The sequence below is a fragment of the Nuphar pumila genome, chromosome 5 (genome assembly GCF_984573655.1).
Source record: "Nuphar pumila chromosome 5, dmNupPumi1.hap1.1, whole genome shotgun sequence".
Lineage (NCBI taxonomy): Eukaryota > Viridiplantae > Streptophyta > Magnoliopsida > Nymphaeales > Nymphaeaceae > Nuphar > Nuphar pumila.
In genome coordinates, this window is record NC_143253.1 from 17,135,242 (window position 1) to 17,264,278 (window position 129,037).

A 129,037-nucleotide genomic window follows, 5' to 3' on the forward strand; every position below is an offset into this window, starting at 1 on the left:
AACAACAACAACTACGCCTTCATCCCAAAACAATTGGGGTCAGCGATATGAACCAAAAAAGAAATTCATTTTGGGTCTTCCACATGAATCCTTTTCCTCCAATCATTTCTATCCAACGCCATGTCCTCGGTGAGGTTCAAAGCATTCATATCCTTTCCTATCATCTCCATCCAAGTCTTCCTAGGCCTACCCCGACCTCTTTTAACTAATATATTTTCCCATTTCTCCAACCTTCTAACTGGAGCATCATTAGGCCTTCGCCGAATATGTCCAAACCACCGTAAACGATTCTCTCGCATCTTATTTTCAATGGGTGCAACACCTACCTTCTTACGTATCTCTTCGTTCCGAATCTTATCTTTTATTGTATTTCCACACATCCATCTAAGCATCCGCATCTCAGCTACACTCATTTTTTGAATATGATGTCTCTTGGCAGCCCAACATTCCGTACCATATAGTAAAGCGGGTCTAATAGTCGTCCTATAAAACTTTCCCTTCAACCGCAATGGCATTCTACGATCGCACAGCACTCCAGTAGCACTTTTCCATTTCATCCACCCAACCTTTATCCTATGATTTACATCTCCATCAATTTCTCCAAACTTTTGAATGATGGATCCCAAATATTTGAAATAATCATTCACCGGTATATCTTGCTCACCAAGCTTCACTACACTCCCATCACTACTTCGTTGCTTACTAAACCGACATTCCATATATTCAGTCTTACTCTTACTCAACTTAAAACCTCTAGCTTCCAATGTCTGTCTCCATAATTCTAACTTAGCATTAACCCCAGCTCTAGACTCATCAATCAAAACAATATCATCAGCAAACAACATACACCACGGTACATTTTCTTGAATTGATCTCGTAAGCTCATCCATCACTATCGCAAATAGGAAAGGGCTTAAAGCAGATCCTTGATGTAACCCAACCGTTATCGGAAAATTGGTTGTCACCCCTCCACAAGTGCGGACATTGGTTACTACTCCTTCATACATATCTTTAATTATACTAATGTACTTGAGAGAAACACCTTTCTTCATCATTGTCCACCAGAGAACGTCCCTAGGTACTCTATCGTATGCCTTCTCTAAATCAATAAAAACCATATGCAAATCTTTGTTCCTCTCTCTATATCTTTCAATAAGTTGTCTAAGAAGATGTATAGCTTCCATAGTTGATCTTCCAGGCATAAAACCAAATTGATTCTCCGATATCATGACAACCTTCCTCAACCTAGACTCAATCACCCTCTCCCAAAGTTTCATAGTATGACTCATGAGTTTTATACCACGATAGTTTGTGCAATCTTGTATATCACCCTTATTCTTATATAAAGGCACCAAAGTACTCTTCCTCCACTCATTAGGCATCTTATTTGTTCGCCAAATCAAGTTAAAAAGATTTGTCAACCATTCTAAACCTTTCTCTCCCAAGCATTTCCAAGCCTCGATAGGTATACCATCTGGGCCAACTGCCCTTCTTGATTTCATTTTCTTCAAAGCCTCTGCAATTTCTTTCTTTTGAATCTTGCGCATGAAGTCACGATTTATCTCATGAAAAGGAATGGAGAAGTCTCCAAGATCTTGAGCATGACTATCATTAAATAGCTTATCAAAATAATCTTTCCATCTCTCCTTAATCTCCTCATCTTTGACTAAAACCCTTTGCGTTTCATCTTTGATACATCTAACCATACCCAAATCCTTCGATTTCCTATCTCTCATCTTTGCAAGCCTATAAATATCCTTCTCGCCTTCTTTGGTATCCAACTTGTCATAAACCTCCTTATATACCTTAGCCCTCGCGTTTCGAACAACTTTTTTAGCTTCCTTCTTTGCTATCATATACTTCTCCAAATTCTCATTATCACGACTCTTACTTAGATTTCTATAACACTCTCTTTTAACCTTAATAGCTAATTTGACATCCTCGTTCCACCATGATGTATCCTTACCTAGTGGTGCACCGCCTTTAGACTCACCCAATACCTCCTTAGCTACTTTTCTCATACCACCCGCTATCTTATTCCACATTGATTCTGAATCCTCCTCGAGACACCAATCAACTTCCTTAACTACCTGCGCTACAAACATTCCTTGTTTAGCTCCTTTCAGTGCCCACCACTTAATTCTAGGATCTATCCTATGTCTATCCCTTTTGCGGCATTGTCTAATTCTAAGATCTAAAATTAAGACTCTATGTTGTGTAGCTACACTTTCTCCTGGTATAACCTTACAATCGATGCAACAACCCCTATCTCTCTTTCTAAGTAGGAAAAAATCTATCTGACTCGTATTAACCCCACTTTTAAATGTTACTAGGTGAGACTCCCTCTTCCTAAACCAAGTGTTTGCTAAGATCATATCATAGGACAAACAAAAATCTAAAATCCTTTCTCCACTTTCATTTCTTTCTCCTATACCATAGCCTCCATGGATATTCTCAAATCCATCCCTACTAATGCCTACATGTCCATTAAGGTCACCGCCGATGAAAAGCTTTTCTCCATAAGATGTCTCTTGTACTACTCCATCTAAATCTTCCCAAAATTGATGCTTAATGGAATCATCTAAACCTACTTGAGGTGCATAAACACTAATAATATTAATAATATCCGTACCTAATACTAATTTAATAAGTAAAATTCTATCACCCTTCCTACGGACCTCAACTACATTATCTATAAACTGACGACTCATAGCAATCCCTACTCCATTCCTATTCCTATTTATTCCTGTATACCAAATCTTATATCCCCAAGGTTCTATCACTTTAGCTTTCTCACCTACCCATTTGGTCTCTTGAAGACATAAAATATCAATCTTTCTCCTACACATAACATCTACTAACTCTACCAACTTACCAGTTAAAGACCCTATGTTCCAAGTGGCTAACCTAATTTTATGGTCTTGGACTAACTTCTTTACCCCCACCCGTCCAACAAAGTGAGGGAACCCTTGCCTATTTGACACCACACCCGGGCGCCGGTGTGACGCGTCGCTTCTGGGCGACGACCTAGCAACCCTTGCACATTTATCACTGCCTCCGGGCCTAGAGAGTACAGCGCGTCGCTCAGTAGGGAACGCCCCAACGAAATTCTCATATTGGTTCATTTTCATAGGATATGACAAAGTTTTTATGCTGGCTGTCACAGGCCTACCGCAACCCTCCTCCTTTATCCGGGCTTGGGACCGGCAGTGTATAACTACACAGGCAGGGTGGGCAATGCACATTAAAAAATTTAAAACCCTAAATTCTAACATGATCATAGATATGTTAATTGAAAATATATATATATATATATATATATACAACCTTTAAAATTCTAACCAAAATCAATAATGAATTCATAGAATTATGCTTAATGTTGATAAAAAAAGACAAAAGTGCTTAATTAAATATTCATGACATTTAAAACCCAAGTAAAAAACTTAAATTCTAACAAAAATCAAAGATTTAGGGCTTCATAAGTAATAGCCAAAATCAAGCATTCATTAATGGTGTCTTTGCTTAATGATATATAAAAAGAAAAAATAATACAAAAACCCAAAAAAAAATTATTAAACATTTGCATCATTTGGAAAAATGCAAACCAATATTCTAATCTCTAAAAAATCATGGATTTACCTTCATTGAAAAAAAACACTAATATTCTTACTAAAATCAAGCACACATTAGATGCATATTACTAATTAAAAAACATACCAAAAACCTTAAAACTCTAATTAAACATTTATGTTATTTAAAAATAAAAACTGTATCATACATTATAATAAAAAAACAAATAAAACCCTTAAAATCAAAACATTCATGCTATTATCAGATAAATCCTAAGAAAAAGAACACAAAAAAAAAAACTTAAACCCTTAATTAAACATTTATGTCATTTAAAAAAGTTCAAATCAATACCTTAATTTCTAAAAAGAATTATAAATTATGCTAACTGAAAGAAAAAAAACTACTTGTCTAACAAAAATCAAAAGAATATATATATATATATATATAGAGAGAGAGAGAGAGAGGGTGGGTGGGTATGTACTCGCCACTCGGCTTGGGGGTTGGACACGAGTGGTTCCCACCTACCGTCTAGGTCAGGGTGGGCATGACCCACACTGCCCCATTACCCCTTGGGGTTTTTTTCTGGATCAGGGTGGGCGCGTGCCCACCCTACCCAGAACGTGGCTCCGCCCCTACTCTGCTGTGCTTGGTGCTTCCATTTTTTTGCTAAATTTACACCTTAACGTGTTGCATTTGCATATATTAGTTCAAAATTTAGATCACCAGACCCTAGTTGTGTTAGGCAGAATAAGATCAGGTTTGGAGTACCTGGCAAGATTTGAACTAGAACTCGAGATCACAGGACCAAATCTGTAACCTTCTTAGCCAACCCCAGGAGCCGTTTGACTTGTGCCCCCACGACAGTAAGGCCTCTACAGCTGCTGCACCAAAACTGTCACTGTTACCAATGGGGCTCTGGGTGATTGGTAGGAGCTGTTAAGTGCAAGTCGCCTTGTGGTGGGACGTTGCAGGTTGAAAACCCGGTGGTACGTTGAACAATAACTGGTGGGGGTCGGCCTAACCCCATCTTGCCTTTAAAAAACTGTCACTGTTAACTGAAAAAGAAATATGTCAATTTCTAGTTTTCTCACCCTTTACAAAATCTTTTCTATGAAAGCTCCAGGCATGGAATCATGCAAGGTCGGACCAGGCATAAGGTCTGCTAATTCATGAGCATTCTAGCAATTACATTAGCCTAAGTTGGATGGTGAATGGTAAAGAGCTCGATGAAAGAGAATGGCATTGCTGGCCTAGCATTTTACATTTACATGAATGCAACAGTACCCACAATCTCATTATCAAATTTTTCAGGCGAGACTTGGTTCAGCTAGGTTACTAGCAAATAGGAGTGGGCAACCGGCTGGGCGGCCCACAATGGGCTGGGTTTGGGTCAAGGTTTTAAGCTCGGACCCGTTAGCTACCAGGCTGAAAGCTGACCTGTTATATAAGCAGGCCGGGTCCGGGTCCGCTCATGGGCTTCAGAGCCAACCCGACAGACCCAAGCTATTTATTAATTTTTAATAATATAAAAAATTAAAAAATAATTCATTGCATAGTAACTTGATAACTATTATTATTTACCTAATAGTTGCATTAATTTTATGAAAACTAGAAAGATAATTAGTTGAGTACATCCATACATGAAAACTTATTAATTATTTATTATTTACCTAATTTGTTGAGTTTGGGCAGGGCCCATTCACATTGGCCCATTGGGTCAATGGGCCAGGTCATGGGTTACTCTTCAACCCCAAACCCGTTAAAAACCTGGCCAAAGCCCAAGCCGTTAGTAAATGGGCTGGGCCGCACTGAAGGCTCGGCGGGCGGGACTCCCCGGGTCCGCCCAATGCCCACCCCTACTAGCAAACCATCCCAAAGGATCAGCGATGGGCTAGGCTAGTCTGACTAGAAATTCCATCTTGGGCCTCTTGCATAAATTTCAGAATGTCGTTTCTAGATCTTGCAATTATGTATCTTGCAATTATGTGGCTCAGCAATTAGCTAAGCTAGATATAGTGGAATATGATAAATCCTAGATCCTATGGTCAATGATTTGTTAATGCCCTGGTAGGGTAATTATATCATGAACTGGTAGGGGTCTACCTAACACCAGCTTGCCTATCGAAAAAGAAAAAGGAAAAAAAGCCTGTTTCCATATCCATGACCAGTGACCATTGACAAAATGGTACCAATCTCTGGATGGGAGATGAGGGGCCCTATTTGACACGGTTGATTTTTCATCTCCTTTGAAAATGTCCATCTCTTGATAGCTGGAACTGCTATATTGGGCACATGGGGATGCATGAAAATGCAGAGTAATAAAATTTCTCTACCTTTCTTATTTTTCCAAAGATATGGAAAATGATTCCTACGAACCAATTATTTTCCTATCTAGCAGCATTTTTCCACCTGCAAACCTGCCATAAGCTTCCACAAGTCGGGCTATAATGTCGTCGCAAAAAGAACCTGTCCATTCTAGCTCTGAGGGCCCACAAATGGTCTAACAAAGCAAAAAAAGACACCATCCAACTCACCATTCCTATTTGTGCCAAATGGAATTTCTTTTGCTATAAAGGCTAGTCAACTGCATCAGGGCAACCACAACCCAAATTTCACATGGTCATGCTCAGCCATTAAATGCCTAAAAATAGGGATGGCAGTGGGGCGGGGGACAAGGTCTCCACCCCCGCCCCGCCTCAAGATTTTATCCTCCACCCCCGCCTCCATCCCCGGCGGGGAATGGATTTTATCCTCCATCCCCGCCTTCATCCCCGTTTCATGTCCTCCATCCCTGGTTCAAACGGGGATGAGGCAGGGCAGGGCAGGGCAGGGATATTGCGGGGAAAAGTGCACGTCCATCCCCACCTCCACCCCCGGACGGGGATGGATTTTAACCTTCGTCCCCGCCTCCATCCCCGTTTCATACCCTTCATCCCCAGTCCAAACGGGGCGAGGTGGGGTGGGGCCCCGCTTTCCCCCGGTCCACTGCCATCCCTACCTAAAAAGATACGACCACATTTAGAGTTAACCAACTGCATCAGGGATTCCTAAAATCTATCATAAACAGACAAACTCCTTAACAAAGTACCACATGTCTGCATGAGGCGTTTCTGTATCAAATAGAATTGCAGAAGTACAGCCGTTTTAACAGTTGAATAACATGGTGGTATCCATTGTCACAAGACGTGAAAGGACATAAGCCTTAAATCCTTTTGATCCATAGTGAGCATAAACATCAACAGATTGATTGACCATGATCAAGAGATGAAGCGGCAAAATTACATGCATTTCCAATGATGAAAATGGACACAGCATCAATAAAGTTTTAATCATCTCCATACATCAAGATCCAGCCATGCAATCATTCAGCAAGAAACGGGAAGAATACCATGTCCTTGCTTGCATTCTCAGCAACAGCAAATGAACATAACCAACATCCATGAGTGTTAATTCTTCACAAATGAAAGGACAATCCTCAACCAGACACGCATCCAAGCGTGAAATAAAAATGCAAGCACAAAGTCCACTTCCATTTATGCATGCAAGACATGTTACATTGATGTACAACTGTAGATAATGGGATACAGCCGTTTTTATGAGGTTTCCTGCTCTTGGTAGCATATAAAGGGATTCGGAAAGGCAGCAACAATTGAGCATCCATGTGACATTGCACACAAGCAGTCATTCGAGTTGAACAGCCACATCCAAGCATCACAGACATGCATTCATCCAAAATTAACAGAAATCACACTACTGCTCGATATTAAAAGACACTCAAAATATAAAGTGTGCATATTATTTTAGTAACCTGTCTCAGACGGCTGAAATGAATTCGTGAGAACAAGTCACAAACTTTAGTGAGCCAACTGGACCTTTAAAGGCACTTTTAGAGCATATAAAGAAGACAGAAACTCGAGATAAGGCTGCAGTCTGTAACTCTTAAGAGCCTCTCACCTCCTTACTGTTGCAAAGACAAATACCAACAAAACAGAGGGGGGCCAGTTCTAGCTTCCAAATAGTATATATGCATACATGTATGTGCATGCATATACATATATACAAATATATGTACATACATACATGCACGTATACATATGTATATTATATACTTGATACTTGGATTCTCCTCTCTTGCTCATAGGAAAAAGAAAATCACATTCCCTTTTCTGCAATAAGTTCATCAAGGCGGCGATCCATAATCTGGGAAACATCTTCCAAGAATACAGTCTCGCTCATGCCTGGGAGCATGCCATATTGTGCTTCATTCACGATTTCCTCGATGACCGACTCCCTGTTCAGTGTTTCCCGACACATGATGCTTCCAATTGTAAATGGTGTCATCCCTCGCTGGGCACCCTTCTTCAGAAGCATGGTGGAGATTCGAAGAGTACGGGCGCTCTCCAGTGATAATTCCCAGCCATGAAATTTCAGAAGTGCTATATCTAGCTCAGCATCCATTGACATGATGTACTCTGTGGTTTCAGCACTGTATGGTTCACGAGCTTGTGGCCAGTAAAGCCAGTCAAAGGTGCAATCTTCAAACTGCAGCCGCAAAAAAGAATTCAATGAATAACCATATGAAGAATGGCAGTAAAAGATTTCACACGTTCAGTAATTCAATTTTCATTTACTACAGCGTAACTGAATCGGTGCATATGAAAAAAAAAATACAGAAATCCAAAAGTAGAATGAAAGAAAATTAAGTGATAAAAGTGAGAAGCCTACAGTTCTAAATATCAAATTCTGGAGTTCTTAACTCAATAGGTATTATATATAGAATAATGAATACAATTCTGGAGCTGTTAATTCAACAGATTTCTACTTAGAATAATAAGAAAGGAAAGGCATAAAAATCATCACATATAACTTACAAAAAAATAGTAAAGATAAGCATTACGTACATTTTCAGGCAAGCAGTATCCATGGTCTATAGGAACCAGAACGGTTCTTCCCTCATTGCCTTCCTTGCGAACCAGAATGTTTCCAGCATGCCGATCTGCATTTGCCAACCTTATATCCAAAACGGAGATCTTATGAACCTCTTGAACAGGAAAAGCTCCAGGCCCCATGTCTTCACAGCTCCCGTAATTCTTCACAAACATCTGCAGAGAGCCCACCTTCACGTTCTTCGCAGATAGATCATATCCTTCCGGATGATGGAAATCCTCATGCAAGGACCTGACCATCATTGTTGGAGGCACACCAGAGAAACCCACTTGGTCGTCAAAAAACAGTCGCCTCCCATTTCTCGGATGATCCAAAATGTAAGCTGCAACTTCCCTGTGGGCACCTTCGCCAACTCTGGTCCCTCTCTTCAACCCCTCACCATCCAAAGATATTGGCAGACCTCTTGGATTGTTCACAGCCTTAGGCTCTTCATCTATCGGCTTGAACACCGCGGCGTATTTGTTCCCCGAGAAATCAGGCATGAAATAAGCACCACCGGTGCCCTCGGAAGTCCTGATTGGCGAGTAGCCGTTTGCCATCCCGGCAACCGCGGAATCGATGAGATCCTTCAGTACACCACCTAATCCGACAGCAGGGTTCACGATAACAGGTTCCAACCAATGATCTTTATCAGCTGGTTTCTTGGATTTAACTGGCAACTCCGACTCGTTGCTCAATTCCAGTTTATCACTCTCTTCGACAACCGGCTTCTCAGACAAATTCAATGAACCAATCGACAATTCGTAGTCTTTGTCTACTGGTTTGACTCGAATTTTCACATTCTTCCGAACAATCAAGTGAATCACAGCCTCCCCATCTCTACAGATATCATCAACAAGGATAAGATCGTCTAGCTCCTCCCCATTACAGATGAGCCCCTGTTCTCTAAGATCTACAAAACCCTTTCCCTTTCGGGCAATCTGCTGCTTGACATACGCTATGTTCCTGCACCGTTCAACCTGGAATTCCAACTCCTTTCCGGAGACGGTCTTAACCGTGATTGCTTGGAGATCGGATAATCGGATGATCAGATGAAGCACATTGCCATCCGACACCCCGTAATCCTTGATCAAGCAATCGTTTCTCGCTAGCTCTCTTCCACGATGAACCAACACCTGCTTGTTCTTCAGGAACCCCTTGAACATCTGGATCTTGAGCTTCATTGAGGCGATCGAGTCGGACTCCATCACCCGCATTGGAATTACAGAATCCGAGAGGGAGAGGAAAACAAGGATTGATTCGTCCTGCCATGACTGATTCCTCCCGCGTAAGAACCCCTTGTAAAGGATCAGATCATCGCCAATCGGGCTCAGGACACCGGCAGCTGTCGACATCTTCGGAAATCGTAACCCAGAAGCCAAACCAAACGATCCCGAAATGATATTTACAGAACCCCAATGACCAAGCTGCCCCAAAATCGAACTCTAGAACTCCATCGGATTCAAGAATCAAGAAACTCTTCCTCCTCCTCCCAAAAGAAGCATAAAAAGATCAAATCTTTCTCACCACAAATGCAAACAGACGCCCCTAAAATGGAAACACCACACCCATCAAGGATTGCAGAGATCCCTTCTCCCTTCAAATGAAAGGAAAAGAAGAAATCCTCAACCCAATTGACCAAACGCCCACTACAAACCCATCAAAGATCAATCCTCAAACCCTTCAAGGCGAACCCCGCCAAAGAATGATCGAGAGGACAACACCCTAATCACCAAGACTAAAAGTTTAAAACACCCCAAAATCCAAAAGCGACAAAACGAACTACAACCCACAAAAAAAAAACTCACAATTGGGTGTCCAATACCGATTGGATCGACCAACCCCACAATCGCAAACCCTAGAAAACAAAACTTTGGGATCTTAATGATGGAGAAGTAAGAGGGGGAAGAAAATTTTGCAGAGAAAGGAAGAAGATGGTTTGGATTCTTACCAGGCAAGAATCGGAGAGGGAGAGGGGAGGGGGAGGAACTCTTAGAGAGAAGGTCTGCCGATGAATTGCCGAGTTTAGCCACCGCCAAGCCGTACTTTTCTCCGAGTTTAGCTATGGAACGGACACGCCATCACCTCCGACGGGGGATCTTCCTTATGTAGCCCCCCTGACGCCGTGACTAACGGTCGTTAGTTGTAACGGCAGAAATTCCCCCATTTCGGTTTGTCATGGCGAGCTTAAATTACATCATTGTCCTTCGAAGGGTGTCAACGGGTCGGATCTGGTTTGGACCCAAGTAAGTCCAAACTCGGATCTGTCTTTGAGGTGCGGGTACCGGGTCTGATCAGGTCTACCATAAAGAGAACCATACTTGAGTCCTATAAGGCTGACACGAACCAGACCCAATTCATGCCCTATATTTTTATCTTTTTTACATTGAAAATCATATATTTTAATCAAAACTCAAGAAGGACCCAGGTCTGATATGAAATTTCACAAACCATACCCCCAAATTTCAATGCTTGAGGGTTATCCCCTATTGCCCATCAAAGAACAAAAAAAAAAAGGTGCAGCAATTGAAGAAAAAACAAAAATTTAGCTAGGCTTGCTCATGGGGTGAACTTCATCAAGTTGATAAATCACTCTTCAATCCAAAAAGATTGGATCTGGACCAATTTAATAAGCGTCCTAGTTTGGAAGTGAATACTTAGTGGGAACCAATTTAGTTTTGACTTAGACGGTCCCAAATATTTGGAAATATTTGAAAAATATTTACCAGTTTTGGACAAATGCCAAAATCTAATATTTTTTTAATATTACTTGCATGTAAAATTATATGATTTTATTGCAATATTAACATTTTTATGTTATGCATATATATTTTTTATACATCTTTGTATTTCTACAAATCTCTACATTTAAAATATTTAATTTGTTTTGAGATTTTTCCTCCATTAAAAAAATAATTTCGAGATTTACGGCTTTACTGACTGATTACTCATAAAACGTCCAACTTGAACAAATGGAACTTGTATCCTGATCTTCAACACACAATCCAAATCCAGTAGTGGTTCTTCAAGTAGGGATGCAAATGAGTGAGATCCAAGATGGGGGTTTTGCAATTTTTAGCTCTTCCGGATTCGATTCCAATTCAAATCTTCATGTATTTAGCTGTTTCGGATTCCTTTTGCATCCCTACCTTCAAGAATCAGTCATATCTCAATTAAGCCCTACATTGGACCCACAACATCCTCATTTCTACCCGAATCAGAATATTTCAGTAATTTAATAAGAAAAGCAAGGGTACTTTTGCCAGTTTGGAATAAAAAGAATTCACCGTCACTAACAAGTCCGTCAAACTTAACGGCGGGTCTACGGGTCGCCATTTTCCCAAAGAAAACCACTTTCTGGGGAGTGTGAATTTTTCGGAATCCTGGTATCCAAACTTAGCGCCCAAGCTTTTACCTTTTTGTCTCCCCTTTTTTGGTCTGTTTTATGATTTTCTTCTATTTAGTGGAACTGACTCCTGAAGGGGTCCATCCACCGTCCACACCTCGAACTTCAGTTGCCCATTTTACCCCTACAATCAAGGGTGGATGTGAAGAAAATTTTACCTTGTCCCACTTTTTTTTTTCTTTTAACCGCAAGGGCTTGTGGAAATTTCCAAACGAAATTCAGACAGCCCTCGATTTGTTTCACTCGCTACTACGTAGGAAAACGATACACTTTCAAATGAAAATGGGTTGTTACGAAAATAAGATTATTGTATGGGAAATCAGTTGCATTTACAAGCTCCCTGGCGCAAAAACTCAAGCTCCTACCAAGGAGTACACCAGTGTCATCATCATCGCCGGAGATGCGACTCTTGAGGAAGAGCAAAGTGGGAGAGAGGAGAGAGATCGAGAATGGGTGATGGGTCGTTGGATCTGAGTGCTTGCCGGAGATAAGACTGACGGTGGTGGTGAGAAGGGTGGTAGAGAATGTAAAAATATTTTTTTTCTTGGTAGGAAACATTCCTGATTCCTCCATCCTCTGTAGAGCAATGTTTACTATCAAAAAGTGTTTTATAAAAAAACTTTGTCAGCAAAAAAGTGTTTTTCGTTTGGAAGTACAAAAATTAGTAAGATTTTTTTTTCATTTTGCATCACTTTGCCTACATCTTTTTCGCTTCCAAACGTACCCTAATGCGGACCAAGAGGGCAGAGGCCTTTCCTCTTCCTCCTTACAGAATAAACAACTTATGGACAGACTTATGCCGCCGTACTGGAATTGTAACTTTAGTTTTCTTTGTTCCTTTTGGCTGTTTGTACTGCTGGGGCTCTGCCTAAACCCAGTTTAATTATCCCAAAAAAAAAAATGCATCCGATTATCTATTCTATACTGATTGGATCTAAACTACTTTTTCGAACTTAATTCGAGATTCTAACTCTGAATCCGATTAGTCAAGACCCAATTAGATTGGGTTCAGTAAACTCTACATCTGAACTGGATCCGTTTACAAATAGATCCTTGACCATGAATTTCTTTGACCAAGACACACCGGACTTCAGACCCACCAAATCGGCCCGCTTACAAATATGCCAGCTTTGCAGCCTTGACTTTGACCGCTCACAAACACCACTCAATTGGATAAGATGGAGAGATCCATCAGGACCACCCGTTGGCCGAGAGGGACAATTGAGCCATTCTTGAAAGTTAAAAGGGTATTATCGGATCACCCAGCAAATAGCCCAAATGAGATGCGGCGATTATTGTCTTGCCACGCCATCGCAAAGGCATAAGTCTGCCACGTGGATCCACGTGTCATAGAATGTACCACGTGGCATATTGCCAGTAAAGATAAAACTTTGGATCGGTTGCCGTACATTGCTCTCATCCCTTTTGCCATTTACCACCGGAAGTCTCTTAAATTGCTTGATTGCCATTCTGGTATTAGTTCAAGAGAGCCCTAGGGGTTTACCCCAGAAAAGTTTCTTAAAAATACTCGAGAGCTCGAAACTAACGCAATTTCCCAACTTTATGTAAAGCTTGCTCCCAAGAAAATGGAAAGCTTGCTTCTTTCTCATATGCAGATGAACGGCATTTTAAAGTTCAGAGGATTGTACTTTTTTCAAATCTATGAATGATTATAACAGAAGATTTGCTACAGATTTAAGTAAAATCATTTTCATATCGCGGTAGATTCACATCATATGATCCTAGGGGGCAAAGAGCCTGAATAAGGGGAAGCTAACAGTGAACCACACCGGTAAATCGGCTGGTTTTGTAACTGGAAGATGTGGAATCACTAGATGTGTAAAATATGATGTATTTAGATTTAGAATTGGATTTTGATATGAATTATCTGTTGAATTCCGGTACAGATCCAGTGTAGTTATTGGATCTCATACATTGGATCTAAGTATTGTATCCAAAGTTAAATCTAGGTATTGAATCCAAAATATGGATCTAAGTATTAGATCTAGAGTGTATTATTAGATCTCATAAGAGAATTCAATGACCCAGAGTAGTCCGCCAAGAATCTTATGACCCACTTACGGAGTGAGCCCTTGAGTTATCAGCCACTGAGATATTGGTGAGCCAAAAACTCATTGGATTCCCAACATGTTTAAATTCAAAAGGGACAATTATATTTGGGATTGAAAACCGTTATTCCAAGAGAGTTTACATATTCTTAGCACATGCACGTACACAAAAAACAAGCATCCTAAGTTGGGGTTTCTCGAATAATCGAGAACCCTTTGTTTTTTTCTCTTTACATATTCATTCTTTATTTTATTTTAATATTACATTTTGGGGTCTTTATTTTCTTATAACATAGGCTGTGTTTATGGGTAATTCCATAAGCATACATGTTCTTTGAAAACTATCTGACATGATCGTAGTTTGAGGGTTTTCTTAAAACTGTTGTTAATGCTCTTAAACTTTTATAGAATTGCATATCAGCACCTGTAATTTTCTATTTAAATTAGAAAGTTCTGAATTTTTTTTTTTTGCCCAGAACTACATTCTGACTTTTTATTTTGCAGAAAAGTATTTAAGACTTATTGAAAACCTATCAGTGTTTTATCCAAACAGGTTTGGATCTATTATTTTGATCACGAATCATTTTCATGAGTTCGATATTCGAATAAGGTAATATTCATGAAATTTAGATAAATTATATTTTTGTAATTCAAACACAGGGTTGGTTGGTTTTTTCTTGGATTCAATTATAATCTGGATTGAATATCTACCTTGATATGGTTGATGTATCTAGATTTAGAATTGGATTTGGATACGAATGATCTGTTGGATACTAATACAGATCCAATGTAGTTATTGGATCTCATACATGAAACTCAAGTTGGCGGGTCAGGTTGGCGGGTCAGCATACCCCAACACGAACCCAACCCGTTTATTAAACGGGTAACCTGACACGACCCGGTTAACCCATTTAATAAACGGGTTGGGTCGGGTAAACGGGTTGGTGGGTCGGGTCGGGTAAACGGGTTCGCGGGTCGGGTTCGAGTAAATAGGTTGACCCGCCCGCCTAACCCGTTTATTAAACAGGTCAGCCGGGTTGGCGGGTTGGCATACCCCTAACACGAACCTGACCCGTTTAATAAACGGGTTAGGCGGGTCGACCCGTTTATGACACAAACCCGTTTAAGCCAAACCCGAACCCGCCTAAGAAGCGGGTTGGCGGGTCGTGTCAGGTTTTGCCACCCCTACATGAAACACATATCTTATATGTTAGATCTAAATATTGGATCCAAAGTTGAATCCAAGTATTGGATCTAAAATATGGATCTAAATATTAAAACTAGAGTGTATTATTAGATCTCATAAGAGAATTCAATAACCCAGAGTAGTCAGCCAAGAATCTTATGACCGACTTACGAAGTGAGCCCTTGAGTTATCAGCCATCCAGATATTGGTGAGCCCAAAACTCATTGGATTCCCAACATGTTTGGGAATCCTAAAGGACAATTATGTCTACGATTGAAAACGGCTATCCCAAGAGAATTTACATACAAGTACAGAAAAAACAAGCATCCTAAGTTAGGGTTTCTTGAATAATCGAGAACCCTTTGTTTTCTTTTTTTTACATATTCAATCCTTATTTTATTTTAATATTATATTTTGGGGTCTTTATTTTCTCATAACATAGGCTTTATTTCTGGGTAATTCCATAAACATACATGTTCTATGAAAAATATTAGAGACATGGTTGTAGTTTGAGGGTTTTCTTAGAATTGCTCTTAAACTTTTATAAAATTGCAAAATAGTACCTACAATTTTATATTTAACTTAGAAAGTTCTGAATAAATTTTTTTTGCCCAGAACTACCTTCTGACTTTTTTGATTTTGCAGAAAAATGTTTCAGACTTGTTGAAAACCTACCAGTGTTTTATCCAGACATGTTTGGATCTATTATTTTGATCACGGATCATTTTCATGAGTTGATAAAGTAATATTCATAAAATTTAAATACATTACATTTTTGTAATCCAAACTCATGGTTAGTTCGTTTTTTCTTGGATCCAATTACAATCTGGATTGGATATCTACCTTGGTATGTGAGATGAATTTTTAGTATGCATCTATATTAGATCCTAAAATATTGTATTGTAGTTTATTTTTTGATATGTTTTATGAGATAATTCATGTTTTGAATTATACTAATATATGGCTCAGGTATGGCTTTGTATTGATCTAGTTTTTATGATGGATCAAGCTTAACTGAACTATAATTTATTAGACCTGATGTTCAGATCAATATTAGATCTGATCATTATTGGATTAGATGTTTGGATCTTGTAAGGTAACATAGACCTTATTGAATCAGATAAAATATTTTGGATCTAGTTGAACATGTATGAATCTAGATAGATCTAGTTGAATGTTGTTTTATGCAAGAAACATCATTCAACATAATTGCACTATTATTATACTTAAATGGGTCATTTTATGAGTTTTTAAGATTTTTTTTAGTGTTGAGCTTTTTACTCAAAGCTCATAGTATGATATGAACTCAGTTATAGTTTCATGCATGTATAATTTGGATAGATCCTTATTGGGTCCTCTTATTTGACGGATGTAATGATGGATACGAATAAGTATATTGTTGGATATGTGGTGTAGATCCATTTAAATTTAAAACATATGGATATGGATTTAAGATTCGGTCAAATCCTTTTTATAATTCATGGTTTTGCTTATGCTTGCATGGAGATTCATTTTTTCTTATGAATCATGTTGGACTTTATGATAATATCTCAGATCGATTTTAGATATGGACCCATACAAATTCAATGATAATGGATTTGAACTTATACGTTGACATACCTATTGTTTAAGTTGTTTATTATTATAAGATTAATGCTTTGGAATGGGCTTATCATGTTTGGTATATCTAAATGGTAATGGGATAACTCTCATTGGATATGAATCTGACGCATATCCAAACTAGATCGGGATATAAGGACTTAAGTTTTATTAAGTATGCATATTGCTTCTAGTTTCTGATGGCTTCGTACACATATTGCTTAAATGCAATGCATTGAAAAAGTGAGAACTGAATTATAATTTTACACATGTACGGATGTGGATATATTTTAATTGCATATACTGATAAATAATCATCATAAATCATGTTCTTTATGGTTTGTTGTAAGAAAGCATGAAGAAATTTTGTCATGCATTGAAAGTTTATACATGTTATTAAATATGGTATTTATATTTTTATATTTATTTAGATCTGGATATATATCGATTCAAAATGATCAGGTGATGAGATTTTACACATGTATCTAATAACAATGAGTATTAATTATAATAAAAGTTTTGAAAAATGAAAGTGTTTGTTATATTTGGTAAATCATATTTTAATATAAATTCATGAGTTAAAAAATGTATAGTACTCTACTAGTATACATGTGGACATGATGAGGTCTGATAGTATGGTCATGGAAGAGCCATAAAAACCACATGATTAACTAAGAAAGTGAAACCCCTTATATAATATATTTATTTAAATATAGTATTACACATTAAGAGTTATGATTTAAACTATAACATGATAAAAAACTTATTTTAATTATTTTTTTATTTAAGTTATTTATTTATTTTCTACATTATGCAAATACAATTACTTTTTTTCGATATTAATTATTGTTTCCACAAGGGTATCAATATATTGGACCATTATAGGCTCACTGATCTATATGAGAGTATATTTTCAAACACTGATATTTTTCATCTTTTAATAGCTACAAGAAAATTTGATTACACCAGTATCAAGATCTAAAACCATTTGTTAAGGCATTTTTTTTTTCGGACAAAATTGTAGTGTACTACGTGTATGTAACAAGACCTCCAATACAAAAGAGTCTTTGTCTCCTAAGTCATTGGGGACTGGTCTACCCTAGTGGTTAAGACGGGACCCCCAACAATAATTTGCCACCATCAACTGCAAATGAGTCTCTCGACAACTCAACACATCACACGGGGTTGGTGTAAACTCCCTCACAATATAAGTACAAAGTCACTCAAAGTGACAAGTTACACCAAATATCTATGTGTAACTTGTTACATATAATTATTTAATGTTAATTTCAGATTGTACCCACTCGATACTCAAGGCCTTGCCCAACAAGCTACACCAAGTTCTTTAACTTAAAGATGAATTATCTAAATTATGCGATCACTTTATTGCACGTATGGGGTCACCTACGTGTCCCAATAGCATCATGCTCAAATAAGGCCATATTGTCACCCTATTACACTTGAAAAAATAATTTTCTGAATCTATTATCAAGAAAAAATTGAGAAACATCATAAATTATAAATTCTATGAACTCCAACATCATATGTGACCAAATAAGGCCCACATATCACAAGATCAACAAATAATTCATTCAAGAGCCTAAAAGAATCTAACACATTCACAAAAACTTTTAACTAAGTTCAATCCTCATTCAAATATAAGAAAAATATACTATTCATTTAATGTCACAACCTCCGGGCCTTCAACATAAAAAGACTACTCAATAAGAGTTCATTATTCATTTAATGCCACAACATCTGGGCCTTCAGTTCAATTAAAGTCCAACAACATAAAAAGACAGTTTAATAAGAGTTCATTATTCATTTAATGCCGCAACCTCTGAACCTTCACTTCAATTAACATCCGTCAAAAATAAGAGATCATTTCAATACCAAGATATAAATTTTTCATAACATGCTTTATAAGAATAAGGTAAATTCTCAACTTAGAACAACATGCAAATATGCTACAGAAAAAAAAAAGCTAACTTAAAATCACATGGACAGCATGCACACATGTAAAAAAAAAAATAACAGAATTTTTTTTTAAAACATATCACATAGGCAGCATAGGTATCATAAAACGGAATTTTTTTTGCATCTCAGATCACGTAGGCAATGTAGTTATTCAAATTATAAAAAAAAAAATAATCCAATAACATAGGCAGCATAGGTATTCATAAAACAAAAAAAAAAATCAAACAAACACATAGGTTGTATAGGTATTCATACTACAAAAAAAAAATTCAAACAAACGCATAGAAAGCATAGGAAATCAAAGTACATAAGCTTTTTTTCAAAACAAACACATAGGAAGCATAGGTGTTTACACTACAGAAAATCTTTTTCAAAACTGATCACATAGACAACATAGGTAATCAAGGTAAAAAAAAAATCAAACAAACATATAGGCAGCATAGGTGTTTACATTACAAAAAAATCTTTTCAAAACTGTTCACGTAGACAACATAAGTAATCAAAGTAAACAATATTTTTTTTTCAAACAAATACATAGACAGCATAAGTAATCATAGTATAGTTTTTTTTATCAAACAACCACATAGGCAGCATAGGTGTGTACACTACAAAAAATCTTTTTCCAAAACTAATTACATAGGCGGAATAGACATTTCTAATGTAAATTTTTTTTTTCAAACTACACACATAGGTAGCATAGACATTTATAATACAAATTTTTTTTAAACTACACACATAAGCAGCATAGGCATTTCTAATGAAGAATTTTTTTTTCAAACTACACGCATAAGCAACATACACTGCAAGGATGCGAGTCAATAGCGACGAGATATCTCGCAGCTATTACCCTGTTTTTTGCCTCTATAGGCCTATAACGACAAGAATTCATGCCGATAAGTCACCAAAAAAAGTGGCCTTTGTTGAGTAATAACGGCGACATTTATAGCTTGTCGTTAAAAGGTGAACCAACATCAGTAATGAATCTCGCCATAACTGAGAACACCAATAGCAGCATGGCAATCTTCAACAGTGAGGTTGTTTTAATGGTGAGATAGGATAATAATGGTGAGATCTATGGCTCAACACTATATAGGCTATAATAGGGAGAATTGACTCGCTGTTATAGGCTATAACGATGAGACAAGGATCTCGCCAATATAGGTTATAAACCTGCAAAAACATTAAAAAAATAACGGATATCGCCCTGTTTGTTCTAAGCCCATCTGTGTATTTCTTGTCCCGAGGGCAATAAAAATACCACTTGAGATCTCTGCTCTGAAGACAAGATTTTTCTGCACCATTTGTAAAAATACATCAATTAGCAAGAAGAGCATGATTATAGCTACAACCTATCAACAACAAAATCGGAATCATGAATGACAAACATAAGATGTAGGAAAAAGAAACATGATGGATGAAGAAAAACCAAAACTGAAAATAAACAAAATAGGCATTAAAAATGCCGACATAATGAACACAGCAAAATGATATATTATGTCCACTTAAGGATTGAATATTGGTCCATCATTTCCACTTAAGGGTCATTTATTGGTCTCTTGTGTTGTATCCCCGTTAATGACCATATTTTACACCTGCCTATTTGTAGGATAAGCCTAAGCAAGAAAATCAAGGACATACAACATAGATTTGAAAGTTTCTTCACAATGTCCAACTTATCTAAATAAAGGGAAGATATATTAGGTGTCTAAGCATTGAACTGCAACCATTTCTGATCTTGAAACTTTTGTTTTTGCAACTTCATATAGACAACACCAATAGATTCATCCTTGATCTCAGTTCGATGTAGAGAACATATAGAGAATGCAGAGAAATTCACACCAAAAGAATTACATCAAGTAACACAAAAGTAGAGATTCTTCTCACCAAAAAAAAGAGTTTAAAAGGCAGGACACAAGATAAAAGGTAAGTAAATCAATAGATGTGTAATTCTAGTAAGGGAACCACCTTAGAACCTCTCAAATCTTATCTAGTTAATTCATTGGCCTGGAAAAATAAGAATAAGATCAATAATGGGATAAGCTTCAGAAGCCACTAAGACATTTTTCAGAAAATTATATTGCTAGATATAATGAATATTATATCATTAATGTCTAAATTTTGTTACAGAACATTTTCAAAATTCAGCTTCTTTGGAAAATAAGTAGTTGCTTCTGCAACTTAGCAGCTGGTACAATCTAAAAATTGGTTGCGTTGAGATACTAAAAAAAGTACACACCAGCAATCTATTATTATCACAAGGTTGTTCTGCTTATATTGGAGAAGCCTCGAGTAGTAACTGGGCACATGTGACCAAGCTAACCATTTTCTTCCATCTCTCCTGCAAGATAAAGGTAAGAACTATTACAAGGAAGTACTATCAAAAAGAAAAACTAAAAGCAGTGAATGAAATAAAGTAGTCTGCTATGTAAATTGAGAATATTTCCATATATCCTCTAACATAATGTTAAATGTTATGGATACGATAGCTTTGGTAAGCTTTGCAATGACATCTTCAACATGAAATTTTCGATCCTTTAGAAACCACATAATCGTTTCATCATCATCCCTCCCATATCTGCCTAGTGGAAGCATGGGGTACTCTATAGTTATGCTGGTAACCATAACAAATAAAAAGTAAAAACAAATATTAGAAAGCATACATGTGAGTGAAAATTGTGTAAAAATACATACTCCAAAGCAAACTTGTAAGTGAAAAATGTGTCGAGAAAGATATGCTTGAAAAGCCTCCAAGAATAAGACTGACATAATCTCCTGAAGTTGAGATTACCATAATATGATTCGAATTTATCCTCATGCCTAGAGATGCAAAATTAAACCTGCATCCCAATCGGATCCTTTTGTAACCTACAAATGGTTCATCCATAAAAACCAAATAATATTCTCGACAATGGCTTAACTTCCCAAAACAAATTCAATTATCCGACTCCACTAATAATCAACTCAACCAGTCATAGCTAAATGATTGGTCTAGCAAAACTTACCTGATAATAACACCTGTTTTCTCGATTCTCCTTGCCATTTATACATAATCCTTGGATGATTTCAGAAGTTGGATCTTACATGTCACAAGGATGTTCAACTTCCTTTTTAGTGTTGTTAATATCTGTAGAAAAAATAAAAATGAAACACAACATCAAGTTCCCAAATGCAAAAGCAAATAATATAATTATCAATACACATTCAAATGCTAAAACCCAAGCAGCACACAATAAGTACATCGTGAATAAGTTTTGGTTTAGTCAGGATCGCATCACCCATGCCCCTACTAATAGAGAAGGATTTAGGGCAACCCATATTGACATCAATTGCTGCAACATCTTAGCGCCTGAAAGATGAAAAATCATCTAAACAAGATAGGAGAAAAATTTTAATTCACTAACTAGCAGCGTAGTACACAACGATTTGGGGGTGTTTTGATGCACACACTATCCAAAAAAAAGTAGGATAAGCTCTGAATTTGGATTATTCTCAAAAAAGCAATTTGATGTTTGATGAGCCCGTGTGTGCTTAGGGACTCGAGAGAAACGGTGCCCAAATGAGAAGTATTTGAGGATCGTGAGTCCTTCTCAGATAGGGCTCATGAGTCCTCAAGAATCCGCAACCCTATCGGCAAAGCACAGAGAGAGAGATTTAGTCTCCTCCCTTTCATGGCACAGAAACACCAGTTTCAACACTCACATTAGCAGCGTAGGGATGCACAACGAACTAAGGAGCGGGGCTCGGGGTGATGCGAGAGCCGTCGGGGTCTCGAGACAATGCAAGGGGTGTCAGCCATCGATGGTGGATGGCGCAACCGTCTGGTTTGGGTGTTCCTCCTCACGCTAGTCTGCCAGCGGTAGATGCGAGGGTCGTCGACCGTCAATGGGGGAGCTCAGCCGGGAGCGGGGCTGCAGGAGGGGAGGGGAGGGGAGGGGAGGGGAAGACCGAAAGACGAAAGGGAGGGGGGAAACGAAAATGAAACCTATTTTCCCTCATCCTATTCGAAATACTGATGAGGGGTGGGGGTGGAGCAAGTCCACCGAGCCCTGTCGAGCCTAGTTTTAGACTCATGTTTTTAGTAAGAAGAACAAACTTAGCCCTGTTTTTTTTAGATCTTTCGTGTTATTCAGCATGAGAACTTAGAGGTACACAAAGACTTGACAATGAACGAGGACGAACAATCAGTATAAATAATAGATCTCAATGAAAAAATATTAAAAAACAAGATAGTCTCGTTAGTCAAGGTCTAATGACAGCCACACGACATCAAAGATTTTACTAAAAACCATAAACAAAGATATGCAAAAAAAAATATCCCCATCTTTTCAATTGAGTGTATAGCTAATTTCGAATCTTTTTTAAAAAGGTAAGAATGTAATAACTATAATTTTTAAATGTAAAATAAATTTATGATATAAAATCTATGAATCTTTAACCTGGACATGATCCAAAGTCCAAAAGTTCAATCCAAATAATATTCAAATCTAAATCTTTTCTTAGATCTAGATACTGATCTAAACCCATATCCAAAAAATAATATGGATTCTTTAATGGATCTAAATATTATCTAAATAAATATGAATATTATCCAAATATATCTGAATATTATTCAAATAAATATTTTTAGCGAATTTAGATATTTATGCAAATCCATATTTCAGAGGCTTACTTATAAATATTTAAATTTCCCATAGAAAAATTAGTAAATTTACCAAGAGCATTAAATATTAATAAAATTAGTTAATAATGAAATTGCCCATGAATATAATGGTAAAAAATTTAGGTGCTTAAAATGAAATACTAAAAAATATAATATAAACTTTTAAAATTTGTCTAAAGAAATAATAAATATTAAAAATATCAAAAATCAACCAATAAAGAACAACCAAATATAAACCTCCTTTTATGGAGGTGACACCTAGGGAGAAGACACCTCGTGGTCTATAAAATACCCTCCCCCCAGGTATGTTTATCTCACTTCAACTCCCTCCTCCCTCTAGAGCTGTTCTTACTCCTCTCTCTTCTCTATCCTATTTTAAATACCCTAACCTCATTCCCTTACCTATCTCTCCTTTTTGACCTCTAACTCTTGTCTGCCTAGCTAGGATACCTGTTATTCGTAAAAAAACAGGTTGTTTTTAGTTCGATAGTGGAAGTCCTGCCTTTTTAGAGGCATATTTGAAACCCCACCGCAAAAGTGCTGCCAAGAGTGCCATACTCAAAGACGGATTTGTGAAAGCACTACGGAAGCGCAACCCAAATTTTTAAAATAAGGTATGTACCCGTAGAAATTATTTGGGTTTTCGTATGGACTTATGGAGCCTCCTATCTCTCTCTTGAACCCCTAGGAATTCTTTTACGAACTGAAATGCATTAATTATGTCAAAAAAATTGTCTAATTATACTCATATATAGGGGAGGTTTTAAAATAACTTTAGATTTTTTATACTAAAATATGGTAGGTTCTGTCAAAAATTTTAAAATAACTTTTATATTTTTTATAATAAAATAGAAAAGGTTCTGTCAAAAAATTTTAAATAATTTATGAATTTTTCAAATTAAAATAGGCCAGATATTGTTTAAATTTCAGTAAATTCGTAGGCATTATAGAGCAAGTATTGTCCAAAATTTTAAAATATTTTTTTAAACAAAAGTTTAAAATATGGCAGATACTTCATGATATTTTAGAAAATCTAAAAATAAAGAAAATAAATTTTAGAATAATTCTTTTGAATTTATTTGAATTATTTTAAATTTTTAGAATTTAATCTCATATACTTTAGAGAATGTGAAATAAAATCGTAGGCCCTAAGGTTCTGGCATTATTTTTCCTAATATAATTAAAAATAATCTGCACTCTTGTTTTGAGGGATTACAAGTTCAGAACCCTAAGTTCATTAAATAGTTTTATAAAATTTGTATATAATATGTATGCTAAGATTAACATACGTATGATTATGGTTGAGCCATGAATGCTAATATAGAACTCTAAAATACTTATGAGTTCCATTCATGATTAAAAAGCATATTATGATGCATTGAATTTTATTGATACAAATGTTGCAGTGTTTTTTATAATTGTTTATATTTAAATAATTTAAAATATATTATGATGCATAAATGTATGATGAAGTAAATATATACCCCAATTGTAATTTCATGCTATTCGTATTACAAACCTGGTTATTTTTTAAATTACATATTGATGCATATTGTATATCATAAAAAACTTCATGGGTATTGACACAAGAAGTGTAACTTATTGTAAATTTTAGTATGTTGTATTTGTTGTGAAAATGGCATGCATTGAGAAAATATTTTGATAATAATGATTTGGCGCTTGTCATATTGAGAAATGGTAGACGAGTGAATCAGTCAAATGTGAATCGACGTCTACACCAATTCCGTGAAATTCTCAGTAGTCTCTGTGAGGGGTAATTCCCAACACCAGGTAGTATGGACAGTTTTTTCTATGAAGATGAAAATTAAATATTCATGATCGTTTTGAGGATAAAAATCTAAGATCCGTAAATCTTTCCTTTGAGAATGAAAATCCAAGATTTAGGATTGTTGTGATGATGAAAATATCCAAGCAGTAAATCTAAACGACAATGGATCATTTCCCTCAACCACGGTGAATTAGGAGAATTTTTTGACTCGACTAAAAGAAGCTGGTAGTCAAACCACATACATGTGTTTAGCAGTTACATTATGATCATAGTCAGTCGCGAGAATCCTTGATAAAGTTTTCTTGACTCTGGTATCGACGTCTCTGCTAGTCAAGGGTAAAATGTAAAATGAAATATGTGAATGAAGACCCCCTAGAGGTATGAACACTCGCAATATACTAAGACAGTGGTGCCTCGGGTGTGGAATCGGGATATTCATTTAATTTTGTGAAATGTTTGCTAAGATGACATTTAATGCAAAAGCAATTTAATTTGAAAGATAATAATATGATTCATGCATATATGATAGGCATGTAGATATGTAATTATCTACTTAATTAATTATTTAATTTGATTATGTAAACAACTTATTATTGATTATTTGGATTAAATAATTTTGTTTATATACATAACTCATAAAGGATTGTGAGATGCAAGTAATTCCTTATGATCATTTAATAAATTGTAAGTAATAAGATTTAGTTCAGTTTAAAAGATTGCCATGTGAAATTAAATAAGAATATTTATTGATTGCAAATAAACACATAAACGAGATATGTTTTATGTATGAATATTATGAAATGTCACATATGAAAGGCATGACATATTTTTATAATTTTGTATAGATCCCATAGAGGTCTACTAGTACATATTTTGACATTAAGTTGCCTTATTTCTTTTTATTAAGAAATTTCAAGTTCATATAAATGAGCGGACAAAAGATACAGTACACGATGACTCAACTAAAATTTTGGTATAGATTAGGTTGATTTGAGCTCCTTGAATCTTTGTGTTTTTGGCTTGTATATACTTTGATATTCATTCAATGGAAATAAAAAAAATTGAAATAATTATTGTGGTTTGGTTTTCAACATGTGAAGGGTCCAAATATTAAAGCAGATTTTCTATTTTAAAAATAACTTTCACTTTGTTTAAAAAAATCTTGGTAAAAAATTTAAGTTTCTGAATTTTTTAGGCATGACACCATCGTCGTCAATAGAGAAGAGAGAGAGGGCGTGGGGAGGAAGAGGAAGAAGAAAGGTGAAAAAACAAGAGAGTTTTAACAAAAATCATGAATGGGGATTTTAAAAGGGGAACCAGGTATGGGTCCAAGCGGTCTAGGTCTAGATTCAGGATCTAACTGAGATCCAATTGGATCCTAACCAGGGAGGGGCGTGGAACCCTAGTTGGTCCAACTAAGTTGGAATCAACTCTCATGGGGTCTTGCCACCTAGCTGGGTCCAGCTGACCATGGCAGGGTTTAACCTACTCGGGTTGGCTAGATTGGGTGGCAGCCCAAGCCCAACAAGGACCAAAATGCCCTTATATGCCAAAGAAATCCCAAATGGGTCTTTTAGATCCATTTTTGTCATCTCCCAAATTAAAAAAACCACAGAATTGCGACTTGAACAATTAAAAAATGTCAACCATGTCCCTCATGCAGCTGAATAAATTGGGTCAATTCTAGGTTGGACAATTATAACCCTTAAGACAAAATGCCCCTAGAACACTTCCGAAATAAAGACTATGCCTTTGAAACTTGTCAGACATGTTTTGTACTCGTTACAACTCCAATTTTGACAAAATAGAGACCATTTTTTCAACAAAAACAGTAAAAATACAACCAAATGCACGAAAATCATGAAAAATACCTCTATATTGCTATTATCTAGATAATACAAAAAATATATTGGATATTACATTCTACCCCACTAAAAAAAATAATCTTCAAAATTCAAGCAAACAACAAATGGTATTGGCTATGCATATCAGCTTTGGGCTCCCAGGTGCATTCTTCAATCTCATGATGCTGCCATCTCACTTTGACGAGCAAAATCGTCTGGTTCCTTAAGATCTTATCTCGACGGTCCACAATCTCGACAGGGATCTCTTTTACTGTCAAATATTCTAGCACCTCAATATTCTCATATTGAATTACATAAGATGGATCACTAACATAGTTCCTAAATATCGATATGTGAAACATATCGCGATTTGGTGAAAAATATAAAGGTAAAGCCACTCGATAAGCTGGCGCACTGATCATCTCCAACACCTCAAAAGGTTCAACGTATCTAAGGCTCAACTTGCCCTTCCTCTCAAAGCAAAAAACACTCTGACTCGGGGAGATCCTCACAAAGATGTGATCCCAACCATGAAAATTTGTGCTTCTTGTCAACATAGCGCTTCTGCTTGCTCTAAGCTACCAACAATTTTTAATGAATCATCTGCACCTAATCCAAGTAATGTTGACTAATCTTTGGTGATAATAGAGCTCGTTCACCATCTTTGCTTTATCTAGTTATGATTCATCAGGAAAATTAGTCACCGAGTTAATTAATTCTATCAAATAAATTAATAGCTTAGTTCAGTTGCCATTAATCAACTTTCTTAGTTTATTTATCCGTTAGTCTCGATTTGTCAACAGTAAAGCTGAAAACATAGTAGTTTAACCCAATTAATCACACAGGTCAATAACACAGAGAATGGAAATTTTTTGCATGGCTCGTAATGTATCCTATTTAAATTTCAAAAATTTTGCGGATCTTACATTTGCACTAAAGAAAATTCTTTTCAAAACTGATCACATAGACAACATAGGTAATCAAAGTCAATGTTTTTTTTCAAACAAAACATAGGCAACATGGGTAATCAAAGTACAATTTTTTTTTTCAAACAATCACATAGGCATCATAGGTGTGTACATTAAAAAAAATCTTTTTTCAAAACTGATCACGCAGGCAACATAGGCATTTTTAATTCAATTTTTCTTTCAAACTACACACATACGTATCATAGGCATTTACAATACATAGTTTTTTTTAAACTACACACATAGGCAACATAAGCATTTCTAATGCAAATTTTTTTTTCAAACTACAAATGTAGGCAACGTAGTTTCTTAAAATACATATTTTTTTCAAACACAGACACATATGCAGTTCATAACCTCTATAGTTTTTTTTTCAACAACCAATCCATATATGAAACTCATATTCTAAGTACAAATTTTTTTTTTTTAACTTATACATTGGCAGCATAGTTTCTTAAAATACAATTTATTTTCAAACATAACAGTCACATAAAAAGTTCATAACCTCTGCAAAAAAAAAATCAACAACCAATTCATATATACAGCTCATATTCAAAGTAATTTATTTTCTAAAAACTAACACATAGGCAACATAGTTTCTTAAAATCAAGATTTTTTTTCAAACATGACGGTCACATACGTAGTTCATAACCTCTACATTTTTTTTTGATAACCAATTCATTTATGCAGCTCATAACCTTTACATAATTTTTTTTTCAATAAGACACATGATATCAAAACAAATACAAGTGCAACACAAACATATACTAGAAAAAAGATTCATCAAATGCATGGCATGGACGAACCAAACACGCAAAAATCAAAGTTGTAGGAGCTAATACAAGCTGCAAAACACAACACAAACTCCTACCATGCCACTAATCACGACAGATGGTCGAGTACCTGCCTTGAAATGCAAAATCCAACAGATATAAGGCTATAAATGCAAAAAAAATGCTCAAATACACTCTACACTCAACCACAACTTTTCAATCGACCTCAAGGTTGCAACAACTCATTCTTCTCCTTGAGGACACCCAAAAACCAAAAAAAATAAAAGAAATAAGAAGAAAAGAAAAAAGAAGATACAAGAAGGAGAAGGGTCGACCTACCCTGGTCGGTCATTTCTTTAGGGCTCCACGACAAGAAAGGAGGCTCCACACAACTGCAAACTGGAAGAGGAGAGGAGTGGCACCATGACAGGTGGAGGGTCGGCATGTCGACAACAAGAAGAAGAGGGTAGCGAATGGATGTGGTGCACCACCGATGTCAATGAATAAGAGGGAAAGATAGAGGGCGTGGCGAAGAAGAGGGGAGAAGAGGAAGAGAGAGTGAAAAAATAAGAAGTTTAAAAAAAAAGTGAATAAGGATTTTAAGGGAAGAATTGGGTACGGGTCTAGGTCCAAATCTAAGATTCAACTAGATTCTAACCAAGGAAGGGCATGGAATCCTAGTTGGACCACTTAGTTGGCTAACTAGGTTCAAACATAGTTGGTCCAACCAAGTTGAAACCAATTCCTAAGGGGTCATGCCACCTGACGGGGTTCAGGTGACCCTGACGGGGTTTGATCTGCTGGGGTTGGTTAGATTGGGCGGTAAACCTGACCCCCAAAGGACCAAAATATCCTTACATGCCAAAAAAACCTCAAATGAGTCTTTTAGACCTATTTCTATCTTCCAAATAAAAAAATCATATAATTGCTACTCAAACAATTGAAAACTGGCAACCATGTCCCTCACATAGTTGACTAAGTTGGGTCAACTTTAGGTTAGATGACTATGATTCTTGAACTGTAAATGCCCCACGAAAACTCCCAAAATGACCACTATGCCCTCAAAATTTGTCAAGCATGCTTTGAACTTGTTACAACTTCGTTTTTGACGAAATAAAGACTATTCTAAATTTTTTTGTAAGAATGCAACCAAATACATAGAAGTCATGAAAAGTACTTCTATATGGCCATTACCTAGATAATAAAAAAATCAAGAAAAATGTCAAATATTACACATATATTAATGAAAAGTGTGCATAGCTATGCGATAAATAACCCATAGCATATACGAAAACTTCATACTCATACCTGAATATGAATGATGGAAAGATCCATATGATAATGTGAAAAATAACCCATAGCAAGTGTGAGAGCTTCATATTTGAAAAATGAATGATGAAAAACCAATATGACTATGTAAAAAAATAATCAATAGTATGTGAGAAAAACATCATACCTAGATATTGATATAACTCAAGAAATTATTCTGGTTTATTTGGTGCATGTTTTGTTATAAAATGTTATATGCAATATATGGTGCACCATTTATGATACAATGTGAGTGCTTGCCCCATATGACCAAGTGAGAGATGTTAAATCTTGTTACGGATCTAGTGTGATCATTGAGTCTCCTATATGAAACCCATATCTCATATATTGGATCCAAGTACTGGATCTAAATATTGGATTCAGAGTGTATTATTAGATTTCATAAGAGAATCCAATGACCGGGAGTAATGAGTCAAGAATCATATGACCTACTTACGTAATGAGTCCTTGAGTTATGAGCCACTGAGATAATGGTGAGCCCACAACTCATTGGATTCTCAACATGTTTGAGAATTAAAATGGAACAATTATGGTTGAGATCCAAAATGACTACTACAAGGGAGGTTACATATTCTCAGCCCCTGCACCTATTGAAAAACAAGCATCCTACATTGTGCTGTGCACATCCCCCTTGACTCTGGCCATTTTCTGGTATTCCTGGGTCGCCTCTTCTTCCATCGTATTCTTTCTATTCTCTCCTCACTGCACACGATCACCAAATTCCAACATTACCAAAGCTATTACCAAATCCAAATAGAAACCCATTTTAAACTGGTTAGGCACACTTTTGCGTGTAAACTTGGATTAGGATGACAGTCGGGTAAGGATGTATAACTTTCAATACTAAATCCAAGCCAGTTAGTGAATTGGATCTGTAATGCTATACCGAAACATGATCTTGTTGACAACCCCACAAAGCATCCTAAGCTTCACAAAAATCAAGGGGAATTGGGATCATCTATCTATAGAAGTTAAGATTGGTGAACGACCTAAAACAAGTAAAAAATCCATTTCATTAGCACCTATTTGATTTCACTCAATTGGCCAAATCCAATGCAAAGCTAATCTCTCTCTCTTTAAATTCTAAAAACGAATTTATTAAATAAAACGTGACTATTTAATTCAATTACTATAAAAAACATTATATAAGAAACCAAATCGACGAGGACTTTCATGTCAAACCATGAGAAAAGGCATGATTATGCGATTTTTGGTGCAAAAGTGCTTTCTCAGAAAAGGGGGTGTCAACTATAACCCCACAAGTGCGTGTCCTATTCTGTAGAGAATACAGAGAGAGAGAGAGAGAGAGAGAGAGGAGATCTACAACTCCGCCTCCCTCTGCATTCCCTCTCATGATCCCGAAGGGATCGAGAAGAAGGGAAGGAGAAGATGTCGATGGCGTACGGATGGCCCCAAGTGATCCAGTTGGAACCCGGCCTCTGCCCCGCCTCCCCCCGCATCGTCTACCTCAAGGTCTCCAACGCCCTACTCCTCGTCGTCTCTCCTTCCCACCTCGAGCTCTGGAGCTCTTCCCAGGTACTTAATTAGCAACCCTTTTCGTTTCTCCCCCAATCTCGGCGTCTTAGCCGGCGTTCCCTTCAAAAAATCGTCTTGATGGTCTGAAATTTGGGAACTGGGTTGTTGCCCCTTATCCAGCATAGGGTGAGATTGGGGAAGTTCCTCCGAGATCCGGATTCCGTCCAGCTGGAGGGCGAGAACGTCGAGGCCATATGGAGTCCCGACAACTCGAAAGTCGCGGTCATGGTACGGTTTCGTTTCCTTTCCTGGTCTTGCTTCTTTCTTGAATTGTGATTTCGGCCAAGATTTCAGTATCGATGGTTTTGCATTGTGGGTGTTGTTGTGTATGATGGTACCTGAGAATGTCGATGTGGAGTAGGGGGAAGACCTTGGAACCAGTGTAGTTTTTGCGTGGGAATTGGGTTTTTGTGTTAGTTAGTTTTGCGCAAATTTATGAAATCAAAGAATTGAGAGGCAATTTGGTGTAGTTAGATTGAATTTGATGTTTGTGGTTATGATAGATAAATCCTATAAAACGATGGATATTGATTTTTATTACAAGAGAATCACTTTCCGATGCACTTCTGGTGCTGTCTTGTAGAGGGTTTGAACGAGCTTTGTGATGCACTGATGAAAAAAAAAATCCTACTACCTTTTTTATCCATTATGCACTTTCTGTAGGTTGATGTAGACTGACCTTCTTGAAGGAAGGCATTGGTGTGTATAGCGACTAATTTTTTAGTTATTTCCTGCTTTTGTGAGTTATCCTCTAATTTGATTTATCTTCCTTGCAGACATCTTTGTTCTTTCTCTATATATTCAGGATCCAAGTTACTGGAAAACAATTGGTATTTAGAGGAAAGCCATCGTCTGGTCTTTTCCTTGCAACCATATCGATAATGGCTGTAGAAAAGGCTCCTTATTCTGGGAAGAAACTGACAATGTAAAATAAAAAAAAAATCTGATTGGTGAGGATTTTGTTTTGCTCATTTAGTACTATTCTGATGTTTTTCGTATGTATTTGTTTTTCCAGTAGTAATTTTGTGTGCGATAATGATAACATTCTTCTTGGTCTATCAACTGGTGTAATGTCTCTCATATCCTGGAAAGGAGAGGTATGCAAACGTTAGATCTCTCAAATGACTTTCATTTATTACTTTTTTAGTTAATGTATTAATCGGTCTTCTTTTTTTCAATGTTGCACAATTGTTTTTTTCCCTCTAATTGCTTCCCTTTATGTCATTTGTTTATCCAGTTTCTCCGCATGTTTGAACTTCATTGCCATCCTTTGGTTAATACAGAACCACACTTTTCTCTGGATAATGGATTTTCCATGTCTGAAGGCAATATTCACCATAGTTCAACATCCAACTATGCCATCCATCAACTTGAACTGTCATTGCCGTTGAGATTACTAGTTGTTCTGTATTATGATGGCCCAGTTGCGTTATGTTCTATCAGTAAGAAAGGGTCGAGGCTGACAGATTCAATAAAAACTGAAAGATGCTTGGAATCAGCTGATGCTGTATGTGCTTCAATTGCTTCAGATCAACAAATTCTCGCTGTTGGCTGTAGGAGAGGGGTTGTTGAATTGTATGACCTGTCAGAAAGTGCATCACTTTTACGCACTGTATCTTTGTATGATTGGGGGTAAGTTTTAGTAGCACGTAGATGTGCTTATGTTGCTTTGTGTGCAAATATTCATGCTTACAGTCATGTTGTTTAGTAAATATCCATGCTAAATAATGCTTATGCGTATCTTGATTGGGAAGAGCATTTTTCCTTGGCTGTTCCGGGTTTTCATTTATATAAAATTCAATGTCTCTGTGCGTTACCATCTTGAGACCATCATCCCTATTGCTAATCCTTTCATGTTCTTTGATGTTCTAACTTTTTGGGATAGCATTGCTACTAAATTAAGCATCATGACCTAGGAGATGTTTATCTGTCATGGTTCCCCATTTTCGGAGGAATATTATTAGAAGTGTATTTACATTTGAAATGATTTTGTAGAAATAGAAACTGTGCCATCTGGGATTAAACAAGAATCTTATCTACTGAATGGCAAGAACATTCTTCATAAATGATTGAGTGCAACACCCCTCTTTCCACCTCTTTTGCATTATTTTTTCAATGCTCAGACACTCCATATTGATTTTGAAGTGAATATGTCCGTCATGGTTAGTTTTTTTTTTTCTTTTGATTATTCTAAGAGTCATATATATTTCCTTATCAAGTTGTCCATGCTGAGTGGAATTTCTGAATATTTGCTCAAAGTTCAAACTCTATTTCTTGATTCTTTGCTGACTTTGATTACAGATATTCTGTTGAGGACACTGGTTCGGTGAGTTGCATATCCTGGGCACCTGATAACTCTTCTTTTGCAGTTGGATGGAAGTTTAGAGGACTAACAGTGTGGTCCACATCAGGGTGTCGTCTGATGTGTACTATTCGTCAGATTGGAATTAGTTCTGCCTCTTCGCCCATGGTTAAATCAAGTCAGGATTTCAAGTATGAACCCATGATGGGTGGGGCATCTTTTGTGCAATGGGATGATTATGGTTACAGGCTTTATGCCATAGAGCAGAGGACATCTGATAGAATTATTGCATTTTCATTTGGTAAATGCTGTCTCAACCGAGGTGTTTCAGGCACCATATATGCTCGTCAAGTGATTTATGGTGAAGACAGGGTGCTTCTGGTGCAATCAGAAGATACAGATGAGCTAAAAATATTGCATCTCAATATTCCAGTGAGGCATCTAAACTGAACATGTGCTGCTTAATGCATGTTGAATTACTTTTACATTTTGAATGGAGAAATCCTGACGATGATTGTCTTGTTTTACAAGGTATCATATATTTCTCAAAATTGGCCAGTTTTACACGTGGCAGCTAGCAAAGATGGTATGTACTTGGCTGTTGCAGGTCTGCGTGGCTTAATTTTATATGACATGAGATACAAAAAATGGCGCCTCTTTGGGGATATTACCCAGGAGCAGAAAATACAGTGCAAGGGCTTGCTTTGGCTTGGAAAGATTGTTGTTATTTGCAATTACAATGATTCTTCAAACCTGTGAGATGCTTCATCCTCATTTCTTTTTATTGACTATGTGTCTTAGATACATGTTCTCATAGTTTTGACACCTGCCAATTGATTTCTCATAACCTGAGCCAGTTATTATCTTTTGAACAAAAATGATCTGTGCTCATGCTTTGCCATGTTCTTTTAGCTGCACATCTTAGCAAATTATTTTCATTGATTTTCTCTATCTTGTCATTCTCTTTTTTTATCAACTGCAGAAAGCCTTCCTGGCTTAGCTCTGTCAAATTTTCACTAGTCAGTACTGTTGACAAAATTTTAAATTTTAGAACAAGAGAGAGATTTTTTTTCGTTGAATTATGACTTGTCATTCATTGACCATATTATAAGATTTATGATAGATATCATAACACACATGATATAACTTGCTAATAAGTTGGCCAGAAATTTTTAGCAGAAGAAACGTGATTGCCTCTTGGCGTGCATTGATGCGGGAAATAAATATGAATAAGAAAAAGAGAAATAATCCTGCATGTTGTGATGAGGGTGGATAATGAATTACTTAAACAAAATACTTGAGCATTATGGGAATGTATGCAAGGTATAGACTGCAGGTTGAGATTTGGGGAGTAGGATTGTCGCCCTAATCAGAAGAACAAGTCTGGAACTCTTGTTAATATATCCTTTCATCTGATAATGTTTAAGAGTTTTTTCCTATGTTTTCATCATTTGTAAATATAGTTTGTAATGCATTGCATGGACAATGTTGATGATGTGTTAAATATGCTCTATTATAACTTCTCATATTTTTATGATCATACTTTTATTCTATAAGCTGTGGAATGATTCTGTGTTTGCATTTTATCATCTTGATTTTCATGTGAATGATGCATAACAAAATCAGATCATTTTTTTGCAGTTATGAGTTGCTTTTCTATCCGAGATATCATCTTGATCAGAGCTCCTTACTGTGTCGCAAAACATTGCTTGGGAAGCCAATGGTCATGGATGTATGCCAAGATTACATACTTGTCACTTATCATCCTTTTGATGTTCACATTTTCCACGCAAAAATAACCGGGGAGTTATCACCTTCTAGCAACCCTGTTTTAGAGGTAGAAACCTTTATACATGCAAGCACACCTGAAAAAATTATCTCCACATTTACATCATTTCAAGGTTATCCATGAGGCAGCAAGAAGGTTGGAGCAAAATTTGGAAAATTGAATGTAGAGCACCAAAAATAGCATAAGCCTGCATTTGGGTCTTGATATTTAAAACTGCCTTTGGTCTTGAGTGTCCTCATATTCAAATGGATGACCCCGGCTATTTTCTTAAATCTGAACTTCATATTGTACACCAGTATTGGTATGCCAATAATATCAGAAAGGCAGTTTCTTGAGAGATAAAGTGAAACTGGTTTTGGTCAAGAAAGTTGTGGCAATTTTTCAAAGGGAAGCCTAAAAATGAAAAGCAATTTGTTTTTTTTCTTTTCATGTGTCTGTGACTCTGTATGTAAGATAGCTTGCATGCTTTTAACGTTGGGAATTAATAAAATGACAAACAGCTTCATAAAGTGCGAGAGCTATCAATCATGACCGCAAAAAAGCATCCGGCAGCAATGCGCTTCATCCCCGACCCTTTACCAAGAGAGGGTATTACAACGAAGAACAATTGCTTGTCTGCTTCTTTTCTATATAGACAACCAACTAGGTATGCATGCTCTTTTATTTCTATTTGGTTATGATATCTTATTTTCACCATGAAAATGGGCCATCAGTTCTGCATGATGCAGGTGCTTAATATTGCGCGCAAGTGGAGAGCTTTCATTACTTGATATGGATGATGGAAGTGAGCGTGATCTAACAGACTCCGTTGAATTATTTTGGGTGACGTGTGGGCAATCAGAAGATAAATCCAATTTGATTGAGGAGGTTTCTTGGTTAGATTATGGTCACCGTGGAATGCAGGTAATGTGCTATAGTAATTTTAAGCTTCCATATCTTGGATGTTGCCTGTGATTTTTCTAGTACTTTTTTTTTTGTGGCCAATGCTGCAGTTGGGTCTCGATCTCTACTGATCGAGAAATGTGTGTAATAAATCTCACAAAAAGAAAATATATAGGAGGCACGCTGTAAGCTTCAGATAAGTTACCATCAGCTGGATTATTTTTAACATCCACTTTATTACTCAAGTCCATTAGTCTGATTGGCAACCTAGTCCTAATGCAATAGACAACTGTCACCTCTCTGGATGAGATTTGAGGTACAGTGGTGATGTTGTAGCTGCTTCTTATAACCAAATTCCATTGAGATGAAAAAAAGAATTGCTCATTGTTTTTAAATTTTTTTCCTTCATTTTCATTCTAGTTATATAATAAGGTTCTTAATCTAAAATATTCTCTTATAGGTATGGTATCCATCCCCAGGAGTAGACCCCTTTGAACAGGAGGACTTTTTGCAGGTATTATACCTTTTTTTCTTTGTTTAAGATGGTGGCAGGTTAAGGTAGGGAATGGGAAACCAAGAGGTGTTGATTCATTGTTTGTGGGCATGGTTCATTATTGCGTTCTTATAGTTCCTAATCAGCTGCTTACAAAGATTCACCATGTAGATGGATTCTATTGCAGTAAAGGTGCACTAAGTTTTTTTTTCTTTTTCTTTTTTCCACTCCTTGGTTACCTCAAGTAACTGAGACTATGAAAGATGGAAGGCCTAGACTGAAATCTGGTTGGTCTTTTCAACTTCGAAAGTTTTTTATTTCCAACCCTGAGATGTGTATTTATGCACATTGACTATGAGATTTGGCAATGAAACATTTGTTATTAACCACATTTGGTAGCTTATCTCTCTCTCTCTCTCTCTTACACACAAAATATACTATTTCTTTTCTGAGAAAGAAAACAATGATTGTGACAAGGAGCCAGCAGCCTAACTACTCAAGACTGCAGTCAATATCAATGTAGGCTGTAGCAGGTTATCCTAACTTGCTGAGTGCTTGAATCTGAACCTCTTGACAGTTATCCTTGTGGATGTCCTAATTTGGTGGGTTCTGTGCTTAAGAATTACATTAATTCCTAAAATCAGTTATGCCTCAACTGTCAGCATGCCTTCCCATGTAGCGTCTCACCTAATCAATATGGTGGCAAGGATTGATGATAACAATTTGGTGTTTGTTTCACTAAGGCCAAAAGGGACGAACTTATGTCTAGAAGATCATTATCAACAAAAGACGTAAGGAACCGATTCAATGTCATTTTTAAACATGTTTAGGTTTCCATTATAGTCCCCTTCTTTGCCTTCTATCCTTATTGACCATTTGCTCTTAAACTTCCAAGCAAAATATCCCTTGGCTTGGACTAGCTCCTTGTTTTGCCCTTTTTCAAAAATTGAGCAAATGGCTGTATGCAAACCCCACTAACTTGACCTTGCAGAAAGATATCCAATTGGGTGATGTTCCAGCTAAATTTGTAATCATGGTCTGCAATTGCACAAAGGAATGACACTATGTCCATCTAGTTTTTACTTTTGAAACAAATAGATCAATTTACTTTTTGTAGGCCAAAAAGGAAATTGATCTTTAAAGATAAAAAGGAATAAAAGAAATCTGACAAGGTTTGACCCTCAATTATATGTAGAACAGTAGATGTCTAATTGTTAAGATCATTAAGCTGAATTCATCTTTTCTGCTCTGCGGTTTTGGTAACTTCATTTCACAAATTTGCCAATGTGGGTAAGGGGGCTATAAACCAATCTTTTTTTTCCCTATAAGCCCAAGGAACTAGCAATTACTTTAGTGTCTTGTGAGTTACTTGTACCATTGGATTTTATCAGGAGATTTGGAGACCTTCAGAAATTGCAGTGAATGTCAACAAATTCAATGCGTGATATTTCCTTGGCTATACACACACACTTGCAGTATACTTATAAAATCTTCAAGAGGAATTGAGAACTGGTAACAGTCTTTCTCATCATCACTGTGTACATTGTTTGGCCTTTGCTATTCTAGGTAGATAGGTGACTCGTGTAGTTTTCGTGTTGTGATTTGAAGTACTTCCTTGGATGTATACCTGTTACCTTCCAAAATACAAAAATCAGGATGGGCTTGATTTAAGTGGTTATTGTAATGAAATGGTTCTTAATAGAAAAAAACACATGTCACTTATGGGCAAGAACACAAGTGCAACAAAGCACTCACAAGGGCACACACGCACACACTCACAATGTGAAAACTAGGGGTGGCAATCGTGTCGGGTTGGCGGGTCGACCCGACAGGTTGGCGGGTCAGCATACCTCAACCCGAACCCGACCCGTTTATTAAACGGGTCGGCTGTGGCAAACACGAACCCGACCCGTTTAATAAACGGGTAACCCGACACGACCCGCCAACCCATTTAATTAATGGGTTGGGTCGGGTAAACGGGTTCTCAGGTTCGCGGGTTGACGGGTCGGGTTGGTGGGTTGACGGGTTGGCGGGTCGGGTTGGTGGGTTGGCGGGTTGACCCGCCCGCCTAACCCGTTTATTAAACGGGTCAGCCGGGTTGGCGGGTTGGCATAACCCCAACCCGAACCCGACCTGTTTAATAAACGGGTTAGGCGGGTTGACCCGTTTATTAAACGGGTTGGCTTAAGCCCAACCCGAACCCGCCTAAGAGGCGGGTTGGCGGGTCGTGTCAGGTTTTGCCACCCCTAGTGAAAACTAATATTTTATTAACTTGAAAAAGCATCAAGAAGAATGCTTTAAAAGTAGAATGGGGAGATCCCATTATATATACAAAGGCGAACAAAGACTAGCTGATCCTAGCTATTTTGAAATAAAAAAGATAATAAAAATAAAAATAAAATGAGAACAAAAAGAAAATGAAAAATACATCCAGCCCACAGTCTACTATAGTTATACATATATACAAATGATATATATATATATGTATATGAAAAAATACAATATTTAACACTCCCTCAAATTTATGTAATGAAATATGCGGAAATAAGAACAATGTCTTACAATGGACATTCACACATAGAAAGCAAAGAACAAGTCTAAAATGGACATACACAAAAGCCAACAATGGCTTGCAAACATAAAAACTTTATAAATGCAAGAAAGGGCTTCAAGAAGCCATACTTTACAAAGGGGGAGACCCCACTTATTTATAGGCAAAGGAGAGTGAGAGAGAGGGAGAAAAGAAGGAGAGAGAGACCACATTGGGAGGCCCAACAAGGTGTCGTTGGGCTCCCAACGGTCACAATTGTGACCGTTGGGGGCCCAACAACTCTTAGTTGGGACCCCCAATGTGAATGCATTAAATACATTTCATAAAAAGAAAAACTAAAAAATAAAAGGAAGAAAAAGGAAAAATAAGAAAAGAAGAAAAAAATATAAAAATGACTACAATGCCCCTATTGGGCAGAATTACAGGAATACCCTTATCGGGTATGATGGATATACATATATATATATATATATATATATATTGATTACATGTATTTTAACACCCTCCCTCAAGCTTTACGGGGATATAATCGAAAGCTTGTTGAGAAGGAACATAAAACGCGGAGCAACAAGAGCTTTAGTGAAGAAGTCCGCCATCTGGTACTCGGATGTAACGTAAGGCAGTGCTATGGTTCCTCTTAGGTATTCATCACGAACATAGTGACAGTCCATCTCAATGTGTTTAGTACGCTCATGGAAGGTGTGATTGCTTGCGATATAAATTGCACTTTTGTTGTCACAACACATCTTTGAAGGAGTAGAGATGACTATGCCCATATCACTGAGGAGACTTCTAAGCCACACAAGTTCCATGGTTGCAGTGGCCATTGCACGATACTCCGCTTCAGTTGAGGACAATGATACTTTGTGCTGCTTCTTGCATCTTCAGGAAATCATAGTCACCTAAGAAAACACAAAAATCAGTAGTTGAAACTCTATCATTGGGATTTCCTCCCCAATCAGCATCAGTATAAGCAATTAAATTAAGTGATGACGAAGAGGAAATAAAAACTTCCTTAGTTATGGTGTTTTTAATGTATCTGACTATTCTTAAGACTGCACTCATGTGCACAGTAGTAGGTGCATGTTGAAACTGATTGGCTGAGTGAACATCATGAGCTATGTCTGGCCGAGTGATGGATAAGTATGTTAGAGACCCAACAAGTTGGCGGTAGGGAGTAGGATCCTCGAGAAGTGTTCCATCTTCCAACCTCAACTTTGCATTGATAACCTCAGGGGTTTCTGTCTTCTTATCATTTGAGATGCCAGACTTGGAACAAATGTCAGCAACAAGTTTCATCTAAGAGAGAATGTACCATCGAGAAGAGTACGCTACTTCAATACCTAAAAAATATATTAAGAAACCAAGGTCAGACATGTCAATTTTTTTTTAAACTTTCTTAATATCATTGATTCCTTGCTCATCACTGATCATGTCATCAACGTAAAGTAGTAGAATAACTACTGAAGACCCTACAATTTTCACAAATAAAGCGGTGTCAGTATAACATGAACGAAAATTTAAACTTGTCATTACATTGCTAAATCTATCATGCCAAGCCTTTGAAGCTTGCTTTAAACCATATAATGCCTTTTTAAGTTAGAGAATTTTATTTTCACTAATACATACTCCAGGTGAAGGATCCATGTAGACCTCTTCATTTAATTCCCCATTTAGGAATGCATTCTTAACATCTAATTGATAAATAGGCCATTTTTTAACTGACACAACTACAATAAGAGTCCTAACATTAGTCATCCTAGCTACGGGAGCGAAGGTTTCTTCATAGTCTATACCATATTCTTGAGCGTATCCCTTGGCTACCAACTGGGCTTTATAGCGTTCTAATGACCCATCACTTTTAGTTTTAATTTTGAAGACCCATCTACATCCAATAGCTTTCTTGCCAGTGGGTAATGAGGTTATTTCCCAGGTTTTTGCCTTCTCAATGTCACTAAGTTCTAAATTCATGGCTTCAACCCACTAGAGAATATTTTTGGCTTTATTATAATGTGACGGTTCATGAAAAGAGTGTAATGCAATTAGACACACACTATAATTTGGTGTTAGAGACTCATAGGAAACAAACCTATTAGGAGGATTGGAGATTCGACCGAATCTTCTTAAAGAGGTTTCTTCTATATTGGAACCTTGAGAGTATTTTTCTAAGGCACTCATGGGAACTTGTTGACCACGCCTAACATAGGTTTGAATTGGTCTATCACTTTCATTTTCAACATTGTTAAGAGGAATATCCTCTAGGTTATCCAACAAATCATTAGAAATTTCCTCTTCTTGAGGAGCCGCATCTTCTTGAGAAAAAAGATCAAATAAGAAAGCATACTCGCTTTCGTCAGTATCTTTAGTTTTCTCAAAACCATTTTCATTTTCTAAAAAGTTTACATCTTTAGAGACATATAGTTTGTTATTTTTAAGGTCAAATCATCTAAAACCCTTTTGATTTTCTCCATATCCTAAGAAAACACATTCAATAGCTTTAGGAGATAATTTATCTCTTTTATATGTAAGGACAAAATATTTCCACCCAAAAATTCTTAATCTATTGAAATCGGGTCTTCTTTCAAATAATTTTTCATATGGCGATGTATTTTGTAAGGATGAAGATATCATTCTATTTATCAAGTAAGTTGATATTAAAGCGGCTTCGGCCCAATAACTTTTTGGAATTTCCTTGGAAATAAGAAGTGTCTTAGTGGTTTCCAAAATGTGTCTTTGCTTTCTTTCAGCTAGACCGTTTTGTTGAGGAGTCTTAAGACATGATCTTTGATAACAAATTCTATTTGTTTTCAAATAATTTTGAAATTCATTTGATAGATACTCTCCACCCGAATCAGATCTAAGAGTAGAGATATTACTTGAAAATTGATTTTTGACTATTATATGAAATTTCTTGAAACAGGCAAAAACTTCGGATTTTAAATTGAGAAAATAGATCCACATATATCTAGTGTAGTCATCAATGAAAGTAACATAATAGGAATATCCTCCTTTCGATATTACCGGGGAAGGGCCCCGTACGTCCGAGTGAACTAACTCAAAAGGTCTTTTGGACACAAAAGTTCTATTTGGAAAATGAGTGGATTTCATTTTCCCAAAAATACAATTCTTGCAAACAAAATGTTTCTCGTTATAATTTTTTTTTTCCAAAAGAAAGAGTACATTTTTGAGAAACCTAGATGTCCAAGTCTTTGGTGCCAAGTTTCAATATTTTTATCTTGGACATGATTACAAAAATAATTAGTGGGAAGTTTTAAGTTGCTCATGTAATAGAGATCTCCCCTCCTATGGCCTTGCTCAATTTGCTTCCCGGACCGGAGATCCTGTATAGAGCAATCTTTAGTTGAGAAGGAGATCTCACATCCATGATCACATATTTTAGAAACATAAAAGAGATTTAAATTAAGTTGAGGTACCACTCGTACGTTTGACACAAAGAAATCTTTTGAAAAATTTAAAGTTTCAAAACTTTTTACTTGTAAAGATGTACCATCGACGGTTGAAACATAAGAGTTTTCAGAGTTATTACACAAATTGGATAGCCTATTTTCAAGTGGGGTCATATGAATGGAAGCTCCAGAATCAAGAATCCAAGAGGACATACCTGGAGGAGAAGAAGAAGCTATGGTGGCACTCGAAGTTGATGGCGATTTGAGTAGAATTTGAAGTGCCTCCGATAGTTGAGCAAGAGAGAATGACTCCTTCCCTTTGATGGGCTCCTCCTTTCTTTGTGTAATTTCTTCAACAGAGGCAACCTTACCTTTTGAGGCTTCATTTAGCTTAGGGCAATTAGGTCTTATATGACCCAGTTCTTGGCAATGATGGCAAATGACTTTTCTATAGTTGCCATTATAGTTATTTTGCCTCCCAAAGTGTGGAGGCTTATAAGGTTTCACATGATTGTCGAGTTTAGACACGGCCAAAACTTCATCTCCTCCCTTAATCATGTCAAGATGAGTTTCTTCTTGGCATATTTCGGCTATAGCATCTTCCAAAGGAAGAGGTTTAGATCTATGAAGTAGGGAGGATCTAACTTGTTCATATTCGGGCTTAAGCCCATGTAGAAATTGGAAAAAATATTCTTTTTCCATTTGTTCTCTCCTTAGTTCCACACTATGTCACATGGGTGCGGCAGGGGCAAAAATGTAATATATATATATATAAATATATATAAAGGGGGGTCCGGGGGTTCCCCCCGACCGCGGGCGGTGGTCCAGGGGGGCCTGCCCCTGGCGGGGGTTTATAGGGGGGCAGCGCCCCCCCCCCCCCAAGATTTTTTTTTTAAATCCGCAACACATTTCATAGGGCAATTTTTTTTTTTAAAATCCAAAAAAAATCCACCGAAATGACTCTGGGTGCGGTCAACGCACCCAAGGTCGGGTTGATCGCACCCGGTGCCGCACCCGCATCGAGTCGCGTCGACGCGGGTGTGGCACCCTGCTAGCCGAATCCCTGTGACATAGGTTCCACATCTTCACTAGAGACCCACTTAGGTTCTAGTAGGGATAGCTCATCCCATAAGGGTCCGACGGTGCTAAAGTAATCTCTTACACCCATTTTCCCTTGCTTAATAGTACAGATTTTTTCTTGGAGAAAAAATTGACAAGCAAGGTCCTTTTGAGTATACATATCTTTCATAAAGAACCATGCTTCATTTGCCATTCGAAATTTAGCAATGTTGGCTCAAATTTTGAGCTCTACATTGTTCATGAACCAAGCAAGAATTTTTGCATGCATGCTTTCCCAATCTTCAACTTTAGATTGGTGATCATCAATAGCCTTTATGCGGGCATTTCCTTCAAGTGCTTTTCCTTGATTACCATCCATTTTGGTGAGTTGGAGTTGCGGTTCTGGAATAGTGCCCATGACATATCCCCAAAGCTTTTTACCTTTGAGGTTGTTCTCTGTGGCGGCGGCCCCCATCATGTAGTTGGTACCATTAAGTTTGAAGGAGAGATCAATCTTTTGTTCTCCCTCCATTTTAATCTCAAGAAGACAAACAAAGAGAGAAATACAATATGAAAAATATAACTAGTCAACTAGCTATATCTAGAATCAAGAGTATACACCTTGCTCTGATACCATGTAATGAAATATGCGGAAATAAGAACAATGTCCTACAATGGACATTCACACATAGAAAGCAAAGAACAAGTCCAAAATGGACATACACAAAAGCCAAAAATGACTTGCAAACATAAAATCTTTATAAATGCAAGGGCTTCAAGAAGCCATACTTTACAAAGGGGGAGACCCCACTTATTTATAGGCAAAGGAGAGTGAGAGAGAGGGAGAAAAGAAAGAGAGAGAAACCACATTTGGAGGCCCAACAAGGTGTCGTTGGGCTCCCAACGATCACAATTGTGACCGTTGGGGGCCCGACGACTCTTAGTTGGGACCCCAATGTGAATGCATTAAATGCATTTCATAAAAAGAAAAACAAAAAAATAAAAGGAAGAAAAAGGAAAAATAAGAAAAGAAGAAAAAAATATAAAAATGACTACAATGTCCCTATTGAGCAGAATTACAGGAATACCCTTATCGGGTATGATATATATATACATATATATATATATATTTCAATATATATATATATATATTGATTACATGTATTTTAACAACTTATGGTGTCACAACTGAAAGTTTGTTAAGGAAAAAATGGAATCTAGGAGAAGGAAGAGCCTTGGTGAAGAAATCCACCGATTTATGCTTCAAATTTATGTAAGGTAGAGAAATAGTCTTATAAAAAAACTATATGTTTGGTTCTTCCATGAAATGTATGGTTGTCCGCTATGTAAATAGCACTCTTGTTATCACAACCCAACTTGGATGGCTTCATCAAGCAAACTCCCACGTCCTTCAATAGTTTTCTCAACCACATAAGCTTCAAAGTGGTAGATGCCATGGCGCAATACTCCGCTTTAGTTGATAACAGGTGTTGCTTTTTGCATTTCCACAAAATTAAGGATTCACCTACAAACACACAAAAACCAGTAGTTCAATAATGATTATTTGGTCCCATCTCCAATATGCTATTAAATTCAAAGAAGTGGTAGTGGATAAGAAGAGTTCTTTGTTGATGGAATTCTTGATATATCTCACTATACACAACACTGGACCCATATGAACAAAAGTAGGTACATGTTGAAACTGTCTTGCTATATGGACTGCGTGTGCAATGTCAGGTCAGGTCCAATGATTGACAAGTATGTGAGGACCTCAACAAACTATTGAAAGGTGTGAGGTTTTCTAACTGTTCCGCATCATCACTCATCTTCGCATTTATCATTTCTGGAGTCTCCACCACCTTATCATTGGTTATCCTTGACCTTGCAATAATATATGCAACAAACTTAGTTTGAGACTATAAATATCCTTATGCGGAAAAAGCAACCTCAATGCTTAAGAAATAATACAAATAGCCCAAGTTAGTCATTTTAAATTTTTTCTTAAGAATTAATTGAACATCATTTACTCCCTTCTTGTCTTCTCATGTGATGATCATATCATCCACGTACAACAACAAAATAACATTACCTGCATTAGAGTTTTTAACAAATAAAGCTGTGTCAATAAAACATGACTTAAATCTAAGTTTAATCATTAAACCACTAAATCTTTCATACCAGGCATTTGGAGCCTGTTTTAAACTATATGTTTTAAACCATATACTGCTTTATGTAAGCAAAGAATCTTACCCTTGGGAACATTCAAACCTAGTGGAACCTCCATATAAACCTCTTCATTTAGATCTCCATTTAGAAATGCATTTTTAACATCCATTTGGTAAATAGACCAATTTTTAATTGACACTATGACTATTAAGGTTCTAATTTTTGTCATACGAGTTACAAGGGCAAGCGTTTTCTCAGAATCTATCCCATATTCTTGAGAATATCCCTAACCACTAACTTAGCTTTATATCTCTCTAGGGTTTCATTATACTTAGTTTTTACTTTGTACACCCGACTACATCCTATAGGTTTCTTGCCTAGGGATAAGTATTGAATCTCCCATGTTTTGGCCTTTTCTAATGCATTTAATTCAGTTTTCATGGCCTCTACCTATTGCAGGTATTTTTTTAGCTTAAGAGTATGTGTTGGTTTTAATGTAAGAGTGTATGAAGGCAAAACAAGCTTTGTATTTTGGTGAAAAGAACTCATAAAAAACAAAATTCTCAGGTGGTTTGGTGATCCTAGCAGTGTCTAACATTAGTAGATTCCTTTGTTCATATATTTTTCCAAGGCACATGGAGCTTTTTGAGGGCCCAAGTCTAGTATATTGCAAACAAGTATCTTGAGATTCCTCAAAATCAACTTATCATTATTGATATTTTCAACAATAGAATCATTAACATTATCAATGGTAAAGAAAGTGGAACCTCCAAATGAGAACAAATATCCACCAAAGAATCTAAATGGACAAGCACAAAGAGCCACTATGGGAACACTCACAAAAGCCACTAAGGGCACACACCAAAGAGAGCTCATAATATAAAAGTTATTATTTTTATTGATTCACAAAATGCATGCAAGATGCATTTCCAAACAATGAGGGGGAGATCCCCTATATATACACAATATGAGATAACCATCTAACCGTTAGACCAGCTCTAATGGCTAGTCAACTTGAGTTGACCCAAAAAAACTAAAACAAAAGATATTGTTTACAATAAAGAAAAAAAAATATATATACGTATATATATACATATACATAAACATATATAATATATACACATTATATATATGTATATTATGTACATTTTAACACTCCCCCTCAAACTTATGGTATAATGATCGAAAGTTTGGTAAGAAGGAAGTGAAATCTAGGATGTAAGAGAGGCTTAGTGAAGAAGTCTGCCAATTGATACTCTGACGTGACATAGGCATATCAATAATGCCTTGAAGATACTCCTCTTGTACATAGTGACAATCCATCTCAATGTGCTTTGTTCTTTCGTGAAGTGCATGGTTGCTGGCAATGTAGATAACACTTTTGTTGTCACGGTACATCTTCGAAGCTTCTTTTATCTGAATTCTAATGTTAACCAACGATCTAGGAGCTCAGAGAGGCTTAGTGAAGAAGTCCGCAAATTGATACTCTGATGTGATATAAAACAAATCAAATGATGCCTTAAAGTTACTCCTCTCATACATAGTGACAATCTATCTCAATGTGCTTTGTTTTTTCGTGAAATGCTTGGTTGCTGACAATGTAGTTAACACTCTTGTTGTCACAACACATCTTCAAAGCTCCTTTTATTTGAATTCCCATGTCAATCAACAATCTTTTTAGCCAGACCTCCTTTATCGTAGTTGTGGCCATGGCTCGGTATTCAGCTTCTGTTGATGAAGGTGAGACTTGCTAAGCACTTTCACAAGATCAGAGATTCACCTAGGAAAGCACACAAACCCGTGGTTGAGAGCCTATTGTTGAGATCACCTCCCCATTCAACATCAATATAAGCAATTAAATCTAATGTAGATGAAGAAGACATAAAATTACATAAAAAAAATAGAATTTCTGATGTATCTAATAATTTGTAAGACTGATTCCATGTGAACGGATGTAGGAGCATGCTGAAATTGACTAGCTGTACGAAAGTGTGCTATATTTGGTCTAGTAATTGATAGGTAAGAGGGCTCCAATCAGTTGTTGATAAGGCGTTAGGCCTTAGAGAGGTTCTCCTTTCTAAATTTTCATATTAACATTTGTAACCTCAGGAGTGTCAACTCTCTCATCATTCATAATTTCAGACATAAAAACAATATCAAAAGCAAATTTAGACTGAGACAACAAATACCCTCTAGTGGAATAAGCAACTTCAATTCCTAGAAAATATCTTAGAAAACCCAAATCAATTATTTTAAAATTGCTTTTAAGAAGCTCTTTGATATTTTCAACTCTCTATTTGTCTCTCCCAATGATGATCATATCGTCCACATATAGGAGTAGAATGATAATACCTGCATTAGATTATTTAATAAGCAAAGTTGCGTCAGACAAGCAAGATCTAAAACCAATATCAAACATAATCTTACTAAATCTTTCATACCATGCTTTTGGCACTTGCTTCAAGCCATAAATTGCCTTACTCAAGCGAAGTGCCTTCCCTATAGTGATGCTCATATCAGGTGATACCTCCATGCACACTTCTTCAACTAGATCCCCATTAAGAAAAGCGTTCTTAACATTCATTTGATATATGAGCTTTCATTCCTAATGAAAGCAATCACTATAAGGGTCCTAACAATGGTCATTCGGGCAACATAGGCAAAGGTTTCTTCATAATCTATCCCATATTCTTGAGAATATCTTTGACTACTAATCTAACTTTATACCTATCAAGGGTCCCATCACTCTTGGTTTTTACTTTATACGCCCAACCATTTTTTTCCTTGTGGAAGGTCTTGAATTGCCAAAGTTTTGACATTTTCTAAAGCCTCTAATTCTACTTTCATGGCTTATATCCATTTATAATGTTTGGCTTGGGCATAGGACGATGACTCTACACAGGAGTGAATTAACTCAATACAAGCCTTTTATTTGGATGAAAAGGACTTGTAAGACAAACTTTTTTGGGGGCTTTGATATTCTAGATGATCTCCAAGATTGCACATCATCATGACTTCCAATCTTTGAATAATTTTCAAGCGCACATAGAGGTTTTTGAACACTGCATCTAGTGTATTGCAAGTAGGTATTATCACTATGGGGTTGCTCTTCACAAGTCTCTTTATCTCTTGATTCATTGACATTTTCAAGACCAAACTCACAATGACAATCATCAATATCATGCTTTGAAATAAAATAAAATAGAAAAGAATACTTAGTTACTTCCTTAGATCTACAATTAAATTTTTTTTTATTTTTCAAGAAAGACATTTCTAGACACATACAATTTTTCATTTTTAGGATCATAACACCTATAACCTTTTTTAGTTGTCTGCATATCCAAATAAAACACAAGGAATAACCCTAGGAGAAAACTTGCCATTTTTGTTGGTTAAGACAACACTTGTATCCAAAAACTCTTAATCTGGAATAATCGGGAGTGAGTTTGAAAAGTTTTTCAACAGGGAAGATATTTTGTAATGATGAAGATGGCATTCTGTTTATAAGATACACAATGACCAAAGCGGCTTTGGCCCAAAATACCTTAGGTATATGACTTACAATAAGTAAAGTTCTTGTGGTTTCAAAAATATGCTTATGTTTTCTTTTAGTTAAACCATTTTGTTGTGGCATGTGCGGGCAAGATCTTTGATGTTGTAATGTTATGTCAATTAAGATAATCTTTAAATTCTTTAGACAAAATCTCTCTCCCTGAATCAATGCGAAAGATAGAAATGTTATTATTAAACCTATTTTTAACTAAGTTATGAAAAAATTGCAATTGCAATAAGGAAGTAAATCCAAGTATATCTAGAAAAATCATCCACAAATATCACATAATATGAATATCCACCTTTTGATATGATCGATGCCAGACTCCAAAGATTCGAACATAGTTGGCAAACCCGTGACTCAAGCTCAGATTATTCAAAAGGTTTTTTTGTATAACAAAAAACAAAAACAAAGAATAAATAATAATGCGATAAGAAACCCTTCGGATGATCTAAATCAACATGAATCAATGATTGGATAAATTAGTAATTAATAATTCTGTATCGTATACTGGGTGCTAAAAATGGCACTATTTGTGTTTTGTTTGAAACAAAGGGCGTTTGCCTGACCGTTGACTTGAGGGTCTACTTGGTAACTCGGCCGAGTTATGACCTATTTTTTAAATAATACTTTAAATATTTGAGACAGAGAGCATCGACTTGCCTCGTAGAGAGAGAGTGAGCATCAACTCGCGTCTCAGAGAGAGAGAGAGAGAGAGAGAGAGAGAGAGAGAGAGAGAGAGAGAGAGAGAGAGAGAGAGAGAGGCCGTCAGTGATTGCTGGTCGGCGGTGGTGATGGCCACCAAAAATGGATGGGGCCTAGGGTTTCAGAAATGGGGGAAGGAGGGGAAGCGTTGAGTGACTCGAGCCCACTTGTTTTAAATCCGGTTCGTCTCATAAAGAACTGGTACACATATAGGTTCATCTCGGTGAATCGGGTCAGAACTTGCTGGCTTGAAATGGACTTGAATCGTTTGATTTAGCACTGACTCGGCTAGTTGCCGAGTTAGGCAATTCCTGAATAATTCCAGTCTGAACCTGGTTAAAACATGTTTGGGTTTGATCGGTGGCCCAACAGTTGGGCGATCTAATCCGACTCGACTCCGGATTCGGATCGCCAGGTTTGCCAACTATGGATCCAAATGGACTAACTCAAGTGGTTTAGTAGAAACAATGGTTATTTAATGGAATGGTAATTTCTTCATTTTGCCAAAAATACAATCATTACAATTGAAATTGTCAATGTTATACAATTTTTTCAAACTTGGAAAATATGAAATTTTAGATACATTTGGATGTCCTAATCTTTTATGCCATAAATCCAAATCTTATTTATTGACATTACAACAAAACATATTCTTAGGTATTTCCAAAAAATCCATGCAGTAAAAGCCTCATTCTCTGTGGCCTACCCCAATCAATTTCTCTGACTGACAATCCTACAATCAACAACCATTTTATGAGAAGGCAACGTTGCATCCATGGTATGATATTTGTCAGACTTATAAAAGATTTAAATTTAGTTTAAGAATATATCTAATTTTTGGAATTGATTTTTTTTTTTGGAGTCTTGAAGATTTCTTTTAAAATTCCTTATTCCTTAGATTTCAAGAGATGTACCATCGGTAGTGAAAACATTAAACATGCTTGAATTAGTTCGACATTTAGATAGAATATCTAGGTTGGTGTCATATGAAATGATGCACCGGAATCAAGAAGCCAAGGAGACTTACTGGGATAGAAATAAGATGAGACCACAACTCCGGTTGAGGAAGATGATCCTCTAGGAAGAGGTTGAAGCACCTCCACCAATTGGGATAGGGACATGCTTCCAACAGATGTATCTTGAGGGTTGTTCATGTCCTTAGTCTGTTGAGGTGGACTGACCGAAGCCACCTTCTTTTCCTCCATTTTTCTTAACTTAAGACACAAGGGTTTGATGTGTCCCGGTTCATGGTAATAGTGACAAGTGACTTTCCTCTTGTTATACTCATTGCCTTGTTTTCCAAAGCGAGGTGGTTTGTATGTGCGAGCATAGGTTTTCAACCTAGATGTAGCCAAAATGGATTCATCGTCATTCTTTCCTCCATACTCAGCTCTTCGATTGTATCAAGTATCAACAATAGAGGGAATCTCCCCTCTATGTAGAAGAACCGACTTGGTAGCTTCAAACTCGGGTCACAACCCATTTATGAATTGGCAAAGTGCTCTGCATTTATTTGCTTTTGCTAGAGCTCAATATCCAAGGGGAAATGCCACTTTGGTTCAAGAAAAGCTAATTCTTCCCAAAATTCAAATATAGCATTATAATATTCTCTAATGCTGATATGCCCCTTGAGTCATGGTTCTAATCTTATCTTATAAATTGCATACATGTGCAATATCTTTGAGTGAATACATATTTTTAAGGTAGTCCCAAGCATCATTGGCATGTTCAAGCTTCGCTAGGCTAAAACATTTTTTAATGTCTACGCTATTGATAAGCCAATACATTATTTTTGCGTGTTCCATTCTCCACTCTTTCTACTTTTTCTCATTATCATTTATGACCTTAGTCTTCTCATCCCCTTGGAGTGCAACATCCTTCCCGTTCTCAACTTTGGTTAAAAGAAGTTTAGGTTCTGGATAGGATCCATCCACTAAACCCCACAAGCCCTTGCCCCAAATATGGTGCTTCAAGATAGAAGACCACATTACAAAGTTAGTGTCGTTGAGCTTGATGGGAACAACGGTGACACTCTCCTTGTCCTCCATGAATGATTAGCCACTTGAGCCACCACAAACACCGCACTACGAACACTTGAGGAGCTATCCACGAGCACATGAACAATGAGATTTCCAGCTTCAAAGATCAAGATCACTATGGCTCTGATACCATGTAAAGAGAGTAAAACCTCCAAATGAGAACAAATATCCACCAAAGAATCTAAATGGACAAGCACAAAGAGCCACTATGGACACACTCACAAAGGTCACTCAGGGCACACACCAAAGAGAGCTCACAATATAAAAAATATTATTTTATTGATTCACAAAATGCATGCAAGATGCATTACCAAAAATGAGTGGGAGATCTATATATGCACAATATGAGAGGGCCATCTAGCCGTTAGACCAAGTCTAACGGCTAGTCAACTTGGGTTGACCCATAAAAATAAAACAAAAAATATTCTTTACAATAAAGAATAATATATATATATATAATATACATGTATTATGTATATATACAAATACATACATATGCAAGTATACATATACATAAACATATATAAAATATACACATTATATATATATATATATAATACGTACATTTTAACATCAACATCCATACATTCATCACAATAATTGGAACCAGTATTCTTAGACAAGAGATAAAAAAGGAAAGAGTACTTAGTTTCTTTCTTAGGCTTTTCCGAATCATACTAAGGTTCCTTTTCAATGAAGGTCACATTTTTAGAGACATAATTTATCAGTTTTGGGATCAAAACATTTGTACCCCTTTTGATTTTCTGCATAACCAAATCATAATAAGGTTGTTTGAAACAAGTAATGTCCTTATGGTTTCAATAATATCTATGTTTTTGATATGCAAGTCCATTTTGTTGAGGCATTTGTGGGCAAGATCTTTGGTGAGCAATCCCATTTAAATACAAATAACTTTTAAACTCATTTGATAAAAATTTTCCCCTGAATCCGAGCTTAAGATGCATTATGTTGTTTTTGAATATATTCTTTACAAGACTATGAAAGGTTTTGAAAGTGTTAAAAACTTCGGATTTATGCCTAAGAAAGTAAATCCAAGTATATCTCATAAAATTATGCAAAAAAATAACATAATAAACATATCTACCTTTAAATACTATTGGTGCGGGACTCCAAACATCCGAATATATCAATTCAAGTGGTTTTATAGACATAAATGTTCTTTGTCTAAAAGGTAAAACTTTCATTTGACCAAGAATGCAATCAATACAATGAAAATCCTGAATATTACAAAATTTTCCTAAACCTGAAAAGTGAGGAAGGTTTGATACACCTGGATGTCCTAAATGTTTGTGCCACAAATTTACATCAAAATTTTGGACATTACAACAAAATAATTCTTTGGTAAATGAAGAAAATCCATGACGTAGAGGCCTCATTATCTATGGCCTTCCCCAATCAGCTTCTCTGATTGTCAATCTTGCACGTAAAAACTATTTGATGAGAATGTGACCTTACATTCTTGGTCGGTGATTTGTGAAACAGAATGTAGGTTTAGGTTTAATTTTAGAATAAATCTAACATTAGGCACATTGGTATTTTCAAACTTTCCTATCTCTTTAATATTAAGACAAGTCCCATCAGTGGTTGGAACAAAAGAAATTCTTGAATCACTGACATTCAGAAAGGAAATCAATGTTTGGAGTAATATGAAAAGTTGAGCTGAAATTTAAAAACCAAGGAATTATATCCAGAGGCGACGAGGATGAAATAACTGCCCCAGTAAGAGATGAAGATCCTTTGAGTAATGGTTCGAGGGCTTCTAATTCAATAGACATATTTACTCTGCTTTCACCTCCCTACTGAGGCTCTTGAGAGGTTCCAACCATAGCTACTTTCTCCACTTTCTTGTCTTCTTTCTTCTTCAATTTGGGGCAATATGGCTTATTGTGCTCCGGTTCAATATGAGAAAGTTCCATAGTACTCTCTAATAGTCATCTTCCCTTGTTGTATGGTCCGAACTTTATTTTTAAGATGACATATGTGTGCAATGTCCTTCAAAGAATACATCCTCTTGAGAAAGTCCCACGCATGGTTGGAGAATTAATTGAGGCTCCTTTTCGGAGCCATCAACTAATCCCTACAAACTTCTTTCATATATATGGTGTTTCATAAAATTAGACCACACCATATAATTGGAGGAGTTGAGTTTGTAAGAAAGTTGACAACTTCCTTGTCCTCCTTGGTTGTGAGTTAGAAGAGGAAGAGTGAAGGAAGAAGGAAGAAGGAAGAAGGAAGAGATGAATGTGATGCTCCAAGCAACGGTTCTTGAGCACCTCAAGCTGCCACTTGAACATCAACACCACGTGTACTCTTCCATGAACAATCTTCAAAAAGTAGGAGTCAGTTCTCGCGCACACGAACCACCAACTCAAGATCCCACGATCACAAGGACCCAAGGCTTTGATACCATGTAATGAAATGGTTTTCAATAGAAAAGAGCACAAATACCACTTGTGGGCAAGAACACAAGTGCAACAAAGCACTCACAAGGGCAGAAGAGCACACTCACAATGTAAACAATAATATTTTGCTAACTTGAAAAAGCATCAAGAAGAATGCTTAAAAGGTAGAATGGGGAGATCCCATTATATATACAAAGGAGAACAAAGACTAGCCGGCTAGTCAATCCTAGCTATTTTGAAATACAAACATTAATAAAAAAACAAATAAAATGAGAACAAAAGGAAAATGAAAAATAAATCCAGCACTAAGTACAGTCTACTATATATGTATATATATGAAAAAATACAATATTTAACAGTTGGTGCTTTCATCTGCATTATTCTCTGATTCCATCATTTTTTGGTATCAAGTAAATCATGAGATAATTAGATTTGTTGCTTGCTGTTGCAGTTGGATCCAGAGCTTGAATTTGACAGGGAGGTTTACCCTCTAGGGCTTCTTCCGAGTGCAGGAGTTGTAGTGGGTGTCACCCAGAGAATGTCATTTTCTGCATGCACAGAATTTCCTTGCTTTGAGCCTGCTCCTCAATCACAAACAATATTGCATTGTTTGCTGCGTCACCTTCTCCAGGTATCATTATGTTTTTCCCATTCATATTTACTTTCATGAGTACTAATTTCTCCTTTTTTTTTTCTTTTCCCTTTTTCCTGATACGATAAGGTTCTCTAGTTTTAGTCCACTTACTGTAAAGAGTTGGAGCTATTCTCTGTGTCCCATAAAACAGTGATAAGTAGAAAATTTAATATGTACTCATAATCAGTTATAGAAGACTGCTACTAACATGTTGCAGGCATGCAGTGCCATAAAAACTAGGACCTCTACTCCACTTGTACGTATATGTTTTAGTCTGTGGATGTGGTATTGACACTGTTATTATATTTTTGAAATATGCCTAGCTCGAATCTTGGAAGCGATCACAGATTGGATTTCCCTCCCAGTAGTGGACCATTCTTCCCTCTATATCAGTGCCAACAATTGGGGGAAATCTCTTAGGTACTAATTTTATTGATACCATGTCTGAAAATTCAACATCTCCAGTGATGTTGAATCTATGAACCATCTGATTATGTTCTATTAGCCTTTTAAGGTTATAAAAGTTTATGTGGCTATGTTATAGGGATATGCCCTTTTGAGTACTGCCCGTGCCGAATGGATACGGTTTGGATATGGGTATGGATACGGGTTGAATACGGTTTCAATACAGGCAGGATACAGTCAAACCATATCTAGCACGGTTTGACTGTATCCAACCCATTTTTGTCTCTACTGTAATGAAATACAAAAATGTCACTTATGGACGTTCACAATCATAATGACCACTTATAGGTCAATTACATAAGCACAAATCCACACAAATAAGCCACTTAAGGGCACACAACAAACATAAAAATATAGGATTTGTATTCAATCAATGCTTTAAGCAAAAGCATGTTTTGAGGAGGGGTTTCAACTTTCAACCCCTATTGGGGTCTCCCTAATGGCTAGAAATGTAGTAGTTGGGGAGATCCCAACGGTTCTATGGCTTTTTACGGAACCTCCACTGTGCCGGGGGACCATGCAGGGCATAGCTAGTGGCATAGGAGCCAACTTGGCGTTAGCGGCTTCGTGCCGCACTGGAGTGATCCAATATGCGGTTCTGCACGTTCCACCACTTCTCTGTTCATTTCCAATATTGAATTTCAAAATCTTTTTATGAACTGTTGGCCAAAACACGGATGGAGAAAGGTCCTCCGATCTTTACGGAACTGCATCTCGTCTGTGTTTTCTAGCTGTTAGGGAGACCCCAACGGTTCTATGGCTTTTTACCAAAAGGCCCATGGCCTATTTGATATTTACAATTAAAGTAAAAATAGAAGAACAAAAATAAAAGAAAACTACTCCTATAATCTTATTACATAGACATGTACAATGACCAAAATACCCCTATATAAGTAAAAGACCAAAATACCCCTATTACATTGACATCTACCAGAGCATATTATTTGGCTAAGCTCTCATAAACCCCTACATTTTTTTGTCTATAACCATATTTGACTCATTTGATCATCAATTTCGGGCCAAACAGTTGGTCAAACACTATAGAATTTAAACTAAAATAATAAACTCCAATGTTGATAAAATTTGCACCTCTGGCCGGACCACTTAAATCCTGTCTGCCACTATCATCAACAACATAAACATCATCCCTCCCACATATATATATATATATATATATATATATCCTAATCCTGTTTTACAAAAATTGTTGTTCGTCCGATCCGAACTTGTGTTGTATCCTGTTTCTGTATCCGTATCCATGTGACTTAGTTATGTGGTCTTGTAAATAAGTTCATACAGTTTCTTCCAGTGCAGTATTAACATCTGAAAATTTATGCAATGTTGTATCAATATATTTATGCTTAGCATGCCTACCTATAGGATTTGGGTAAAAAATGTTGTTTATCTTAGTCTATTAATGACATGAAATAGTGACAAATTCCATTCAACAGCATACCTCTAACCTCTCTCTCTGTGCATGTGTTTATGCATGTTCATGTGAACATGTGCATGAATGTGGTGTGTGTGTGACCAATAATGTTGTTGACAAATTACTCGATTACCAGAGGGACAAGAGTGAGGAGGCTTTGTCTCTAGCACGTCTATCAGCTGAAAAGCCTCATTTCTCTCATTGTTTGGAGTGGCTGCTCTTCACAGTGTTCGATGCAGAAATATCAAGGTAAACTTATATTATGCATTATATAGGATGTTATGATAAGAAAGAGCTGAAGATTAAAAACATAGTTTTTCACTTTGAAATTTCTTTGTCATGATTGTAGTAGTTGGCATCATATTTTGCAGATCCATTCAATTTCAGTCTATGACTCATCAAGGTGTAGCATTGTTACTGAACAACTATGCATATTGAACTAAATTTGCCAACATTTCCAGTTACTTCCAAGGGATTATATTATATTAGTTTTTTTCCTTATATGTATATTTATATTTATTTGGAATTTTGGGTTCTCTTCTCTGGTTTGAAGAATCATGACTGACCTTCAAGAAATCCTATTTGTTTCATCTCATGCATGATTCAAGTTTTCTAATGCTATCAAAAGATTGTCTTCTAATTGTTTATGGATTTCCTGGAATAGTCACTAGAAAACACCCTTATGAAACTGGTCAGCTAATTTTTCTAACTGGTTCTTTTCCAGTTACTAGTTGAATTATGTTATGATTGCTGAAGATATCAATAATCACATGTTTTACAGAACTTTCCATGATCCTCTGTATTAAGATCTCATTTTTTTGCCATTATGAATTTTTGGTCCGCAGCCTCTTGTTCTGATTGGCTTACTATATTCTTCTATGTAACTTTAACCTAGTATAAATTTGATTGAGTTGAGGAGAGGAGCAGTGGTGGAACAAGTTGCAGGGACCACCTGTCTGAGATTTTTGTTTTATATTATTTTCTCTTTTCTTGCTACCATGTTTTTTTCTTTCTTTATATTAACATGTCAATGCAGCTTTCCTTCTTTTGCTTGTTCCTTAAGCTTTCCCTTCTTTTTTCCTTTTTCTTTTCCTGATTCATGGTGTATGTATCCCATTAGCCAACTTCATGTTAAATATCTGATTTGTTATATGTTCATGGGTATGCATTGCTAATATTTGTCTTGCTATTTCAGTTGTTCATTCCTTTCCCGTTGCTTGCATAGTACATATATAGATACGTAGATACATACATATTACATAGAAACACATATATGTCACAGTTACTAAATCTTGCAATATTTTCTATGTCTTGCATTTTAAAGGACTTTGAAAAAATGATAAATATTAAGAACTCTAAAATTTTCTGTTAAATTGATGGAAACTACAAAAATGAAAATATTTTAATGATATCACAATATTTTCATATGAAAATATTTTCGTTTTTCTTTCCAAGATTTATTTGAAATTTTCCCAAGAAACTCTGGCAAATATTATTGTGAGATGGATATTGGTGACTATATATGCTTGCATGAATTGCTTCTGTGCTTAGCTGGTGATCAGTCATGCTGAGAGGAATATAAAGAATTAGAAGAAGCAATTGAGATTGGCCATTGTGAAACGTTTCTTGGATCTGTTTTGTGTTGAAATTAGCATCACAATTTGTCTAGATTGTTGAATCCTTTTGTTGTTCAAACTGCAAGGACTAAGGACATGTTTATCTTTTTATACTCATATTCCCCAATACAGTATATATTTTCAGCTGTAGGAAAAGAAAGGAAAAATGGTGATATTGGATGTACTATGTCATTTGACTTTTACCTCATATGGCATCTATTTCCGTTCCTATCAACATATTTTTGTCATGCATCTAGGTGCTCAAGAAGAAATATGGCCTCCTTACTGCTTGACAAAGCAGCTAAAACCTCAAGGCATTATTGTTTTCTTCATAATATGTTGCTAATGATAGACAAGACAAGTAAGAGTACGAGTTCTTTTGATGGTGTCAGTATAAGCAATCAGATATAAGGATCCCATATGTGTGTTATCACTCTAAATTTTGACTCCTTTGACAGAAGCGTTTCATGTGCTTAATGGAAATTAAAGAAATTTTGAATAGAATATATATGAAACAGACATTACACTCCAATTTTTTTGGAAAGTATGTTTGTCCATTAGAAAATGGGAAACTCAGGCTATCTCTGTATCATATCTAAGATACAAATTGTTTTAAAGTGTCTTTTAGGCCAAGATATGCTTTATGTTATCCATGGCCATTCAGATTTTTGTATACCACCCCCCCCCCCCCCCCCCGTAAAACCTAAAAAAAAGGGAAATTGAAATGTTCTAAGTGAATATGGGTGTGTGTTGTCATTTTGTCCTTAATTTTTTTTTTATGAATCAGAAAATGAAGGGAAAATAACGTGTTTTGGGAAAATAATGTGCATGACAATTTTATGAAAAGCATAGGCATATCTTCTCAAATTTCGTGATTCAGGACAAACATAAGATCTTGCAAATGACGGCACTTTTTATAATTATAGTCATCTTCTTTTGGAAACAATACTGGTGTTCTTGAAAAATTGAGACCATTGAGTGCAATTTGTGTCCCTTTTGGAATTTGAGAATGTGGTTTTAATAATCAAAAGCCCTGAAATTATGATAACCACCACGCACAGGACTCTGGTGAGAAGAGAGAGAGTAAGGTGAGAGCAAAAGAAAACTGCAGTGGAAGGGAAGTGTGACAGGAGAAATGGATTTTCTCTTATTTCTTATTCATTATTCTCTTGTGATTATCTTCCTCTTCTAATTTCTTTAATAGGGCAGTGGGGGTGTGCACAGTCCATCTTCGTTTTCTTCTATTTGTCTTCATTCCTTTAATCTTTATTTTTTAGGGGAGATTGGATGACTAATCATAGCCATCCAGCTTTTCACAAAGGTTCTACCCAAGTCAATTGAATTTCAATCTATATCAAGTCCTATGGCGAACCTCTAAATTCAGAAATACTGATGTCTTATTTTTTTTATCAGTTATATCCATTACGCTGCTGTATGTTTGTAAGAAAATTGCATCTTGTTTTGCAAACATGCATGAGCTCATCTATATAGACTTGCAAGATGAAAGTTAATGCATGGTTATGGAAGAGATCACACAGTCTGGTTGATTATGGTGCTTATGCCACACAATCTTTTTGTCAAATTCATGGTATGCAATTGCCTATCGTGCAGGCCAAATGTTAGCAAGAACCAGGCTGCAGTTTCTAAAAAGTCCAACCCTTCATTATTGGAAGAAACATGTGGCTTAATCAGGAATTTTCCTGAATATTTAGATGTTGTTGTGAGTGTTGCAAGAAAGACAGATGGGCGGCATTGGGCAGATTTGTTTTCAGCAGCTGGAAGATCAACAGAGTATGTTGTTTGCTCATTTATTGTTGGGTAATACCTTTGTTCAGATAAATGTGAAATGCTGTATGAATTCCTCAAGCATCAATCTCTTGATAGGCGTTTTGGATAAGTGGTCGTCATTGTGGCATAACTGAAAGAGTTGCATCTTCTTAAATTCAGCTTACACATTGGATTTAATTGTTAATAGATATTGCTGAACGTCTCTTTCATTATGGAATCTTGTTGAGCATCAAGATTGCTCTTGTAATCTGAGAAAACTTCTAGAATGTGATTTGATTTACTTCTGCTTCTCATTTTTGGTTGTTTTCCTTGCATTATCAACTTATGCAATCTACTAGAAGGAATCTGCATTCTATGTTTTAGTCCCTCGTATTCTTATTGTTTGGATTAATTTTTTTGCCATCATCATAATGAATTTAGTGCTTCAGATTACGTAAAACTTGTTGTGCAATGGATGGATGTCTGAACTGGCATATTCTGCTAGTTTGGGATCTATCCCCAGACGTCCATCATTAATCTGTACCATTCTCTGTTTGCTTCTCAATTAACTGTTCCTTCTTTCTGATGCTTTCTACTATGCTAGTTGTGCATGTGATTTGTAGAAACTCTTTGTAATTCTTGAAGAAAGAGGAGTTTAGGAAAGTGAAAACACACCTTATGTTCTTGTTAGCATACTAAGCACAATTTGACTGAGGGACAGACTCTAGATACTCCCCATGTAATAACCAGAGTTGCCAGTCGGGGGAAGCGATTGTGTAATCACATTGGGTGGTTTAATCAGTTATGGATCTATATTGTCCTCTTTTGTGCTATTAGCTTAATTCTCTTTGCTACAAATACTATTACTTAAAAGCAGTGGGGCTAATTGTAATGAAATACAACCTCACAAGAGATATAGCACAAGAGGCTATAAAGATATCTCAAGCACACTAATGAAGCTGCTAATGGGCAAGATACATAGAATCACAAAGTGCTTTAAGCACATGATCACAACATAAAAATAAATATCTTTATTAATAGAGTGCTAAAAAGCAAAAGGAGAGGAGACTAACTCCTCTATTTATACACAAAGGAAGACCATGGGGGGCTCCCATAGAGCCGTTGGGAGCTCACCAACGGTCATATTTGTGACCATCGGGGAGGGCCCCAGTTGCTCTATGGAAGGACCAAATTGTCCTTGGTCTAAATGATAAAAGAAATTAAAAAATAAAAAGGAAGGAAAATATGAACAGTGGACTATTCTAATTGCATGTGATAAAAAGACTAAAATACCCTTATGGGCTATGACAATATATATACATAAATGTATATATATAAATATGTTTTAACATACATTTTAACACCCTCCCTCAAACTTACGGTGAGATCATCGAAAGTTTGTTAAGGAGAAACATAAATCGAGGTGTAGAAAGAGCTTTGGTGAAAAAATCCGCAAACTGGTATTATGAGGTGATGTATGACAAAATAATTTTTTTTCAAATACTCAACACGTACATAGTGGTAGTCCATCTCAATATGCTTTGTTCTTTCATGGAAGGCGTGGTTAATTGTAATGTAAATTGCACTTTTGTTGTCATAACACATCTTCGAAGGTTTGGAGATGGAAACTCCCATGTCTTGGAGAAGAGTCTTTAGCCATAGCTCGATATTCTGCTTCAATTGAAGATAACGAGACCTTCTGCAGTTTCTTGTACCTCCAAAAATTAAAGAATTTCCTTATAAAAAATAAAAACCAATAGTTGAGATTCTATCATTTGGATTTCCACCCAAATCAGCATCAGTGTAAGCAGTTAAATCTAAAGATGATGAAGAGAATAAGAAAAACCCTTTGGAGATTGTGTTTTTAATATATCGAACAATCCACAGAACTGCCCCCATGTGCGTTGTAGTAGGAGCATGCTGAAAATGACTTGCTGCATGGACTGCATGAGCGATATCAGGTTGGGTGATAGAGAGATAGGTGAGCGATCCAATCAATTGACGATATGGAGTAGGATCTTTGAGCAATACGCCATCTTGAAGTCTTAATTTAGCATTTATGACTTTTGGAGTCTCCACCCTCTTGTCAACATAATTTCCTGACCTAGCACATATTTCTGTAGCCAATTTCATCTGAGAGAGAATATATCTTCGTGGTGAGTAGGAAACCTCAATTCCTAAAAAATATATCAAAAATCCCAAGTGAGACGTATCAAAAATTTTCTTTAAAATAGATTTAATTTCAATAACTCCTTTGTCATTTCCTGTGATGATCATGTCATCAACATATAGAAGAAGAATAACAATTTTAGTACCTATTTTTTTTGACAACGAGATATATGTCAGTATAACAAGCGATAAATCCCAAATTAATCAAAACATTACTAAATTTATCATACCAAGCCTTAGGGTCTTGTTTAAGACCATACATGGCCTTTTTAAGCTTTAAAATCTTTTCATTAATATTAAAAACTGGGCCGTTGGATTAAATCAAAACATTACAAAATTTTCCATGTAAACTTCCATGCTAAGTTATCCATTTAAAAAGGCATTTTTAACATCTAGTTGATAGATGAACCATTGTTAAATAGAGGCAATGACAATTAAGGATCAAACACTAGTCATTTTTGCAATAGGAGCAAAGGTTTTCTCATAATTTATTCTATATTCTTGAGCATATCCTTTGAAAACCAATCTTGCTTTATACCTTTCTAATGATCCATCACTTTTTGTTTTGACTTTAAACACCCATCTACATCCTATAGGTTTTTTGCCTACAGGAAGATCAACTACTTCCTATGTTTTGGCTTTTCTAAAAACCTTAAGTTCTATTTTCATTGCTTCGTTCCAATGAGGATATTGTTGGGCATCATTATAATGAGATGACTCATAATAAGAGTGAAGTGTTATTAAACACACTCTAAAACTGAGAAAATAAGTCGTATGATACAAATCTACTAGGAACATTAGAGATTTGATTAGATCTCCTAACTTGGGATTCCTCTAAGGGTATGATTTGAGAAAATTTGTCAAGGGCACATGGATGATCACCTTGACCACATGGAGTATAAACATTCATATCATTGGATGTATTTTCATTTAAGTTTTCATTTTGATGACTTATTTCATCAATAACCGGATGTTCATCACTAGAGTTAACATTCAAGCAAGAGTCCAACACATCAATAGAATTAGATTTATCATGTCTTGGCAATAAATTAAATAGAAATGAATAGTCAATTTCTTCTTTAGTTCCTTTTCTATCAAATCTATTTTCATTTTCAAGGAAGGTGACATCTTTAGAAACATAGAGTTTGTTGTTCATTGGGTCAAAACAACGATGCCCTTTTTGGTTTTCCTCATATCACAAGAAAACACATTCAATGGCTTTTAAGGATAGTTTATCATTTTTATGAGTAAGCACATATCACTTACAACCAGTGTTTTAAAACTCGCCGAGTCAACTTGTTGACTCGGTTCGGCTCGACCCTCCAGAGAGTCAACCTTGCAAGGCAAACTCGGTTTGCCAAAACTCAGGCTTGACTCGGCCTGACTCAGGCGAGTTTTGGGATGTTTGAAATTTGATTTTTTGGGTATTTCAGAATAAAAAAAATTGTTTCTTGCATCAATAGGGAATAATTAATTGACTTTTATAATTTGATCAGTTGTCTTGAGATTTTCTTCTTTGATTTTGTTATGGATTTTCTCACACATAGTATGTAACCCATACTTTCTCTCAAATATCTTTCTATTTTTCAAATTACTGAAATGGCTATAATGTTAATTTATTTTTTATGACTGAATAGGATCATGACTTTGAAAAGAACTTGTCTTTAGCTATGTGTAGTTGGAAGTGTACACTACATGAGCAAGTTTCATGTGCTTGTTATGACTGTGATTCTTGAGCCTATAGTATGGCTGAATTTCTCTTACAAAGCACATTGGATATCCTTTATAGTTTCATCTCAAAAACTATAAGCCTCGGCCCCTCATTCTGCTGTTCAATATTGTCTTTTATTAGATGATTTCCTTGTGAGTCTATTCTGCATAATCAGATACTGTGGCCAATTTTTTCTGGCAGTCATCCTAGTGCAACTTAAAAGTGTAATTCTATATTGTACATGGTTACTTTCGATATGTGGGCATGTTTCATAAAGCACAAGTCCAATATTTTCTGAGCCAAGATCAAACTCTGATTTTGAAGTGGATTGGGCCTACAAAAGGTAGAACTTGGTGAACTGGCCATTACAACATTTATGAGTTGGTCAGCTCTCATCAACTTCAGTACAGACCAAGCATGGACCATTTTAAAAAGTCCCAACTACAGACATATTTTGCTTAACATGAGCCCCTGTATATGAGTTTATCATCTCTTGTTTACTGAAAAACATGGTTTGAGACAAATTATATATTATTTTCTTTTAAAATCAAAAGTTAACAAAACCCGGTCTGAGTCACCGAGTTGACCTGCCGAGTCACGAGTCAATAAAGAACGAGTCGAGTCCCGAGTCACGGGTTTTAAAACCTTGCTTACAACCAAAGATTCTTAGTCTTTTAAAGTTAGTCATTTTAAAGGGTTTTTCTATTGGGGAGGCATTTTGTAAAGAAGATGAAGGTGTTCTATTTATTAAGTAAGTTGAGGTTAAAACGACTTTAGCCCAATTTTTTTTGGAATGTCCCTAGAAATGAGAAGAGTTTTAGTGATTTCTACTATATGTCTATGATTTCTTTCTGCTAACCTATTTTGTTGAGGAGTTCTAGGACAAGACCTTTGATGACAAATTCCATTTTGTTTCAAGTAATTCTGAAATTCATTTGACATATATTTCCCTCTCTAATCCGACCTAAGTATAAATATGTTACTAAGAAATCGATTTTTAATAATTATATTAAATTATTTAAAGAAAGAGAATACATTGGATTTAAGATTTAAAAATAAACCCATGTGTACCTTATGAAATCATCCACAAAAATAACATAATAAGAGTAACCTCCTTTTGATAAGACCAGTGAAGGACCCCACACATCCGAATGCACTAATTCAAAAGGTTGAGTAAAAACAAAAGATATATAAGGAAATGAAATGGCTTTCATTTTTCAAAAAATGCAATTTTTACATGATATATATTTTTCATTACAAATCAAACAAACAAACAACAACTACGCCTTCATCCCAAAATAATTGGGGTCGGCGATATGAACCAAAAAAGAAAATCATTATGGGTCTTCCACATGAATCCTTCACCTCCAATCATTTCTATCCAATGCCATGTCCTCGGAGAGGTTCAAAGCATTCATATCCTTTCCTATCACCTCCATCCATGTCTTCCTAGGCCTACCCCGACCTCTTTAAACTAATATATTTTCCCATTTCTCCATCCTTCTAACTGGAGCATCATTAGGCCTTCGTCGAATATGTCCAAACCACCGTAAACGATTCTCTCTCATCTTATTTTCAATGGGTGCAACACCTACTTTCTTACGTATTTCCTCGTTTTGAATCTTATCTTTTATTGTATTTTCACACATCCATCTCAGCATACGCATCTCAGCTACACTCATTTTTTGAATATGATGTCTCTTGGCAGCCCAACATTCTGTACAATATTTTTCATTACAAATATTTTTCAAAAAAGAAAAGAGATACATCTTTGAAAAGCTAGGATGCCTAAGTCTCTTATGCCAAATATCAATACTTTTTGTTTTGTACATAATCACAAAATGACTTAGGTGAAAGAGACAAAAAATCCATAAACTAAAGATCACCTCTCCTATGGCCTTGCCCAATCAGCTTTTCCGATTGGAGATCCTGCACAGTGCAATCTTTAGATGAGAACGGGATTTTGCAACCATGGTCTAAAATTTGAGAGACGAAAAAAAAAATAAATTAAATTTTGAAACAACCCTTATTTTTTGAACAAGAATTTTTTGAGAAGTTTTAGAATTATGAGTTCCAATACTATTTATAAGATGAAGTAGAATTAGTGCAAACTTCGGAAAGAGCATTCCTATGAGTCATATGAAAGGAGTCACCCGAGTCAAGAATCCACATACCTAGTGGAGATGAAGTAGATGCAATAGCAGCACCCTATGTAAAGATAATTTGAGAAGTTGTTGAAGTGTCTCTGATATTTGCGTAATAGTGTCTTTGATATCTCCTCCATTTTTGCTAGATTATTCCTTCTTGGGTGTGATTTCTCCAACGGAAACTATTTTGGCTTTAAGTTTTGGGCAAACCGGTCTAATATGTCCTGGTTCATTACAATAATGACAAATAACCCTTCTTATATCCACTATTATACTTATTTTGTTTTACAAAGTAGGGGGCCTATAAGTCCTTACATTGGTACCCAACCTACTAACAACCAAAACATCATCACCCTTATTAGTCATGCCAATACGAGTTTCTTCTTAGAATATCTTGGCAAGAACATCTTTAATAGGCATAGCCTTGGTTCTATGAAAAAGAGAGGATCTCACTTGTTCAAATTCCGGTTTTAAACCATGAAAGAATTGAAAGAAGTGTTATTTCTCAATTTGCTCTCTTCTAAGCTCGATATCTTCGGAAGCCACCCATTTTGGCTCAAGTAGTGTCAATTCGTCCAAAAGAGTTGACAAAACACTAAAATAGTCACGGACACACGTCCCCTTGTTTAGTGATTATAATCTTGTCTTTGACAAAAATATTGTCTAGCAAGATCTTTTTGGGTATACATACTCTTAAGAAAGAACCAAGTTTCATTGGCTCTTCTAAATTTCACAATGTTGGTACATATCTTTAAGTCAACATTTTTCATGAACCATGCCAAAATTTTAGCATGATTGTTTTTCCAATCTTTTACCTTTATTTAGTGTTCATGGATAGTTTTAACTCGATCATCTCGTTCAAGAGCCTTCTCAACACCTTCTTTAATTTTTGGTATGCTTTAAAGTAGGTTCATGAGTAGTACCCAAGTTTCTTGTCTTTGAGATGATTTTCCATATTTGAAGCCCACATCATATAGTTGGCTCCATTGAGTTTGTAGGAGAGTTCTATTCTTGCTTCATGCTCTATGACAAGAAAAAGTTGAAAAAAGATGAAAAAACAACACACCTTAATCACGAGTACACGATCTTCAATAACCACGAACAAGGCTTCCAAGATCAAGACAACCCAATGGGCTCTGATAGCATGTAATGAAATACAACCTCACAAGAGATATGACACAGGAGACTTTAAAGATATCTCAAGTACACAATAATGAAGCCATTAATGGGCAAGATACATAGAATCACAAAGTGCTTTAAGCACAAGATCACAACATAAAAATAAATAATATCTTTATTAATAGAGTGCTAAGCAGAAGGAGAGGAGACTAACTCCTCTATTTATACACAAAGGAAGACCAAGAGGGGCTCCCATCGAGCCGTTGGGAGCTCACCAACAATCATATTTGTGACCGTTGGGGAGAGCCCCAATGGCTCTATGGAAAAACCAAATTGTCCTTGGTTTAAATAATAAAAAAATAAAAAATAAAAAAGGAAAATACGAAAGTCCCTAGTGGACTATTCTAATTACATGTGATAAAAGACTAAAATACCCTTATGGGTTATGACAAAAATATATATATATATATATATACGTAAATGTGTATATATATAAATACATTTTAACCTATGTCACAAGGACTCACTAAACTAGGCGCGACACTCGCGTCGACGCGGGTGCGGCACCCGATGCAGTCAACCCCACACCCAGGGTTATATTTGTTCAAAACCAACTTGATCAACTTTGATCGAGTCCATTTTGGACCATTAAAAAAATCGTGACCTTTTTTTATGTCTTTGAAATATGGAGGAAGAAGAAAAAGGAGGAAGAGGAAGAGGAAGAAGAAGAAGAAAGAAGAGAAGAAGGAAGAAAAAGACGAAAAAAGAAAGAAAGAAAGAGGTGAAGGAAGAAGAAGAAGAAAGAGGAAGAAGAGGAGACAGAAGATGAGAGGGAAAAAGAAGAAAGAGGAAGAGGAGAGAGAGAGAGAGCATATCGATGAGCAGCTACCTCCTCCGCTTCTTCTTCTTTTTCTTCTTCCCGTTCATCAATCTGCCTGAGAAAAAGAGAGAGGGGGTACCCTTTCGGTCGAAACCAGAGTTACCGGAAGCTTCTTAGGTAGGTGGGAAGCTCGCTTCCTGAAAACTTGCTTCGAAAGCGCGATACAACTCGCTTTCAAAACTTCATGAGAATCTCGATTCCCCCACACTTCTTCTATACTTCCCACACGCATGGTCTATGCTTCCTATATGCTTTTCTCATGTTTTTCATGTATTTCCTCTCACGCTTCCACTCACTTCCTACGTACTTTCTCTAAATTAGTAACCATCATTGTTAGATTTTAACAAAAAATTAACTTTTACTGAAAAATCATGAAATATAAGAACAATCAATTTTATTTGAGTTTTTATTTGTTTATTGTTCGATTCCTATTCAGTTACCATATTGCTTCATTTTTTATTCATATTTCGCTTTCAAATTGATACTTTGCTTCCAGCTTCCTATAAATTTTAAATTGCCTCGCTTCTCACTTTCGCTTCCCCTATTATTTTCCGCTTCCGCTTCCTAGTTTGTCCACCTTGGTCGAAACTCACCTGAGAGAGAGAGAGAGAGAGAGAGAGAGAGAGAGAGAGAGAGAGAGAGAGAGAGAGAGAGAGAGAGAGAGAGAGAGAGAGAGAGAGAGAGAGAGGTTCTGCAGTCCACATGTGATCTAAACCCAAGTTGAGAGAAGGGGTTTTGTACCCCATCTTTTTATTAAAAAAGGTGGATCTGGATCAAGTGTGGATCTTTATATATATACCCTCCCGCACCCACACCCGCACCTATGTGACAGATTTTAACATACATTTTAACACTAATACCTCCATAAAGGCTATCATTTAGGCTTTCTGCTCATTCTCCAATTGTTTTTTCCTTGCATTACTTTTTGCTGAAATTTCTTTATTTATCTGAGTACTCATGTGCTTTTCTGGAAACCTTTTTCTAAATTTCAGATTATTTGAGGAATGCTTCCAAAGACGATGGTATCGAACAGCTGCTTGCTACATACTTGTAAGATATTGCATGTTTCTTGCATCTCTTACATTGTTTGTGGGGATTTTTTTGAGAGATACCATGAAAGGTTCCTATAGTTGCAACTTTTGGTGTTTGCCATCTCTTTGGGCGAAAAACACTTTAATGGACATAACTACATTTTGCAAATGGTATCTGCTTTTTGTGTTGATGCTAGATTTGCCTTTGCTTTTATCTTCTATAAGCAGATCGATGTTGGCCTTTCATATTTCAGTAATGAGATAGTAATTCCTTCATATGTTACAACACATTGAAGTGCAAGATGAACAGAATCATATAATTACAATGAACCTTATATGGTTGGGAGATTTGCCTGCCTTTCTGCATTCCAAAGGAAAGAGAAAATGACCTGTTCTCTAAAAAAATCTCTGATTTTTCTGTTGTATGCAGCCTTCTGCTTATTAAGTGACATGAATAATTATCTGATTCTTGAATAATATGATATTGTGTAACACAGATAATAATTATATGGAATATTTGGTGATTGAAAAACTGATAAATTTGCTAATCAAAGTCTTTTGTTATAAATGCAAGACTGTAAGCTGACCAAGACACCTTTGCCTCTTAATACAAAGTTAGCAGAGGAACAAATTGATGGCATGCTCATATAAAAAACAGCAGAGTTTAGAAGTATTATAGGCTCACTACAGTATTTGACATTCACACTGGATCAGACTTGGTATTTGCTATCAGTCAAGTTTCTCTGTTAAAGGAATCTTGAGATATTTGAAAGGGGAATGATTTCAAATGGGTTTACTTACAAGAAGCCCAACATATATGAGAACTTATATGGTTATATTGGCATAATCAGATGTTGATTGGCCAAATGACCAATACACCAGGACGCTAGTTCAATATTATGACATGTTTTTAGGTCATTATCTTGTGTTCTGGTCTAGTAGAAGACCAAGGATTTTAACAAAATCAAACAGTCTTAATATTGAGCTATGGCTGCAGTGATGCTTGGAATACTATGGGTACATCTACTTTCTGCTTTACATCATTGCGTTAATAGATCAATGTTGGATTGTGATAATAAGAGTGCCATAGTCATAATCACAAATTCAGTCCAGCACGGTAAAATAAAACATGTAGAGCTCAATCAACGTTTTGTATATAATAAAGTTGTAGACAAAGATTTGTAAGCTTTATTCATTTATGGAGACGATGAACTAGCCAACTTGTTCACAATACCTCCATTTGTTAACCCGCATTAGTTTTTCAATTGCAAATGGTACATGGTCATATCCCATGCAAAGTTTGAGGGGGCGTCTCTTAAGTATATAGGTGACACTCTCATAGGAGGCATTTTAGTCATTCATGGTAATCATGGACATGTTTGTAATTTTTCATATTATGCTCTATTATAAATGCATAAGATGAGATGCCCTACTCAAGGTTGTAAGTAGCGTATCGTTACCCGTGTCGGTCGACCCAATAGTAACACTGTATCATATTGTATCGTAAACGTATTGTAAATTTTAATTAAAAAAATTCAAGAAAAATCAGCAAAATTCAGTAAAAATTCTAAAAAAATCATATCACATGAAATAATGATGAATTGCAAAAACTACATACATAAAATCACATTATGAAACATTTATGTCTCTATTACATACCATAAGTCATACTTTTATATTACATAAACAAAAAACATCTCATAAGAACAATTTTTTTAATAAAACATGAATACATGATACATCAATAATCATAATCATCTTCATATCTTCTTCCTCTTCTCCTTCGACATCCACATCGTCCTCAAGATACGTGGGGTCTTCATTATCTACCTCTTGTGCTCCTTCCATGTTAATCTATTGAATGTCTTTTTTATTCAAAAGAGTCTTTGCTTCTTCTTCAATCCATGCATCCAATTCATCAAAATGTTCCAATCATGGTTGCCAGTCGAGGAAGCGGGAGCGGGAAGCGTGGCACTTTCAAAATTTTAGGAAGCGGGAAGCATGGGACGACTTAAAAGCGAATCAAGAATCGTCCCGGAAGCGACCCAGGAAGCGAACCAGAAGCAACCTAAGAAGCGAGGGGGAAGCGAAAATAAAAATAAAAATAAAAATAAAAATAAAATAAAAATAAAAAAAATGAAAAAGGGGGGAAGTGAGGGGGAAGCGCGCTTCCAAAAAAAAACAGCTCTTCCCAATGCGTTTCGGAAGCGCGACATTTCGTGCTTCCAAAACGCGCTTCGGGGAAGCGCACTTCACCACTAGGCTAGGCGCTTCCGGTAACTCTGGTTCCAAACTGATGAGATCAAATTGCTCTTTGTGCTTCCTTGTTGATAACTTTTCGATTTACCTAAAAAGATGACATGAAAAAATTAAAATTAGTTGAGTTTTGAATGAAAATGACAAATAAACTTTATAATTTTATCTATCTCTGCCTCAGTCGTAAGTTGTAGAGAACATATATGAGGTCATTGAGCCTTTTGGACTTCAATCTGTTTCTTTTGGTATGAATTTGCTCGAAGACACTCCAATTTCTCTTGCATCCACTTGCACTACATGTTTGACTTAGAATGCGAATGACAAAAGCTCTCGGATAACATCACTTCCAAACCTGGCCCACCACAAGTCTGAAAAAAAAATATGGTTCTTTTGGGGCAATAAACAAGAAAATTTATCAAGGTCCTCGACTTTGTATTTGTCCACCCATCTGATGCTACACTCAGTGTCTCTCCGTGACCGCCTCATCTCATCATAATAAGCTTTCACTTCATTCACATTAGCTAAAATCTTTTCTCTTAAAGCATGTTATGAAGTCATCTTGTATCCAGGCCCGATACTGGTTATGACATCTGTCATTGCCTGAAAATAAAAGAAATTTGTTGCATTGAAAGTGATGTAGACATCATAGAACCTTCTTCCAACCGTAACATTTGCCTGCTCAACTAAATTCTTAGGAGTCATAGCAGTACGAATGTCGGGCTGCAGTGCAGCCCTAGGAGGGAAAAAGCTCCTAATAGAGCCTCTAGCTCTACCACCTAGTCCTCTTCTCGAAGAACTCCCTCCTGCCCCTCTTCTTTCTCCTCCTCTTCTTTTTGTACCTGTGGTACTACTATTGGCACCAACCACACCTTTTCCCTTCGCTTCAAAACTTCTTCTGATCCTATGCTATGGGTTGTAAGATTAGAAGTAGGGAGCTCATCTTTATAATACACATCTTCTTAAGGCTTCGTGTATCTCATTTCTGCTTTATTCATTTCTCGTCTTTTTCCTTTCAGATCATTAATTAATTGCTAGCATTGTCATTTTATGGCATTCGACAATTTCTTTGACGTGCATACTTGCACATTATGATGTGTCTGGCTAAATGATGCTTTAATTGAGAGATACCACCCAAAAAACTATTTTGACAATAGTTGCATTTGATTTTTAATCGGTTTCCACTCGTTACTTGAGTGCAGCATTGCCATACCGAATCTTCTGATGCCATCTTTCCCTAAAAACACTGAATAACAAGCAAAGAATAAATATTTTTTACCTTAACCCACTTCCTTGAATGGAAAAATGGGTGAAAATGCACTCTTGAGAAAATCGCAAACGCTCTCTCCCTTATGCAAAAATCAGCCCCTAAATTGATCTCATGGAACCTAGGATGCGTGGGTTCCCTTCCAAGAGTCTCTACACGTGTAGAAGTCTGCTCTTAAGAGGGCTTTTAAACCCAAAACAAAAAGACCTGTTTTTGGGTCCTTTAAAGTCCGGCAGTGTAACACCCCGATCTAGGACCTCGAGAGTCCAAGTTCGACTGGTATTACTTTCTAGAGGAAAATCATATAGAGTTCATAGAGAGAAAACATAGCTAAATTTTTTTTTTCTAATAAACTTATTTTCTTTGACAAAGTTCATCATTCATAACATACAGAAATAATAATTATATGAGTGTTCAATGACAAGAAATAAAACTAACAAGTACTCTGCTGCAAAGTCGGAGTAGCTGATCACGTCTTGCTTGCACTAGTGTGCCTGAAACCTACAATTGTAATTATACAGGGGTGAGTCTACAACAGAGTTACCGGAAGCACCTAGCTTAGTGGGAAAACACGCTTTCCCAAAGCGCGTTTCAGAAGCGCGAAACGTCGCGCTTACGAAACACGCTGGGAAGTGCCATTTTTTTTGGGAAGCACGCTTCCCCCGCTTTTTCCCCTCGCTTCCTCCCTTTTTTCAATTTTTTTGTATTTTTATTTTTATTTTATTTTTTTCGCTTCCTAGGTCGTTTCTGAGACGATTCTTGATTCACTTTTAAATCATCCCACGCTTCCCGCTTTTTAAAATTTTGAAAGTGCCACACTTCCCGCTCCCGCTTTCTCGATTGGCAACCATGGTCTACAACTCAGTAAAGACTATTTATAAGCAAATAATGACTTTAACTTACAACTATAGTGGACTCTAAGTCTCTAATCTGAGTTTAGTTTTAGATACACCACACAAGATTTGTATGTTTTAAATTTCTCCTTAACTCTCTCAATCAACACTCACTCACACCAGACTATAACCCTAGATCGGCTATACCGGTCATAGCCGTCTATGGGCGTAGCAACCCCCGTAGAACACCTCAATTCTATATTATTGGCTAGACTATGAACCATACACTCCCAGTGATCTCCGAATCACCAGACATTACAGTGAAACAATAAGGGGGACCCCACCGGTAGCTAGTCGAGAGGTCAGACTCAAATTCAAACTCAAACTCAAACTTGACATGGTTTATGCGACATCCTAACCATAATGACTTTCAACCATCCATTGTCTAGAGTCCCAGATACTGCGTGAATATAACCCTAAGTTATATTTTAAGTTCATTACATTGAACCTTACTCTAGCTCGTGTTTCATTCGTTCTTCCACGAGTGCTATCGTGAAATAATCACGACTGATTTCACTCTCAATCTTAGAATGACATTAGGGTTCACACTTTGTATCATACTAGGCATGCAACGAGGTAGAGTCTCTACGTCGTTAAATCACTGACGACCCACTCTCCATGGTGGCTGTACTCTGGTCACAAACCAAGTAGTCCTTTCCATATGTCGCCACTTCTAGGATTTAAGGGGTTAAACGTGCTAATCTCAATATAAAATTCAAATAACACGACCAAAATCAAGGGATTCAAGGCTAATCACAATCTCGTCAGAATGCATGTTATTCGCAGATTATAACATATATATGTTATTATAAAACAATCTCTTTATAATATGTATGACATATCACGACTAGCGTGTGCATGCAGTCATTTCATTGCAATAATATCATGCATGGTCATTTTATACAAATCATATTCACACTCAAGAGCTACATTTTTAAACATGCTAATATACAACATCAATAATAACATGCAACATAGTATGGTTTGTTAACAACTAAGATTACTTATAATATTCCTTACCTCGAATACGAATGTTGTATTCTGGTCGCAGACGAGTCTCAAGTGGCTCTAACAATAGGATCTGATCATCACACATGCATGTTCATATTAATACACATACTTTTTTTATATTTTGACAAAATTACCAAAATACCCCTCTTAAGTTGACTCGTCAGACTTCGATTTTTGTGCCCCTGATTTGACCAAAACGATAGGACAAATAGATTCCCCTCTACAATATGAGTTTAACGCACCATTCCTCACTAAATTCTGAGTTTGGAGTGTAAAGTTATGCCCATCTTAATCGGATATTGGGTACACACAAGGGTAATTTGGTCATTTCAACTCTTATATATTGACTTAACTTATCCTAGTTCAAAACATGTTTGGTCTGAGTTTAGACTACTAAGTTTACTGAACCAAGTTTCAACCATGGTTGCCAATTGAGGAAGCGGGAGCGGGAAGCGATACGTGAAGCAGGAGCGGGAAGCGAGGCACTTTCAAAATTTTAGGAAGCGGGGAAGCGTGGGACCACTTAGGACCGATTCGGGAAGTGTCTCGGAAGCGACCTAGGAAGCGTCTCGGAAGCGACCTAGGAAGCGTCTCGGAAGCGAAAAAAATAAAAAATACAAAAAAAATTGAAAAAAAAAACAGGGGAAGCGAGGGGGAAGCGTGGGGGAAGCGAGGGGGAAGCGTGATGGGAAGCGCGCTTCCCATTAAAGGGAAGCGCGTCCCCCATTAAAGGGAAACAGGTCCCCCATTAAAGGGAAGCGCGCTTCCCAAAAAAGGGGGACGCTTCCCCCCACGCTTCGGAAGCGCGACGTTTCGCGCTTCTGAAACGTGCTTCGGGGAAGCGTGCTTCCCCTTTTAGGTAGGCGCTTCCGGTAACCCTGGTTTCAACCCATCTAGGTTTGATTTAAAAACTCAATTGGATTCTCAAAATTCATAATTAATCAAAAACTCGATTCAGATTCAGTTCTGATCTAGATCTAAATCTGTCAGGCTGGATCCAGACCCAATTCTAATTTGGATCTAGATCTGATCCATCTAGCTATGAGTTGGATCCAGATCCAACTCTGATCTGAATCCATAACTGTCAGATTAGATCTAGACCCAATTCTGATTTGGATCTAGAATTGATCCATCCAGTTAGATCCAGATCCAACTTGATCTGGATCTAGCACTAATTCGAACCAGATCCAGTTCTGATTGGAATCTAGATTTGTCTGACAGGATCCAAACCCAATTTTTGTTTGGATCCCGTTCAACTTGGATAGGTCTAGACCGACTAAATCAAACTAGACTGAGATCTGGTCTGGTGCAGATCAGACCCGATTCAAGTAGGGAACTGAGACCCTGTCAGACCCGACTTGGTCCGATTCGATCAAAACCGGTTCGGTCAACGAAGTCGAGTCCGAAACAGTTGACCAGACTTGTTTTGGATTGAACCGGACCGAGTCGGTCTTGGTCAGACCCCACCCGGTCTGGGTTCACACCCAGACCGGTTTGGTCGACCCCCCCCCCCCCCCCCCTTTGTTAAAATGTATCATTCATCAATTGTAATATTATATATATTTTATATATATAAAGGATAATACATATTCATATATGGTATATATGCATATGTATTATCCTAATTATATATATATAATATATATATTTATCTATTTATAGGTATAGGGGTAGTTTAGACATTTCACAGTTTTTACGCATATTCCATTTGGAATATGTTTGTAATTTTATTTTTTTATTTTTTCCTTTTTTGTGGTTTGCGCCACCTAGGGAGGCTCCCCAAAGAGTCGTTGGGGAGCCCCCAACGGTCACATTTGTGACCGTTGGGGGCTCCCAACGACTCTTTTGGGAGCCCCCTAGGTGGCTCCTCTCTTGTGTTATAAATAGGGGTCTCCTTCTTTGTATTCTTTACTCCTTGGAGGAGCTTATGCTCCATTGTATAGGGTTTTTACCCTTTTCTTCCCATTTCTTCAATAATATTCAACTTATGACTTTAAGTCATATTTATCCCTTTTATGGGTTTATGTATTAGCACTTGATGTGCTTGTGTTGTTCCCTTAAGTGGGTATATTAGCACTTAATGTGCATGTGTATGAGTTCATTATCGAACATAAAATATTCAAAGTCACTTTCTAACACCCCCCACCCTTTTTTTTTTTACTTCGTTCGGTTTGGGTCGCACCCAGACCGACCCAAAATAGTCAACTGGGTATAAGGCGAAAGTCCCAGCCTTTCCCCTCTCTGTAGCAGAGGTTGCTGGCCCTCTGTCTCTCTCTCTCTCTCTCTCTCTCTCAACAATGCCTGCCGTTTTTTTTGTTGTTTGCTTACTTTTTTTTATCTGCAACCTGCTATTAGCCATGGCTGCCGACCTCCTAAACAAACGAAAAAGAAGAAGAGAACTGCATACCTGCGATGGTCGCCGACGACGAGCTCCGGTAACTCTCTCCCCCTCTCTCTGCATCTGTCTTTCTCTCTTTCTCATTTTTTTCTTCTCAGACTTTATCTTACTCTCTGTTTGTCGAGGGGGGGGCAGCAGGCGCACCTCACGGTGGGTGAGGATAACCCTCACCCTCCACACGCCATTCATGGGGGGTGAGGTTTATCCTCGCCCCCTTTCACGGCTATGTCACATGGGTGCGGGCGCGGGTGCGGGTGCGGGTGCGGGGATTCGGCACTTCCAAAAAACCCGGGTGCGGGGGTGCGGCAGGGGCAAAAATGTAATAAGTAATATATATATATAAAGGGGGTTGGGGAATAGGCGGGGTTTTTTTTTTAAACTTTGCAGCTGTCAGCTGCTGTCAGCAGCTGACAGGCAGCTGCTGCAGCTGACAGGCAGCTGCTGCAGCTGTCAGCAGCTGTGCGTGAAAAACTTACTTTATGCTAGTCTGTCAGCAGCTGACAGACTAGCATAAAGTTTTTTAAAAAAAATTTCGAAGCCCATTTGGGCAAATTTTTTTTTTTAAAAATGGACATTAATGATCCTGGGTGCGGTCAACGCACCCAGGATCGAGTTGACCGCACCCGGTGCGGCACCCGCACCCGCGTCGAGTCGCGTCGACGCGGGTGCGGCACCCTCCTAGCCGAATCCCTGTGACATAGTTTCACGGTGATTGAGGGAGACGGTTGAGGAACCGTCTTCCTCTTTCACCGCCCTCCAAATTCCCCCCACCCCCACCCCCACCCGATGAATCCATCGTGTGGTTTTACATGCTGACCCGTATCGTACGATATGGGGGGTGTATCGTACGTATTGTACGTTATGGGGTGTATCATACGGTACGGGTCGATACAGGAGTGTATCGTACGATATCGTATCACTTGACCAAAAAGTAACAATACTGATTTCTAACATGGTATCAAAGCCTCAGATCCAACCTTAAGGATCATGATCTTCTTGTGAACGGTAAAGCTTCCTCATCTCCTAGATCTTCTTCTTTCTTCTACCTCTTCTCTTACAGATTTCCCCTTTTTATTCTTTACGGTTCCTTCTTCGTACCAAACCCAGCATATTTCTCCTATACAAAACCCAGATTCTCTGTTTGCTGTTTTTCTGATCTTCTTCTCCTATACAAAACCCAGATTTTCTGTTTGCTGATTTCCTGCTCACATGCATTTCCTGCTCACGTCTCCATACTGTCTCACTGTTGCACGTGTTCTATCAGCAGTATCACGCAAGATCGGATTTGAATAATTTGATCTTTGTGTGATTTCAAAGCTTCAATAAGATCACGTCATATTCTTTTGCACCTTGAGGGCACATCCGATTCAGATCTGGAAGTGATCCCAGATCTGACTTGTTTTCTATATGTGCAATCTGTTTTTGCACTAGATCTGTCTTCTTTTCTATCTGCGCAATCTGTTTTTGCACTGTCTGTCTATATTTTCTCAAAGAAAATACGTTATTTTCAAGGTAACGTGCCCCTCTGATTGAGTTTTAATTCAGAACAGATTCTCACTGCATAGTTTTGGCTTCCTGCCTCGGGTAAAAAAAAAAAAAAGACGGTGGGAGCAAAATTTTCTAATATCAAGTTTATGTTCTGAATTTTATTACAATTCAATATAAAGCCATTTTCTTATTCCCTATTCTTTCTTATTTCTTTTGGTTTTGATAGAATATGGATTCCTCTCCTCACTCTCAGTCTGGTCTTTCGTCAAACTTTCTTAGTCAACTCGTGTCGGAGAAACTAATCAATTCCAATTTTCTAACTTGGAAGCGACAAATCATACCATTCATAAGAAGTCAGGATCTTTCTGGACATTTGGATGGTTCTGTTCATGTTCCTCCAAAGTTCATACAGCAAGAAAAGAATGGTGAGGGAGATCTTTCTATTACCTATGTTAGAAATTCAGAGTATGTGTCCTAGTTGAAGCGAGATCAGGCGTTGGTCGCCTATATTACTTATACATTGTCACATGAAGTGCTTGTGGCAATTCCAGATGACTGCTTTGCACTGCAATTATGACACCGATTGGTTCAGACATATTCTCAAATTTCTCAGGCCAAAGTATTATTTTTAAAGAAAGAGTTTCAAATGCTGAGGAAAGACTCTATGACTATCATGGAGTACTTAAACAAAATGAAGACCATTACAGATTAGTTGGCCATCGTGGGATGCGCAATTAGCGACAAAGATATGGTTCAACAAACTATTTGTGGACTGGGATCAGATTATCATATGATGGTTACTTCTTTATTGTGTTTGTCAAATTTACCTACATTTGAAGATCTGCGTGCCAAACTTTTACAATATGAGATGACCTTGAAGGGATTTTCTGAAGATACTCATGCCCAAGTTGGAGCACACTATGTCCTTGCCACAGGAGTTGTCTATGGACGAGGACGTGGTAGGTTTGATTTTCGGGAAAGAGGGGGTCAAGAAAGAAATGGACAAGGAAGTCGTGGCATCCTACCTACACCCAATATTCCACCCAATGGACAGAGGCAAAGATCAATACTAACCTGTTTTCTATGCAATAAAAGGGGGCATATCAAAGCTAATTGCTGGTTTAACCCTCAAAATAAAGGCAAACAATAAGGAACCAACAAAATGCCAGACAAATTGAAAAATAGTGGCGAAGTCAAGGAGTTATTACTATCTGCTCTAGCTGAATTGAATTTGAAACAAAATGATCAGGGAACTTGGTATGTTGACTCATGTCACTGGTGATGTTGGTAAGCTCCTAACTCTTATTCCTTATACTGGTAGAAATAGTATAGTCACTGGAGATGGGTCTCACCATCGTATTTCTCACATTGGAAACTCTGTTATTCCTATGTCTACCTCTTCTCTTGCTCTTTCAAATGTCATTTATGCTCCAAATATCAAGAAAAATATTGTTTGTCTCTAAGCTTGTAGATGACATCAATGCTTCAGTTGAGTTTACTCCTTTTTCTGTTCGTGTCAAGGACCTTCATACGAGGGCAACGTTCGCTGAAGGAAAACAACAAGGAAATATGTACGTGTTCTAAGAGAATCCTTCCACCTTGAAGCTCACATCATCTTCTTCTTCAGTTCCTCCTAAGAATGTTTTGTCTTTCTGAGTGTAATAAGCCGGATCTTTGGCATGGTCGTCTAGGTCATTGTAGCAGTGGTTTCATTGAAAAGCTTGTTTCAAGCAGCCTTATTCCCAAGTCAAGTTTAAGTTTCAATGTCAATATTAAAAAGTGTTTTAGTTGTCTTCAATGTAAGAGTCATGTTCTTCCATTTCATTCTATTAATAAAAGAGCTTCAAGACCATTTGAAATTATTTGTTCTGATGTTTGGGGTCCAGCCCCAGTTTCTTCCATGTCTGACATTAGATATTATCTCATTTTTGTTGATAGTTATTCTCGGTATACATGGATTTTCTTTATGAAATGCAAATCTGAAACATTCAAGTTATTTCAGAAATTTCATTCTTTTGTTCAAAATCAATTCTCTGATAATATCCTTTGTTTTCAATGTGATGGAGGGGGTGAATTCTCCTCAAATGACTTTATTAATTTTCTTCGGACAAATGAAATACGTAGACAAGTGTCTTGCCCTCATACACCTCAACAGAATGGGATTGCTGAACGAAAGTATCACCATATTGTCGAGAGTGCAATGAGCATGATGCATGATAGTAACCTTTCAGCTATGTCACACGGACTCGGCTCCAAGGTCGCCGCACCCGCGTCGACACGCACCGACACGGGTGCGGCTCGGACTCGGTCAACCCGACCCTGGGTGTGGTCAACGCACCCAGGGTCATTTTGGTCCATTTTTTGGATTTTTTTTTTTGAATTTTTTTTTTTTAAATTTTCTGGGCTACAGCTGTAAGGAAAAAAACCCATCACAACTAAAAAACCTGTACACTTTCAAGTTTTAAGTACAGAATGGGCACAACTCAAGTTTTTGTGGTTTTTTCCTGTATGAAGAAAGTGAATTATTACAGTGTATGAAGAAAGTGCCCAAAAGTGAATTATTCCTGTATGAAGAAAGTGTACAAAATGCCTTCACAACTCATCACCTGTCCCCTAATGGGCACAACTTTGACCGAGTCTTATTTATATATATATATATATATTTTTATTTTTATTTTTTTTAATATATATATAGCCGAGTCCCCGTGTCCAAAATTTTTGAAATTGCGCCGCACCCGTGTCGCACCCGCACCCGCACCCGCACCCATGTGACATAGCCTTTCAGTTACCTTCTTGGCAGAGGCTTTTCATTCAGCCGTTCATATCATCAACCGATTGCCCATGAATATCTTGGAAAACAAATCACCCTACTTTTCTTTACATGGTGTTCATCCAAATTATCATTATTTGCGAGTATTCGGGTGTGTATGTTATGTTCATGTTTGACAGTTCAATGCGACACAAGTTTCAGGATAAGGCCTTGAAGTGCAGATTTGTTGGGTATGCTGATGATCATAAATGGTACAGATGCTATGATCTCGTGAGCAAGCGTATCAAAATATTCAGGAATGTTGTATTTGATTAATTGAATTTTGACCACAATGTTAACACTCTCCCTGAAATTGAAGTTTATCACCCCTGGTTGAACTCTGATCTCTTTTCTAGTGTTGGTGATGTTTGTCCTTCAGAATGTAATCAAAGAGTTGAGGGCCACATGTCCGATGCTGTACAAAGGACACAGGAAAGTGTCATTTCGGATTCACTGTTGCTTCTCGAAAGGTATAAAGGCATTGTTTACTCTCGATGTGAGAAGGGGACTCTCCCCAATTCTGATCAGGAGATGCATTCTTCTTCCGATTTTACTCTATCATCTGTCCCCAGGAGATCCACTCGACCCCGACATCCTATTGATCGATGGGCAAGTTATAAGAATTTCACTATGGATTTCCAACTCTTCTTAACTTCTTTAGGTAAGGAAGATCAACCCACTACATTTTATCAAGCAGCAAATACTAAGCGATGGATTGAAGCTATGAATGAAGAAATGGAGGCTCTTCATGAATGTGGCACTTGGGAGATTGTTTCCAGACCACATGATCGAAATGTGGTTCGGTCCAAATGGGTGTATAAAGTAAAGTATAAGTCGGACGGTACTTTTGAGCGCTATAAGGCTAGACTAATCGCCAAGGGATTCACTCAGGAGCAAGGACAAGATTATGATGAAACCTTCAGTCCGGTTGTGAAAATGATCACTATTCGAATCATACTATCATTGGCTATTGAGCATCAGTGGATTATCAGTCAACTGGATGTAAAAAATGCATTTCTACATGGAACTCTAAAGGAGGAAGTGTACATGGAGCAACCCACTGGGTATGCAGAAGGAAACTTCAAAGAATATGTGTGTAGATTAAAGAGAGCTATATACAGTCTGAAGCAAGCCTCTCGATCTTGGTTTGATAGTTTTTCTCTTGAAATAGAGAAATATGGTTTTAGTCGATCTCTTCTTGATCATTCTCTTTTCATATTCAAATGTAAAGACACAATTACCTTGTTACTGATATATGTAGACAACATTATCATTACATGTAACTCTAATGAACATATTGAACAAGTCAAAGAACTCCTGAATCACAGGTTCAAGATGAAGGACCTTGGTAAGCTGCGATATTTCCTTGGAGTAGAAGTTGACAAAACTATTGAAGGCATGACACTTACCCAACATAAATATACTATTGATGTTCTAAGCAAGGCAGGTATGAAAGATTGCAAGCCTCTAAGCACGCCCAGTGTACTTCATCAAAAACTCAGTTCCCATGATGGAGATTTGTATGAGGATCCTACAGGATATCGCAGGATAGTAGTGATGCTTCAATATCTCACATTTACTCGTCCTGATATTGTCTATTCAGTCAATCAGGTATCACAATTCTATTAAGAGGAGTTCTGACCCAGTTAGGATTCTGCGGCATTTCAAAATCTTCAATCTCAAGGCTACTTTTGAATCTTTTTTGAAAAACCTCTCATTTTCAAGTTTTAAAATCGTTTTTGAAAATTCAAGTGGGGCCCACTCTGGGTGGCGCCTTATTTGAAGAAGTTGGAGTTAGCTTAGGGTTAGTCAGTGTCCTAGTTAGGTTAGGAATCTAGAAGAGTAACTCGCCTTCCATCTCTAGGCTACAAAATTTTCCCTTCACGGTCGCCAAACCTGTTATCATTGCAAAAATTTTCTTTTGCAAGTCAAACTGACTTTTGAAAATAACTCGCCTCCGTTTTAAAATGCGGAAAAATTTGGTAGAATGTGACTCGCCTGTCGGTACGAGGTTCAATCGTTCCTGGCACCTTTACCAGGGGTAATTGAACCAAGGATCAATCAAATGCTTTGCTTTGCTCAACTTATCTAAATCGTGTTCTATTTCCTAAATGCACAAAGAATCAGGCATGTGCTATGAATTTCAGAAAATACAGTTTTGAAAACATGATGTATGCTTCGGAGATTTGAAATACTTGGAAAATTCTTGGAAAAGATAACACTTTGAAAATCGTGAGCCTTGTTGAGAGAATATTTCTGAAGAAAAGGAAAATCGATTTCTGAAGAAATCCAAGTGTTTTAAGAAAATTGATTTCTGAGGAATTTCAAATGACTTTGGAAAACTTGATTTCTCTGAAGTAGAACTTGGAAATTGAGAATGTTATGACTTAGAAAATCGTGATTTGAAGTTGAGAAATACCACTTGAAGGCTCAGAGTTTTGAGAAAATCAATTTCTGAACGAGGCTTAGGAAATTTTGAGAAAATCGATTTCTCTGAATTGGAATTGGAATTTGCAAATTGAATGAAATGAATGAATACAAATTTGAAAGATATTGTTTTGAAGAATTGAGAAAATCTTTTTGTATTTTTGAGAAATGTAGTGCATTTTGAAGTTAGCCTAAGGGTGTAGGCTGAATGTGGCTAATGCGAAGATCACAAATTTGGGTCTCATTCGTATTCTGACTATGGCCATGAATACGAATTCCACCGAGTTTGTCAACTCTCTAAGAGCTTGTGCACGTGCCATTCGTGTCAACCATGGTGAAATTGAAATATGTGCATGAATGACAAACATAACAGTTATATATCAAAATTTAAACTATATGCAATGCAAACCCTAATTCTAAGCAGGAATTGAAATTCTTATTCTAAATGTATTTACAATTTACATCACTAATTGAATTTAAATAAATGAAAAAAAAATACAGCCTTGAATATCCCTGCAAAACTAGAAAACTTGTTAGTGAAGATATGTTGGCTTTTCTAGATTTATCCAGTAATATCTAAAAATTATTGGATTTTTCTAGATATAAGCCTTTTTCCATGATTTCCCTGATTTAAACATAATGAAATATGAAATAAAATTAAAAAAATAATAAAAATAAATAACTTTGAAATTCGGAATTTGGGGGGAAATTGATAAAAATGCCCCTCATAGCAAGACTATGGCCTTCAAATCAGGGTTTTTCAGAAAAATATCTTGTAAAATGAGATTTTGAAATTCAAATGAAAATAAATCAAACACAAGATGAAATGATATGATTGAAAATAAGAAAATCCAAGTTAGGAATTTCGAAATTGAGGTCAAATGACCAAAATGCCCCTGATAGCAAGACTATGACCTTGAAATCAAGGTTTTCAGAAAATATTTTGGTAAAAACTTGGGATTTGGGGTTTGAATGAAATCAAATAAACATAAAATCGGGTATGAAATACCCTAATATGATTAAAAACTTACACAAACCCTAAAAATCTGAACTTATACATAAAAAATATCATGAAAATCACGATTTTATCAGTGTTTCGGGATCCTACGGGCACTCTGTTTTGCCATTTAAATCATTCAAGCATCAAATGAGATCCAAAATTAATAAAAATCGATACCTGCACTCCTTGTAACCCTAAAATTAATCTAGAAACATAAAGATCAAATTTTGACATGATTTTAATACGAAAATTGCATGAAAACCCTAAAATATGCTATTTTTACCCGCAGGTACGTAACTGTTTCGGTGTTAGACCCGAATCCGGGGTCAATTCACCATGGAAATTCATAAGATTTTACAGAGACATAATAGACATAAAAACAAAGATTCTCTTTTCTACAGATCGGAAAAATCTTCGGTTAGGGAGACATCGTTCCGACAATCTGTACTTGAATTTAGCGAATATAAAATCTATCAAAACAGACACTTCCGGTTGCAAATACAAGGAAAAATAACAAACTTCATCAAACAATTCTGAAATTTTGGCAGTGAATAGCAGATAGACAGATAAACAATTTCTTTTTTTTTGGATTGTTGATCGGATCTCCGATTAGGGAGATACGATCAACACAAGTTGAATTAGGGTTTTAGTAAAACATAACCCATTCAAAAAGGTTGATCTGACTCTCTGACAAAGGAAAAATAACAAACAGTGATAGAAAATTATCAGAAAATTACAGTAAATAATAGACTCTAATACGAAGCTACTGCAATTTACGGATTACAAATCGGATCTCAGATGACAAAAATAACGCAATTGCAAGTTATACTTGAATATGAATATCGATTTTAAACCACAAGAATCACGATTCGACTTTGTATTTTTTTAACATGGTTCCCGAATCCCAAAACCTCTGATTTTTTTACAGGGACTTACTGACAAATTCGTGGACTAAACATAAAAAAATCAGAAATTTCTAACAGATTTAAACATGAAATAGCTTGATTTCTACAGTCCTAGAATCAAAACACAAAAATCTAATCTAACACTAAAAGACTGATTTAAACATGAAAAATAACAGAAAAAACACATAAACAACATAACGAAATTTAATTTAATGCTGGAACAAGTAAAATAAACATCATTATAACAAGAAAATAAAAAAATACAGGGAATCCATGGTTGAAATCGATTTTACCTTTGAAAACATGGATTTAACCCATTTAACGGGTAAATCCCATGTTTCGTTGGTTAAGAACGTAGAAAACAACAACTTGAATGATTCTAACGGATTAGAATCTTGGAAAAACTCATAAAAATGAGTTAGATCATCTTCTTGAGTCGACCTTGGGGTTCTTGGATGGAATCCATGGTTAAAAACCATGAAAAAGGGGGCGCCCATGGTGAAATCCATTAGAAAACATAAAAGAAACTAATAAAATAATATTAAGTAACTCACCTTGGGGCTACAACTGCAATGGAGGAAGGTGGAGGTGCTGGAGAGGAGAGAGAGGCCACAAAATTGGGAGAGAAAAAGAGCCTCCTTTGACCCCTCTAAAGACCCCCTTTTATAGATTTTTGAAAATCCATGTAATTAGGGCTAATTTGGAGAGTTTTAAATTTTTTGGAGTTTATCAAGATAGGCTAAATGGGGAGGACAATTTTTGGTGGCTTCCTAACCCTAAAGGGACCCTAACTAACCCTAATTAAACTTCTAAATGTTTTAGGGAACTTCCCAAATGTGGCGCCACTTGGCGTTTTTCAAAAACACTAATTTAAAACTTTAAAATAAAGGTTAAAATCTAAAGTAAAAATATGACTTTTAAAATCAAATTTGGACTCTTCTAGATTCCTAACCTAACTAGGACACTGACTAACCCTAAGCTAACCCTGACTTTATCAAATGTGGCGCCACCTCGAGCGGGCCCCATTTGGTTTTTCAAAAAACGATTTTAAAACTTGAAAATAAGAGGTTTTCTCAAAAGATATTCAAAGTAAACTTGAAATTGAAAGTTTTGAAATGCACAGAGTTCTGACTGGGTCAGAACTCCTCCAGATATGGCACCAACTGAGTGGGCCCCACATCAAAGTTTTAAAAAAAATTGAAATAAAGACTGAAAATGGCTTTGAAAAGGGGTTAAAATCAACGGGTGAAATTCAAAGGTTTTGAAAACAGAGTTCTAAGCGAACTAAAACTCTAGATCAGAGTCCTGAACCAATTAGAACTTTGAAATTTTAGAATTTTGAAAGTCAAATGAAGAAGTTTTTTTTGAAAGATTTAATCAAAACTGGTAAAATAAGTCGGAAAATACAGTCAGGATTAGAGTCTTAACTCAACCGAAACTCTGCAAATGACCTAATTTTTGAAAAACAAATGGAAATGAATGAAAATGGAAGTGAAAATAAACTTCAGAATAGACTCCTAACCAGATTAGGACTCTGGGACAGAGTCCTGATCGGACTAAAACTCTAGATTTTTTTGGTATTTTCTGAAAAACAGATGAAAGAATTTGTGAAAACAATGAAAATAACAACAAATATTAAAATCAAAACAGGGTTCTGATCCCACTGGGACTTTGGGGACAAAGTTCTAATTGGACTAGGACTCTCAAAATTTTGGATTTTCTGAGAAAATAAATAAAATGATTTTGAAAAATAGGTGAAAATAAGATAAAATTGAAGTTCGGTTCAGAGTCTTGATCTGACTAGGACTCTGAGGAAGAGTCCTAATTCGACTAGAACTCCGAGAATTTTTGGTTTTCTAAAAAACAAATGAAGAGATTTTAAAAGGAACTTTTGAAAACTAATGAAAATGAAGTGAAAAAATGAACTCAGGATAGAGTCCTGATTCGATCAGGACTCTGGGATAAAATCCCAGAATTTTGAAGTTCTATGATAAAGGTGTAATAATTTTGAAATTTGAAAAGATAAATAAAGAGATTTTGGCAAGATTCTCTCAAAATTGAAATCAGGGTCAGAGTCCTGATCCAACTGGGACTCTTTGAATAAAGTTCTGGTTTGACTAAAACTCTAAGTTTTTGACTCCTTTCGAAAGATTTTAAAAGATTTGATTGAAAATAGCTACGAAAGATAAAGTCCTAATCCGATTGAAACTCTGAAGAAGAGTCCTAATCCGACTGGGATTCTTGAAAAAGAGTCCTAATCCAACTAGGACTCTGGGATTTTGGCCAAAACAAAAGATTTTGATAGGTTTTCTCAAAAAGGTAAAAAGGGTAGTAAAAGGTAGAGTTCTGATCCGACTAGGACTCTGGAAAAAGAGTCCTAATCCAACTAGGACTCTAAAATTTTGACCAAAATGACAGAAATGTGCAAGGATATGACCATAACTGGTTTAAAATCAGAATGGAGTTGACGAATGAAAGAATTTAGAAGTGACACTATCTAAATGGGCTTCATCTGAGAATTGAGATCAATTGAAATTGAGTTTCAAATGAATCCAAATTGTTTTCTAAGGAAAACATTTCTAAATAAGATCTTGGGGGTTGGCAAATGGCAAAAAAATGTCGATTTAAAACCCAGGTTTTGAAATTGATTTCGAAAGAAAGGTTTTTAAAACTTGAATCTGGATTTAATATTTTGAAAACAGGAGTTCTGGATCTCGATAATGGGATGCAATGACATGCAATGCAATGAAATGACATGTCAAATGCATGCAGTGATATGCAATGACACATGAAATGTAAACACTGGATGAGGGTGAAAATTTGGGGTGTTTACAAATGCCCCTCTTTGCTACTAAGCCGGTTGAAAGCCGAGCTTAGTGGCAAAGAAAAACACGTCAAATTTGGACTATAAAAATGCTCCAGTTAGAAGAATCTGACCGGGTATGAAAGAATAGACTCAGATGATAGTGGTAGATATGGAATGAACAATAAAGAAGAAGATTCACCTCATCGAGATGAGGCTCAGGCTTAGCCTTTAACCTGAATAGGACGAAAAAAAATACCTCATGGAAGAACGAGATTCAAGCTTGACCCTTAACCTGAATGGAAAAACGAGGCTCAGGCTTAACCTGAAAGGGGACGATACCTCATGAAAAAACGAGGCTCAGGCTTGACCCTTAACCTGAAAGGGACGATATCTCGTAGAAAAACGAGGTTCAGGCTTGACCCTTAACCTACCTGAAAGGGGACGATACCTCGTGAAAAACGAGGTTCAGGCTTGACCCTTAACCTGAAAGGGAACGATACCTCGTGAAAAAACGAGGTTCAGGCTTGATCCTTAACCTGAAAGGGGCAACAAACAGAATCCTCAAATGAAGAAACCATGATGGGACCTTCGAATTTTCCACAATAAATCCGAGAGGGGTTTGCAAAAGGAAGAAGGGGGATTTCTTAAAGCTTGAAAATGGATTGATCTTGGGTGTCTCGTTGCGAAGACTAGATGACTTTTAAAACAGCTGACCTTTTGCAGAAACAATTCAGGTTTAACCCTTATCCTGAATGGGGACTGTCTATGGCGGGACAGTGGGGAACACAGGGAAGTGTGCGAATCTGAGAGCCCAGGCGCTCAGATCAAAACAAGAAGGGAATGATCTTAGACAACTCCCGTCATCAGATCCAAAAAAAAAATGAGAAGAAGTCCCCCTTTTGCTGCCGCATCTCTCTCTCTCTCTCATTCCTCACCCTTACTTTTTGCATAGATGAATCACGTGGGCCATTCTTACAAATTCATGCATGAATCACGTATTGGACATATGGAAGCTGTTAAACGTATTCTCCGATATTTGAAGGAAACTATTGGGGATGGTCTTTTGTACAGAAAGAGTATGAGTGAACGTCACAGTCATGAACTTCTTGTTTACACAGATGCAGACTGGGCAGGAGATCCAAATGAGCGTAGGTCAGTCTCAGGATATTGTCTTTTCGTTGGCCTAAATCTTATCTCGTGGAGTAGTAGGAAACAAAGGGCTATTGCCAGGTCACACATAGAAGCTGAATATAGATCAATGGCAGCTGCTACAACTAAAGTAACATGAATCAGACATCTATTGACAGAAGTAAGAGAATCAATATCTAAATGTATTCTCTTATGTGACAATAAAAGTGCCATCAACATGTCATTCAATCCAATCTACCACAGTCGTGCCAAGCATATTGAAATTGATCAACATTTTGTAAGACAAAAAGTCAAAGAGAAGGAAATTGAACCAGAATTTGTTCGGACTACTGATCAAGTTGCTGACTTGTTTACCAAAGGGCTTATCAATGACATATTCTGGATGTTGAAGGGCAAGTTGTTCATGGTTCAAAACCATGTACAACTTGAGGGAGGATGAAAAGAAGTCATCATTCACGAACTGGGTTTGGATCTTATCCAAACCCAATTCGTGTTTATCTAATTACAGATTTCAGCACATGTTCATTAATAGCATTAATGACATATTGTAAATTACCTTTGTTGTATGATGGGTATTTTCGTACCCTAGTAATTGTAACAGTGTATTTAATGGGAAGCCCAATACCGCAGCCTCTGATTGAGGATTCTGCAGCCCTCACGTGTTTTCCCTTCCACCTGTGCTGAGTCTTGTGTATGACAGGAGGAATCCATGATTTCTAACAGTATGAACTCTCTCGTTCTTGGGGATTACCACTATTGGTGGGGCCAATTAGTGCTCAATCTTGGTGGGTTCATCATCAATAAAAAAAAAGATTTTTTATTCCTCATTTTAACCAAAAGAGACTAGTTAAGATATTTGCACTTAAGATTTTAGAATAGTATGAAATAATTCATGCACTAAGCAGATCTCTTGGTTGTGCTTCTACGTAGCACTGTTGCCATGCCTCTCAGGTTGGCACCTGCCTATGTTAAGATTTTATGAAGTTATTTGTCTACTAATTAGATTTCTTGGTTATGCTTCTATGTAGTACTGTTGCAATGCCTCCTGGAGTTGGTATTATAATTAATCAGAGCTTCTTTTTCTCAGGTAATTGCTAAACTTGAAGGTTCTTCTGTTAGCCAGTATAGTGCTCTCCGCTTATTGCAGGTAAACGTTTCAATGCATTTCAACGAGTTCTTGATGGGCTAATTTTGGTATTCTTAGTTGTATGTAGATAAATGTATAATTATTGTTCTAATGCATTACAGGCAACTCTAGATGAATCATTGTATGAACTTGCTGGGGAGCTGGTATGTGTTTGCGTCTTATTATGTGTCTACTATTTTCTGGTATATGACCTTTCTGGACTTCATCTTGCATTTTCCCATGACAGGTCAGGTTTTTGCTGCGATCTGGAAGGGACTACGAGCATGTCACATCAGAATCTGACAGATTGTCACCAAAATTCTTGGGTTCTTTTATCTTCCGTGCAAGTTACTGGAGGCAGTCATCTGAACTAAAAAGGTATGTATTTTATGGTGGTAAAACTACATGATGTTCAACTTTTACTATTTCTTGATGTTTTCTTACTTTATGCCTTCGAGGGTTTTTATTCAACTAATCTTGATATGTGCTATGTGATATTTTATTCCTTTTTGATGTCTTTGACTCTTTGTCATAGATTTGAAGTTTCCATAGCGAGAGATTTTTGTTCGTCTTTGACTATGTTTTATGTTACCAGCTCCTTATCCAAAGAGCAATGTGCACATATCACTTCTGTTAGAAACATTCTTGAAAGCCACGCTGGCTATCTAATGTCAGGAAGAGAACTTTCCAAGCTTGTTGCATTTGTAAAGGGAACTCAGTTTGATCTAGTGGTATAAATCTCAGTTACCCTTTCCAAGTTGCTACCATTTGATCGTGATTCAGATTTATTCTTATAGTAATTTGGTGTAATGCAGGAATATCTGCAGCGAGAAAGGTGTGGATCTGCTCGCCTTGAAAATTTTGCTTCGGGGCTTGAACTTATTGAACAAAAGGTACCAAATTATTTGTACTTTTGACTTCTATCCATTATTAAAAATGAGACTACCCAGGCGGGGGTCCTGGGGGGCCGCCCCTGGCGGGGGGTTATAGGGGGGCAGCCCCCCCCCCCCCCCCCCGAAGAATTTTTTTTTTGGACTTATGTTTGGGACCCGGTTTCCAGTGGATCAGACCCGATTTGGTTAGGGTTAGGGTTGTCTCCCTTGCCTTGTTTATATTCTCGCTTTTCTTTCCCCATCTTATAACTATTGGAAAAGAGTAATAAGATTTCTCTCTGGGCGGCCATGGTTTTTTACTCTCTCTCGGATTTAAGGAGAGGTTTTTCCACGTAAATCTGTGTTCTTCTTGTGTTTTGTTTTGATCGTTCTTGTTCTTTGTTTCCTCTTGGTTGTTTCTTGCTCGTGGTTTTCCTAACAACCGCACCCGCACCCATGTGACATAGCTGGCAAGTAAGACGAGACACCAAATCTGCCACGTCCCGTTTCATCCCGTTCCACCAAAAAGTCCTCTATAAGCCTTTGAACATCTTGGTGCTACCAGGATGAAAGGAATACTTTGATTTGTGGGCTTCACTCATCAGCTCTTCTCTGAGAGCCTTTGGAACCCACAATCTTTTCCCGAATATAATGGTCTCGTCTTCCTCCCGATGAAACTGTGCATTCTGAGCAGACAATTTATATTAAGAATCCTGATTATATTACTTGGTTAAAAAATGATCAGACGATAGTGACATTTATCATGGCAACACTTTCGAGGTAGGTTCTTCTACATACTCCAACAGGGGTAACAATGCAAAAACTTTGAGAAGTATTGCATAGGTGGTGTGAGCAAATATGTACTCCTAAAGGGTATCACCTTAAATTTGAGTTTGGATCATTCAAGAGAGGAAGTAGCAGCATGGCAATTTCTTGATTGAGTGAAGTACTTTACAGCTCAATTGGCAGCTATAGGTAGCCTTGTGACGGATGAAGACGTGTGCAACCAGACTCTTCGTGGATTGGGTGATGATTATAATAGGTTCAAAGCTATGTATATGGGTCTCGAGAAAAGAGGTAACCTTGACAAACTTAGGTCCATGTTACTTGAGTTTGAATCCTACTTCGACATCTCAACAAAGGAGGATTTTCATCTGAATCATGAGGTGATGGTGGCTGTCACCTCAAACCGTGGATGTGAAAGTGGCAAAAATCAGTATGATAATAGGGCTGTAGGGATTCTTCCTAATCCCAATGTTCCCAATACAAATGGGAATCGTTAGAATGTGACATGTCAGATGTGTGAAAAACGGGGACATTCGTGTTCCAATTGCTACTTAAAATATGTTTTCATCATACCGTCCTTTCACAGTTACTTATCCAATGCATTTTTGTCATTTTGCACCATAGGCCAACAGAATGACTAGGGGAAGAAGTCCATGATCAACAGCTTTTAATACAGCTGTTGAGCCCATATCTTCTGTTCTTTTGGGACAGAATCATGATATGGATACCTTGAGTGCATCGTTTTCTCAGGTTGGCATGCATGGCACTGGAAATTCTTATGGTTCACCATGGACAATAGGGCAATATCAACAACACATGACTCCTATCAGATCTCCATGGCTTGTGAGTTCATATTGGTCCACATGGACAATTCCTACCATACCTCAGATCTCATAGTCCAGTGCTTGATTTCTAGATTTGGGTGCAGCACATCATGTCACAGGTGACGCTGGTAAACTCACAAACCTTATTCCTTATCACGGTAATGGAAAAATAGTCATTGGTGATGAAAAACCCATTCCATCACCCACATTGGAACTGCCAACATTCACACTCCAAATTATCCTTTTCATCTTTCAAATATGATTCTTGTTCCTAATATTAAGCGTAACCTTGTTTCTGGGTCTCAACTTACTGATCAATCTGACTCCTGTATTTCTTTCTCTTCTTCTTTTGTCTTTGTGAAGGACATTCACACGAAGTGGAACCTCGTTGAAGGAAAGAGATGCGGAGCTTTGTACGTCATCAATGAAGCTCCCGATGATTGTTCTCAAATTCTAGTATCAGATGAAGTTGTCTTCAATAATGATGTCTTGTTAAAATGTAACTCCAAATTTCATTACATATATATATATATATATCTTTTTTATTATAATACCCGAAAGGATATTTCTGTAATTTTCTCTTTTACGCATATTCCCTTTGGAATTATGCTTGTAATTATTTTCTTAACTTTTTCTTTTTCTTTTATTATTTTTTATCTTTTATTTTTTGTTTTTTTAACCACATTAGGGGCCTCCCAATAGAGTCATTGGGGGCCTCCCAATAGAGTCGTTGGGGCCCCCCAACGGTCACAAATGTGACCGTTGGGGGCTCCCAATGACTCCTTTGGGAGCCCCCATGTTGGCTCCTCTTGTGTGGATGTGTATATATAGGGGTGCTCCCCCTTTGTAAAAATAAGCTTGAGAGTCTCAAGCATTTCCTTTTTGGTTAATGCATTCATCGCATGCCTTTGTGCATGTTTGATTATTTTACACTTGTATGCGTATTTGTTCAAGTGTTGTTTGAGTGCATTTAAGCACATCTTTTATAAAGTATTAGTGCTTGGATGTGGATTGTCTCTTCGTGAACATTTTTACATGGTATCAGAGCAAGGTTGAAGATAGAAGATCGTGGGATTCTTCGTTTTTTGAGTGCCTCAAAAAGCTTGTCTTTGGTGTTTTGAAGTTTGAAGTGGTGGATTCTCTTCCTCCAATATTTTAGAAGAGCTTTGCGACAAGTAAGATCTAAAAATCTTACTTTGGTACGTATTTCTTCTTCCATCTCTCTCTAATGGGTGAAAAAGAGTCTCATTTTGCTCTCGGTTTAAAACTAAATGGCTCCAACTATCACGTTTGGGCCGGGAACATGGAGGCTCATATAAAAGGGAAGGGTCTTTGGGGTTATGTGCAAGGCACAATCCCGGAACCAGAACAAAAAATCACCATGATAACGGAAGGTGAAATCAAGATCCTTGAAGGGGACGAAAGAACCAAAGCTCTTGAGGATTATTCTAAGAAGCACGATGAATGAGAAATGCAAAATTTCAAGATTCTTTCTTGGATTTTTTCATCGGTTGAAACTAAAATTAATGTCAATATTATTAAGTTCAAGAAAGCTTCGGAAGCTTGGCATTATCTTGAAAAAATTTATACGTCAAGGGATTTATCCCATAAATACTACCTTCAAAAAAAGGCTCTTACTCTTCTCCAAGGTGACATGACCGTTAGAGAATACTTCGCCGATCTTTCTTGCATTTGGGACGAGCTTGCCATGCTCGAACCAAAATACAGTGGAGAAGCGATTGAACTTCGTCACAAACAACTAGAAGAAGATCGTTTCTTCAATTTTTTGAATGGGCTAAGGCCCGAATTTGAGCAAATAAGGTCTTCTCTTTTGTCATCTTTCACTCCTCCTTCTCTTGAGGATGTTCTCACCAAATTAAGTGGTGAAGAAACCCGTATGGGTATAAGTAAGCAAGGGTCAAATGTGCTTGCGGTCCCCTCTAACTATGAAGACAATGATGGGGTCAATGCGGTGTCTAAGCCTAGAAATAATGTAAGAACCTATCGTCCTCCGCATTTTAAAACTCAAAATCAAGGGGGAAATAGTGGACAAGGAGGAAGGAAGGACTATAGCAAGATTATTTGCCAATTTTGTAAAGAACCGGGGCATATCAAACCCATATGCCCTAAGTGGAAGAAACTTCTAGCCATGTCGACCACTGGTATACCGCAAAAGGAGGAGACATCTTCAAATTGATCTCTTTCACTAAATCAAATAGTGAAAGCTCTCCAACCTCTCCTCAAGGGAGCCACCTCCGGTGCTACCGTCTCTACCGTTTCCCCTCCAGGTAAAGTTTCTTGGCTTTTGGATTCAGGTGCGTCTTTTCATATGTCCCTAAACATGTATTCTCTTTCCGATTATTCGAAAAATATTTTTCCATCTTTTGTTTCTACTGCGGATGTGACTTCTCTTGAAATTAAAGGCATAGGTAATTTTGAAACTCAAGATTTTTGTATTCCAAAAATTAGATTTATACCTAAATTAAACTTGAACCTTCTCTGTTTCTCAACTCTCGGACCAGAGATGCAATATTAAATTTTCTTCTGATAAATGTTTAATACAGGATTGCCGGTCCGGGAAATTGATTGGGGAAGACTTTAGGAAGGGAGACTTATACTATATGGACTCTCTTCAAGTTCCAAAAAATTCTTTTTGTAATGTTGCTAGACATAAGGATATAAATATTTGGCACAAAAGACTTGGTCATCCTAACATCACCAAGTTATCTTATTTACATTTTGCTAAAAATCTTTGTAAAAATACATTCTCTTGTAATGATTGTATTCTTGGAAAAATGAAAAGTATGCCTTTTGAATAAAGATCTATGTTTACTTCTAAATCTTTCGAAATAATTCATTCCGATGTTTGGGGACCGACACCAATTCTTTCAAAAGGAGGATTTTCCTACTATGTGATTTTTGTGGATGACTTTTCTATGTACTTTTGGATTTATTTTCTTAGACATAAGCATGGAGTTTTTTCATGTTTTAAATCATTTTATGTGATGATTAAGAATCAATTTAACAGTAATCTTAAGATATTCAGAAGTGATTCTGGAGGAGAATATCTCTTCAATGAATTCAAGAAGTATCTTGAAGATAGTGGTATTGTTCACCAATGGTCTTGTCCTAAAATCCCTCAACAAAATGGGTTGGCCGAAAGAAAACATAGGCATATCATTGAAACCACTCGAACACTTCTTATATCCCAAAATATTCCTAAAAACTTTTGGGCCGAGACGGCTCTTGCTTCTGTGTATCTTATAAATCGTTTATCATCTAGGAATTTAGGTAAAATTTCTCCTTTTGAAGTTTTATATAAAATGGAACTTGATTATAACAGGTTACGAGTCTTTGGTTGCAAATGTTTTATTCTTACAGATAAGAATGATAAACTTTCTCCTAAGGCTATTACGTGCGCCTTTCTTGGATATTCCGAAACTCAAAAAGGATTTCGATGTTACGATCCTAGAAATGATAAGTTATACGCCTCAAGAAATGTGACATTCTTGGATAATGAGAGTGGCTTTGAAAAAAATATTTTTCACCACGAAAATGTTGATTATTCTTTCTTATTTGACTTACTGTCTAGTAATGATGATATGTCTAGTGATGATGAAATATCATCAAACCATGATTATGAAAATGAAGTAGATATTGAAGAATTTAACTCACACAATATTCAAGGAGATAGAATCTCAAATGACCCAATAACCTATTCTCGCAGAAATCGAGATACTTTCAGAAGTGCTATTGAGCAATATGATGAGTCTGTTCCTGCTTATGATCACAGACGATCTGAAAGAAATAGGAGACCTCCAACTCGATTTGTATCTTTTGACTCTTTTTCACCCGGATATAGGGCTTGTCTTTGTGCCATTCATTCTTACTTTGAACCAAGAAACTTTGAAGAAGCCTAAAAATGTGTAGATTGGCTAGAAGCTATGGAAAATGAACTCAAAGCTCTTAGGAAAGCTGAGACATGAGAATTGCAAACTCTACCTGTTGGAAAGAAAACTATAGGTTGTCGTTGGGTATTTAAAGTTAAGCCTAAGAGCGATGGATCTCTGGAGAGCTATAAGGCTCGCTTAGTCGCAAAAGGGTATGGCCAAGAATATATCATCGACTATGAAGAAACGTTTGCTCCTGTAGCCCGAATGGTTACAGTCAGATATCTTATCACTATTGCGTCTATTAAAAAATAGAACATTTTTCAAATGAATGTAAAAAATGCCTTTTTAAATTGTGATCTTAATGAAAAAGTTTATATGGATGCCCCACCAGGCATGAAAATTCCTAAAGATAAAGTTCTTCGCCTTCGGAAAGCCCTCTATGGTTTGAAACAGGCTCTGAAAGCCTGGTATGACAGATTTAACAATGTAATGTTAGAAAATGGTTTTTCTTCCTGTTATACTGATACTGCATTATTTATTAGAAAATCTGATGTAGGGATTGTGATATTATTACTTTATGTTGATGATATGTTAATCACAGGTGATGATCTTCAAGGAGTCAAGGGTATTAAATCCGTCTTGACTTCGAAATTTGAAATGTCAGACTTAGGTTTTCTAACATATTTCCTTGGAATTGAGGTTGCTCACTCTCAACGTGGTTATTTTCTATCTCAAGCTAAACTTGCTTGTGAGATTATTGACAGGTCAAAAATTTTCGATGACAAAATTTGCGAAACTCCTAAAACAGTGGGCTAAAAAATGAAGATTGATGACGGGATTCCTCTGACCGACCCCACTCCTTACAGGCAACTGGTAGGCTCGTTGATGTATCTTAGCATCACTCGACCTGATTTGTCACATGCGATCCACATTACCAGTCAATTTTAACATGCTCCTACAACGGTTCACATGAGTGCTGTTCTTCGCATCATCAGATATCTTAAGGGAACTGTAAATAAGAGAGTATTTTTGTCTTCTTATGAATTAAAGTTAATTGCCTATACTGACTCAGATTGGGGAGGTGACCCTAATAATCGTCACTCCATCACTGGTTTCTGTGTTTTCTTAGGAGAATCATTGATTTTCTGGAGATGTAAAAAGCAGCAGAAGGTCTCTTTGTCTTCCACCGAAGCATAATTTAGAGCCATGGCGTCCACCACCATGGAAATTGTATGGATTCGGCGTCTTCTAGAAGATATGTGAGTTTACATTGGAGAACTAACAAAGTTATACTGCGATAATAAAAGTGCAATTTATATTGCCAAAACCCATGTTGGCTCCTCTTGTGTGGATGTGTATATATAGGGGTGCTCCCCCTTTGTAAAAATAAGCTTGAGAGTCTCAAGCATTTCCTTTTTGGTTAATGCATTCATCACATGCCTTTGTGCATGTTTGATTATTTTACGCTTGTATGCGTATTTGTTCAAGTGTTGTTTGAATACATTTGAGCACATCTTTTATAAAGTATTAGTGCTTGGATGTGGATTGTCTCTTCGTGAACATTTTTACATGTGGCACAAGCGATTGGGTCACTGCAATTCTACCTTTCTTGAGATTTTATGTAATAAAGGGCTTATTTCTTTCAAGAATAAGACCGTTGTGCGTTCTATGTCATGTGTTCAGTGTCGAGTCTATAAGAGACATGAGCTCCCTTTCAGTATTTCTAATAAAAGAGCTTCATTTCCTCTAGAATTAATTCATTCTGATGTTTGGGGTCCTGCACCCATGATGTCTTTTTGTCTAAATCTCGTTTCTATGTAATTTTAGTAGATGATTTTACTCTTTGCACTTGGATCTATTTTTTGAAATCCAAAGACCAAGTGTTATCCGTCTTTCAAAAGTTTAAAGTTCTTGTTGAGAATTGGTTTTTCTATAAAATATTGTGTTTCCGTAGTGATGGTGGCGGTAAATATGCGTCCATGGCATTTTATAGGTATTTAGATGATAATGGAATAAAACGCGAGTTGTTTTGCCAAAGGATCTCTCAGCATGATGGTGTTGCTGAAAGAAAACACCGGCATATATCTGAAACAACACTCACTCTTATAGAGGAATCCAAAATACAAATGAGTTTATGGTCCTGAGGCTTTTCACATGACAATTCTTTTTATTAACCACATGCCACTCACCTCTCTTGGAGGGCATTCTCCTTATTTTATGCTACATGAGCAACAACCTTATTATTCTCTTTTAAGGACTTTTGGAAGTAGATGTTTCGTGCATGTTCACAATTCACTACCTGATGAGTTCTTGCCTAAGGCACATGTATGCAAATTTGTTGGATACAATGATATATATACAAAGGATATCGGTGTTACAATCCTGCCACTGTTAAATTGATCATCTCAATGCGCGTCACATTTCATGAAAATGAGTTTGATATTAATTACAATGATAGCAGCCACGCCAGTCGTGAACAACCCTCAATTTTCTGGCCAACAAGTGTACAATCATGTCCAGAAAATTCAGCAGATGGTGGGCCGGCAAGTACTGCTATGGAACAAACTGAATGTGTTGTTCACAACGCAGTTTCTAACTCAACTATAGCAATTACAGCTGCTGATCAACCAAGGCCTCATGCCACTGTCACCTATTATCCACAGGTATATCATAGACATCAGTCTACTACTGTTGATCAAATTACTCATGCCGATCCTACTTCGACTTTGTTGGAATATTCCTCACATACTGCAGTTGAATCAGCAGATATACCACAAACAAATCAGCTCATGAGATCTCAGGGTTAGGCACCCTCTTCAGCGATGGGTGAGCTATGATTCATTTTCTGCTGTTTCAAATTTTTGTGGCATCTATTGATTCTAGTCAAGAACCTAAATTTTATCATGAGGCTAGACATAATCTTAAATGGATTGAAGCCATGAACGAGGAGATTTTTGCTCTTCATGAATGTCACACTTGGGAAGTAGTGCCCATACCAGAAAATAAAAACATCGTTGGCTGCCGATGGCAGCATTGAGCGGTATAAGGCAAGGCTGGTGGCAAAAAGGTATACCCAAGAACATGGCTTGAATTTTGATGAGATGTTTAGCCCTGTAGTGAGATTGGGTACCATTCATGTTGTTTTATCACTTGCTACTACTTATGGGTGGAGTCTTAGTCAAATGGATGTGAAAAATGCATTTATTTACGGTACTTTACATGAAGAAGTGTATATGGAACACCCACCTGGGTACCCTGAGGCAGATACTAAGACCACAATGCTTCATTTAAAGAAGGCTATATATAGTTTTAAAGAGGCATCTCGTGCATGGTTTGAAACTTTTCTTTAGGCTTCATTCGAAGCCAATGTGATTACTTGTTATTTGTTCATTTGGATAAATTTCACATTACTGTCATTATTATCTACGGAGATGTTCTTGTTATTACAGGCAGTGATCCAGGAAGAATCATAAAGCTGAAATCCATGCTCAGCAAACGGTTTTGCATGAAGGAATTAGGTCCTTTAAGGTATTTTTTTAGCATAGAAGTTGACCAAACCAGCAACTCTCTTATTTTATCTTAGCGAAAGTATGCCATGGATATTCTCTCTCGTTTCAGTATGGTGGACTACAAACCAACACAGACTCCCATTGCAGTCAGTGTAGAGTTGACTGATGATAATCCACAAGATCCTGTGTTACCACACCCAGAGCAGTTCCAGAGCCTTGCGGGAGCTTTCCAGTATCTTATTTTCATGAGGCCTGACTTAGCATATGCCACAAATCAAGTCTCGACTTTTATGCAGTCAGGCGACTACAAAAATTCTTCGTTATGTGAAAGGCACGATCAACGGTGGTCTTGTCTACAAAAAGGATACTTCTAGCCACCATGATGGATTGAAACTTGTAGTTCTTGCCTACTTTGATGCAGACTGTGCCAGTGATCTCTCCACCAGACGATCCATCACAGGATATGCAATTTTCTTAGGTCAGCATCTAGTATTTTGGTCTAGCCGAAAACAAAAGACTGTTGCACGGTCTAGCACTGAAGAGGAGTATCGAGCAATGGCAGCCGTAACAACAAAAGTATTATGGATTAGACACTTGCTAATTAATCTACATCAAAGACTTCTCTTTTGTGATAATAGAGTTCAGTAGCTATTGCCACCAATATGGTCCAACATGGGAAGATGAAACATATGAAAATTGATCAGCATTTTGTCCACGAAAAGGTATAGAGTCGAGAAATTCATCTGTTGTTCTTCCGGGGTGAAGATTAAGTAGCATATCTATTCATCAAACTGCTCTCTTGCGATATTGGTTTCTTAAGAGCAAACTGTCCATGGTTATTCAAGACCCATGCACAGTTTGAGGGGGGTTGTTAGAACTCACGTATGAGGGTCTTTTTTGTCTTTTCTCCCTTGTGTAATGTGTTGTAAATTTGTACTATATTAAAGGACAAATTTGTAATTGTACCCAATATTTTATCATTCATTATAAGAAAGAGGTGACGTCCTAGCCTGGGTTACGACCTCTAGATTGTCTCCCATTCTTTTCCTTCTCTTCTTTTCTATGTAACATGGCACGCAGACCAAGGCACACAATCTTCAAAGATAGAAGGTGAAAGAGAGAAGAGTGATGGATAGCAATGCTCTTTGAACACCACGAACTCACGATCACGCGATCCACGAGCTCACGCCCATACTATTAGAATATGAATGAATATGGATCTCTTATTGGATCCATATCCGTTCACATGTTTTATAATTCACGTGTTTTATAATGTTGTAATATGTTTTTCCTATACAGGGCATTTTTGTCCTTGTAAAAAATGCTGTAACCTTATTTAATATAATCAAGGTTTACCGCAGCCCATAGAAAAAGTATAGTGGAGGCTGTCGATTCCCAGATAATTCCTCTCTTCTTCCTTCTCATATTTTCTTATTATTTCTGCTTACCAACAGTTTTATTATGGTATTAGAGCAGCCAAATCTCTGGGCGTGAAAAGTCGTCTTCTGTTTCCTGTCAACGGGTGCCGATCTGCCTCCTGCCTCATCTTCTCCTTCTATCCTCAAAGTCGTGCTTTTCTTCTCGACAACAGGCTCCGATCTGCCTCTGGTCGTCCTCTTCTCCTTCTATTTTGTTCACCAAAGGTTTGTCGCTCCTTTCTTCTTTCTCTACCTCACGTTTCCTAAATATCCAACAGTCTTATCGCAGATTTGAATCACATTCAGATCTGCTGTGTATTCCAACAGATCTGTCACATCTTTCTCTTCCTCTTAAACCCTAAAGCACTTCTGTTTCCTTGTATTTGTCTTCATCTTCATATCTATTTCCTATATTAACGTCTGACTATCCTGTCTTCTTCCAATCTGCATCTTCATATCTATTTCTCTGTTTGCATCTCTTTTTTTTTTTAAATCTGCTGTTCTTCTTCACCTGCCGACTCTGTCGTGTGGGCTATTTCACGCTTTCTTCTTCATTCTGGTCCTATATTCAATCTGAAATCAGTCTCATCATTTTTACTTTGCTGTTTTCTTTTCAGAATTCTTTAAAGCTATTGCTGTTATTTTTTATTCCTCTTAATTTCCCAATATGAGTCTCCAAGGTTTGTCAATAGATAGTTATGCCAACTCTGGACTTTCTTCCAACTTTCTGGGGCAGCTTGTCTCTGAAAAATTAAATTCAAATAACTACCTGACTTGGAAAAGGCAGATCACTCCCTTCATTCGAAGTCAAGATCTTACAGGTCACTTGGATGGTTCAGTTTCGGCGCCTTCAGAGTTTATTACACAAGAAACAAAAGAGGGAGAAGGAATGACAAACGTTGTTCGTAACCCTGCATTTGTTGCCTGGATGAAGCGCGATCAGGCTCTTGTCGCGTATATCACTTCCACATTGTCTCAAGAGGTATTAGTTTCTATTCCTGATGATTGCACAACTAAAACACTGTGGGAGACTCTAGCTCAGACCTACTCTCAGATATCAGAAGCTAAGGTGTTATTCCTCAAGCGTGAATTTCAGCTTTTGAAAAAGGGATCAATAACTATTATTGATTTTTTAAATCAAGTTAAAAGTATCACAGATCAATTAGCGATTGTCGGATATCCAATATCAGATAAAGAAAAAGTACAACAATCGCTGAGTGCCCTGTGGTCAGAGTATCATGTTCTTGTCACTTCTTTGTTGTGTTTACCTACACTGCCCAGTTTTGAGGATTTACGTGCTAAACTGCTTCAGTATGAAATGTCTTTGAAAAACATGTTTGATACTTCAGCAGGGCAATCATCTACGCATGATGTTTTTGCTACAGGCATGACAACTGATTGCACACGAGGCGATCTTTCCTATAGAGGGGGGCGTGGCAGAGGTAGAGGAGCACAAATCCAGGGTGGTCATGGGTTGCTACCTACGCCAAATTTTACTGCCGGTTCTTCAAAGAGTGTTCCCACATGCTATATGTGTAACAAACGTGGTCATATAAAGGCTAACTGCTGGTTTAACCCACAAAATCGTAATAAAATTCAAAACCATAAAAATGTTGCCACACCAGGAACCGCAGGTACTTTTCGGGTCAGCAATGATGCTAAGGATCTTCTCTTGTCTGCAATGGCCAACTTGAATTTGAAGCAGAATGATGATGGAGTTTGGTATATGAATTCTGGGGCAGCGGCTCATGTCACTGGAAATGCAGGTAAGTTCTCTACTTTGACCCCATATTTTGGTAAATCTAATATTGTAACTGGAGATGGGACTCACCACCCTATTTCAAGCGTAGGCAATGTCCTCATTCCTTTGTCGCAGTCTTCATCCATCCCTTTATCCAATGTTGTCCATGCATCAAATATAAAGAAAAACATTGTCTCTGTTTCTAACCTTGTTGATTCTACCAATTCATCTGTGGAATTCACTCCTACTTCTGTTTTTGTCAATGATCTTCAAACGAAGCAGACGTTCGCTAAAGGAGAGCGGCGTGAAAACATGTACATTTTCAATGAAGATCCAGCTTCCAGTGTCCTGAAGCCTAAGTCCGATCGTGTTTCTAAAGATGTTCTAAGTATATCCAAATGCAATAAGCCAGATCTTTGGCATTCTCGTCTTGGTCATTGTGGTAGAGTGTTTATTGAAAAACTAGTGTCTCATGGTTTTATTTCAGAGTCTGTTTCACCTTCATTGTTGAGGGACAAAATATGTCCCAGTTGTCAGGTCTGCAAGAGTTATGTACTTCCCTTTCATCAAATAAATAAAAGAGCTTTCATGCCTTTTGAAATAATATGTTCTGATGTTTGGGGTCCTGCTCTTAATCCTTCCTCTTCTGGAAGCAAATACTATGTGTTCTTTATTGATAGTTTCTCTCGCTTTACCTGGATATTCTTTATAAAACATAAATCAGAAGTCTTCCTTATTTTTCGTCGCTTTCATGCCTACGTTAAAACTCAATTCTCCCAAAATATTCAAATCCTCCAATGTGTTGGGGGCGGTGAGTATTCCTCCAAAAAAATTTTAGATTTTCTCCAAGATAATGGGATGCATCGTAGAGTTTCTTGCCTGTACACCCCACAACAAAATGGAATTGCCGAACATAAGCATAGACATATTGTGGAGAGTGCAATGAGTATGATGCATGGTTGTAACTTACCTATTGACATTTGGACATAAGCCTTTCATACTACTACTCATGTGATAAATCGCCTTCCTATGCCTATTCTTGAAAATCAGTCTCCCTATTATGTTCTGTATGGTGCACATCCTAATTATGATGAGCTACGAGTTTTTGGATGCACATGTTATATACACATTGATAAATCCATGAGAACTAAATTTCAGGACAAAGCTTCTGTATGTCAATTTGTAGGTTATGCAGACAAGTACAAGGGGTACAGGTGTTATGATCCTGTCTATAAGAAGATTAGAATTTTCAGAAATGTTATTTTTGATGAAAATAGTTTTCTGGGAAATGAATCAGGTCATGATCGTGAACATGTGGGCGCAGTTGCTAACTGGTATGACCCATGGCTAAGTGCTGAACTCATTTCACATGCTGCAGAACAATCTACTATGGCCCCTGAAAGCATACCTGGTGAGACGGTTTCAGATGATGCATTAGACACAGAATGTCTGAGATACAAAGGTAATGTCTATATCAGAAGACCCTGAGAGCAAACAAACATATCTGCGGGAGAACACGTAACATTGTCTAATAACAGAGAGGCACCAAGAAGATCAAGTAGGATAAGGCATCCTATTGAGAAGTGGGTTAGTTATGATAACTTTTCTATGGATTTTCAGATTTTTCTATCCAAGATTGAAAAGCAGGAAGAACCACTTGGTTTTAGTCAAGCTATCCAATCCAACAAATGGATTGAAGCGATGAATGAAGAGATCGAGGCACTTCATGAGTGTCAAACATGGGAGATAGTTGGTCGCCCTCCAGATAAAAATGTTGTTGGTTCAAAATAGGTATATAAAATTAAATATAAACTAGATGGTATCATTGAACGGTACAAGACACACCTTGTTGCCAAGGGTTTCATTGAAGAATATGGTCAAGATTATGATGAGACATTCAGCCCAGTGGTGAAGATGGGAACTATTCGCATCGTACTAGGATTAGCAATTGAACATGGGTGGACCCTTAGTCAGTTTGATGTTAAAAATGCATTTCTTCATGGAGATTTAAAAGAAGAAGTTTACATGGAACAACCCCAAGGTTATGCAAATAGAAATCCAAAAGAATATGTGTGCAAATTAAACCGAGCCTTATATGGCTTGAAGCAAGCCTCCAGGTCATGGTTTGAAAGCTTCTCCTCAGAGATTCAGAACCATGGTTTCTTTCGTTCTCAACTGGATCATTCTCTGTTTATATTCAAGGACGGTACTACTATTGTTTTCTTGCTTATATATGTTGATGATATAGTGATTACTGACAATACTCCAGACCATATTCAACGAATTAAAGATTTATTGAGTATGCGATTCAAAATGAAAGATCTTGGTGAACTGAGGTATTTTCTCGGTGTAGAGGTGGACAGACAGGGTGGAAAAATGTCATTAACCCAACACAAATACACTCTTGATCTTCTGGATAAAGCAGGAATGATAGATTGCAAACCTCTGTCTACACCCAGTATTATCAACCAAAAGCTCAGTATTTGTGATGGTGAATTATATCCTGATGTAACCAAGTATCGTAGTTTAGTGGGTATGTTACAATACCTTACCTTTACTAGACCAGATATTGAATATTCTATTAATCAAGTATCCCAGTTCATGCATGAACCGAGGACTGGTCACATGTCTGCTGTTAAACGCATTCTTCGTTATCTGAAGGGCACGGTGGGTGACGGACTCTCATATGCACAATCTTTATGGAAAACTCCAAAACATAATATATTGGCATATACAGATGCAGACTGGGCAGGGGATCCAGATGAGAGAAGGTTTGTCTCAGGATACTGTGTTTTTATTGGATAAAATCTGGTCTCATGGAGTAGCAGAAAACAGAAGGCAGTGGCACGATCTAGCACAAAAGCAGAGTATAGATCTATGGCAACTGTCACAGCAGAAGTGACCTGGATTAGACAGTTGCTTACAGAGATAGGAGAGGACATCTCAAGTTTGATACTTATGTGTGATAATAAAAGTGCTATACAAATCACATTAAATCCTGTCCATCACAGTCGGACCAAGCATATTGAGATTGATCAACACTTCATCAGACAAAAAATAGCAGACAAAGAGATTGAACCGGTTTACGTGCCTTCGGAAGACCAAGTTGCCGATATGTTTACAAAAGGTCTCACAAGTCATCCCTTCTGGTATTTGAAAAACAAGTTGCACATGGTTCAAACCCATGCACAACTTGAGGGAGGGTATTAGAATATGAATGAATATGGATCCCTTATTAGATCCATATCCATTCACGTGTTTTATAATGTTGTAATATGTTTTTCCTATACAGAGAATTTTTGTCCTTACAAAACATGTTGTAACCCTATTTAATATAATCAAGGTTTACCGCAGCCCACAGAAAAAGTATAGTGGAGGCTGTCGATTCCCAGATAATTCCTCTCTTCTTCCTTCTCATATTTTCTTATTATTTCTGTTTATCAACAGTTTTATTACATACAAGCACTTTGTCCACAAGACTCTGATACCATGTAATGAAATAGGGAATGGGCTCACACACCTCTGAAGAGGCACAAATACAAACCACAATAGGCACAAACACAAAAGCCACTAAGGGCTAAGAAGGCACTCAAACAATCTAAAAAATAAATAATTTATTAATAATAAAATGCGCATAAAATGCATACATGAAAGGAGACAAGAATTCTCATATATATACAAGTAACAAGGAGAGCGGGAGACCAAAATAACCTCCCAACGACTCGTGGTTGTACGTATTGTACGATATGGTACGATATGTATTGTTACTTTTGGGTTTTGCAATATGATACACACTCGTATCGCAATACGAGTGCGTATTGTACCCGTATCGGATGATGCACTTGAAAAAGGCCGAAAGTTGTCTTTTTCATTTTGGGTTTAAAAGGCTTGTTGAGGGCTTCTCCATATGTCTAGAATCCGTTAGAAGGGAACCCACACACCCTAGGTTCCGTGAGATCGATTTAGGGCCAATTCGTGCACAAGAGAGAGGGCTTTTGCGGTTTTATCAAGTAAGAGTGCATTTCCACCATTTTTTCACTCAAGGAAGTGGGCTAAGGTACAAAATCCCTATTCTTTGTTTCTTATTGAGTGTTTTTGAGGAAATGTGTTTATGATGATTCTTATTCTTTGCTTCTTATTGAGTTTTTTAATTGGTTATGTTTTATTTTAGATCCTTCGATGTCGTCTTCTCATTCATGTCATAGAGATGATCCTGCATAGCAATACTGCAGAAGCATTGATGATGTACCACGACTAGGGTCACCATTGAATTTGAGATGTCTATTGTGTGATGCTATTATTAGAGGTGGAGTACACAGATTTAAGCAACATATTGCAAGTCAAGATCAAAATGTACGTCTATGTGATTCTCCATCTATTTCTGCCACTTTTCATGTTGATGTTATTACTGAACTAAAAGAAATTCGAAGAATTTTGCAAAAATGCAAAGATGAAGGACTTCTAACCATTGTTCCAGGTTCTGAAGATGATGATGATACCCAATTGCTAAAAAATGGCCGAAGATGAAGAGATCATCACGCAGCAGTTGGATGCAACATTGAGGAAATACTATCCTAATGTTTGGCAAATAGGCTCTAGAAGATAGTTTAGTTTTAGGATCTTTATAGTTTAGAACTTTGGAGATGAAGATCAACATGTAAGACATTGTTTAAATGTAATATTTTTAGTTATCATGAACTCTTAGTAGTTTAGTTATAACTTATGACATTTTAATATGACTTGGATGTGAATTTAATATTGTTAGTTAAGGCTTTAATTGTGTTTAAAATTTAAATTATGTAGTTGAATTTTATTTACATTGTCAGTTGTCTATTGCATGGTTTGTTATTAATTTAAATTATGTAGTTGCCTTCATATGTGATTTTATGGTTGTATCTTGTGCAATTCATCATTGTTTTATGAGATATGATTTTTTTTAGAATTTTTGCTAATTTTTTTCTGATTTTTCTAGATTTTTTTGGAAGTTTTGAATTTTTTTATTAAAAATTTCTGATACATTTACGATACGATAAGATACGGTCCAACTGATACGGGTAACGATAAGATACAACCTTGCATCGATTATTTAGGTCAAATGCCCATCATGCGCTCAAACAAAATAAAAAATACATAAAGCCTAAAATACATTCTAAAAAGAAAAGAAATTAAATATATATACATAAACTATATGTATTCACATACATATACATATGTGTATATATATAACTATATATGTACACAACAAATACATATTTTAACAGCTACTTGTTCTGTCTCCTTTTCTTTAAGTAATTTGTTTCTTATGTACTGTGCAGCTTCAAATGGGAACTTTGCAGAGTCGCTTGGATGCAGAATTTCTTCTAGCACATATGTGCACTGTAGGTTTCAAGGAATGGATTGTGGTCCTTGCAACTCTTTTAAGGCGTGCAGAGGTATGATTTCCTTGATAATTGATATGTCAAAGCTTTTATAATGGCGGATTTCTTAACTATTATCTGAAAATTTTGATTTTGCTTCTCTATTGTCTTCCTATATCATTTTAATATGTAGTTTCACTTGAGATTTTGTGGGAGGTGGAGGTGTTCACGTTATGAAACTTAGAAGATTGTTGTGGATATTTTATGAAGTCAAGATTTCATTGATCATTGGCCTGAAACAAACTCTGTTCGAATGAATACAAAGCCAAGGGAGGCATAACTGTTATTCTGAGCAAAAGTTTTGGGTCTGGTAACTTAAACGGTTATAAGCATTTTCCTCAGCAACATGCTTGCTTCCAATAATCAATATCCTCTGGATGCTCCTACCCTGATGCACTGTTTGCTAAGAGAGATGCAGACAGCACACAGAAAAAGTTATTCTGGGTCTGCTATTCCTAAAGTGGTTATTTAGCTGGTTGATAGGTAGCAAAGCTCTATAATGGCAAATTTTGTGCTGAACAATGATATTGTTCCTTATCTAGGAAGTGGACTCTGTTGAGACTATATTTGAGGCTTGTGTCTATGTTCACAAATGAAGTTCTGTGCTGGCTAGATCAATCGGTTTAACTAATTTTGATTGTACAGAGATGACAAAAAAGACTGTTGCCTTGGATCATTTGCAATCTTATATGCAACCCGTTAATTTTCTGCAGGTTTTGATCGATCTTTTCCAGGACGACATGCGCTTGTGGAAAGCGTACAGCACAACTCTCCAGGTTTGTTTTCTCTTACATGTACATGCTAATCCATAGCCTAATGCTGCATTGCAGCTATCATAATTTCTTCTGCCTTTTGTGTTACATCTTCCAGTCACATCCTGCCTTCACTGAGTACAACGATCTGCTGGAAATACTTGAAGATCAGCTTTCGTCCAATCAAGATTCAGACAAGCCCTGAATACGTTCCAAGTGCCTTTTGAAATGTTACTCTATATTCCATCAGCTTTCTAAGCACAACTGTCTGCCATTTGGGTGGATCAAGAAATGAGTTTTGAGAATGGAGCCATTTAGGAAGCACCAAGGAGAACTGCAGCACGAGAGTTCGAAACAGCCAATGAGGTACTGCACAGCAAAGATGCCGAGAGGCATGTGTATGTAAATATTGGAATTTTCAGGTTCTTTTCAGTATCTCAGTTCGGATTGTAAATTGTATCATAAGTTCGAATCAGGCACCATACCTATGTCGGTAGAACTCCCCAAAAATGTTCTCCAGTTTGTTTGCAGATGTGCTTGCAAGTGTGTTCTTATGTGTAGAGGGGGAGTTTGGAAGCTCCCCATAATGAAGCAGTTAATATTCTTTTTCAAAGTTTGGACAACGATATTTTTGTTCAGTATCTATCAGCATTTTTGTTCAATGTGGCAAATTTGAACAACTTTACATAAAGAGAATAAAATGTGAATGCCGTCGTCATATTGACCCTTCAGGTATGATGGTTGTTGCAGGGGTTTCACAGCCCTTGGATTCTGTAGTGATGTTCTTGTAAAGAGTTAGCCGTACCAAGTATTATGAAACTGGTTTCTTCAGAGAATCATGGATGCACCGACTGTTCTATCTAACGGCTGTAAGAGCTTCAGAGCGGAAAGAACATCAGTTGCTTTGTTGGAGTATCATCAAGTTGGGAGACCTGCCATATTGGAAAGTACTGCCAAGCTATGGTCACTATACCTTGCGGGGAAAATGGTTTTTTCATATTTTACATGATGTTTAGTTTCTCTATATCCTTTTTACTTAAACAAAAAAATTGTCCATCCAACTTAATCAAACCCATCTATAACTCATAGATCAGACGATTAACTTGGCATGCTTTATTATATTTTTTATATTTTATCATAATGGGGAAACGGGTCCAATGTCCAACAATATAAGGCCTTAGTTGGAGCGGCCTTTCTCTGAAGAGAAACATGATTCCTTGTTTGGAAACTGCCAGTCGGTAGCAGCTAGGGATGCAAATAAGGAATTTCCAATTTTTGTGGTTTTAACAAATCCACATGTTCCTCTCAAAACAAAAATCTACATGGTTGTTCGGGATAATTTGAACAGTTCAGCTGAGGATTTACCACTTCCACCTGTGCGACTGTTTGGAATGCAGCTGAAACTTTAAACTAGGGAGAGCGTTGGAAAGGTAGTTAGAGCAGTTGGATGTGGCAATTGGTGTACTTGGTAACTACCACCTCATCCAGGTGGGAAGTGAAACATGGAACTGGAGTCGTCAAAAAACCACTCTAGTTTCATTATTTTCTGTAACTTCATCCATCCCAAAGCAAATTTGGCGTTGGGTATTCCCCACTTTCACTACGGCTATGTCCGACGGGTAGTCCTTTTTTTCCCTCTAATCTTCTGTAGTAGTCAACATGTATTGCTAAACCTACATTGTTCCATGACCATTTTATGATCTATTCTTAAGCTGTACATGTTATTTCTAAATCTGCAAAAATATCCTTCATCATTCTTGTAATATATATTTCGTACTGCAACAAAATTTTTTTTTGGACCAACAAATGAAACTATTTTTGAAGTTGACTATATGCTTATCAAAAATCAAAAAATTAGTTCGTCCCTTGTTTGGGTTTGCAAATGCAAATCACTGGTTCATGTGCAGCAATACAACAGGATTTTAAGCGAGGCTTTTAACCCGAAAAAACAAAAGAAAAAACGAAACCGCTCTTCTCCCTTTTCCCTCTCCCTCTCCTCTCTCGCTGCAGCGCCGGGCCGTACTGCCCCTCTCTCACCCACCGCTTCTCTGCATTCCGTTCCCTATCGCCACTGCCCCTCTCTCGTTGCAACGCCGTCGCCGGACTGCCCCTCTCTCACCCACCCCCTCTCTACATTTTGTTCCCTATCGCCACTGCCCCTCTCTCACCTGTCGGACTGCCCCGCTCTCGCTGCGGCGCCGTCGCCGGACTGCCCCTTCTCTGCATATTGAAGGCGCCTCTGCCGGACTGCCCCTCGTTGTCTCCCTCTCGCTGCAACTCCCTACTGTGAGTGTGAGATCATCCTTTTCTCTTCTTTTTCTTCTTCCTCCTCCCCCTCCTCCTCATCGTCATCATCGTCTCCTCCTCGTCCGCCGCTTTCTCCTTATTCCTCTTTTTCATAATTTTCTTTTGTTTACATTTCTCATGTTTCCCATTTTCTTACATATATGTTTATTTCTTGAAGATGAATGCGGGAGCAGCAGCAAGGGATCTGCCTAGGCCCCCTTTAGGTCCTCACTCACTGGAAATTTCAAAATTTTGAAATAGCTTGCAAGTCTTGTCGCTTTGTTTTAGTCATGCTCATTTTCTTTTCTTCATTCTCTGAAGTTGTGCTTTGAACTTTGAAGGAATTAGGGGTACATTTAGCTTCAATGGTCCATCTTTGGTTTTTGTGGTGGACCAACTCAGCATTTGCATGATTATTTATTTTTTTGGATGCTTAAAATTGCTTTTCTAGTTTTTTTCTGTTTTCTTTTTTTTGATCTTGTTATGCCATCCTCTTTCTTTGTTTTTAGGAATATGAGGCATGTGAATCCTTGTTTGTTGTTGTAGTTCTTTTGTTATAAGAGAGAATGAAACTTAGAGTGAATTTTCTTGTTTCAGCTCTCATGGTTCAAAGGGGCTGCCTGTCTCTCCTGCCCCATCCAAGTCCACAACAGCCACACACATGTTAGAATACTTTGATCCTACTTTTGGCTTCTTTGTTTTGTTTTTGGAGAGTTAGGGCACCTTTGGTTTGCTGGACCCATATGAACATGCCCTTTAGTAACTGCTGAATGTGATTGTTCATCCCTTTTTCCACTTCCCTGTTGTGTTTCTTGCATAGAACATTTTAATCCTTGACAGGAACAGAGCACTAGTTTCAACATTCTTCATGTTATTTGCCTCCTTTCTACAACCTTCTTCTATTACCAAGGTGAGATTGTATAGATAACATGGAATGTTTTTACACGAGGCAGCGGGTCTTCGGCTCATCTCATTCAAGGATGAGTCAAGCTCGAGCTCAATACTAGCTCGGCTAAACACGAATATGAGCCAAGTCGTGAACTAAATCCACTGGTAAATGAGCCGAGCTTGAACATGTTCCGTTTGGTTTCCTCGGCTTGTTTACCAGTCTTACCGTAGGCTAGCCCACTAAGACAGATGCCTTGTGTCCACCCAAACCTAACCTATGAAAAAGGATGAATTAAAAAGGGTTGGTCAGCATACCGTTTAAAAAGATGTAAAGACATGTGGGGGCATGACCTTACACCTTTTCAAACGGTTACAAAATGTCACCTATTTAAATCTAGTCGCCCCCAGTCCCCTCGAACTCTCCAAGAAATTTCTTCTCCCCCTACTACAACTAAGTGTTTTATTACTTCTCTAGAATTAGGTTAAAGATTGAGATCTTCCTTTTGGGGGATCTCGTCAATCAGAGCAGATCAAATGATTTGCCAAATCACAAATCTTTGGTGCTCTAAAATCGTCACCATCTATTCAAGAGATCAACTGCTAGTGGAATTGCTGATGATGATGTCATGTAAGCCATCAGCATGTGCCCCGCGTATTTGTACAATAAACGGCACTGACAAAGGGAACGAATAGCAGCAATCTCAAAGCACCAGCGATCAGTGACTTGGCAGATCACTCAATCTGCTCTCCTGGACAACATTGAGATTTACTTCTGTCCAGGGTATGTTTGATGGTGCATTCCGCGCTTTTTGATGGACGCCGCAGCTGCATGGGATGCCGTTTCCATCAAACTTTGGACATGGCGAAGGCGCGTCCGCCGCATCTCAGGAATGGTGAAATGCTGTTCCATCTCCCTGTTACAAAAGGAACAGGGAAGGGGAAACAAAAAAAGAAAAAAAAATCTCAAAGTGTTAACCCCTGACACTTTCTTGCTGCCTCACCCCTGCAACCCCCTCTCGCTGTCTCACCCCTGGCAAGGCTGTCTGATTCTTCCGGCGAGGCACTCGGGCTCCGGCAACACCCAGCAATGTTGCCTGAGCTCTGCCCCCACCTCCCTCTTCTCTCTTCTTTTACTTCCTTTCTTCTTTTCCTCTACCAACGAAATGGAGATGGAATTTGAGGCGGTCGAGGAGCTTTGTAAATGTTTGATGGTTATTTTTCTTTCTTGTTTTCCCTTTTTTGTATCCCAATGTTTTTGGGGATTCTTGAATCACATTATGTTCTTCAACTTTTCCCTTTTTCTGATGCACACCATATGTTTAATGAAATCTCCAACTGGGTATTTTGCATTTTATTTGATTAGTTTTTTTTTTGTCTGATTAAGGCTTTGAATCAAATTTCTTAAATTAAGGTTTTTTATAGTTAATTTCATTAGGGTTTCTCTTGTATTTAATTAGTTTTTTTTTCTTTTATTAGGGTTTTTTATATTTTTTGTTTTGGTTTATTTATGGTTTCTTTGATTTTATGGCTTATTTATAGTTTATTTTTCTTGTAGTTTATGGTTTTTTGGTTTATTTATGATTTCTTTTCTTGTATTTTTGAGTTTTATAATTTATTTATGGTTTTTGCATTTGTATATAAAAATTATGAATTCTTATTTTTTTCTCAAATTATCCAAAATTTAAACATTTTTCATACTTGGATCCAGTTTGAAATCTATATTTGGGTCTAAAATCCATAAATTTTTGATAAACTTTCATAATTAAATCCAATATAACACCCATTAAAGCATTTATATATATAAAAAAATCAATTCTTGTTTTTCTCAAATTACCCGAATTTTAAATATTTTAGTTTTTAGATCCAATCTGATTCTTGACCTGAAGTTAAAATAACACTCATATGATTGGGTGGATCGAACTGGCCCATTCTCCATGGGGATCTAACAAACGTTGGCCATAAGCAACACAGTTTCCGTCAACAAGCCTCCAAACTTTGGACTGAGTAGAGTTGTTATTGAACATACATAACATGTGTTCTATGTGTTTTGTTCTTTGGTTCCGTCCTATCTTGGACAAGCCACCAAACCAGCCGGACCTCTTAAATGATCGTTCCAATTACATGACAGCATTCCACGGGCTCCACATTAACCCCACTTGAAATGCAATCAAGTTATTGGATGTAGCACATACACCTTATATAAGGGCCTGTTTGGAATCTGTATCTGGGATGTGCGTTAATGGAGTTTATGCATTTCAAGAAGTGGCAGCAACCAAATTCATGATCTAGTGTAAATACAAAACAGACTTCGCTTCTCATCCGAAATGCATAAACACCCATCCCAGCGCCGAGATTTCAAACAGGACAATCAAGATAGTTTTACCAAGATTTTACCTCAGGACCACCAAATGCATAAACACCCATCCCAGCATCAAGATTCCAAACAGGCCCCAAGTGTTCTGCCTGACTAGAGAGAGTTACGTAGTGGCTGCCCCCTATAAAAAGGGAAGTCCACCTATTAAAGAGGGAGACCCAGTGTACTGTAAGTGTTCTGCCCCGAACACGCCTCGACACATAAGCGATCGCTCAAGGGATTCTTGGATTCTAAGTTCTGTATCGAGAAGGGGACGTATGATGAAATTGCCCGTGTCGATAAATTTTCTATCGTATGTCTTTCCTTTGCTTTTTCAATTGGTTACTCAACTTTTTATTATTATTATTGTTATTATTTTTATTCGAAGTAAAACCACCATTATGGTTCAGGCATCCAGGATATGGGCTGAGAGATGCCACATTGACTGTTCTGTTTCGATGTACATGGCATAAAACTCCTCGAGGTACTCTCTTCCTGCTCATTAAGAAAGTCTCCCCAATTGTCGTCGTAAAGGGGACGTTAACTCCAGTTATCGAACTCCTGGCATCCTTCAACTTGAGTACCTTAAATTAACCCACTTAGCCAGGTGTGTAGAGCTCTTGTGGGCCAATTAGTCATTCAATTATGACAAACTTAAATTTGTTTTTGTTTTTTATATTTACACGGAGAAACCACCTCCAGGATCAGAGACCTAACTGCACTGGCTCTAACTGCTGTACTTACAATCACTGTCCTGGCAGCGTAAAACTCCATGGGCTTACCTAAAATTGTTGACTTGAAAAGAAAATCCCATATTTTGCATGTCTGGTCGATGTTGGTCATGTAGTACCCATACACTAGAATCTATCTGGTCCACCCCAACGAAGTTCATCGAGATCCCCATGTGTGTTCGTGCGCAAAACGAAGCTGGTTAACCTTGAGGGGTTTACTGGTGTCCCCACGAGTTCACAAATCACAACTGGGTTTTCCATCCAAATTCAGTATGGATCTGTGTGCGTATGGGGTCAAACACAATCCAATCAGCCCCACCGTCACGTTTAAGATGGGAGCATTGGACCACACTTTATCTGGATTTCCAAAAACACGTTTTGTGGGACCCCAAAAGAAAAAAGAGCATTTCTTATGCAGCGGCACTGCATGCTTGATGACCATCCATCTCAACATTTCTCGAGATGGACACCACACTCATCTCGAAAAAATGCCAAGATGGGTGGCTGCCGAGAAGGTCGCTGCATATAATGCGAATCCAAAGAAATAATTTGAAATTTTTACGAGTTGTATCCTTCACGAGCTATCATTACATGGAGTCGAAGTTTATAGTCCCTGAATGAGCCATCATCTGGACGATAAGGATTCAGGAATCAACCAACTACATGCATTGCGTGGTATAAATTTCTTCAACAACGAATACAAATATTAAATTATCCAAAAAGATGGATGAAAAAAGCGGCACAAAAATTTTACATAAAAATGTCAAATAAAGCATAATTTGGTTTTAGTTTTTATAAAATGAAGCAAAAAAAAAAGGGCATCTATAGGAGTTTTCACCTTCAAAATGAAGTTAGGGTATATGAAGTTATGAATTGTGGGTCCCAAGATTTGACATGATACAAACCTAAGATCTTGGTCAAGATTAATAATGGGACATGTCCCAAGCATAGTGACAAACGTTTTAAACGGCAATTTCTCCTTTTTCAAAAACTCTCGAGAAATTTAAATTTTTCATAAATCTCACAAATTTTTCGGCAAAATCTTGGCAATAAAAGAATAAATTAAAAAATATAAAATTTGCTTTTTATAAGAAAATATTAATAAAAATACATGGTTTTTTTTACGATAAATAGCCGTTTAAAACGTAAATATCACGTTTAAATCACGATATTTATGTTTTTTCATAAATCTCGTGAGATATTGAAAATCTTGTGAGAAATTGCTGTTTTAAACTTTCAGGCAATTTCTCGCAATATTATCGCGAGATTTTCAGAAATCTCGCGATATTTGTCACAATGGTCCCAAGTGCTACAGTCCATATCATGATTCATCCACAATTGTCACAATGGCTTAATGTGATCACAAACTCAATGCAGTTTTTTGTGGCCAATCTCTCAAACTACCACCATTTCAAAGTTCTAGTTCGGCTTCCATGCTGCATACCAATTCTGAACTGTTCACAGATGAATGGTAAGCATAAAGAAGAGACGCATACAGAAGAACAGCTTGCCTGTATTTCCTATCATTAGTCTCACAGCATCTTTTATACTTTATAAAATATCATTTACCACCAAATCACTTCAGCCTAGCATAAGTTATTCGTTATTTTCCAGTATTGGAAAAAACCAATGCCCTGATCTTAAACAGCCTCCGTTTGGGGCAGAAGAGCCATGACAATGTGGGCTTAACCCTTACATGATCCAGTATCTCATGGTTTTAGATGCAGAGCTCTATATTCATACACGGCTAGATTGGATTCTGATTACTCGTCAAATATAATTGAGAAACTGCCATTCCGTACTCGAGCAAAAGGGCTTGTGGATTCTGATCGCTGATCAATTATTTTTATACTTTGTGATACCAGCATTCGCTGAAACACACGAAGTTCAAGAACTTGAGCACAAAAACAATCATGGCTCATGTTTCAACAACTGTAACAAGGCATCAAGCTTTCTACTCTCTTCTGGGTCCCCTCCCCTTGCAAGTTCTTCCTGGTACAAAAGCCACCATGGTGACTTTGCAACTCAGATTGACAGTCAAAACTGAATATTCCGGTGCAGCATAACCAAGAGATCTCGGCTTCCAAGTCCAGCGCTTGTACATGAAGAAACGAAGCAAAAAATGAAACCAACTGAATAACAGGAGAAACGTAGTCATTCTCTATCACAAGTTCTTGTCAATAAACTCACAAATCCTCTCTTCCATGTAGATCCGGTCCTGGTATTGCCGAGGCATGTGCCTCTCATCAGGGAATATTAGGAGCTCATATGGCTTACCAGCACCGATAAGTGCATTAACAAGCCTTGCAGTGTGCCGAAAATGCACATTTTCGTCGATCATTCCATGCACAAGCAACAACTTGCCCCTGAGTTTGTCCACATGATTCATAACAGAACCATAGTCGTATGCCTCTGGGTTGTCCACTGGCTTGCCCATGTATTTTTCTGTGTAGAAAGTGTCATAACCATCCCAAGAGGTAACCGGAGCACCAGCAACAGCACAGCAGAAGGTATCTGGAAATCTTGCTAAGGTGATGGCAGAGAGGTAGCCACCATAACTCCAGCCATATAGTCCAATGTGTTCAGGATTGGCAAGGCCTTGTTTTATAAGCCACTCTGCACCAGCAAGCTGATCTTCAGCATCAATGCGGCCAAAGTTGTACTTGAAAGAGCCTTCAAATTTTAGTCCTCGCCGTGATGTGCCTCGGTTGTCCAACTGCAAATCCAGATAAAGAAAAATCGAAGCATTGAAAACTGCAACCATATTTACAGAGAGCACAGCCACTAAACTGAACATAACTTTAGCAAATGGACAATTCATCTTCTGCTTTTTCATCAACCAATAAACGAATGAATATAGCTTATTTGGATAGCCAAGATGGGGGTTTCACCATAGAGAGATTCAAACTCGAGAACCCCCTTAGTTAAGATGGTGCAACGCTACTAGGCCAGGTAGTTCATTCAAACTTTATGAGCACATCATTTTATGAATGTAAGAAATTCCCAAAGTTCAGAACCCATCTATATAGCATGGGTACTTCTACCAAACCCTGTACCTGTGTCATACCCGCACTAGTACTTGCGTAATTTGGTATGGAACTATGGATTAATTAGGTTTTGGACTTGACTGATTTTAACTAATTTATGATCCAATCAGTCAGTAGTTAAAACTTGAGATAAAAAGCATCCAATGTTTACTAGATACTTTTTATTATTCATTTGTTAGTTAATTATATATCTTTGACGTGTTTTAGGGTTGTAATTTGTAACTGACAGCCTACAATTATATATAGAGAGAGCATTCCATAAAATGTAATATATTTGTGCATTTTTTTCTGTGTTTGTTTGTGTATATAGCCGTTCCCCCATACCCATCCTTTTAGAAATTTACTTTGTGCCATGTCATACCCAGTACCTGCACCTGTTCCTATGTTACATAGCATCCTTTGAACCGGCAAATCATTAAAGAAACTTACACTTTTAGGTTCCAAAGTCTGTATTCTGTTTAAATTGCTGCTTGCAAGTAATAAAATACAAAATTGACGTGGCATCTAAGCATCAATAGTTACTCGACCAATCCCACCACAGAACACTATATGGTTGGCTAAAGAAGCAAAGTACTTATCGGCTGATTTCCAACAAAAGTTCCTGCCAATAAGTTCTTAAGACAATGTCTCATAATAATTCCTAGAACTGGAAAATTTACGAGTCACTTATGTTACTCAGGATGAGTCATTTAAGCCGACTCAAAATCCAACAAGGTAGCACAAAAATTCTCAACAGCTGTTTCAGAGTGGGATCTTGCCACTTTAGTTGTGAAACGAAGCCACAGAACCCTTTGGGACAACTATATATCACCAAATTTGCATATATATATATATATATATATATATATATATATATATATATATATATATGTGTGTGTGTGTGTGTGTGTGTGTGTCTGTAAAAGGTGCACAAAGTTCATGGAAAAGTATATTAAAAAGGAAAAAAAACTGATCTATGATGGTCAGCAATCAAGATTCCAACAGCGAGTCATTGATCTATGATAGGATAGTAACTTATTGACAGTGTAAATTTCCTTCTCAAACTATTAATTTGAAGACAATACATGCAATTGGATTTTCTTATATATTTCCTTATTATGCTGCTGTTCAATGCCCAAGTTCTTATGTTGTGAGCAACTTAGCAATGTTATAAATTCTTTGTAGCTCTTTTAAATATCTGTTTCCTTATTTCTAAAGTGTATGTCTTGTCTTCCTTGAAACTGACGTGTTGCCAAACCTTTCACTTGTCTATATGCAGATACCTGCACAGAACTCTCAACTGCTACGGCATCAGTCAGGTAAATCACATGATACCAAGAACCAATTTAGTAGAGATCCATGATCTCCAATGCTGGCTTGCAATTCACAAGCCATATCCAAAGAATGGAACCCAGAACTTGTATACCTCCATTTTCTATGTAAGGAAGATGAGAAACACCTTAAACTAGCAAGTGCTAAAGTAGTAGAAAGATGAACTTTACCATTAAACAAGGAGTAAAAGTTTGATAAAGCAAAAATAATAAATTATAACCAAATCTGAACAATTTACCAATACAAATATTATAAAAAACTAACCTTCCAAACCAGGATTCCTTTGCTTCGAAAGTAATGTGCTCTCATATCAACAGTGTTCAACCATGAATCATAAACAATTTGGACGCTTGGACCACCATAGACACTGACCAAGGTCTTGTATGGTGGAGGCCCAAACCTTTTCGCATCAGGTCGATACAAGGCACCATAGAGGACAGTAGTACCATCACTTGCTGGAAGTTCAAAAATTTCTGGTGGCACCAATTGAAGCCTTTTGCATCGAGGAATAGTACGCTGATGCTCAAACAGGGGCACCAACAAGCTTCCATCTAGAAGTGAACAAAGCAAGACTCTGGGTGGTGTATTTAGGGAGTCATGAATATCAATAAACCTCTGCATCTGATGATCAAGGACAACCACATGCCTCCCCTTTCCATGGGTCAACCTCTGAGGCATCTGCAATGGGCTGCTCCAATCAGGAAATAAGCTAGTGCAGTATAAGTTGGACTCCAGAGGTCCATCCTTGGTTCCAGTGAAATAAATAAGCCCAGCATTCTCATTTACACCAGCAATTTGCTCAACCATCCAATCACCCTCAGTGATGGGCCCTAAGCAATCCCCATTCTTATCATGGAGATAAAGATGCCTAAAGCCAGTTTTCTCACTGGCCCAAATAAATCCCTTTGCAAACCTGTTTACACCTTTGTGTAGTGGCATAAAGCAGTCATGTAAATTAATCCACACATCTGATTCTTCCACTAAGAGGAGTGTTCTGTCACCGGTGATGATGTCAAAAGTAATTATCTTTAGTTTAGAGTGAGATCTATTCAAAACCTGTGCCGCAAGAACATTGTCAGGCATCCATTTGATTCTTGCCAAATACTCTTCGTCATGATCCTGCGTGCCACAAAGAAGGTCCATCCACGTAATTTCACCCCCAGAAGCAGAAACAACACCAAGTTGCACTTTAACATTTGAAGCACCAGAGAAGGGATATGCATGATCTTCCTGAGCATCAGAACCAACATAATCTTTACCTTGATGCATGATTCTGAAAAGTGGAATTTCGGTTGCATCAACTTGTGTAAATGCGATATATTTTCCATCTAACGACCACCAGAATCCATATTTTCGATCCATCTCCTCCTGTAACCATTGGATGGAAGAGCACCTACACTTTAACCTGATTGCCCGAAAACTGGAATAACAATTTTTATCTTCAAATGAATGGCATGGTTGAAGCTTACCTGTGCAATATACTCAGCAAGACCATGGGTCTGCAAAACGTCAACATACATGAGCACAGTCAATCTGGGAGTTGCTTGAAGGGTTATTTGTTCATTCTCATATGCCAAATTTTAGCATCAGAACAAAAAAAAATGGTCAAAAACCAATATTTCTAAAAATACAACTGAAACCTTCATCTTTTATCAAAAAACAAAATTGTAATACAAATATGTGAAGCATGTATAAAAGTATTAAGTATTACACTCCAGCACGACACAGTTCAAGGCTAAAGACAAACTGTAACGTGCATTAGTGTTCAGCATTTGTCAGGATTTTCATAGTCATGACTGTTTCCAACTCCAGGTCATCAAGCTGTGTGATTGAAGAATGTCTCCAATTCTACATTAGATAATGACAAAAAGATAGATAGGATAGAGATTTTGTTGATAGATGATCAACTACTAAATGCTAAAATTTTGCATCCAATTCTCATATTTTCATGATGTATAGAGTTTACAAATCCACTACTAAACAGGCTATATGGTCTGCTCCCATCTAGACCCAAATTCAACCCTTCAGAGTACAATACCAAAAAACACAATGTTCTCAAAATATCACCTATTTTGAAAATACCATGTTTCTATAACAGTATTAACACAATAAGAACAAATTTTGCAACAATTTTATATCATTTATATTTTATTTACATTTTTATATTAACTTTGTATCTTTACATATGCCAATATTTTCCCGAGAAACACCATATTTTTCAAAATATCTTTCCCTCACTAAGATTTTTCCCAGAACAAGATCTGTAACATTGTTATTCAATATTCAGTCATCACAACGGGAAACTTTTTTGGTCCTCCATTTCTACATTAGATAATGACATAAAGATAGATAGGATAGAGATTTTGTTGATAGATGATCAACTACTAAATGCCAAAATTTTGCAGCCAATTCTCATATTTTCATGATGTATAGAGTTTACAAATCCACTACTAAACAGGCTATAGGGGCAGATTTCCTGCCTCAGATCATCCAACCACATCCATTACAGTACAGAATGGTATTTGTCTCCCTACCACTACCTCACTCTTTAGTAACATTAAGACAGACTGTTACATTAATAACATTTTAGGGAAAATATAGGAGGAGAACATCAATCAGGGAGTTGGACACTGTTTTGAAAGGAAAGAGTGAACATTCATTAGGGGCGCATTTGCATGCCATGGACAATTTAGAATTTCTGCGGAAACACATGCACAAAGCATTTCCACAGGTCCTACCGTAGAAACACAAACAGAATCCCTGCTTCCCTTTTTAAGGCTATCAAAAGCAAGTACAATAATAGTTATCGATCATTTTCTTTATCTATTCACCAGTTCTCCAAGTGTTCTGGAATTGTAGGTGAATATATTCATAAACTAGTGTAACCATGGCAAGAGTCTTATGTCACGAGGAAAAGAGAAAAGGAACCCCAAACCAGCACAGATAAAATTCAGCACATACTGAAATAAGTCAGCAAGTAAATAATAAAACACAACAGCAGATGAAGAAGCTATATTTTACCTTCAAACTTCCTCTAGCACCAAAAGTCAATTGTTTGGATTCACCGGTTGATAAATTTAGAATGCATAGTTCATCATCTCTCACATAAGCAAGCATAGATGCATCAGCAGAGAGATGAGGATCAATGATTGGTGAGGAAGGAGCACTTGGAAGCTTAAGTTCGGCCTCCAAACCAGGAACCTCCTGAATATAAATCTGTTGGCAATGAAAAAGCATCACATTTCAATATAACAGACAGCACTCAGAATACAAAACGGAAGCATATCAAGCAGCCAAAATGTATGCATGCAAAAGAATTATGCTAGTGTGCGTGAGTGCCTCTGTGTGTATGCATGTGTATGTTGCTCAAGCATGACACTGAATAAAATGCTCCAAGGTCAGAAGAAATTGTTGAAACATCAATCTGTGGCTGTTTCAGAGTAACCACAGGGCAAAACAGAACTGTGAAACTTTAATGAGGGACCATTTATTGCATGAAATACAGTAAGGAAGAAGAGCTGGATGCTGCAGGACAAGTCAACTCAATAGAGCAATTAGCTTACAAAGTGTTGAACAATGCTTGGGGAAAAAGGGTTGGCCAGAATGATATAGTTGATTTTCTTCTAGAGGGAAGAAACAGTGACAGACAGAGTACTAGCCTCAAAGACCCACAATATAGATTTTCTATAGCCAGTGGCTTCTGATGGAATGCTAAACAAGGCAAGACATTATGTACGATGATATACCTTGAGCTTAAATCATCTCACTAGGGATGTGGGCAACAACCACACCAAGATACAAGAAATAGAACCACCTAAAAGTGTAGGAAGCTGAAGGGGAAGTAACCAAGCATTGGAATCGGGATCATGAGATAATGGATTGTGCAAGAGTGGAGCAGCTAATGGAGTCTAACACCCTTCAAGTCTGTGCCCTTCCATAAAGGAGAAATTTCTATTATAAAAGAACTAATATCATGAAGAAAATAAGAAAGCATCCCAGGAATCAAGCAACACATCTCAGGACAACCTCCAAGGATGAGAAGAGGAAAGCTGTAGATGAAGCCTTTTAAGCAAGCATCACAGTCATCAGTCACTGCCAGATTGCAGCAGCCAATAACTGAGCGTTATCCCTTTGGAGTAGATTTTTTATCTCTCAGATGTACCAATATACCCAAATAGGAACTGATTCAAGTAAGTCAACAGATCACGAGATAAATGTTTACATTTACTAGACCACTAGAGAACCATCAGTAGCATATTTGAATTTCACCAAGTCATGAAAGAAAACCACCACTCTTCCTATTAATATACTATTGGGCTTTTTGACATGCTTCAAGTGACCACAATGAACATACGATCAAAGACTTCTTCCACCATTAAGAAAAAACTGTGATCTCTTCATAACCCACAGGGTCTGCATGTTGAAACTTTGAACTAATCAAGGACATGCTTTACCATCAAAGACATGAAGAGTAAAAATGAAAGAGAACTCCCAGCATTAATATTCCAAAAGTCCAAATAAAGAAAGAGAAACAGAATTAATCATCATGCAAGCTATAATTTAAAGACAGAAATACCAACATATAGCATCATAAACATTGTAAACCACCACATGAATGTATGTGCTTGTACTAGTGTGTGCAGAACATGGTTCAAAGCATTAAAGAGAAAGGATACTATCACAACTACAGAATAACTTAAATCCATGCAGATCACAAAATTTCATCCACATTACATACATAGCATAAAAACATCATTCTAAAAAAACAAAGAAAAACAGAATAAAAACAAACAAACAGACCCCGCTAGGCAGAGGGATCATGATTTTGGCAGGCTTAGAACAAGACTTTGCCCATTCGTACCGGGTGACTCCCAACCCTCTCTCCCTCAGCCTTTCCCTCCTCAGCTTCTCTTCCGCAGACAAACTGCTCTCCTCTAGACCCCCACCCGATGGACTAAAAACCAACACTTGTTGTTGTGTCAAGGGGTCTAACACGAAGACATTGTAGTTCAGAGAATTGTCCGGACTGAACAAGAATGAAACCAAGCTGTCGTCGGGACTGAAGCTGACCGAAGTCGGGGCGACATAACCGGGCAAAGGGTATCGAACGATCTCCTCAACAGGGAACAGTAAACAATCATCTGGGCTCTGTTTAGCAGAATTTTCAGTGGGTGGCATGTTGTCTTCCAATGATTTTCTTCGTTTGAGCTTCCTTTTCGAGTTCGCACGCATTCCAGAAGAGTTATAAAAGTTAAAATCAATTTTCGATCACAGGCATATGAGAACGAGTGAAAATTCAACATGAAGATTACATAAGATAAAAAAAAAACCGGAACTTTTTTTTCTATATATAACAACGATCGACCTGAAACATTCTAAGGTGAAACTCAACGAATATACCGAAAACTACAGCTGATGGAGTGCTGGAAGAAATAAGAGGGAATCGTTTAGAGCCGTTGCAAAAAAAGAAACGAAATTTCAAGATTTTCCGATATTAATAAACGCTGAAACCGTATTTGACTCGGATTCTATCTCCTCAAAAACCCTGGTTTTCATGCACCGCGATAAATTGAAGGGGAAAATAAGATAAAATTAGTGAACTCCAAAAGATGGAAAGAAAACCTGTTTGGTTAACATTAAAAAAAACACCAACTTGGAAGTTTCAAGTTGACAAACGATAGGGTTCAGTTCTACCAAACGAGGAGGGGAAAAGGAAAAAGCAAACCTAATCCGAAGTAATCTAATTCCGTCTAAGACAAGCAAAAAACGCGAAAATTTGATCAGAGGACCGAAAGTAGAGGGGAAAAGAAAAGGAGAAAAACTGTTCTTAAACAAAAATCCCACCAAAAAGTGTGATTTCTCTTCCGATTTTAACCAGAAAGAAACAGAATCGATCAAAAGAGAAATATCCTCAAAATTTCAAACTCTCGTTCTTTTCTCGATAAAGAAAAACCGATTCTCTACGCAAAATTTCCCTAAAATAATTTTAAAAAAAAGGATATCGAAAACGAGAAAATCATGCATAAATTACGGTATAAGGAGTTGGGAATGGTCCGATTAAGAAAAGAACCCAAGAATTTCCCGTTTGGTGGAAAGGAACGAGGAGGAGATCAGGCTGAAATCCGGATCTCGAAAACCCCTCAAGATCGGGAAAAAACACGGATCTCAGTTTCCGATCGCCAACGGGGAGATTTCCGAAATTTCGAATTTCTCGAAAATCGACACTACTCTGAAGAATGCTGCGCGGTTTGTACCTTGCGGACTGTACTCTAGAATCTGGGTTGGATAAGTTTTCATCTATCAGACCCGAACCGAAATCGCATTACTCGGTTCAAACCGTGAAAAGATCAGGTGCGATATGATTGAACAAATATTTTGTGCATCAAGCACCTGATCACCCTCCATCTTGAGGACAGGGCCTGTCAGGTGTGGGACCCAATCATATTGCACCCGATCCGGACTCGTTCAAACCTAACCAGAGCCGAATAATATTTGGGCCGGATCTGATTTTTGACAAGGATCTTGGACCTGTCTGGACGCGTTCTTACCTGAGTATTTCCATGCACTTGTAAGTTGAAGTACCGTAAATTTGATGGGTTGTACATTGGATTCTATTTTTTAACACGTCATAGTAGCCACCAGTTGTTTGGACTGGTTTGGATTCACCTTAATGGGTTTGAATTCGACCCGTTGAGTGAATACATAATCAAGGTGTTCTCCATGATTGGAACTCACAGGAGAGGTTGTTTTGACCAAATATGTTTTTATGAATGCCTTCAGCATGTTTAAAATAATTAAATCTACATTTTGATTATATTTTTCTAAACTCTAAAGAAACACATTTTTTAGGGTTCAAAATTCAATACATTGTACACGATTTTCAAAAACCAAACTTTTGAAAAATCTGGCATAGACGTTGAGAAAACATGAGCTGATTCCAACTAAACCAAACATGATCAGATTGGGAGGGTCAGAAAGATTTTTTATTTTTATTTTTTAACTTTCACCGTAGAAATTTAGAAATGTGATCTAGATGTTAGGTTAAGGTTTAAAAATCAACCACTCATAATTTTTGTAAATATTCAAGCATACAAAATCAGTTTCTCTACACTTGTATACTCAGATTTGAAATAAAAAAAAAAAGTCAACTTTTATTCAATGACTTTTTACACTTAAAGGTATAGGCAGCCACACACACACACACACACGTGTCTTTTGTGCGAATCTTTATACGGCATTAATGAGGTGAAATTCATAAGTGCAAGTTGTTTTGACTCAATCTAATACTGTAAATTTGTTCAATCTAATCATCCACGGCTGCCTAATTTTGCATTTGTCTAATGAAAAAAGTTACCGGAAATATGCATCCGGCGTTCATCCAAACCCAATACCCTATCGTCCAACATGGCTACAAGTTTGAGTGAATGGTGTTTTTATCAGCATGCTGTAGAAGTCATTGTTTAGTGATCACAATAGATTGTTTATAAAGGAAATCAACATGAAGGGCTTTATATTAGTTAGAGAAGCCAAACATCTACGAAGAAAGAGATGTCTTTCAAAAAAAAATTAGAGAGAGATGCCCATGATGGCATGATTTTCAGTAGATCGTTGTACTTTTGATCAGTTTCTCAATGAACAATCCATAGGTTAGGGCAACAAATAGATTTTGGGTGTGAAACTCAACAAATAGATTATGGGTGTAAAACTG

The 129,037-nt window shown here is 37.2% G+C and overlaps 3 protein-coding genes across 4 annotated transcripts; 1 reads left to right on the plus strand and 2 right to left on the minus strand.

The window, feature by feature from the left end:
• Window positions 1–7,344: 7,344 nt before the first annotated feature.
• On the minus strand, window positions 7,345–10,574 carry LOC149836956 (phosphatidylinositol 4-kinase gamma 3-like). The gene is made up of 3 exons (XM_090005695.1): window positions 10,448–10,574; window positions 8,472–10,354; window positions 7,345–8,112 (listed from the first exon to the last, which is right to left on the minus strand). The coding sequence occupies exons 2-3, from the start codon at window positions 9,849–9,851 to the stop codon at window positions 7,723–7,725; spliced, it is 1,770 nt and encodes a 589-aa protein (XP_089861821.1). The 5' UTR covers window positions 9,852–10,354; window positions 10,448–10,574; the 3' UTR covers window positions 7,345–7,722.
• Window positions 10,575–31,356: 20,782 nt separating this feature from the next.
• LOC149836957 (uncharacterized) lies at window positions 31,357–111,441 on the plus strand. Of its 2 annotated transcripts, XM_090005696.1 has the most exons (23): window positions 31,357–31,632; window positions 31,753–31,860; window positions 32,409–32,557; window positions 32,648–32,729; window positions 32,870–33,264; window positions 33,934–34,366; window positions 34,466–34,689; window positions 35,576–35,771; window positions 36,224–36,369; window positions 36,452–36,626; window positions 37,066–37,119; window positions 55,453–55,632; window positions 57,666–57,778; window positions 60,757–60,936; window positions 69,931–69,988; window positions 91,463–91,522; window positions 91,624–91,665; window positions 91,749–91,879; window positions 92,097–92,232; window positions 92,317–92,394; window positions 109,860–109,976; window positions 110,675–110,737; window positions 110,832–111,441. In XM_090005696.1, exons 1-23 carry the CDS (start codon window positions 31,486–31,488, stop codon window positions 110,916–110,918), a joined length of 3,354 nt encoding a protein of 1,117 aa, XP_089861822.1. In that variant the 5' UTR covers window positions 31,357–31,485; the 3' UTR covers window positions 110,919–111,441. The 2 variants fall into 2 exon arrangements, with proteins under 2 accessions (XP_089861822.1, XP_089861823.1); XM_090005697.1 differs by lacking the exons at window positions 31,357–31,632; window positions 31,753–31,860 and having other exon boundaries at window positions 32,542–32,557; window positions 32,916–33,264.
• A 6,953-nt stretch (window positions 111,442–118,394) lies between these two features.
• On the minus strand, window positions 118,395–127,627 carry LOC149836958 (uncharacterized). Its single transcript, XM_090007189.1, has 5 exons — window positions 126,130–127,627; window positions 124,351–124,545; window positions 122,799–122,828; window positions 121,594–122,697; window positions 118,395–119,687 (listed from the first exon to the last, which is right to left on the minus strand). The coding sequence occupies exons 1-5, from the start codon at window positions 126,559–126,561 to the stop codon at window positions 119,136–119,138; spliced, it is 2,313 nt and encodes a 770-aa protein (XP_089863315.1). The 5' UTR covers window positions 126,562–127,627; the 3' UTR covers window positions 118,395–119,135.
• Between the last annotated feature and the right edge of the window lie 1,410 nt (window positions 127,628–129,037).

Bases quoted from the DNA above. Each gene is read 5' to 3' on its own strand.
- LOC149836956 (XM_090005695.1), bottom strand. From the start codon at position 9,851: ATGTCGACAGCTGCCGGTGTCCTGAGCCCGATTGGCGATGATCTGATC. The intron at 8,113-8,471 runs GTACGTAATGCT...TTGCGGCTGCAG, and splicing joins GATACTGCTTGCCTGAAAAT to TTTGAAGATTGCACCTTTGA.
- LOC149836957 (XM_090005696.1), top strand. From the start codon at position 31,486: ATGTCGATGGCGTACGGATGGCCCCAAGTGATCCAGTTGGAACCCGGC. The intron at 55,633-57,665 runs GTATCATTATGT...CTCGATTACCAG, and splicing joins TGCTGCGTCACCTTCTCCAG to AGGGACAAGAGTGAGGAGGC. The intron at 109,977-110,674 runs GTATGATTTCCT...AATTTTCTGCAG, and splicing joins CTCTTTTAAGGCGTGCAGAG to GTTTTGATCGATCTTTTCCA.
- LOC149836958 (XM_090007189.1), bottom strand. From the start codon at position 126,561: ATGCGTGCGAACTCGAAAAGGAAGCTCAAACGAAGAAAATCATTGGAA. The intron at 124,546-126,129 runs GTCTGTTTGTTT...CATTGCCAACAG, and splicing joins TGATCCCTCTGCCTAGCGGG to ATTTATATTCAGGAGGTTCC. The intron at 119,688-121,593 runs GTTAGTTTTTTA...CTGGATTTGCAG, and splicing joins AAGGAATCCTGGTTTGGAAG to TTGGACAACCGAGGCACATC.